We start from the raw sequence: 127,974 nt of genomic DNA, 5'->3' as shown, positions 1-127,974 counted from the left end.
ACCAAAATCTTATCTGTAGGTTGCCAACATCAAAGACCAAAGGTAGATAAAACCACGAAGATGGGGAGAAACCAGAGCAGAAAAGCTGAAAATTCTAAAGACCAGAGTACCTCTTCTCCTCCAAAGGATGGCAGCTCCTCACCAGCAACAGAACAAAGCTGGATGGAGAATGACTTTGATGAGTTGACCGAAGTAGGCTTCAGAAGGTAGGTAATAACAAACTTCTTCAAGCTGAAGGAGCATGATCTAACCCATCACAAGGAAGCTAAAAACCTTGAAAAAAGGTTAGATGAATGGCTAACTAGAATAAACAGTGTATAGAAGAGCTTAAATGACCTCATGGAGCTGAAAACCATGGCGCGAGAACTTCATAACGCATGCACAACCTTCAATAGCTGATTCAATCAAGTGGAAGAAAGGATATCAGTGATTGAAGATCAACTTAATGAAATAAAGTGAGAAGACAAGATTACAGAAAAAAAGAGTAAAAGGAAATAAACAAAGCCTCCAAGAAATATGGGACTATGTGAAAAGACCAAATCTACATTTGATTGGTGTACCAGAAAGTGACGGAGAGAATGGAACCAAGTTGGAAAACACTCTTCAGGGTGTTTAGGGTTGGGAAAACCCAATCTAGCAAGGCAGACCAACATTCAAATTCAGGAAATACAGAGAACACCACAAAGACATTCCTTGAGAAGAGCAACCCCAAGACACATAACTGTCAGATTCGCCAAGGTTGAAATGAAGGAAAAAATGTTAAGGGCACCCAGAAAGAAAGGTTGAGTTACCCACAAAGGGAAGCCCATCAGACTAACAGCAGATCTCTCAGCAGAAACCCTACAACCCAGAACAGAGTGGGGGCCAATATTCAACATTCTTAAAGAAAAGAATTTTTAAACCAGAATTTCATATACAGCCAAATTAAGCTTCATAAGTGAAGGAGAAATAAAATCATTTACAGACAAGCAAGTACCGAGAGATTTTGTCACCACCAGACCTGCCTTACAAGAGCTCCTGAAGGAAGCACTAAACATGGAAAGGAACAACTGGTACCAGCCACTGCAAAAACATGCCAAATTGTAAAGACCATTGATGCTAGGAAGAAACTTCATCAATTAACGGGCAAAATAACCAGCTAACATCATAATGACAGGCTCAAATTCACACATAACAATTATTAACCTTATATGTAAATGGGCTAAATGCCCCAATTAAAAGACACAGACTGGCAAATTGGATAAAGAGTCAGGACCCATCAGTGTGCTGTATTCAGGAGACCCATCTCACGTGCAGAGACACACATAGGCTCAAAGTAAAGAGATGGAGGAATATCTACCAAGCAAATGGAAAGCAAAAAAAAGCAGGGGTTGCAATCCTAGTCTCTGATAAAACAGACTCTAAACTAACAAAGATCAAAAGAGACAAAGAAGGACATTACATAACGGTAAAGGGATCAATTCAACAAGAAGAGCTAACTATCCTAAATATATATGCACCCAATACAGGAACCCAGATTCATAAAGCAAGTCCTTGGAGACCTACAAAGAGACTTAGACTCCCACACAATAATAATGAGAGAATTTAACACCCCACTATCAATATTAGACAGATCAATGAGACAGAAGGTTAACAAGGATATCCAGGACTTGAACTCAGCTCTGCACCAAGTGGACCTAATAGACTTCAACAGAACTCTCCACCCCAAATCGACAGAATATACATTCTTCTCAGCACCACATTGCACTTATTCTAAAATTTGCCACATAATTGGAAGTAAAACACTCCTCAGCAAATGTAAAAACAGAAATCACAACAAACTGTCTCTCAGACCACAGTGCAATCAAATTAGAACTCAGGACTCAGAAACTCACTCAAAACCACACAACTACATGGAAACTGAACAACTTGTTCCTGAATGACTACTGGGTAAATAACAAAATGAAGGCAGAAATAAAGATGTTCCTTGAAACCAATGAGAACAAAGACACAACATACCAGAATCTCTGGGACACATTTAAAGCAGTGTGTAGAGGGAAATTTATAGCACTAAATGCCCACAACAGAAAGCAGGAAAGATCTAAAATCGACACCCTAACATCACAATTAAAAGAACTAGAGAAGCAAGAGCAAACAAATTCAAAGGCTAGCAGAAGGCAAGAAATAACTAAGATCAGAGCAGAACTGAAAGAGATAGAGAGAGAAAAAACCCTTCAAAATAATCAATGAATCCATGAGCTGGTTTTTTGAAAAGATCAACAAAATTGATAGACCACTAGCAAGACTAATGAAGAAAAGAGAGAAGAATCAAATAGATGCAATAAAAGATGATAAAGGGGATATCACCACCAATCCCACAGAAATACAAACTACCATCAGAGCATACTATAAACACCTCTATGCAAATAAACTAGAAAATCTAGAATAAATGGATAAATTCCTGGACATATACACCCTCCCAAGACTAAACCAGGAAGAAGTTGAATCTCTGAATAGACCAATAACAGGCTCTGAAATTGAGGCAATAATTAATAGCCTACTACCCAAAAAAAGTCCAGGACCAGATGGATTCACAGCTGAATTCTACCACAGGTACAAATAGGAGTTGGTACCATTCCTTCTGAAACTATTCCAATCAATAGAAAAAGAGGGAATCCTCCCTAATTCATTTTATGAGGCCAGCATCATCCTGATACCAAAGCCTGGCAGAGACACAACAAAAAAAAGAGAATTTTAGATGAATATGCCTGATGAACATCGATGCAAAAATCCTCAACAAAATACTGGCAAACCGAATCCAGCAGCACATCAAAAAGCTTATCCACCACGATCAAGTTGGCTCCATCCCTGGGATGCAAGGCTGGTTCAACATATGCAAATCAATAAATGTAAACCATCACATAAACAGAACCAACAACAAAAACCACATGATTCATTGGGAGATATACCTAATGCTAGATGATGAGTTGGTGGGTGCAGTGCACCAGCATGGCACATGTATACATATGTAACTTACCTGCACATTGCTCACATGTACCATAAAACCTAAAGTATAATAATAATAATAATAATAATAATAATAAAAGAAAAAAACAAATACTACAAAAAAAGTATTAGCATTTTATACTTGAATTGCATTAAATCAATTAAATGGAAATAATTGTGAAAAAAAAAAAAAAAAAACCACATGATTATCTCAATAGATGCCGAAAAGGCCTTCGACAAAATTCAACAGCGCTTCATGCTAAAAACTCTCAATAAACTAGGTGTTGATGGAGCATATCTCAAAATAATAAGAGCTATTTATGACAAACCCACAGCCAATATCATACTGAATGGGCAAAAACTGGAAGCATTCCCTTTGAAAGCAGGCACAAGACAAGGATGCCCTCTCTCGCCACTCCTATTCGACATAGTGTTGGAAGTTCTGGCCAGGGCAATCAGGCAGCAGAAAGAAATAAAGCATATTCAATTACGAAAAGAGGAAGTCAAATTGCCCCTGCTTGCAAATGACATGATTATATATATAGAAAACCTCATCGTCTCAACCCAAAATCTCCTTAAGCTGATAAGCAACTTCAGCAAAGTCTCAGGATACAAAATCAATGTGCAAAAATCACAAGCATTCCTATACACCAAAAACAGACAAACAGAGAGCCAAATCATGAGTGAACTCCCATTCACAATTGCTACAAAGAGTATCAAATACCTAGGAATCCAACTTACAAGGGATGTGAAGGGCCTCTTCAAGGAGAATTACAAACCACTGCTCAACAAAATAAAAGAGGACACAAACAAATGGAAGAACATTCCATGTTCATGAATAGGAAAAATCAATATCATGAAAATGACCATACTGCCCAAGGTAATTTATAGATTCAATGCCATCCCCATCAAGCTACTAATGACTTTCTTCACAGAATTGGAAAAAACCACTTTAAAGTTCATATGGAACCCAAAAAAGAGCCTGCATAGCCAAGACAATCCTAAGCAAAAAGAACAAAGCTGGAGGCATCACACTACCAGACTTCAAACTATACTACAAGGCTGCAGTAACCAAAACAGCATGGTACTGGTACCAAAACAGATACATAGATCAATGGAACAGAACAGAGGCCTCAGAAATAACACCACACATCTACAACCATCTGATCTTTGACAAACCTGACAAAAACAAGCAATGGGGAAAGGATTCCCTATTTAATAAATGGTGCTGGGAAAACTGGTTAGCCATATGTAGAAAGCTGAAACTAGATCCCTTCCTTACACCTTATACAAAAATTAATTCAAGATGGATTAAAGACTTAAATGTAAGACTTAAAACCATAAAAACCCTAGAAGAAAACCTAGGTAATACCATTCAGGACATAGGCATGGGCAAGGACTACATGACTAAAACACCAAAAGCAATGGCAGCAAAAGCCAAAATAGACAAATGAGTCTAATTAAACTAAAGAGCTTCTGCACAGCAAAAGAAACTACCATCAGAGTGAACAGGCAAACTATAGCACGGGAGAAAACTTTTGCAATCTACCCATCTGACAAAGGACTAATATCCAGAATCTACAAAGAACTTAAACAAATTTACAAGAAAAAAACAACTCCATCAAAAAGTGGCCGAAGGACATGAACAGACACTTCTCAAAAGAAGACATTTATGCAGCCAACAGACACATGAAAAAGTGCTTATCATCACTGGTCATCAGAGAAATGCAAATCAAAACCACAATGAGATACCATCTCACGCCAGTTAGAATGGCAATCATTAAAAACTCAGGAAACAACAGATGCTGGAGAGGATGTGGAGAAATAGGAACACTTTTACACTGTTGGTGGGAGTGTAAATTAGTGCAACCACTGTAGAAAACAGTGTGGCAATCCCTCAAGGATCTAGAACTAGAAATACCATTTGATCCAGCGATCCATTACTGGGTATATACCCAAAGGATTATAAATCATGCTACTATAAAGACACATGCACACGTATGTTTATTGTGGCACTATTCACAATAGCAAAGACTTGGAACCAACCCAAATGTCCATCAGTGATATGATTAAGAAAATGTGGCACATATACACCATGGAATACTATGCAGCCATAAAAAAGGATGAGCTCATGTCCTTTGTAGGGACATGGATGAAACTGGAAACCATTATTCTCAGCAAACTATCACAAGGACAGAAAACCAAACACCGCATGTTCTCACTCATAGATGGGAACTGAACAATGAGAACACTTGGACACAGGGCGGGGAACATCACACACCGGGGCCTCTCAGTGGGTGGGAGGCTGGGGGAGGGATAACATTAGGAGAAATACCTAATGTAAATGACGAGTTGATGGGTGCAGCAAACCAACATGGCCCATGTATACATATGTATCAAACCTGCACGTTGTGCACATGTGCCCTAGAACTTAAAAGAATAATGTAAAAAAATAAAAATAAACATAGATGAATGCATTTTACTACGTGAAATAAGCCAGACCCAAAAGACAACATATTATGTGATTCCATTCATATGATATCTGAAAAAGGAAAAACCGTAAGGATGGAAACTGATAAGTGGTTGCCAAGAGCTGACAGCAAGAGAAGTGGTTGCTAAAAAGTAGATGTACTGGGGAACCTTAAGGGTGATGGAATGCCTTGTATGGTACTGTGTTGGTGTACATCACTCTATGCATTTGTCAAAACCCACAGAACTCTACATAACAAAGAGTAAATTTCAAAAGTAAGAAAAAGACATGAACAGACACTTCTCAAAAGGAGACGTACAACGGGCCAATAAACATATAAAAAATGCTCAACGTCACTAATCATCATAGAAGTGCATATTAAAACCACATCTCACACCAGTCAGAATGGTTATTATTAAAAAGTCAAAAATAATAGATATTGGTGAGGGTGCAGAGAAAAGGGAACTTTTACACACTGTTGGTAGGAATGTAAATTAGTTTAGCCCCTGTGGAAAGCAGTATGGAGATTTCTCAAATAACTAAAAGTAGAACTACCATTTGGCCCAGCAATCCCACTGCTAGGATTCTATTCAAAGGAAAGGGAAACACTCTACCAAAAAGACACCTGCACTTGTATGTTTATTGCAGCACTATTCACAATAGCAAAGTCATGGAATCAACCTAGGCTCCCAACAATGGTGGACTGAATAAAGAAAAAATGATATATATACACCAAGGAATACTGTGCAGCCATTAAAAAGAATGAAATCGTGTCCTTTGCAGCAACATGAAAGCAGCTGGAGGCCATTAACTTAACTAAGTGAATTAACACAGAAAGAAGAAACCAAATGTTCTCACTTATAAGTGGGAGCTAAACAATGCGTACCCACAGACATAAGATGAAAACAATAGATACTGAGGACTGCAAAAGTGGGGAGGGAGGGGGACAAGGGTTGGAAAACTACCTGTTGAATACTATGTTCACTATTTCGATAATAGGCTCAATAGAAGCCTAGGCTCTTCTCTCTCTCTCTCCCTTTTTTTAAATTTTTGTTAATAGAGAAACACGGTCTCACCGTGTTGCCCAGGCTGGAGTGCAGTGGGTATTCACAGGTGCAATCAGTGCACTACCCAGGCTAGAACTCCTGGGCTCAAGTGATCCTCCCGCCTCAGCCTCTGAGCAGCTGAGACTACACATGCATGCCACTGCACCTGGTGTAGGCTCTTCTTTGAAGGAGAATCTGGAAATTATATCTCCATGTCCACTACATAGGATAGTTGATCCTGACATTTGAAGGAAGAAAGTTCACCGACACAGAAATGGGGTATAGTAGGTAGTCTCAATGGTCCCTGCCTTCATTCCCTGTGAGCTTGGAATCATGACCTTCCTCCACCAATCAAGTCTTCAGATGGGACCACAGCCCCAGCCAATAGTTTGACTGTAATCTCATGAGAGACCTTGAGCTTGATGCACCCAGCTAAGCTGCACCTGGATACCTGCCCACAAAAACTGAGATGATAAATATCTGTTGTTTAAAACCACTAAGTTTTAGGGTAATTTGTTATGCAGCAATAAATTACTAACACAGGGGGCAGGGAGGGTTATGAATAGGACCCAAGTAATGTATACCTCGTATCTACCTAGTTCAGCCTGCAAAGCTTGGAATTCTGGAGCTCTTAACAAACAGGATGATCAACAGGCTAAGCTCCCTCAGATGTGAAGGTTTGGTTCACCCTATCAAGTAAAGAACCCAGATAGTTGATGTGCTAACTAAAGGGAAAAGGAAAAAAGAATAGATGAATAATCGTGGAGGGAAGTCATATGGCTCCATGAACACAGCAGAAACAAGAACTAAAAGGACTACCTGCATTTCCTCCTTTCTGTATTATATATATTTTTATATTTTTAATTTCATTTCACTTTTCTTTCTTCTCTCTCTCATTTACCATTGGATATAACTGTTTGAATATCCAAATGGAATCATAACAGAACTAGAGGAGGGGCTGGGCACAGTGGCTCGTGCCTGTAATCCCAGCACTTTGGGAGGCCAAGGCGGGCGGTCACCTGAGGTCAGGAGTTTGAGACCAGCCTGGCCAACATGGTGAAACTCCGTCTCTACTAAAATTACAAAAATTAGCTGGGTGTGGTGGTGGGAGCCTGGAATCCCAGCTACTCAGAGGTTGAGGCAGGAGAATCTCTTGAACCTGGGAGGCGGAGGTTGCCATGAGCCGAGATTGCACCACTGCACTCCAGCCTGGGTGACAGAGGGAGACTCCATCTCAAAGAAAAAGAGGAGGAAAATCAGTCGTTTAATAATCCTAGACTTAAAGCTGGATGCAATAACTTAAAAGACAGTGGGGGGTGCCTGCTCTTAGAAAGAGTGTGTGTTTTCTGTTGGGTAAGATACAACTGCTCCAGATCAGGTGACAACAGCTTGAGGAAACGTCAGCACAAGGAAAAGTATGTGTATGGGTATTGGGCTGTAAAGATAGTTGTCTTTTTGGCCTGTCCAGAATACCCTTATTGATAAAGATGAATCTCAAAAATCTATGGTAGGCAGGACCCCCAACTCCCAGTGAGAAGACAAAGAGAGTTGTTTCTTCTTTCTAACTGCTGGCAGCTGGATCTCAGGCATATTATCCAGGCTCAGGCAGTCAGACACCACCACCTGTGTGATTGAGACAATAATGCACTCTTCTTTGGTTCTGCCTCTTTTTCAAGTCTTCCCATTGAATCTGAGAGCAAATGGCCACCCTCTGAATAAATTCCCTTTATGCTTAAGTTATGCAGAAATAGGCTTGTTGTTTCCAATCAAGAACACTGTGACTGGGTGCAGTTACTCACGCCTGTAATCTCAGCACTTTGGGAGGTGGAGGCAGGCAGATCACTTGAGGTCAGGAGTTCAGGACTACCCTGGCCAACATTGAGAAACCCCGTCTCTACTAAAAATACAAAAATTAGCCAGGTGTGGTGGCAGTCATCTGTGATCCCAGCTACTCAGGAGGCTGAGGCAGGAGAATTGCTTGAACCTAGGAGACGGAGGCTGCAGTGAGCTGAGACCACACCACTGCACTCCAGCCTGGGCGACAGAGTGAGACTCTGTCTCAAAAAATAATAATAATAAATTGTTAAAATAAACCCTGTGTAATATACCCACCAAGTTATCCCCTCTCCTTCTAAGAGTGACCCAGCCTTCCCAGCGTGTGTTGCCTGGAACACTAGTCCAGGATGTTCTTCCCAGAAAAGGGTCCAAGACTAATTAAGTTGGTGAAATATTTCATACTGTCTACTTTTTTTTTGAGAATCATATTAAAGTTCCTGAGAAGTCCTGTATTAAATATGTTTAACATTTTTATACTGGGGTTTCAGTATCATTTTGCTTTTACACTCTCTTCACAGATGACACTTCTCACTCTAAGAAACACTGGCCTGAACTCGAGAAAGGACGATTCGGAGAAACCGAAGTTCTCTCTGATTTCCCAGTTCTAGTTTGCTCTATGAGATCTTGCCACTTCCCCAGATGAATCACACAAAGAATCACCACCCCCTTCACAGGAAGCCATGCTCCCTACAGAATATCATCACCCTTCTATTGAGTACTCTCCACCTTCCCCATTATGTTCACATTCTTCCTCAGACATTTATAAAGTGTTTTATTCTGGGGTCTGTTTAGGGCCTCTCTATTCTGTTTCACTAGTGTTCAAATTCTCTTGCTATCACTAAACTAATAGCTGCTTTATAAAACATCTTAAAATATGGTAGGTCTCCTTTTTAACCTTTTCTTATTTAAATTTTCTTTGCCATTTTTAACTTGCTCTTTCAAATTACCCTTTGGCAAGTCCTATTGGGATTTTAAGTGGAATTTTAGTAAAGCTGTAAAATAACTTAGGGAGAGTTGATGTCTTTAGGATAGTTTTTATATCCACATGCATGTGGTGTTTCTCTATTTCATTTATATCTGTCGGTCAAACTTGTTTTGGTTTTCTCCTTGTGAGCACCAACCTTTTGTTTGAGGGGAAGAAGACAACATTTTTATTTGTAGATGATATGATCTTTTTACCTAAACCTGGAAGGGTTACTTAAATTGATGAGGGTTAATCTTCATATAGACAAAAATAATCCACATTAATAACTTTCCTATATACAAAAATCAGCTCATTAGAAATGGTGGATATGCAGAGCAATTGGGGGGCTTCATATATATTTAGGAACAGAATTAACAGACTTGGTAATGGGCTTGGTGTAGAGGATGTTGGGGTGGAAGCGTCAGTGAAATAGTTCAGAATTTGCCCCACTGTCACCCTGCGAGGGAAGACCATGTTGGATTATACATTCTCCTTTCCATTCTAAAACCCAAATGTCTGCTTCTTGATGACACTTCTCAAGGTTTTTGACATTGCTGGTTTCAGGACTGCTGGTATGGTCTTAGCTACTTCGTTCTTTTCATTTTCGTTAGCTAGTCAGCTCCTACCCCACCATTGTTCCCAGAAATCTGCCTGTAGGATTCTCTGCAGTTATTTTGTGTCACTCTTCTCTGGTTGTTTTGATAAAGTGGGAAGAAAGATCATCTGTGGGAGTTACAAAGAGGAACTGAAAAGAGGAAGATTTAGAACAATGGTAAAGGATAACAGAAGAGGAAACTCACCAAAGTCAAAGAAATGGGTGGGCAGCTCAGAGACTGCTTATTCATGGTGGTCTGTAAATGTCAAAGGCTCTCAGACACACATGGAGGTAGGCAAGGGAAATGCCAAAGCTCCCTTTCTGGGCTCACTTAAAACCTTGCAAGTTATAACCGCGGAAAAGAATATATATATATGTAAATATTGCTATAAAGGAATCAAATTATTGAGAAACACATCAATCAGAATTACAGACTTTTAGGGTTAAAGGTTACTGTTTACAGTACATAACAACAATCTCTGAAGTCCAGACATCTTAAAAGACTCCTTTGTAACTGGCCAGGTGCAGTGGCTCTCACTTTGGGAGGCCGAGGCGGGCAGATCACCTGGTCAGGAGTTCGAGACCAGCCTGACCAATGTTGTGAAACCCCATTTCTACTAAAAATACAAAAATTAGCTGGGCATGGTGGTGGGCACCTGTAATCTCAGCTAATCAGGAGGCTGAGGCAGGAGAATCACTTGAACCTGGGAGGCAGAGGTTGCAGTGGGCTGAGATTGTCCCACTGTACTCCAGCCTGGGAGACAGAGTTAGACTCTGTCTCAAAAAAACAAAAAAAAAAAACAAAAAAAAAAAACACTCCTTTGTTATGAAACAGAACAGAACACCTTCAACAAGTCCCCCCACTGGGCAAAAGAGTAAAACTGATGCTCTTTGTAATTATTCTCAATATACCTCCTTCTCAGAACTTTCTTTAAATAGATCTGCTTTCCTATGGTTTTGTGGGAGGGACTATTTCTCCTCATGTCTCTAAGATCTGTTTTACGAGCACCACTCTTAACATTAAGCCTGTTCTCAAGGTTAAGAACATTAGTCCAGAAGAAAAGTCCTGAGAAACTTCAATATGAAAAGTAAAAGAGTAGAAGATAATTTTAAACAAATGGAATATGCAATTGTTCATTGGTGTTTAAAATTGGCCTCTTAGGTTTAGACAGAAAACTCTGATTTGAAGTTTTGCCAGTTATCATTGTGTAAATATCCCCACGATAGCTGATTTCAACTTGGCACGATGTCACCAAACACGGTTGTGAAGAGACGCCCACAATAGGCTCCCGTAAGCCTATAAAGGACAATGCCAGGGTGCCACTGTTTTCCTCCCACGGCCACGATCTATCCAATTGTGTGGTTTTTCCCCAGCCTTGATCTCCAGAAAGGAGAAGAGAGGGGTTTGCCTATAGGTTTGGGATGGAAGGACACAGGTACTAGGAGTATGACACTGTTAAATGCTACCCAGGAGACCCAGAGTAGGGAAAAGATGCAAAGGCCCCAGTATAAAATGGAAGGAATGAGCCCCAGCCCCTTTGAGGAGTCTCCGTTCTGAGAACTTATCTGTCGATTTCCACCAACTTCCGCCAACAAACTGCTGTGGCTTTTAAGTTCTGTCTGTAGACTCCAAAATGAACTGTTCCTCTTCCCTGGCCACAAGAGGCCTGGCTGCCCTCATGCCACAACTCCCTGATGTGGGCATGGCTCCTTTACGTGATTGTGGCCTGTGGTCAGTTTCTCAGGAGTGGGTGATTGATAGGGAAAGCTCTGGTGCTTTCCCTGGAGCAAGAACCACCAGGACCACAAAGTCCTCATGTTTGGCCACCAGCTACCTGTCTACAAGGAACAAAAACCCTTTCCATGAGTGTAACAACTCCACGGACCCAAGGACATTTCCTGGGTATGTGGGGAGAAATTAGATGAATAACGGGAGAGTAAAACATAAATCAGATCCCACTAGTCCCTTGCTTCAAAAGAGTCTCATTACCCTTAAAAGAAAAGAAAATATCCTGATCATCTAACAAAACCCTTTGGGATCTGGAGCCTATCTTCACATTCCCATCTCTCAGCACTCTCCTCACTGGCTTTCTTTATGTTTGGAAATATGCCAAGCCCATTTCTTCACAGGCCCTTTGCACTTGTGAATGTATATATGTAGGTATGTATGTATTTACATACATGTACATATATCTTTTCTTGGTGAACCATTTGAAAGTAAATTGTAGCATTTCAGCATTATTTGATATTTCAGCCCTTATTTCCTAAAAACAAACAAGGACTTTCTCCCCCCATAATCCTAATATAATTACCACACCCAAGGAATTTAATGTGGATAAAATATCAAAGCTCTTATAAAAATTTACAGACCAGGCATAATGGCTCACACCTGTAATCCCAGCACTTTGGGAGCCCAAGGCAGGAGCATCACCTGAGCCCAGGTGTTTAAGACCAGCCTGGGCAACACAGTGAAACCCCAACTCTACAAAAAACTGACAAAATTTGTGGTGGTGCATGCCTATAGTCCCAGCTACTGTGGAGGCTGAGGTGGGAGGATCACTCGAGCTTAGGAGGTCGAGGTTGCAGTGAGCCATGATCACACCATTGCACTTCAACCTGGGCAACAGAGAGAGGTCCTGTATCAGAAAAAAAAAATTTACAAAAACCCTTAAATGAAAATATTTACCCAAAAGAAGCTGGGTTTATTTCCTGATCCCAGGATCCAATTAAAAGTTCACACATGGTATTTGGTTGTCACGGCTCCTTAGTTTCCATTAATCTAGGCCAGCCTCATAACCACAACCATCACTTACACACACTCCCCTCTTTTTATCTTTCATCATATTAACATATTAAAGAGTTCATGTCCATTGCTTGTAGAATGCCCAATTCTGGATTTGTCTGATTGCTTCCCTATGATTAGACTCAGGTTGTGGTTTTCTTTTAAAATAAACTGTTAGTGCAACTTGACACCCCTCATGTGAGGGTGGTGCTGAGTAGTGGATTAGCTGAGAACCCAGCAAGTATGTTCCAACTGTTGCCCAACCTGGCCTCCTGGTGTCCCCTGGACTCCACAGCCCTGATGCTGCTCAGGTTTTGAACCCTCCCCCACTAGAAAAATACTGAAGAATTTTCTGTGCTCCAGAGCAAGTGCTCCAGAGCTCCTAGGATCAACTGTTTATTGCCTTTGGATAACAATGCCTGAAACACTGGAACAAACATGTTTTGACGAAGGACATGGAAACTAGGAAGTACCTCTATCCAGAAGCCTCTGTGCCAGAGACCTTAATCAAGACCAAGAAGATGCCCCACTAGGCAGAGAGACGATTTACTGACAGTGTTACACCCAAGGGGTGTATATCCTTGAGGATTCCATTGTGGGACCACAGAACCAGACATGTCACCCTCACCTATAATACCAACCACACCCAGCTGATGTGGAGAGGAGCAATGCATTTATTGAGTGAATCCTGAAAACAGAAGCTGGATGCAAATCTACTGAGATGCCCTAGGACTCCTCTAGCGGCATCTTCTAAATCATCTGGGAATTTGGCTTGACCTGGTTCAAAACTAACGTGGTCAAATGAAGATTTGTGTTTCTGGCCAAGATGGAGTAACAGAGATTATGTTTACTCTCACACCTGAGATAAAACAGACAATATACAGAAAACAGTGGTTTTTAGGACACTGGACATCAGGCAATGAAGAATAGTGATCCCTGAAACAAAGGAAACAAATGAGGTAAGCTCTGTGATTGCCCTAGCTTACCACCTGCAGAGTTTCCAGGCCACAGCACCAAAAGGAAGAACAGAAGGCACCAGGCAGACTCCCTGAGTTGAGAAGACAGAGATGAGAGTCCAGGGATACCACAGTAGCTAGAGTACATAGGACAGAGCATGTAGTCCAGATCTCTGGAGTTCTATATCTGAGCAGACAGGAGAGACCTACTCAGATACAGAACTCCAGAGATCTGGAGCATTCAGCACCAGTCAGCACATGTGTGTGAGGAAAGCACCTGAAGCTGGAGAAAGAACCATTCAAAGGGATTAGAAGGAAAAATGTTGTTGCCCATGCAAAGCCTAGAATGGTGCCTGTTTCCATCAGCCAGACTTGAAAATTTATAATTCACAGGTCATTGGGTAGAGAACGCAGGACTCAGGGCAGGGAGAGCATCAGGAAAAATAGTTAATGCATGCTGGGCTTAATGAATAAGTGATGGGTTGATCGGTGCAGCAAACCACCATGGCACTCATTTACCTATGTAACAAACCTGCACATCCTGTACATGTATCCTGGAGCTTCATAAAATAAAATAAACTGTGTATTTAAAATAATAATAAATATAAGGTCGTGTTTGTCTACAAACAAGGATAATTAGACTTTTTCCTTTCCAAGTTGGTTGCCCTTTATTCCTTTTTCTTGACTAATTGCTCTGACTAGGACTTCCAGTACTATGTTGAATAAAAGTGGTGAAAGTGGGCATCTTCATCTTCTTCCAGATGTTAGAGAAAAGGCTTTTGGTGTTTCCCTATTCAGTGTGATATTAGCTGTACGTTTGTCATATATGGCCTTTATTGTTTTGAAGTTTATTCCTTCTGTACCCAGTTTGTTGAGAATTTTTTAATCATGAAAGGATATTGAATTTTATAGAATGCTTCCTCAGCGTCTATTGAAATGATCATATGGTTTTTGTCCTTAACTCTGTTAATGTGATGTGTCATGTTTATTGATTTGCTTATGTTAAACCAGGCTTTATCCCTGAAATAAATTTCACTTGATTATGGTAGATGATCTCTCTAATGTGTTGTTGGGTTTGTTAGAATTTTGTTGAGAATTTTTGCTCCTATGTTCATCAGGATACTAACTGGTAGTTTTCTTTTTTATTGTGTCTGGTTTTGATATTGAGTAATGCTGGACTCATAGGATGAGTTTGGAAGTTTCCCCTCTTTAATCTTTTAGAATTGTTTGAGTAGAATTAACATAGCTCTTCTTTAAATGTTTGGTAGAATTCAGCAATGAAGCAATCAGGTCCTAGGATTTTTATTGATGGGAGACTTTTAAATTAGTGCTTTGATCTCATTACTTGTTACTGATCTGTTAAGATTTACTATTTCTTCAAGTTCAATTTTAGTAGGTTGTACATGTCCAGGAATTTATTCATTTCTTCTTGGTTTTCCAATAGGTGGGTGTATAGATATTTATAATAGCCTCTAATGATCCTTTATACATCAATAGTTGTAATGTCTCATTTTTTATTTCTCATTTTATTTATTTGGGTTTTCTCTGTTAGTCTAGCTAAAGTTTTGTTGATTTTGTCCATATTTTCCAAAAACCAACTTTTTGTTTCCTTGATGTATTATATTGGGTATTGTGTTTTTAGTCTTAATTTCACTTATTTCTGCTCTGATCTTTATTATTTGTTTTCCTCTACAAATTTTGAGTTTGGTTTGTTCTGGCTTTCTAGTTCTTTAAGGTGCACTGTTAGGTGTTTATTTGCAGTCTTTCTGCTTTTCTTTAAAAAAGTGGCTCCAATTTATGGCTCTAATTGATGCCTCACTTTCTACTTTTTTGATGTAGGCATTTATTGCTATAAATTTCCCACTTAGTGCTGCTTTTATTTCATAGGTTTTGGTGTGTTGTGTTACCATTTTAATTTGTTACAAGAAATTTTTTAAATTCCGTCTTGATTTCTTCATTGACTCACTGGTCATTTAGGAGCATATTGTTTAATTTACATGTATTAGTACAGTTTCCAAAATTCCTCGTTATTGATTTCTAGTTTTATTCATTGTGATCAGAAAATATATTTGATATGATTTTGAATTTTCTGAATTTCTTGTGATTTATTTTGTGGCATAACATGTGGCCTATCCTGAAGAACGTTCCGTGTGTGGAGGAGTAGAATGTGTATTCTGCAGCAGGTAGGTTGTTGTATAAATGTCAGTGCCATGTTTGGATATGGTTTGTCACCACCAAAACTCATGTTGAAATTTGATCCCTAGCATGGCAATGTTGGGAGGTGGGCTTAGTGGGTCATAGGGGTGGATCCCTCATAAATGTCTTGATAAGTGAGACTAGATTAGTTCTTGGGGAAATGAATTAGTTTCCCTGAGAGTGGGCTATTATAACACCAGGTTGCCCCTCGGACTTTGTCTCTTCACATATGTCCATTTCTCCTTTGACCTTCTCTACCATCTTTTGACCTAGCACATGGCCCTCACCAGAAGCTAGGCAGATGCTGATGCCATACTCCTCATACTTCCCAGCCTACACAACTGTGAGCTAAGTAAGCTTCTTTTCTGTGTAAATTACTCAGTCTCAGGTCCTCTGTTAAAGTAACACAAAATGGATTAAGTCAGATAGGTCCATTTGGTATAGAGTGCAGTTTAACTCTGATGTTTGTTTGTTATTTTCTGTCTGGATAATCTGTCTATTACTGAAAGTGGATGTTGAAGTTGCCTAATATTATATTGCAGTCTATATTTCCCTTTAAATCAATTAATATTTGCTTTATACATTTGGGTGCTCTGATATTGGAATGCATAGTTATAATTATTATACCCTCTTGCTAAATTGACTCCTTTATAACCTCTTGCTGAATTGACTCATCATTATATAATTACCTTCTTTGTTTTTCTTTATACTTTTTGACTTGAAGCCTATTTTATCTGATATGAGTATAGTCACTCTTGCCCCTTTTTTTGTTTCCATTTGTATAAAATATCTTTTTCTAACTCTTCATTTCCAGTCTGTATGTTCCTTTACAGGTGAAGTGAGTTTCTTGTAGGCAACACATAGTTGGGTCTTATTTTTTTAATTCATGCAGCCATTTATGTCTTTTAATTGGGGATTTAGTCCATTTATATTCAATGTTATTTTGATAGGTAAGGACTTACTACTGGCATTTTTGTTACTTGCTTTCTGGTTATTTTGTAAGTCTTCTTTTCCTTTCTTCCTTTCTTACTCTCTTCCTTTGTGGTTAAGTGATTATCTCTGGTAGTATGTTTTTAATTCCTTGCTTTTTATTTTTAGTGTATCTATTATAGGTTTTGCTTTGTGGTTACTGGGTAATTTATAAAGGAAAGAGGTTTAATTGACTCACAGTTCTACATGGCTGGGGAGGCCTCAGGAAACTTACAATCTTGGTGGAAGGCAAAGGAGAAGCAAGTGCCTTCTTCACAAGGTGGCAGGAAAGAGAGAGTGAAGAGTGACAGGTGCACTAAAATCTCAGGCTTCACCACTATACAATTCATCCTTGTAACCAAAAACCAGTTGTACTCCGAAAGCTATTGAAATTTAAAACTACTTTTCTAAGAAAAGAGACTGGCATCTCTCCCAGTCCCTCTCTTGCCACATGACATGCCTGCTCCCCCTCCCCCTTCCACCATGAGTAAAAGCTTCCTGAGGCCTCATCAGAAGCTGAGCAGATGCTCGTATCACCTGCAGAACTATATGCCTCTTTTCTTTATAAATTACCCAGTCTCAGGTATTCCTTTATAGCAATGAAAAATGGACCACTACAAGAAGGAAGCTGTCCACTCCAGAAAGGACCCATGGCTCATCTCAGCCAGTCCTGCCTGTGAGCAAGGCACAGCACATCCTCCCAGGAGCAGAACGGGCAGATGCCACAGGGGGAGTGTGGCATCTCCATTGGGCGGGATGTTACTGGGGTCTTCCAGCCCCACTGACTTCTTGCCCAGTGCTTCTTCCAGTGGAGCAGCATGGAGCAGGGATAAAGCTCAGTGTCCACGTGGCACCGCTTTGTGGAACACTATGGCAGGACACGGTCACCTCTGGAGACTGGGACAGAGACCAGGAAAGAAGATACCTGATCTCAGCTCACCTTGATCCTCCATGCCCCTCTCCTCCTTACTTGCAAATCCTCCCCCTAAACCAGTCCCAGAGGCCAAGCCAGGAGATAACATCTATAAGGGTTCTGGCTTCCTGGTCATTGCCAGGTCTTTATGTCCATTACCTTTGAAGAAAATCTAAATCAGTTTCTAAAATTGAAATCAAAGCACGTCTCTTCTCTGCTTAAGAGGTTTCCATAGCTTTCCTTCCTCCATGGGGAAAAGTAGACCCAAGAACCCCAAGAAAGCCTGGTAGCTGAGGCCATCAGCGGCTCCTGAACTCAGTCCTGTATTAGTGCAGTCACAGGCGATCAACATGTTAATCAAACCCATCTATAAATGTTTATGTTCCTCATGCTCCATTTTAAAAGGCAGATAACATAGAATATATTTTAGAAGATGTGGAGCAGATGTTAGTAGCAGATGCTAGAGAAGCAGGAAAGTGCAGGGGTGAAGACCTGGGCTCTGAAACCAGACTGACTGAGTTGGAGTCTTCGTTTCCCAGCACTGCATGGCCTTGGGCAAGTGGCCAAACCCTTTGCCTCGTTCCCTTATATATAAAATAGGGGATGAGAGATCATCTAACTTATGGGATTGTTGTGAGGGTCAACAAGTTAGTACCTGTTTTAGAATGCTTGTGAGAATGCCCGGCACTGGATAAGCGAATGTTGGGTATTATTAAATAACATAGCCGGGCATGGTGGCGCATGCCTGTAGTGCCAGCTACTCGGGAGGCTGAAGAGAGAGGATCGCTTAAACCCAGGAGTTCGAGTCCAGTCTGGGCAACATAGTGAGACCCTACCTCAAAAATATTTTTTAATAAATAATAAAAAAAAAATGTTTTCAACAACGGAGACACACAGACTTGACTTCCCACACTGCATTTTGCTTGCCTCTGGCCCTAAACATACCCCTAAGCTGCGAGCCACTGCCTTTTCCCTCACGAGCATATACCCCTCCCCCACCACTCCTTTGGTCATATTTTGGGAAAGAATCCTTATTAGCACTGCTTTTATAGGACATAGACATCCACAAGCTTGATCTTTCTCCCTGCCTAATTCACACCCAGGCTCAGATATGGATCTGTCCTTCCCTCGTGTTGCTTTTAAATATCTGGTCATTAAGAAAAGTTCATGTCGAGAACGCCAGAGTCCACAAGAGTGCGGGATTCCTGAGATCCCTGCCAAAGCGGCTCCCTGGCATTACAATTCCGCCGGCGCTCTCTCCCTCAGTGATCTGTAGATGGCGCCATTGCCTCTGCCTGGGCACAGAAGGACGCCTGCCGCTTGGAGTTCTGTTTTCACTATGCAGGTGAATCTGGTCCTCCTTAGGTATTTGTCGGACTGAATGATAGTTATAATGGAATCCCGGCCTTCGAGGAATCCCTGACCCCCTCAATGAATGTAGTATTAATATTAGTCATCTAATTCCTACATTTCACTCCCTAGGCCAGGACCCCTGAGATTTCAGTAAAGGTATAAATTTGCTAAATTCTTTGAACCAAGCGCCAGGTGCTGGCTTCATGGAAGGCAGAAAATTGCTTGCCTTGTCCCCAATAAGCACACGTGAGTAATCAGTCTTGGTCTTCCGGATGTAGCCAGGGTAGCGACGGCCTCGATCCCACCAGCTGGTGACTATTAAATACGCCAAGCCCTGACAGGTTGAGTCCTGAGAGTCCGGAACCTCTAGGAATGCCAGCGGTTCTTGTTACAAAGAGAGCTGAGAAACAGGAGTCAGGTGGCAGTGATACTCCATGCTTCCCCAACTCCACCTAAGCTGTTCTTGCCACAGCCACGCTGTACCGACCCTCCTGTTTACAAATTCAACTGGCATTTTCCTATCTGTTGATTTTTTTTTTTACCTCTTGGTGACATTCTTTCCCACTTACACTCCCTCAGAAGGCCCCATTTCTTGGATATTTCTGGCCTCACGCACTCCTGGTCTTCTCCTGCTCAGAACCTCCAGGAGTTCCTTCTCTCTCACCTCTCCCCTAGATGCTGGACTTCCTGATAGGTCCGTCCTTATTCCTCTTCCCCGCTCTCCACACAGATTCTCCCTGGAAAGTCTCCTTCCTCCCCACCTCACTCCCCAATTCTCTTTCAGTCTAAACCAGTCCCCCAGACTCATGAATCCAGCTACCACTGGCCCTCTTTACTTGCTTGCCACACGAACTCTTCAAAAACATTAAGTCCAAACCCGAACCCGGCCCCAGCATCTGACCATCATGTTCCTATCCCCACCCCAGCCAACAAGTCTGACCCTGGTTCTGTGCTCCAGTCTCCCGAGCCAGACAGTCAAGTATCACCCTTGACTCCTGTGTTAGTTTTCTAGGGTTGCTGTAACAAATTATCACAAACCAGGTGGCTTAAAACAACAGAGAGTGACCCTCTCATCGTTCAGAAGGCCAGAAGTCTGAAAAACTGTCAGCTGCTTTGTGCTCCCTCAAAAGCTCCAGAGGAGAATACTTCCTCAACTCTTCCAGCTTCAGGCATTCCCTGCCTCCTCCGTGTCTGACTCCAGCCTCTGCCCCCATCTTGACATGGCCATCTCTTCTGTCTCTACACATCCTCTTCTAAGAAAGCTCTCCTTGGATTTAGAGCCCACCCTAAGCCAGTATGATCTCATCTTTATCTTTACCTCAATCATATCAGCTAAGATCCTATTTCCAGATAAGGTCTCATTCTGTGTTCTAGGTGGACATGAGTTTGGAGGGGATGCCATTCAACCCACTGTAATTCCTCCGCTCCGCCCCCCCACAATCTAATTTAATGCATGCTACCTGGGTTTTTTGTTTGTTTGTTTGGGTTTTTTGTCTGTTTGTTTGCTTTTTGTTTTTTCGAGACAGAGTTTTTTGCTTTTGTCGCCCAAGCTGAAGTGCAATGGCACAATCTCGGCTCACTGCAACCTCCACCTCCTTGGTTCAAGCAATTATCTTGCCTCAGCTTCCTGAGTAACTGGGATTACAGGCACCTGCCACCACTCCTGGCTAATTTTTTGTATTTTTAGTAGAAATGGGTTTTCACCATGTTGGTCAGGCTGGTCTTGAACTCCTGACCTCAGGTGATCCACCCACCTCAGCCTCCCAAAGTGCTGGGATTACAGCCATGAGCCACCGCACCCAGCTGCTACCTGGGTTTTTGTTTTTCTTTTCTTTCTTTCTTTTTTTTTTTTTTTTTTTGAGACAGAGTCTCCCTCTATTGCCCAGGCTGGAGTGCAATGGCGGGATCTCAGCTCACTGCAACCTCCGCCTCCCGGGTTCAAGCGATTCTTGTGCATCAGCCTCCTGCGTAGCTGGGATTACAGGCACCCACCACCACGCCTGGCTAGTTTTTGTATTTTTAGTAGAGACGCAGTTTCACCATGTTGGCCATGCTGGTCTCGAACTCCTGACCTCAGGTGATCTGCCCATCTTGGCCTGCCAAAGTGCTGGGATTACAGGCATGAGCCACCGCGCCCAGCTGCATGCTACCTGTTTAACATCTTTCCATTCACCTACTTCTCTCCATCCACATGGTCAAGTCACCAATTCCTGCTCCCTGGCACCTGGTCAGGTGTCCAGGCCCCAGCCTTGCCTTCCATCCACTCCTCACACAGCAGCCAGAGGAATTGTTTCAAAACAGATCCAACCCTGCTGCTCACCTCACAACCTGCAACATACACACACACACACACACACACACACACACACACTCCCAGCGTCATCGGGAGAAAGCTCCAGCTCCCCAGCCAGCACTCCGCAACACACCAGTCTCTCTGTAAGTGGTCCCTGCCCTCCTTTCTGGCTTAACGCCTAACAACTGCCCACCCACTTTCGAGCCGCCTTCCTCATGTCCCAAGCCTGCCTGGGCCAAAAGCGCTCCTGTGGGCTGCAGGTGCCACAGCGCCCAGGTCTCTGCAGATGCTGCTCCCTCTGCTGGAAATGCCCTCTCCCTGCCGGGCCCACCTCACTGACTCCTTCAAATCTCAGGTTAGATGCTGATTCCTCTGGTCAGATAGCCCTGGCCCCCAAATCAACTGAGATTCCTGTTTGGGCTCTCCCAGCTCCCCAGGCCACCCCCAGCACAGCCCTGTCACACTGTACTATGTGTGTGTTCCTTGAGAGCAGGCACCGGGCATGCTCACCACACAATCTCTGCACCTAGCTCAGTACCTGTCACTTCACAGCAACAAACAACACATTGTGAGCACCCAGCATGAGTCAGGGGCAGTCCTCAGCATCTTCCCTGCACTAACTCATTTCCTCTTCACAACAGCCTTGTGAGGTGGTGACTTCACAAGAGGCCCATTTTTTTAGATATGGAAACTGGGGTACAGATACATTAGGTAACTTATTCAGAGTCACAAAGCTATTAAGTAGCAAATCTAGTGTTCCAACACAGGCAGCCTAGGTGCAGAGTCCAGTCCTAGCTATAATGCTATACTCAACTATTTATTGAAATAACTCTTTACTGGTTCAGTTAGCTAATGTAAAATGGAGCCAGCCTGACCCCAAGAAGTTAGCTAACTTTTCCTGAGGTTGTCTAGTGAGGTCAGAACTTTGACTCAAGCCCTCAGATAGACCGGTGTTGCTTATGAACCCCCCAAAAAGAGACCAGGGGGCCAGGAGTCACTGGGCTGCTGCAGGTGCAGGATTCTCAGAAAGGCGCCTGAGAAAAAGGGGCCCTCTTCCTTTGCTGCCTTGTCCAGAAGTGCTCATTATAGTCAGGACAGAAGCCCTCCAGCACAAAAGGACACCCTGGCAGCGAGTCTCCTGATCCCCAGCAGTATTCATGAGGTTCTATTAAAACAAACAAACAAACCCTTTGTATTTTTGTAGAGACAGTGTTTTACCATGTTGGCCAGGCTGGTCTTGAACTCCTGACCTCAGGTGATCTGCCCAGGGCATGATGGCAGTGCCTGTAATCCCAGCTACTCGGGAGGCTGAGGCAGGAGGATCACTTGAAACCTGGGAGGCAGAGGTTGCAGTGAGCCGAGATCGCGCCATTGCACTCCAGCCTAGGCGTTTGTCTCAAAAAAAAAAAAAACCCCACCTGAGTTCAGATCCCAACCTCAATTTGATCAGGCCTCTAAATCTAATTGCCAGATTAAAGGAAGTACAGAGGATAGTGCAACATGGTGAGTAAGTTCAAAGAATGAGAAATGCTAAGGAGAACTGCTCTAGTTACACACACGCACATGCACACACGCTCATACATAAAGAGTAAGATGAATGGTCACAGATTTTAAAAGCCTTAAAGATGTATCAAACAAACACAATGTATGGCATTTGTTTGGATGCTGATTGAAACAAGGTACCTGTTAGAAAAACACATATGAGACAAAAGAGCAAATGTGAACAATAACTGGCTATTAGTACTAATCTGTAGGTATAATTATTGTGTTTTTTGTTTGTTTGTTTGTTTTTGAGACAGGGTCTCACTCTGTCACCCAGGCTGGAGTGCAGTGGCTCGATCATGGCTCACTCACTGCAGCCTTGACTTCCCGGGCTAAGTGATCCTCCCACCTCAGCTTCCTGAGTAGCTGGGACTACAGGTGTGCACTATCACGCCCAGTTAATTTCTTTATTTTTTTTGTCGAAATGGGGTTTCGCTGTGTTGCCCAGGCTGGTCTTGAACTCCTGGGCTCAAGTAATCCTCCCACCTCTGCCTCTCAAAGTGCTGGGATTATAGGCATGAGCCACCATGCCCGACCAGTTATTAGGCTTTTTAAAAAAGAGTTCTTACTTCTTAGAAATACGTACTGAAGTATTTACAGATAATAAAATAACTTGAAGGAGAAGAATAGGGATATAGATAAAATAAGGTCAGTTGTGGAATCTGGGTAATAGGTATATGGTAGGGGGAGTTATATTATTCCCTCTACTTTTGTACTTGCTTCTAAAATGCATAATAAAAGACTAAAATAAAAGAGTCACCCTCACACAGTGAATCAGGCAGCTGCAGCCAACCAGTCAGGAATTATGGATTACAGATCCACTTTATCCAGTCAATTCTGTTCTGGAGTATGGTGATCCCAGAAGGAGGTTTTGAAACAGGAAAGAGCCCCTGGATCTTAAAGAGGAGTCAGCTCTGGTAGGCTCAGAAGCCTGGCTGACCCTGGCTGGGTGAAGTGGCTCACACCTGTCATACCAACCCTTTGGGAGGCAGAGGCAGGAGGATCGCTTGAGGTCCAGAGTTCAAAACCAGTCTGGGCAACATGACAAGACCCCGTCTTTATAACAACAACAATAAAATTTTAATTTGCCAAGCATGATGGCATGATCCAATAGTCCAAGCTACTCAGAGGGCTGAGGCAGGAGGATTGTTTGAGCCCAGGAGTTCAAGACTGCAGTGAGCTATGATCGTGCCATTACATTCTAGCCTGGCAATAGAGTGAGACCCTGTCCCAGAATAAAAATTTAAAAAGAAAGCCTGACCCTTATAGCTTGGCTACATTTATAGAATATAGAATATTTCTTCTTCTTTGCTCTTTTATTTTTTGTCTTTTGTTGCTATTAAATATTGTTCTCCTTCAGTCTTTGGTAAAAATCTTTTATGAAAATTCCAACTTTTTTCACATGTGGTTAAAGGAAGCAAGGAAAGTTGAGTTTGTTTACCAAATGTTGAGACCCTCAATCCCATCCCTAGCCCCTAAGACACCTGGTCTTCCCCTGCAAGCAGGAGACTGGAAGAGCCTTCTCTGGGAAATCTAACCGGTCCAGGAGAAAGATATTCAAGGCAATGAAAATTGATAGATTTTTATGAAGAAATTGAGAGGAGTTGTAGAGAGTTGGCAGAGTTTGAGGTTGAATTATTTCAAAGCATACAGAAAACTAACCAAATGAAAAGAAAAAATAATTATTAATTTTTTAAAGTAGTATAGGAAAGGAAAATATAATTGTGATTCCGCTGTGAATAATGTTTACATATTCATAGTAATATGATTACTGAATACTGATACACCAACTGTTATTTATTGGTTTGCCGAATCCATTTCCATTACTGTTATGTTCTTCCCTAAATCACAGCAGGTGGAAGGCTAGAAACTATTCTTCCAGACTTACAAAAAGTTTGGGATCTGATTGTGATTTTAGATCTGCCACAGGGATTTTTTTTTTTTTTTTTTTTTTTTTGTCTGTTTGGCCTATCATAATCTAGAAGTGTTTTGAAATCCCTCACTAGGATAGTAAATGTGTGTGCATTTCTCCCTATAATTCGTTAGTTTTTATGTTATCATTAGAAACCACGTTAATTGCTCCCAGCAGTTTGGGAGGCCAAGGTGGGCAGATCACGAGGTCAGGAGATTGAGACCATCCTGGCTAACATGGTGAAACCCCGTCTGTACTTAAAATACAAAAATTAGCCAGGCATGGTGGTGGGCGCCTGTAGCCCCAGCTACTAGGGAGGCTGAGGCAGGAGAATGGCTTGAACCCAGGAGGCAGAGCTTGCAGTAAGCCGAGATTGCACCACTGCACTCCAGCCTGGGTGACAGAGTAAGACTCTGTCTCAAAAAGAAAAAAAAAGAAACCATGTTAATTGCATACATGTTTAGAACTGTTGCCGGGTGTGGTGGCTCATGCCTGCAATCCTAGCACTTTGGGAGGCTGAGGTGGGAGAATCACTTCAGCCCAGGAGTTTGACACCAGCCTGGGCAACAGAGGAGAACCCACCCCTACAAAAAATAAAAAAAATTGGTGGGCGTGGTGGTGCATGCAATCCCAGCTACTCAGGAGGCTGTGGTGGGAGGATCACTTGAGCCCAAGAGTTCGAGGCTGCAGTGAGCCATTTTTGTGCCATTGCATTCCAGCATGAGGGACAGAGAGAGACCCTATCTCAAGAAAAACAAAAGCAAAAAAACCTGTTTTATCTGCTTAGTGAATATTTTGTCATGAGAATGATATTAATATGGCCATACTTGCTTTTTTGTTTGTCCAATATATCTTTTTCCCTTTCTTCACATTCAGTTTGTCTGTATCTTTATATCTTAAATGTGTCTGTTTAAAACGACATACAGCTAGGTTTTCTTTCTCATCTTTTTTTAGTTCTTTCTCCAAAAGCATTTTAAGCATAGGTCATCCTACAGTATATATTGAGAAAAATGTTTAGTATGTCCTCATATCTGAGTGACAATCTGCCTAGATATTAAATTATAATTTTCAAAAGAGTCACCCTCACATACCCCAGCAGGGTGTATGTTCTGCCCTGATCATACCTGCTATAATCTGAATGTGTCCCTCCAAAATTCATTTGTGTTAACCTATGTGGACACTGGGGTGGTATGAAGAGGCAGGGCCTTTGGGGACATGGTTAAGTCATAAGTGCTGCACCCTCATGGATGGGATTAGTCCAAGGGAGCTTCCCGGCCCCTCCACCATGTGATGACTCAGCAAAAGGGGCCATATTTGAAGCAGAGCAAACCCTCACCAGACAGAATCTGCCAGCACCTTGATCTCAGACTTCCCAACCTCCAAAACTGTGAGCAATGAATTTCTATTGTTTATAAATTACCCAGTTCATGGGCTTGTGTTTCTGTTTGTTTTGTTTTGTTTTTTGAGATGGAGTCTCTGTCTGTCTCCCAGGCTGGAGTGCAATGACATGATCTCGGCTCACTGCAACCTCTGCCTCCCAGGTTCAAGCAATCCCCCTGCCTCAGCCTCCCTAGTAGCTGGGATTACAGACACGTGCCACTACGCCCAGCTAATTTTTTGTTGTTTTTTTGTATTTTTAGTAGAGATGGGGTTTCACCATGTTGGCCAGGCTGGTCTCAAACTCCTGACCTCAAGTGATCTGCCCGCCTCAGCCTCCCAAAGTGCTGGGATTACAGGCGTGAGCCACCGCGCCTGGCCCTATTGTTCATGGTATTTTTGTTACAACAGTCTGAATGGACTTAAGGCAGTACCCCATGGATACCTGCCCAAACTTTCTGGGCCATTTTCACATGCTGAGGGAGCACCATGGGTATCCCAAAGCAAAAAGGTTAGGGCAGGGCAAGCCACAATTAAAATAATGCCTGCCCAAAGTTAAACTGCCACTTCCACTTCTTTGCAGCTTTTAAATGACAGGGTTGCTGCAGGGAGTAGTTCCAGCTACGTTTCAGAAATCACAGGATTTTGTTCTTGGCTTCAGCGGGAATGATGCTGGTATTTCTCCAGTAGGCTCCAGGAAGTTCTCCACTTACATGGAACCCTGTCTTAAGCAATTTAAGTGAACTGCTGTGTGCGTAAAGAGGGTGGCATGTGTGGCTGTCTGTGCATTTGCTTGTGCATACACAGGATGCCCCTGGAAGGTTACACAAGGAACTAACACTATTGAGTGCCTTTGAGGAGGGTACCTGGGTCACTGGGGACTGGAGTAGGGAATGAAGCTGTTCCATTGTTTTATAGCTCTTGATTTTTTATTTTATTTATTTATTTATTTATTTTTGAGACAGGGTCTCGCTTTGTCATACAGGTTGGAGTGCAGTGGTATGAACATGGCTCACTGCAGCCGCCTCAACCTCCCAGGCTCAAGCGATCCTCCCACTTCAACCTCCCAAGCAGCTGGGACTACAGGCATGCACCACCATACCCAGCTATCTTTGTATTTTTTGTAGAGACAAGGTTTTGCCATGTTGCCCAGGCTGGTCTCTAACTCCAGAGCTCAGCCAATCCACCAGCCTCAGCCTCCCAAAGTGCTGGGATTACAGGTGTGAGCCACCATTCCTGGCCCTTGGAGTCCTTTTGATAAGAACACTAATCCCATTCATGACAGCTGTATGCTTATGACCTAATCACCTCCCAAAGTCCCCAACTCCTAATACCATTACATTGGTGATTAGGATTCAACACATTACCGTGGGTGGACATAAACATTCAGATCATAGCAGGATGAGAGCAGCTCCCTCTCACCTCCCACTCTGGGACTGTGCTTCTGGAGAAGAGCTGGCTGGGGATGCCCTTCATATAGGACAGAGAGTGGATTGGGAAGGACCTGTCATCCTCCTGAGCATTAGAGACCCCCTTCCCCAACATATTTGATATTCCTGTTGTCATGTTTTTTCTGCTCAGGTAAAGGTAATGATTGTCCTCTTGCAATGGCAAACAGCAAAGAAGAAATATCACCCCATATCTCCAAGGGCCTAATCTCTGGCAGCCTGCCAAGATGTAGGATTGGAAGCTGGTGTAAAGGGGGCGTGCATCCTGGGACAGGGCAGATGCAGATACACAGAGTTGAGCTGTTCTCCAACTCTTCTGTTCCCAGGGCCTCCTGCCTAGAGAAAGCCCAACTCCTATGGGTTATACCAAGCCTTGCTCAAGTGCAAGCTCTCCCTGGCTCCTGATCCTCCTGGTGCCAGGCTCGCCCTTTACAGCCACAGTTATTTTCGAACGCATCACCTCTATAATCTTCCTATGACTATCTCCCCTACAGACACTCAAAATGGCCTCTAGTCACTAAGAGGAAGAGGACAGTGACTGACGTCCGGCCACAGGAGTACCCTGGGGTGGGAGCTGCCTTGTTCACTACAGCAAGGTGGATGTTTTCATTATCATTGTACCCCCAGTACTCAGGGAGTATTCCGGGAGCATAAAGGACTCCTCTTGGGCTACCCATCCTAAAGGGGCCGTCCGTCCTGCCCCTTGCCTTATGGACCAGGATTAGGGAGCGTGGACTGCTGCACTGGGCACGAACAGGTGTAACCAGAGAAATAAGACACGCGGCTAGCTTCCCGGGCCTGGCCTCGTTGGAGACATCCCCCACTCTCCCTCCTTTTCCCACCCCCTTCTACCCGTTTCTGGACCCTAGGGAGCCAGAGCTCACCACCCAGAGCGCCTGCGCAAGGAAGTCGGCGCCGAGAGAAACCCCTCGGTGCTGTAAGTTTGCCACCAGCAGAGGGCAGAACAAGGCCGCTTCCCTGGAGGTGGCCGGCAGGACCACTGCAGCACTACTGGAGCGCGGGCGGGCACCGACTGGGAGCGGCCAGGGTAGGAGAGCTCTGTCAGTGTGAAATTAGCCTGAAGACTGGGGCGTGGTATTAGTGCGTAGGCCAGGGGCACGTCCCGGTCCCTGACACCCAGGACACTGTCGTTACCGCCGCCTTCCTCCATCAGTGTGGTACCAAGGGCCGAGTGGTGCAGTGATGGGGGCACAGGCTCTGCCATGAGGCTGAAAGGATGTTTCCACTCCACCGTTTACTATGTGGCGTTGGGAAAGTTACCTGACCTGTCTGAGCCTCAGCTTACCCATCTATTAAATGGGGTAATACGGCCCACCTAATCGGGTCGTTAGGGAGCTCATAGGCACACCGGTAAGTGCTTAATAAATATTCACCTTCATCAGCACTTTTCTTATGCATCATAATTGCCCAACTGTGCATCTCTCCTTGTACAGGTTTCCTTAGCACTTGTGGGAGACTATGTTTGGGATCTATATCCAGGAGTGGAATTTCTGGGTCACATGGCATGAAAAAGTTCCCAGGTGCCTGAGCTGCCTGGTTCTCAGGAAAAGGAGGCGGGGGGTGTGGGGGGCGGGTGGGGGATGTCTCCAATCTCAAAATACCTGTCAGGCATTTTGGGATTACAGCACCCAGCCCTGTCCCTCATCAAAGTAACTGCTCCGTGAGCTGTTGTGAAGCCAAGCTGAGTGGGGATGAGGTTGCCACAGCTCTACACTGGGCCCTACACAGCCCCTGACTGACCTCAGACCCTGTCCAGATCTCCTCAAACTCCAGCCCCTTGGAGCCCCTGGGTGTTGGGAACAAGCCACCGAAAATCTGGCCATAAACTGGCCCCCAAACTGGCCATAAACAAAATCTCTGCAGCACTGTGACATGTTCATCATGGCCATAATGCCCACGCTGGAAGGTTGTGGGTTTACTGGAATGAGGGCAAGGAACACTTGGCCCACCCAAGGCGGAAAACCACTTAAAGGCATTCTTAAGCCACAAACAATAGCATGAGCAATAACTGCTGCAGTTAACTAGCCCAACCTATCCTTTAATTCGGCCCATCCCTTCGTTTCCCATAAGGGATACTTTTAGTTAATTTAATATCTATAGAAACAATGCTAATGACTGGCTTGCTGTTAATAAATATGTGGGTAAATCTCTGTTTGGGGCTCTCAGCTCTGAAGGCTGTGAGACCCCTGATTTCTCACTTCACACCTCTATATTTCTGTGTGTGTCTTTAATTCCTCTAGCGCCGCTAGGTTAGGGTCTCCCCGACCGAGCTGGTCTCGGCACCAGGGTAGCCCAAACTTCTCTTGCTGTGTGAAAGGAAGGGCTGTTCCTTCCCCAAGCCCACAGTGATCCTCACCCACCTTGGGGGTTCGGGCCCCTGAGAGTGCCTACCCAGGGCCTGGGTCTCCATGAATTTCTGTGTCTCTGTCTCTGTAGGTGCTTGTTTCTGTGACTGAGGTTGGGGATTCCTAAAAAAGAAATAAGACCCCCCCCCATCTCTTTCTGGCTTCTTTTTTATTTCTTAGAGACAAGGTCTCTCTCTCTGCCACCTAGGGTGGAGTGCAGTGGCACAATCATAGCTCACTGGAGCCTCAAACTCCTAGGCTCAAGTGATCCTCCCACCTCAGCCTCCCAAGTAGCTGGGACTACAGATGCACACCACCACACCTGCTAAATTTTTTAAATTTTTTGTACAGATGAGGTTTCACTGTGTCGCCCAGGCTGTTCTCAAACTCCTGGCCTCAAGCCATCCTCCTGCCTTGGTCTGTCAAAGCACTGGGATTATAGGCATGAGCCACCTCATATGGCCTTCTGTCTCCTTTAACAACCAGGAGTTGGTGCGTATAATTAGTCCTCAATTCTTCCTCAAAGAAAACAAGTTTGAAGCTCAGCCCAGTTGCCCCAGCCTGCACCCCATGGAAATGTTACTTTTCTGCTCACCGCACAGCCCCACGTAGGCTCGGCCCAAAGGGGAACAGGGTGGAGTCTCCCCAGGGAGTGTGGGCTGCCTCCCTGAGGGAGTGCTGGAAAGAGAGACATGTCCTCTTCAGTAGGAGATAGCTGGTGAGACAGCAATCCTAGGGACCGTCCCCTGGATAGTTTTGTGCAGCTGACCTAAGGCCAGGGAGCCCTAGCACTGTCTTCTCCCTCATGGCCCAGAGACAGGGAAAATAAATCTGTCAGAATTAGCTCAGAGTAATTTTTTCAGTCCCCATTTACCTTCTGGGCCAGGTAACCTTATGCAATGCACAACCTGTCCAACTGTATATGGCAGAAACCTACATCCTTGCACTTCCATAGGAAGTAAGATCTCAGACTGTGAAGAAGACTGTGACCAGGCAGGTGTCCACTTGTCCACCTTTGCTCTCTGGGACCATCAGAGTAAGGTGGTGGTCAATGTTCCTGTGAAAAAATACTGCTTACTCCTCTCAGTGGACCCACAATTCCCTTGTTGCTCCTTCCAGAGCAGCTGCCTCTGGGCCTGATGGTATCTGTGGAGCAGTTTCAGGAAACCTGTGTCCTCCCTTTCCACTGCCTGGCACATCCCAGCCAACATGGGACTACCCACCTGTGCTCAGCACTGTCTCCTGGCAACTGTGCTTATTACCTAACTCCGGCTTCAATGCCTCTTTCTATTTCTCAAATCAGGAACATTTCTCAGTGATACCTATTTTCCTCCCAAACTGTGGTCTCTGACTAAGTCCCTGGTCTCCACCACAGACTTGACACTCTTATATATGGCTAAATATGGCATCCTCAAACATGCATGCTAAACTAAAAACACCACTTCTAAAAATTTATCTGAAGAAATTCTGGCACAAGTGCAAAGATGTATGTTTAAGGAGGGTTATGGGAGCATTCGTTTGTGGTAGTGAAAAACCTCTGAAGACTCCAGATGCCCATTAATAGGGAAATGGCTTAATACTTTATGGGTCACTCAAGCTATGCACTTCCATGCAGCTGATAAAAAGCTGTCCAAGACATTTAAAGGGGTGGTGGTTGGGAGGGTTGGAAAACAATACGAACGGTCAGAGCTCATATAGGTTTTAAGAAAATAGAGGACTACATGCAGCTAAATGCATAGACCTGGAAAAGCCAAAGGCCAATAAACATTTGAGTGGATGCTCAAGATCATTGGTAATTTCCAGAGACGTGGAAATTAGAGTAACAAAATATCCCTTGATGCCTAGCTGACCGGCAAAAACTTGAGAGTGGGAAAACACCAAGTTGATAGTGGAGGGGATGTGTGGATACACAAAACTACGTGCACGTTGGTGAGTGTGGACTGGAGCAGCCATTCTGGACAGCAAGCTGACAATCTTTAGGCAAGTTAGATGTTTCTAGTGATGCAGAAACTCTACTCCTGGTATCGATCCTAAAGATATTTTCCACAGATACTTAGGGAAACCTGTACAAGGATGTTTGTTGTGGCTTTTTTTTTTTTTTTTTTTGAACAGGGTTTTGCTCTGTCACCCAGGCTGGAGTACAATGGCACCATCTTGGCTCACTGCAATCTCCACCTCCTGGGCTCAAGTGATTCTCCTGCCTCTGCCTCCTGAGTAGCCAGGACTACAGGCACATACCACCACACCTGGCTAATTATTGTATTTTTTGTAGAGACAGGGTTTCACCATGTTGCCCAGGCTGGTCTCAAACTCCTGAACTCAGGTGATTCACCTGCTTCGGCCTCCCAAAGTGCTGGGATTACAGGCATGGGCCACCACGCCCAGCCTGTTATGGCATTATTTGAGGAGGCAGGGGAGTTGTTGGAACCACCTAGATATCTAACCTTGGGAGAGCAGAGAAGTAAAATGAAGTGGTCGCACACCGTGGAGAGTTATACAGCCATCTGAAGCAACAGAGATGGATCTTTCAAAATATAACATGGGGCCAGGCGTGATGGCTTACGCCTGTAATCCCAGCACTTTGGGAGGCCAAAGCAGGCAGATCACTTGAGGTCAGTAGTTCAAGATCGGCCTGGCCAACATGGTGAAACCCCGTCGCTACTGAAATACATAAATTAGCTGGGTGTAGTGGTGCACGCCTGTAGTCCCAGCTACTCGGGAGGCTGAGGTGGGAGAACTGCTTGAACCCAAGTGGCAGAAGTTGCAGTGAGCTGAGATTGCGCCACTGCACTCCAGCCTGGGCGACAGAGCAAGACTCCGTCAAAAAAAAAAAAAAAAAAAAAAGATGGCCGAATAGGACCAGCTCCAGTCTGCAGCTCCCAGCGTGATTAACACAGAAGATGGGTGATTTCTGCATTTCCAAGTGAGGTACCTGGTACATCTCATGGGGACTGGTTGGACAGTGGGTACAGCACACGGAGGGCGAGCTGAAGCAGGGTGGCTCACCCAGGAAGTGCAAGGGGTCGGGGGATTTCCCTTCCCTAGCCAAGGGAAGCCATGACAAACTACCTGGAAAAACGGGACACTCCCACCCAAATACTGTGCTTTTCCCAAGGTCTTAGCAACTGGCAGACGAGGTGATTCTCTCCCATGCCTGGCTTGGCAGGTCCCATGCCCACGGAGCCTTGCTCACTGCTAGCACGCAGTCTGAGATCCATCTGCGAGGTGGCAGCCTGGCTGGGGTAGGTGCATACACCATTGCTGAGGCTTGAGTAAACAAAGCGGTTAGGAAGCTCAAACTGGGCAGAGCCCACCACAGCTCAGCAAGGCCTACTGCATCTATACCCCATCTCTGTGGGCAGGACATAGCTGAACAAAAGGCAGCAGACAACTTCTGCAGACTTAAACGTCCCTGTCTGACAGCTCTGAAGAGAGCAGTGGTTCTCCTAGCACAGGATTTGAGCTCTGAGAATGGACAGACTGCCTCCTCAAGTGGGTCCCTGACCCCCATGTAGCCTAACTGGGAGACACCTCCCAGTAGGGACCAACACGCACCTCATATAGGCAGCTGCCTCTCTAGGACAAAGCTTCCAGAGGAAGGATCAGGCAGCAATATTTGCTGTTCTGCAATATTCGCTGTTCTGGAGCCTCCACTGGTCATACCCAGGCAAACAGGGTCTGCAGAGGAACTCCAGCAAACTCCAACAAACCTGCAGCTGAGGGACCTGACTGCTAGAAGGAAAACTAACAAACAGAAAGGAATAGCATCAACATCAACAAAAAGATCATCTACACCAAAACCCCATCTGTAGGTCACCAACATCAAAGACCAAAGGTAGATAAAATCACAAAATTGGGGAGAAACCAGAGCAGAAAAGCTGAAAATTCTAAAAATCAGAGTGCCTCTTCTCCTCTAAAGAATTGCAGTTCCTTGCCAGCAGCAGAACAAAGCTGGATGGAGAATGACTTTGATGAGTTGACAGAAGTAGGCTTCGGAAGGTCTTTAATAACAAACTTCTCCGAGATAAGAGAGGATGTTTGAACCCATTGCAAGGAAGCTAAAAACCTTGAAAAAAGATTAGATGAATGGCTAACTAGAATAAACCGTGTAGCGAAGACCTTAATAGCCTGATGGAGCTGAAAACTATGGTACAAGAACTTTGTGATGCATGCACAAGCTTCAATAGCCGATTCGATCAAGTGGAAGAAAGGATATCAGTGATTGAAGATCAAATTAATGAAATGAAGCAAGATGACAAGTTTAGAGAAAAAAGCGTAAAAAGAAATAAACAAAGCCTCCAAGAAATATGAGACTATGTGAAAAGACCAAATCTATGTTTAATTGGTGTACCTGAAAGTGATGAGGAGAATGGAACCAAGTTGGAAAACACTTTTCAGGATATTATCCAGGAGAACTTCCCCAACTTAGCAAGGCAGACCAACATTCAAATTCAGGAAATACAGAGAACACCACAAAGATATTCCTCAAGAAGAGCAACCCCAAGACACATAATTGTCAGATTCACCAAGGTTGAAATGAAGGAAAAAGTGTTAAGGGCAGCCAGAGAGAAAGGTTGAGTTACCCACAAAGGGAAGCCCATCAGACTAACAGCGGATTTCTCAGCAAAAACCCTACAAGCCAGAAGAGAGTGGAGGCCAACATTCAACATTCTTAAAGAAAAGAATTTTCAACCCAGAATTTCATATCCAGCCAAACTAAACTTCATAAGTGAAGGAGAAATACAATCCTTTACAAACAAGCAAGTACTGAGAGATTTTGTCACCACCAGACCTGCCTTACAAGAGCTCCTGAAGGAAGCACTAAACATGGAAAGAGTAACCGGTACCAGCCACTGCAAAAACATGCCAAATTGTAAAGACCATCAATGCTAGGAAGAAACTGCATCAATTAACAGGAAAAATAACCAGCTAACTTCATAATGACAGGATCAAATTCACACATAACAATATTAACCTTAAATGTAAATGGGCTAAATGCCCCAATTAAAAGACACAGACTGGCAAATTGGATAAAGAGTCAAGACCCATCAGTGTGCTGTATTCAAGAGACCCATCTCATGTGCAGAGACATACATAGGTTCAAAATAAAGGGATGGAGGAAGATCTACCAAGCAAATGGAAAGCAAAATAAATAAATAAATAAAAAACAGCAGGGGTTGCAATCCTAGTCTCTGATAAAACAGATTTTAAACCAACAAAGATCAAAAGAGACAAAGAAGGTCATTACATAATGGTAAAGGGATCAATTCAACTGGAAGAGTTAACTATCCTAAATATATATGCAGCCAATACAGGAGCACCCAGATTCGTAAAGCAAGTCCTTAGAGACCTACAAAGAGACTTAGACTCCCATACAATAGTAATGGGAGACTTTAACACCCAATTGTCAATATTAGACAGATAAACGACACAGAAGGTTAACAAGGGTATCCAGGACCTGAACTCAGCTCTGCACCAAGCAGACCTAATAGACATCTGCAGAACTCTCCACCCCAAATCAACAGAATTTACATTCTTCTCAGCACCACATCACACTTATTCTAAAATTGACCACATAATTGGAAGTAAAACACTCCTCAGCAAACAGAAAAGAACAGAAATCACAACAAACTGTCTCTCAGACCACAGTGCAATCAAATTAGAACTCAGGATTCAGAAACTCACTCAAAACTGCACAACTACTTGGAAACTGAACAACTTGTTCCTGAATGACTACTGGGTACATAGCAAAATGAAAGCAGAAATAAAGATGTCCTTTGAAACCAATGAGAACAAAGACACAACATACCAGAATCTCTGGGACACATTTAAAGCAGTGTGTACAGGGAAATTTATAGCACTAAATGCCCACAACAGAAAGCAGGAAAGATCTAAAATCGACACCCTAACATCACAATTAAAAGAACTAGAGAAGCAAGAGCAAACAAATTCAAAGGCTAGCAGAAGGCAAGAAATAACTAAGATCAGAGCAGAACTGAAAGAGATAGAGACACAAAAAACCCTTCAGAAAATCTATAAATCCAGGAGCTGCTTTCTTGAAAAGATCAAAAAAATTGATAGACCACTAGCAAGACTAACAAGAAAAGAGAGAAGAATTAAATAGATGCAGTAAAAAATGATAAAGCGGATATCACCACCAATCCCACAGAAATACAAACTACCATCAGAGAATACTATAAACACCTCTATGCAAATAAACTAGAAAATCTAGAATAAATGGATAAATTCCTGGACACATACACCCTCCCAAGACTAAACCAGGAAGAAGTTGGATCTCTGAATAGATCAATAACAGGCTCTGAAATTGAGGCAATAATTAATAGCCTACCACCCAAAAGTAGTCCAGGACCAGATGGATTCACAGCTGAATTCTACCAGAGGTACAAAGAGGAGCTGGTACCATTCCTTCTGAAATTATTCCAATCAGTAGAAAAAGAGGGAATCCACCCTAACTCATTTTATGAGGCCAACATCATCCTGATACCAAAGCCTGGTGGAGACACAACAAAAAAAGAGAATTTTAGACCAATATCCCTGATGAACATCAATGCGAAAATCCGCAAGAAAATACTAGCAAACCGAATCCAGCAGCACATCAAAAAGCTTATCCACCACGATCAAGTCAGCTTCATCCCTGGGATGCAAGGCTGGTTCAAAGTATGCAAATCAATAAATGTAATCCATCACATAAACAGAACCAACAACAAAAACCACTTGATTAACTCAATAGATGCAGAAAAGTCGTTTGACAAAATTCAACAGCCCTTCATGCTAAAAACTCTCAATAAACTAGGTGTTGATGGAATGTATCTCAAAATAATAAGAGCTATTTATGACAAACCCACAGCCAATATCATACTGAATGGGCAAAAACTGGAAGCATTCCCTTTGAAGACAGGCACAAGACAAGGATGCCCTCTCTCACCACTCCTATTCAACATAGTGTTGGAAGTTCTGGCCAGGGCAATCAGGCAGCAGAAAGAAATAAAGGGTATTCAATTAGGAGAAGAGGAAGTGAAATTGTCCCTGTTTGCAGATGACATGATTGTATATTTAGAAAACCCCATCATCTCAGCCCAAAATATCCTTAAGCTGATAAACAACTTCAGCAAAGTCTCAGGATACAAAATCAATGTGCAAAAATCACAGGCATTCCTATACACCATTAACAGACAAACAGAGAGCCAAATCATGAGTGAACTCCCATTCACAATTGCTACAAAGAGAATAAAATACCTAGGAATCCACCTTACAAGGGATGTGAAGGACCTCTTCAAGGAGAACTACAAACCACTGCTCAATGAAATAAAAAAGGACACAAACAAATGGAAGAATATTCCATGCTCATGGATAGAAAGAATCAATATCATGAAAATGGCCATACTACCCAAAGTAATTCTTAGATTCAATGCCATCCCAATGAAGCTACCAATGACTTTCTTCACAGAATTGGAAAAAACTACTTTAAAGTTCACATGGAACCAAAAAAGAGCCTGCATTGACAAGACAATCCTAAGCAAAAAGAATATAGCTGAAGGCATCACACTACCTGACTTCAAACTGCGCTACAAGGCTACAGTAACCAAAACAGCATGGTACTGGTACCAAAACAGACATATAGACCAATGGAACAGAACAGAGGCCTTAGAAATAACACCACACATCTACAACTATTTGATCTTTGACAAAAACAAGCAATTGGGAAAGGATTCCCTATTTAATAAATGGTGCTGGGAAAACTGGTTAGCCATATGTAGAAAGCTGAAACTGGATCCCTTCCTTACACCTTATACAAAAATTAATTCAAGATGGAGTAAAGACTTAAATGTTAGACTTAAAATCATAAAAACCCTAGAAGAAAACCTAGGGAATACCATTCAGGACATAGGCATGGGCAAGGAATTCATGACTAAAACACAAAAAGCAATGGCAACAAAAGCCAAAATAGACAAATGGGATCTGATTAAACTAAAGAGCTTCTGCACAGCAAAAGAAACTACCATCAGAGTGAACAGGCAACCTACAGAATGGGAGAAAATTTTTGCAATCTACCCATCTGACAAAGGGCTAATATCCAGAATCTACAAAGAACTCAAACAAATTTACAAGAAAAAAACAAACAACCCCCCATCAAAAAGTGGGCAAAGGACATGAATAGACACTTCTCAAAAGAAGACATCTATGCAACCAACAGACACATGAAAAAATGCTCATCATCACTGGTCATCAGAGAAATGCAAATCAAAACCACAATGAGATACCATCTCACGCCAGTTAGAATGGCAATCATTTAAAAGTCAGGAAACAACAGATGCTGGAGAGGATGTGGAGCAATAGGAACGCTTTTATACTGTTGGTGGGAGTGTAAATTAGTTCAACCATCATGGAAGACAGTGTGGCAATTCCTCAAGGATCTAGGACTAGAGTTACCATTTGACCCAGCGATCCCATTACTGGGTATATACCCAAAGGATTATAAATCATGCTGCTACAAAGACACATGCACATATATGTTTATTGTGGCACTATTCAATAGCAAAGACTTGGAACCAACCCAAGTGTCCATCAATGATAGACTGGATTAAGAAAATGTGGCACATATACACCATGGAATACTATGCAGCCATAAAAAAGGATGAGTTCATGTCCTTTGAAGGGACATGGATGAAGCTGCAAACCATTATTCTCAGCAAACTATCACAGGGACAGAAAACCAAACACTGCATGTTCTCACTCATAGGTGGGAATTGAACAATGAGATCACTTGGACACAGGCCAGGGAACATCACACACTGGGGCTTCTCAGGGGGTGGGAGGCTGGCGGAGGGATAGCATTAGAAGAAATACCTAATGTAAATGATGAGTTAATGGGTGCAGCAAACCAACATGGCACATGTGTACCTATGTATCAAACCTGCATGTTGTGCACATGTACCTAGAACTTAAAGTATAATAAAAAAGGAAAAAGAAGTGAAGCCTGAAGATGTGACTGAATTGCTGCAATCTCATGATAAAACTTGAATGAATGAGGAGTTGCTTCTTATGGATGAGCAAAGAAAGTGGTTTCTTGAGATGGAATCTACTTCCAGTGAAGATGTTCTGAACATTATTTGTAATGGCAACAAAGGGTTTAGAAAATTACATACACTTAGTTGATAAAGCAGCAGCAGAGTTTGAGAAAACTGATTCCAATTTTGGAAGAAGTTCTACTGTGGGTAAAATGCTGTCAAACAGCATCTCATGCTACAGAGAAATCTCTCATAAAATAAAGAGTCAATTGATTTGGCAAAAAAAAAAAATACAATTATATATGTATATAGTTGCTCTTCCCTTCCTGAAAATTTCATCCAAAAGCCATTAGGTAGGGCCAAGCAAGGTAAGCATCCCCACAAGGCAGAGTGTCTGCTACGGTGAATCCGCATGGGTGTGTTGGGATCCGGGCAGGGAGACATCCACACAGTGTCAGCATCAGATACCTCAGCCACAGTGGGGTGAGCAGAGCTCCTCAGTGGGGGTGGGGCACAGAGAGGCAATGCAGCCACAGGAAACTGGTTACACACCAGGAAACTGATCAACTATACATACTGAGGAAAATAGGAGACAGATTTCTCACTGTTCGAGAAGGTAGCTGTGAATACAGAAAAGAAGAAAACTAGAAAGAACCCTTCCAGTCTGGGCAATATAGGAGGACTCTGCCTCTACAAAAAATGAAAAATTAACTGGGCATGGTGGTGCACACCAGTAGTCTTGGCTCCTCAGGAGGCTGAGGTGAGAGGATCACATGAGCCCAAGATTTCGAGGCTGCAGAGAGCTATGATTGCACCACTGCACTCCAACCTGTGCCACTAGAGGACTCTACCTTAAAAATAAAAATAATAAATAATAAAACTCAATAATATAAAAACAAATAACCCAATGTGAAAATGAGCAAAGGATATGAGTAGATATTTCTTTACAGAAGATATACAAATGGCCAAGAAACACATGAAAAGATAGTCAACATCATTAGTCATCAGGGAAATGCAAATAAGAACCACATTGAAATATAAAGTCACATCTACTAGGATGGCTATAATTGAAAAAACAGACAAGAACAAGTGTTGCCAAGGATGTGGAACAATTGGAATTCTTATTCGTTGCTAGGGGGAAATGCAAAATGGGACAGCCACTTTGGAAGACAGTGTGGTAGGTCCTCAAAAATTGAAACATAGAATTAGTTGTTGGACCTAGTAATTTCACTCCTAGGTATATATCCAAGAGATATGAAAATATATGGCCACCAAAAACTTCTCCAAGAACATTCACAGTAGCATATATTCATAATAGCCAAACAGTGGAAACAACCCAAATGTCCATCAACTGACGAATAGATAAACAAACTGTGGTATGTCCATACAATGGAATTATTCATCCATTAAAAATGAAGTACTGATTTATGCTACAATACGGATGAACCTTGAAAATATTATGGTAAGGGAAAGAAGTCAGTCACAAAAGACCATATATTGAACAATTCCATTTATATGAAATGTTCAGAATAGGCAAATCTATAGAGACACAATGTAGATAGTTACCTAGGGCTGGCAGGGATGGGAGAATTGGGAGGTGAAAGCTAACAGGAATGGGATTTCTTTTGGGGATGATGAAAATGTTCTAAAATTGACTATAGGAGTGGTGGTACAACTCTGTGAATACACATATTAAAAAGCATTACACAGTGTACTTTAAATAGGTGAAGTGTATGATACATGAATGATATCTCAATAAAGCTATTACCCCAAAAAAAGGACATTTTTTGGGACAATTTGCAAATTAAATAAATAATATAGGAACAAAGTATAGCCCATTGAATACAATAGGAATCCATTTGTTGATATTGATCTAAACAATGCACAAAGAGTTTGATGAGGGGCAGGATATATACATAGTCTAAAAGTTCCTCCCTGCAAAATACTTATTAAATGCAAAGGGAAAAATAGCCTTACAGGGAGAAACTTAATCCTTACTCAAATGATCAAAGTTAACATCGCCAGTACAGGATGTATCAAAATCATGTACCATCTCATAGGATACAATGAGAAGAATTCAATATCACTTCTGTGATATTCCTGCCAAAGATGCATAGTCTGAATTGAATTGTGAGGAAACATGAGATAAATCCACACTGAGGGGCATTCTACATAATAACTGGCCGTGAAAGTCAAACAAAGACTGGAACGAACTGTCACAGATTGAAGGAGACTAAAGAGACATGACAACTGACTGCAATACATCTGTACTGCATCCTTTTGATAATAAAGGACATTTCCAGAACCATTGACAAGGTTTCATGGGGTCTGAGGAGTCAATTGTGATAGCATTAATTTTCTAATTTTGATGATTTCATTGCGATTTCAAGGGAGAATGTCCTTGTTTGTTAGAAATACACAATAAAGCATTATGTCAGCAACTTGAGTTCAAACAGGTAAGTGGAAGAGGGGGTTTCTTTGTAATGCTCTTGACAATTTCTCTGTAAGTTTCAGACTGTTCAAAATAAAACAAGGAATTCTAATATATACAATCAAACTAACTGGTCCATATTCTTCAAAAATATCTGTTACAAACATACACAAAAGAAGTTGATAAACTGTTTCCAGGTAAAGGAGGCTAACCAGAACTTAAAAACTAAATGCAATGGGTAATATTGAATTAAATCTTGGACCAGAAAAAAATAATAATATTATAAAGGACATTATTGGGACAATTGACGAAATTTGAATAAGATCTGAGGATTATATAATATATCAATGTTAAGATTCCTAATTTTAATCATTGCAATGCGGCATGTAGGTGATGGCCCTCAGGAAATGCACGCTAAAGTATTTAATAGTAAAACGGCATGGTGTCTGCAACTTATCCTCAAATGCTTCCATAAAAATAATTTTATAAGAGAATGATAATGCAATTGCAGCTAAAAAACAGCTATACTAGAGTTTTGTAATATTCTTGCAACTTTCCCATAAATTTGAAATTGTTTTTAAAAATTTTAAATAATATTTGAAATGAAATATAAAACTCAATACCATGTACCTAAAATAAAAACACACACCAAAAAAAAAAAAAAAAAAAGCTTATTTGTGAGAATATATGACAATAAAGACTAAAGACTAACACAGTAAATACAACCCAGTGGTTTGGAGGAGGGGGTTGTGAAATTCAGGGAGAAGGAGAATGTGAGTGCGTGAGTGCTCAGTCTAAAGAGATTAAACACACAATTTTTTTTTTCTTTTTTTTTTTTTTGAGACGGAGCTTCGCTCTTTTCGCCCAAGCTGGAGCGCAAAGGTGCGATCTCGGCTCACTGCAACGTCCGCCTCCTGGGTTCAAGCGATTCTCCAGCCTCAGCCTCCGGAGTAGCTGGGATTACAGGCGCTCGCCACCACGCCCAGCTAATTTTTGTATTTTTAGTAGAAACGGGGTTTCGCCATGTTGGCCAGGCTGGTGATCTCCTGACCTCAGGTGATCGGCCCACCTTGGCCCACCTCGGCCTCCCAAAGTGCTGGGATTACAGGCATGAGCCACCATGCCCGGCCTAAATACACTATTTTTAAAACAGACTAGGGAGGGGAGCTGCTGAAACAATCCCCAAACTTCTCACCTCACACTTCTGAGGAATGAGATGGGGTAGAAGTAGGGACAAGCATGAAGGCAGGTGTCATGTTTTATCTTTATCTTTTGGCACTGTTTGAACTTTTATTATATAAAATACAACCACATAATTAAATATGTAATTTTTTAATACAGACAAAAAATGATGGAACATCTATATAATGTTACCAAGACAGCTGTTAGGAATGAGATAGAGCTACGTCCATTAACATGTAAGAAAACTATGACCTATTTTTTTAAGGCAATTTGCAGAGTGGCAGGGAATATAAATCATTGTTGCAAAAAACATCTAAATAGTTCACATATGCAACATAGTAACTATAAGCCATGCTACTTCTGGAGAAAGGATTAAGGAAGGACTTGTATACACTTGTCTGATTATTTTATGAGTTTGTGTTCACTTATAATTTTAAAATTAATCTTATGTGAATATATTCTTATGTAAAAAATCAAATAATATATGTATTGCTTTTATGATTTAAAATACATATTACGTGGTTTAGAGAAGAAATTGTTTCTTAAAGGACAATTTATATTTCTTTCTTCAGCCTCAAGAGTCAGAAGGCAAGACAATTAGTATTTTTAAATAAGGAAATGTAAACTACTTTTCAGTAAAACATAATTTACAACAATAATAATTATGTAATCATGCCTCTATTAATACAGCAACCGTTTAAAATAATGCAAATGCACAATAACCAGGCTGTCTGTTTCCAATTTCCTTGGACTGGATGGCGAGAATCCCACTTTCCTGGACTTTTCCACCCACATTTATGATCCCGCGCAGCGTATAACCACTACCTACCTCTCCAAACCCAACAAACTTTGCAGCCTGTGCAGACAAAGGTTTCTATGTTTCTCTCTCCATTTCTACTTGACAAACCCCTGCCTGGGGCTGTACTCGGGGGTCACCTTCACTTCCTTGCTAAGTCAGGTGAAGCCTTACCTAACTTTCTCCAGGCTGAGGAAAGAACCCCCACACCCCTCACCCACTCCCCGGCTCCCATTGCCTCTTCTTTCCTCTCCCTACGGTGCTCCTCACTTTGCGCGGTAATTTTTACTCCAAGGGCCTGCCTCCCAGAGGCTTGGGGTGCAGGGAAAGTGCTCTAAGGATGGGACTGATTTAGTCTGGACATTCCTGACCGGTAGCACCACGCCCATAATGACCCGAAAATAAATGCCTGCGTAAATTGCTTTGGGAAGCGGTTGGGCAATTTATTAAGAGTAGTGAAAATGTCCCCTTCCTGCTGTAACAGTAAGAATCTTGAAGAAATAATCCTCCCCAAAGGAGAAAACTATATACACGAAGATTTTAGGTTGTGTATTATTTTCATACAGAAAAACTGGACACGGAAGAATATCAAGTAATTGAACGGTTAAGTAAATTACACAGTAACATAATAGAGCATTACTCGGCCATTGACAAGTATACTTATGAGGATCATAGCACATAGCAAATACTGAAGCGTGGTCTCAAGTAGAAAAGACTGAATACAAAACTACATGTTCACCGGGACTAACATTATGCAAAATAAGGATGCACATTAAAAAAAAAAAAAAAAAAGACTGAGTCTTTTAGGGGTAGCACGGGGATATTTTTCCTGCTTTCAATTCTATGATTGCTGTTCTAGACATGCGAACAGTGCACAGAGGTTGGAAGTGGCGTCAAGAGGAGTCTTACCATTGTGTATATGACTGTAAAACTGAGAAAAAGAAGGTAATATCAGCCAGGGGAATGCATTTCTAATGGAGGGACTTCCTGCACCTTGACCTGTCAGTCGGGGTTGGGGCCCGGCAGTGGCATTCCTGGGGGGGGGGGGTCTCAGAAAAAAACGACGGCCACAGAGTCCACCTGGACAAAAGGGCAGGGAAGGGGCCCCTCGCCCTTGACCCTTGGGCTCTGCTCTGGACACCCGGAGCTGAAGGCCGTTTGGGTGAATGCGTGGGGTTTCTCCAGCGATCGATCCCTTTGGACTGGCTTCCCCACCAGCAACCTGAGCGTCCCCACCAGAACCAGCCGGCTGGCCGAGCGAACGCCCGGATTCGGGAGACCTTGCGGGGAGAGCAGCTGGCCCTCGCCTACCCGGCCGCGCTTTGTCTGGGGCGCGAGTCCGCCCGTTTCCGGCCCCGCCCCTCGCCCTGGTCCCAGTCCGCCCCTCCCCCTACCCGGCTCCCGCGCCTCTGCTCCCCCGCGGCCGGCCTCCGCCGCTTCCACCACTTCTCAGCCTGCTTCCCTCTCCCCTCTCCTTCCCTTCCTACCCTTTCACACTCGCGCCCCAGCCCCCGTCACCATCTCGCCCAAGGACTTGCAGACTTCGCCCCTGCGGAGCGGACTCTTCGGTTCTCCGTGGAAAATCAACCAGACCAAAAACAGAGGTCCCGGGTTTGGGGATACCACGCCGCGCGCCTGAGCATCCCGGCTCCATTTCTCCAGGCGACATCTGCGGGAAGGGAGACCTAAAGGCCAAGGCTGGGGAAGACAGGCAGGTGCCTGGAGTGGTGGACGGTGGAAATGGCGACGGCGGCCAGGCGGCCTGCACCCAGCGATCCCGAAAGTGCCCATGTATCCGTCCATCTGGGTTTTTTTTTTTTTTTTCTTAGATCATCCACCAAGGCCGGGGTTTCTGAGTGAGGCGCCCACTTCGCATCTCACAGTACCGTCAGGTGTGTTTCCCATGAGCTCTTTAAGAGAGAACCCAAGAGCTCTTTAAGAGAGAACCCAAATAATAAATGAATATCTTCTCCAATAACTTCAAGTCAGAGGCTCAGACACACACACACACACACACACACACACACACACACACACACACACCCCTAAAACCTATTTATTTCGTGGAAGAGCGTGTGTCCCTCGTCTGTCCTTCCAGCTCTCCCTTGGTGCATGTGTAGGACGCACAGAAGGGTAGAGTGTGGGTTGCGATTATTTTTACACAGAAGGTGTCACACTCTGGGATCTGTTCCGCAGGGAGGCCACAGGTGCCAGGAGACGGGAGAGAGACTGGCTCCTGGCAAGAACATTTCTTTGCATTGTTCAGTGCAGTTTTTTTTTATTTTTATTTTTGACTGTTTGCCTAAGAGATGATCTCCCTTGCCAGAAAAAAAAAAAGTATTATAAAAATAAAAGGAAACGGGATTACGATGTAAAAGACGAATAGATAAACGCGGTTCTGCAGATCTGCGGCGCGCCCGCCTGGCGACCTCGGATACATTCATTGAAGTTGCCGCGCACCCGTACCCAGGTTCACCTCGCCCCTCGCTCATTCCTCCCGACCAAGGCCCATGGTCAGAGGTGTCCTCGCCCAGTGGCCGTCAGAGGGCGCGGCCTACGCTCCAATGCTTGCCGAGCCCTCCACGCGCTCGGAACTCGGGCTTCCCGATGCAGCCTCCCCGCGATCGCAATGCCCGCTGCCTTTCCCGAGCCCGGTCCGGAACTCGCCTCTCTCGGGGACCTTGACCTCGCGCGGACCTCGTCGCCTTGCTTAGCTCTCCCTGACCTGCTTTTGAACCCGCTAATCCCGTCCCGAACTCTCGCCCCGCGGCAATCCCTCGCCCCGGCCCTGGCGCGCTAATACCCGCTGACCCCGCCGCCCCGCCACCTCTCTCAGCTCGCGCGGCTGTGACCAGGAAAAGGGCTTCCCACCTCTGAGTGCAGGTGTGATCTGGAGCTCAGGCCACGACTGCCCCCGCATTGTCCCCAGCCCGCGCTCGCACCCCCAGGACCCAAGCAAAGGGTCTCTTGCCTCAAACATTCTGCCCTTCTCTTGCTTCCTCTTGTTTCCCTAGCATAATTCATGTCTTTCTTTAAGAAACTCATCGGACCCACAAAGATCAAAATCTTCGGTAACACACTAAGCTGGCGACGTTGTGGGGAAGCAAGCACTCTCCCACGTGCCTGGCGCGCAGTGAGGGCGCAGGAAAGGTAAGCAGGAGACCTGCCACTAGGAGCCAGCGCCAGGCGGGCGAGGCGGGCGAGGCGGGCAGGCAGGAAGAACCGCGGACAGGGCGACTTGATCTCATTTTTAAAACCGGAGAGTGAGATGCCACGAGAGCTTGATCTTCTAGGGCTGGGGCTGAGATTCTGGAGAGACACCTAGCAGTCATTTCTTAATCTTTTGTGCTGCTTAGAATTTTTTCTCAGATGCATGTTTTCCTTTTAAAAGAAAAAGAAAAAAAAGAAAAGGCAGAGCGGGGTGGCTCACACCTGTGATCTCAACAGTTTAGGAGGCCAAGGGGGGAGAAGCCCTAGGGGCCAGGAGTTCCAGACCAGCCTGGGCAACATAAGGAGACCCTCGTCTCTGCAAAAAAATAAAAATAAAAAATTAGGCGAGTGTGGTGGCGCCTGCCTGTTGTCCTAGCTACCCAGGAGGTTGAGGCAGGAGGATAGCTTGTGCTTAGGAGTAAAAGGTTGTAGTGAGCCGTGATCGTGTCACTGCAACCAGCATGGGCGACAGAGTGAGACCTTGTCTCTTAAAAAAAAAAAAGGTAAAAGTCATTATTTTAAAAGTTGATGAAATTAGTTCACACTACACGCATTTACAAACACAGGTCACACACACACACAAACACCTCCAAGGCAAGGGTCTGCATGTTTGTTTGGGGTTGCTTTGTTTTGTTTTGTAAGCGAACTGAACCCAACACAAGGCACTGTACTCCCCTTCTTGGTGTTTCATTATTACAGGACCATGGAGGCTTCGTAAAAAGCATTTATTTAAGGGGAGTTATTTTCAGAGGCTGTTTTCTAGCCAGGAAAAAAAAAAAAAAATCGGATACTTAGACTTATCCCCTGGTGTGCACAACATGTAAACAACCAGGTAGAATGCTTCACCCACCCCCAGAGATCAAACTCCAGGGTTCCAGCCTTGGCCCTGTATCAGTCTGACTGTCCCGCGAAGGCTGGCCATCTCCAGTGATGTAGGCTACATGACCGACTGTTCAAGTCCGTTTAGCTCATAGCTGTCCCCTAGTGCCTGGCATATTTTAGGAACTCAATAAACATTTGTTAGATGACAAATATTTCAAAGAATGTGCAACAGCTCCTGGAGAACTGTTTCCAGTAGATATAAATTCCTAGCAGCATCTTGGGGTAAGAGGACAGGCCCCCTAGGCTGCCACCTCTAGAGGGCCTTGGATGGTGGCCAGTGCCTTCCCACAGAGGCCCAACAGTCACCCAACACAGGCTGTCATTCAGCTCCTCACCCTTGCATTTTGAAAGTCCTCTCCCAGGGTCAAGAGATAGAGAATTCCTCTAGCCTGGTCCCACACAGGCCGGTGGCTCCTAGAGACCTGGTCCCTAGGTAACCCCTCCTATTCACCGTGGACAATAGGCCACTCAGCAGACAGGCCTTGGGTGCTTGTGTTGGGACCCGCCTGAGCCCGAGAGCAGAGCTTCTGGCTCACATGGTGAAGGGGAAACCAGAGAGAGGGTGACCTAGGAAGAGGTGCCAGAGATGCCTGGCTCCTGATTGCCAAGCTCAGTCTGGAACCCACTTGCAGGTGACACAGATCACTGATTGCAAAGATTATTGCTTGAGGCAACAGGTCCCTAAACCTGAGGGTTTCCTAGCACTGGGGACATGGGAGACAGGTGGTTAGTGACCTTGAATGTACAGTGTTCTGGCTTGCACAGAAGGCATGGCAAAGACAAAAAGGACAAAAAGATGAAAAGGAGACCTGCCTACTTTGTAGTGACTAGTGGCAAAGACAAAAATGAGACCTGCCTAAGTGGTAAGTCACTGTAGGCAACCTCTCTGAGGCACAGTCAGGAAGGAAAGGTGAGCCACTGCCCTTGATGGAAACACAGAAACAAAATGCTTCGAATCCATTCTAACAATGGCATTAAATTTGTGTTTTACTGGATTTGTCTGACTTTTTAACACACCACAAATTCAAAAGGTATCAAAGGATATAAAGGCCATCCGTGCTGGCCTCCAGGCCCCTCCCCAAAGACAGTCCAGAGAGCAGTCCCAGTGATCCCAGCTGCACCCTGAGCTTTCCAGGAGCACCACATGGGAAATGCCTGGGAAATGATGCCTGCCCCCTCCCGTGTCTCCCCCGCCACACACACACACACACACACACACACACACACACACACACACAGCTTTTGCAATCTCCCTTTGCCTCTTTGCCAGAGGACTCAGATCTTTCTTGGGGTCGAGTTGCTGTTCTTTCCCTGAATTGTTCTTCCCTGGGCCTCAGGAAAGGCGATGGATAGGCTGGGGCTCTCAGGTTGGGAAAAATGCAAGATCTGGCTTTGGGTATGAGACTGGAATGATAAACTTAGAATGCTCCCCAGGGTCTGTGCCAGGGCTGAGTTGGATGAAGAAAGACAGGGCTCCAGCCTGGGCCTCACAGCACACTGTCCTCTGAGCCCAATGGCCACTTTTGGGAAAAAGAAGGTTGAGCCAAACTGGGAGGAGAATTGCTGTCCTCAGCCTTGGCAGCCAGTTGCATTTCTCCTGCACCCACCACCTGGGACAGGCACTAAGGTAGTCAGTGTGGAGGGCCCTGGAATCTGGGTTCACAACCCGCATGCTAGACAGTCTCCTGCTGCTCCCCTTGGGCATGGGTAACCTCCTCATTTCTTCATTCACCCTGGCAGGAAGAGGAGAGGGAGCAATTAGGGCTACAGTGTGTTCTTGGCTTTAAGCCTTAAATGATACAAGCTTAAATCTTTCCTTCAGCACCCACAGAGTGCCAGGTAAAGTGTACTGGGTAAAGTGCTCTGAATATATTAATTTACTCCTCTTAACATTTCCAGAGGTTGATACTAATATTACTCCCACTTAATGGATGAGAACACTGAAGCATAGAGAGGTTCAGCAGCCTGTTAGCAACTAGTTAAGTGGTAGAACCAGGATCTGAACCCAACCTAGCCAAGAGCCACGACTCTGAATCATTGCTCCAGAGACTGTATTCCTATAAGGCTGCAGTCCAGGTGGCTCCTCCCCATTGGACAAAACCAGAAAGAATGCTTCCAGAAGGTGACTGATTAGCTGGGGACCCATAGCCATCCAGTGGCATTTCCCAAGCCTTGCGGGGCTCATCTAGCTGTTCCCAGGAAACCTCCCCTGCTCTTTTGGTCAAGCTGCTGACCTGTAGGCTGAAAACCAGTTTGGGAGTCACAGACGTGCTCACACAAAAGGTAGAAATAATCCAAATTTCCATCAATAACGAATGGATAGACAAAAAGTGAGCTAATCATACAATGAAATATTCTTCAGTCAGAAAAAGAAATGAAGTAGTGATACATGCTACAACATGGATGAAATTAGAAACATTATGCTAATAAACGAAGCTAGGCATGAAAGCCACAGATGATATGATTCCATTTATATGAAGTATCCAGGATAGGGAAATCCATAGAGACAGAGAGTAGATTAGTGGTTGCTTAGAGCTGGGGTTTTGAGGAGATAGAAGGCTGGGAGATCGAGATTTCTTTTTGAGGTGATGAAAATGTTCTAAAATTGAAAGTAGTGATGGTTGCACATATCTGTAAATACACGAAAAACCATTGAATTATACACTTTAAATGGTTGAATTTTATGACATGTGAATTACATCTCAATAAAGCTATTACCAAAACACAAAATCAACACAACATACACACATAGAACTTAAGGCCACCACCCAGCCAAGGTAGATCCAGGCTCTACCCTACAAGTGTCCATGTCCTTGCAGTCCAAGTTTCCTTCAGTCTCTATAGAGGCCGCAGCTCCCCTGCAGTGAATGATACTGCCCCTCAATTCCAAAGGCCCCTCCTGGGCTGTGCCAGGAGCCTGAATCCAGCCTACTGAGAACCTCTTAGATTGGGAGAGAGCCCCATTCACAGAGTGAAATTGGAGGGAGGGGAAGAGATTTTTGCCTTGGCAGGGCCCTTAAGGTCCCACACAAACCAACTATGTGACCTTGGTCTCAGTATCCTCTTCTGCAAACTGAGACAACTGAGCCCCTGTTCTAAATAGTCTTGTGAGTATTTCATTAAATTATGAGTCTAGCACAGCTTCCAGCACTAGCCAGTGTATTCCATGTTAGAAAACAGATGAAGGATTGAGCGAATTTGGGGGATGACATAGATAAAATCAGAGTGGTAGGAGTAAAGGGATTTAATTTGTTAAGAAAGAAGAAAAAGTTTTAGAAGATTGTCTCAAGTCTCTTGCATCTCTTTCGTTCATTTCAACTCTGCACCTAGCGGGATTGTAATTGCCCGAAATGGACAAGTGAAAGAGGGCACTCTTGGAGAGGGCAGAAGAGAAGAGGGGAAATAAGGAAGCAAGAAAAGGGAGACGGAGGAAGGAGAGAGTGTTGGTGGGGAGGTTACCAGGGAAACTGCCTCGAAGACTCAAGGGACAGGAAGGACAGAACTGCCCAGGGAAGGGGTGGCTGAGGGGAGGGAGGAAGGCTAAAGAAAAGAAGGAGAAACGAGGGGGAGGTGGCCAAATCATCAGGTGAGAGGGGAGGAGGAGGAAGAGTCACAGAGAACTACTGGGGAGAAGAAGGAAGAAGCCAACTAGTCTGGGATCAATCTGGAGACGAGAAGATTACCAAGTCAGGAGTCCAAAAGCCCCCCTTCCAGAACCTGGGGACACTGGTCTCCATTGGCTGCCGACTGGGACCTCTCTCCCTATTCTGACACAGCCATCCTCTCCCTCCCCTTGGGCAGCCTTGGAGAATCCTGAGTTCTGTGGATGGAGAGGGCTTTTCAGATTAAACTGGACACCTGGAGGTTGGGTCCCATCGTGTCCTGCCCGGGTCTGTTCAACCATCCCCAAATGAACCTCCTCCCCCAAAACTTCCCCCACCTCCTAGACTCCACCACCCCTGGCTTGCCTCCTCCCTGACCCCACCTAAAGTCCTGACCATTTCTCATTTCCTGAACCACAGCATGCTGATCACCACTAGCCTTTGCTCCAGCAAACTGTCAGCTTCCCCAGCCCTCAGGTGGTTCCTAACCAGGCTTCACCTGGAAGGCTTTTAAATAAATGGATGGCCACTAGGAACCACTAAGGAGCCATTTGGTCTTCAGCTGAGCACCAGTCATTTTAAGTTGTCTGGGTGATTTAGTATGTGGCAAGTGTTGAGAACTCCAGTTTGCCTCCTTCCTTAAGGTTCCTCACCCTGGGCCAAGGCCACAGCCAAGGCAGTACTGCCTGATATATATTTGCCTGGTTAGGTACCTAGAGGACCTCATCAGGTCTGGCATGTTAGCAGTGGTCACTCCAGTATGGCCTTCTTTACAGCCCAGCCTAGACCCACAGCCTCCCTGGGGGAAGCCCTCCTGGGTAGGCCCTGGGGCTCAGCAGATCACGAAAGTTGCCAGCACCTTGCATCGGGCCTGGCACACAGGCAGCAAATCTTGACGGGCTCTGGATCTCCCACCACTTGGCTGGAATCCCTGCTGGGGCAGAGAAGATGGAGCAAAGGGGTGCAAAGCAGGTAAGTGCTGCCTTAGGGGGCTCCCTGCTGTGCCCTAGAGGTGTCTTAGGGGAAACTAGGCCCAGAAACCCACACTGAGGTGGCAGAGGGAAGGATCCAGCAGCAGTTGAAGCTACTGTCCTGCAGCCAGAACACACAAGGCCAACTGAAGACCCTGTGGGCCTAGGCCAGAGAAGGTAAACGCCAGGTTGGATAGGTGGCGGGTCCAGAGGTGGTGCAGTGGCTGGAGTCTTTGCCTTCTCACCCTGAACCAGGCAGGTTCAGCACAGCAAACTTGGGTTCCCTGTTCCCCACTAAGGGGTAACCTCTCACCCATGCTCATAGAGAGTGCCCCTACAGCCCAAGGGTCCTTCTCCTGCATAAACCCCAGAGTGCAACACTGGCATCCAGCACAGACATGCCACAGTCATTTTGTATTGTCTGAAATGAGCAGTGACTGAGCCTGCAGGGGCCAGTGATCCAGGAGGGGCCTACACTGTGGAATTCAAGGAGCTCTCCCACCTCTCTGGACACCCCAAGGAACTGCCTATGGTCTCACTGTTGGAACTACCTCCTTCACTTTCACTGCTGCTACTTTTCTCAGAAAAAAAATATATTTTTATTGTTTTATAAAAATAACAATAATCATTGTAAAAATACCAAAATCCAATACCATCACATCTTAAAACGTCAATCCTTCCCTAGCAGCGGATGGGATAGCGGGTCACTCCCAAACAGGCTGGTGCAGAGGTCAGGATCCCAGGCACTAGATGTGGGGCACAGGCAGGGGGCTGGAGAAGGAAGCGGGGTGCAGAGGCTTTCTGCCCACTCACTTATGCCCCCTGAGTGGTTTCTTTGAGGATTGTTCCTCTCTGTTCATCCCAAGCTCCCAGCTCTCTTTAGCTGCAGAAGAACTCCCATTCCTGCATGATGACTGAGCAGAATGGCAGGCGAAGACTGGATTTTTTGGGAGGAGGGCAAGTGCCGCTGAGGATTTCCCAGGGGCCTTAAGGTGGGCCCCAAAACCAGCGAGGACAGAGGAGGGCAGGAGACCCAAAAAGAAAGTTGGTGGAGCAGAGCTGAAGAACCCAGGCTGCCTGAGCCTCTGGGGCTCTGGGTCTGAAATGGCTGGGGGAATGCGCTGGCTGAGAGAGGCAACGGGGTCGTAGAGGCAGAGGGGTCAAAGGGGAGGACAGGAAGGAAGCAGGAGGAGCCCGGGAAGGCACCCGACGCCTGCGCACCGCGGGAGAGAGGCCAGGCCCCAGGCTCAGCTAGAGGGAAGCACACCGGAAGGAGCCAAGCTGAGCAGGACAGAGTCCAGGCCTGGAAAGCCGGCCTGGAGAGCCGGCCTGGTGCACCGGCCAGAGCATCTCGAGGGATACGAAAGAAGAAAGAATGCTGGAGACAGGTTCTGAGCACCTGAACCGGATACTGAAGGCTCTGCCAGCGCTCCAGAGCGCTGGCAGTGAAGGACAGAATGGCTCCGCAGAGAGGTACTGGGTAGTGTCTGGGGGAGCCTGGCCTACGAATTCCACCCGCTCACATACATCCCTTCGCTCCCCTATCACCCAGCACAGGCCTCACATTGCCGACCCTAGAGAGGGCTGCTGCGGGTCGTGGTGTTGGGGGTAGGGGGCGGGGGAGTGTATTTATCCACAGGCACCGGGGATCAAGTTCTTAGCACCACGAAGTCTCGGGAGGTCCGTCCCTCCCGCTGAGCGGCCAGAAGGCGAGAAGGCGGGTGGTGCGGAGCTGGAGGGTCCCCGGGGAATGACCGGAACGGGCCCACGCGCCGAAAAGGCGGCAGGAATTGGAGGATGGCGGAGGATGCTGAGCAAGGCTTAATCCAGAGAGGATGGCCTCTTTACCCGACTTCAGCCGGACTTTGGAGAAACCCCAGGGGATTCCAGTTCTAAGGGGAGCTGGGAGCAGGAGTGCCCCTCCCTGCCGAAGGTCTTCCCATTCCTCCCACTGAGAATGAAGGATCTGAACCACCATTGCCCTCCCCCCACCGTCTTGCATCCCTCTTCCAACTCCCCTAGGTTAAGTTTCTCAATCGTCTTACCAAAAAAGAGAGGAAGTAAAGGGTCGAAAGAAATTCTCTGAGCTCCTGGTGTCTTGGCGGGTTGAGATCACAGTGAGGCTGCAGGTGGAGACTGAAGGTGAAGAGGAGGGCAGCAGGCCCGGGGCAGGTCCCAGCTTCGAATGAGGAATCCCTCATCCCACTGAATTCGTGCCAGAAGGACTCACCACTCCTCCAGCTCTGCGTCCGTCTTGCACTGGGCAGGAAGTTCCCTCTAGAGACAGGCAGGGACCCAACTTACGCACGCTTTGTTCCCCAACCCACGCACATATTCTGAAGGGGCGGTACCGCACCCCTACATCCCCCAGTACACCCTCACCATGTGTCTGTACCCGGGCACATGTGGCCCAGCCTTCCTCACCAAGGAGCCTGGGGACTTAGCGAGGCAAGATGTCCTCTGTCTCTAGGAAGGGGAGGACGCGGGTGGGAGCCTAGTGGCTCCTGCACAAAGCGCCTCCTTAGTGGGGAACTAGACCGCCCAGGCAGCGAGCTTAGGGAGGCACGGGGGCCAAGGCGGCCTGGGGTTCAAGAACCTGTGTTCCAGCGGCTGGCCAGCCTCCCAGCTTGGCCTGAAAGGGGTCTGACTGGTCAGGGAAGGGCTCGGTGAGGAGACCCAATCCTCCTCTCCACTCCTCCTCCATACACACCCCGGCGCAGGCGCCTCCGTACACAGAAGCCCTGATTTCCTTACTCCACCCCCGCATGCACGTGCACTGGGGCTGGCGCCCCACTGCCCAGGCCTGCCCAGAAGAGAAAGCCAGGATTCCTGAGGGAGGCCGAATCTTATACCTCCAAGAGAGAACGTGAGAAAGGAAGAATAAAGGGTGCAGGAGAAAGGAGAAGACTGGAACACCCAAGAGTCGACACCTAGCTGGCTTGAAGCCGGGTAGTGCTCCCTGCAGGGCTCCCTGGGGCAGACGGGGAAGAGAAAGCTGCCAGAACCTCCGGATTCCTGGCTCCGAAGGACTCTATGGGAGGCCTCCGACCTCTCCCAGGAGTGTGCTGACACCTAGGACCTCATCCATGGGCCCTGGAAGAGGACTCCGGGACTGAGACCGAGTTACTGGTGTGGAAAGATGCCATTTGTGAAATGAAAAATTAAAACGATGACAACAAACAAAGCCTGGCACGGTCCAGCAAGTGCTGTTTTTCCGTTTTTGTCTGCGCAGAAACTGGGGGCTCATCTGCAGCAAGCAGAACCTCTAGAGCTGGGGGTAGGGGTGCGGTGTCCAGGCAAGCCGAGTGTTTGCTTATATTTCTGTTTATAATTTTTGTATACTAGATGCATCTTACTCAAGTAATAAAAATAAACTTGAGAGAGCCAGAGAGGCAAAAAACTGAAGTACAGAGTAGAGGTGGTGGTTGGGTGAGACAAGACTTTTGGGGAGCTTGGTGGATGGAGAGGGAGAGGGTCTGACCTTCATGGCGGTCATTAAGGAGTTCACTGCCACTCCCAGGGCCTGGCCGGGAGGAACAGAGTGCAGAGCTCACCGCACATAATGCAACATGGATTCCTTCAGCCGAGCTCGGTTCCACTGGGTCACACTTTCCCCAGGACCCTCCTGAAACCTCTTTCTCACTCCTCCCTCCTGCATACATATACATTCCTACAGCCCCTTGCCCCGGGCCCACAAACTCTCAGCACCTACGGGTAGTCCACGCTGCTCTCCCTCTGAACCCTGACTTAAGCCTTGGGCTCAATCCCACCTTTCCTGCCCCCCAACCCAAATCACTTTGTGGCTGCATTTCACTCCCTCCCTTCCTTCCTTTCTTTCCTTCCTTCCTTCTTTTCTTCTTTTCTTCCTTTCTCCCTCCCTTCTTTCCGTTAGTATTACCAGCAAGACCTCCCGACCTGCCCTTTTTACGCTCCCCTTTTCCTAGGTTCCATACCCTAAGTGGAGCAGTTGTTAATCATTCAATTAAATAATCGGTGTGTGTCCCCCCCAACCTCACCTTCTGCCAGGAACATCTGGCATCGGAAACACGCAACCATTCACATGCACATTGGACACACACTATGGCACTGACACGCGCACACACTCATACACCTGCTTTCCCGCTCACAGGTATAATGGAGGCTACACCAGGGACATACTCAGCCATGCTACAGCTACTTTCACCGGCATATCCACGCCCGCTCTCACAGACACCCTTAACCAGATTATTGGACAGACCGAAGCACCCTGCTCACGGCAGCAGGTCAGAAAAACGAAGGAAAGTCTGAGATTGTAGTGCTTTAGGGGAAGGGTCACAGGCCTTGTTGCGCGTGCACACATTTGCACACACACCTTCGTTCTCAATCTTTCGCCCAGGCCCCCTTCTGAGTCAAAGAAGGCCCCTTCTGGTGCGTTGAGAGAGACACTAGGCTCAGGAGAGCGCTGCCCTCTCCAGTAAATGCTGGGGACTCGCACGCCTCGGAGGGCTGCGCCCCCGGGACCCCAGCTGCTCAGCTCCTCACAGCCTGACCCTGCTTCACTTCCAGCCGTGCTCATCTCCGCCCTTTACCTCTCCGCAGCCTCGGAGAAGGCGGGACCCGGGACAGCAACAGAGCACGCGGAAAGCTCCGCGGAGGGAAACAAGGAAATCCCCACCTTCTATCCCTGTCTCGTGTTGCGGTCCCCTGTGACGGCCTCTGACCTGCGGGGAACCCAAGACTTTGCCGCCTACCACGGTCTCAGCCTTACTCTGGGGCCTCTGGGCGCCTGCAACCGGCCGTCTGTCTGTATGCCTATTCACTCTCCCCCAGGGATGAGGGTGAGTCGGTCTCCTTGCCTCACTTTACTAGCCTCATTCGCCCACTCTCGCCCTTGCTCTTCCAGGAGGGCCGGGGGAGGGGGTCCTCCGTTCTGCGTTCATGAGTGTGGGTGGGAGTATAAATCTAGGGGTTGGCGCACTGAGCCCAGGCCTGCGCCCCCGCCTCCAGCACCCCCACCGACCCCACCCCGCCAAGCGCCCGAGCAAGGCCAACCTCCTGTTCTCTGCTAGGTCTCTCTGAGGTCGCCTTCTTTGCGCACTTTGGTTATTGATCCTGCTGAACCCGCCGGAGCGCAGCGGCTGCGCTTCTCTGGGAAAGAAGGGAGTGGGGAGGTGAATAGGCTAGGGGAACGGTGGAGGGGAGGAGAGGTTGATCAACTTTAGGAGGGGGTGTAGGGCGTTCCTCAGGGCCGCCCCAGTCTCCCTCTGCCGGGCTTGGAGCAGGGCTAGACTAGGGGTGGAGTGGGACCACCGCTCCCCTCCCCTCCCCCTCTCCCCCTGGTGCGGAGCCCAAGCGCGGCTGGGAGTCTTGGAACCCTGACTCCCGCCCAATCAGCAGGGAGGGGAGGAGCAGCGGCTGGGGGCGGGGCCGGAGGAGGAGGAGTCGAGCGGGGGCCCGAGGGGCGGGGAGCGGCGCTCCCTGCCAGCCCAGGCTGGCTCCGCCGTAGAGGGGTTGGCAGTGGCGGTCGGCATGGGCGATGGGGGCGCCGAGCGCGACCGGGGCCCCGCGCGCCGGGCGGAGTCTGGTGGCTGCGGTGGGCGCGACGGAGACCGCGGCGGAGCGGAGGACTTGCGAGCTGATGGCGGTGGCCACAGCCCAACGGAGGTGGCCGGGACCTCAGCCTCCAGTCCAGCAGGCTCCAGGGAGAGTGGAGCCGACAGCGACGGGCAGCCCGGGCCCGGCGAGGCAGACCACTGCCGCCGCATCCTGGTGCGAGGTAAGGGGACAGCCCGCGGCCCTGCTCCACTGGACCCTCACCCTACCCGTACTGGGGCCCCCGACCTAGCTGCAGCTGACACCTCCCAATTCATATATTCATTAATTCGTCATCCAGTCATTCATTCAGCAAATATTATTTTGAGCGTCTATTGTGTGCTGGACATTGAGCTGAGTGCAAGGGACAAAGCAGTGAATGGGACCGAAGTGGTCTCCGTTTCTCCGCCTCTCGGGCCAGTCCCCTAGTTCTAGGCCCACTCGGAACGGCTACTGTGGCGGGGGCAGAAATGGAGTGCGGGATGCTGAGAGCCTGGTCTCCGTCCCGTGATCCTCAAGGCAAGTGCGGAGAAAAGCGTCACGCGCATTCCGCGGGGACAGGACGTGGAGGGAACAGCGTCGGCAACAGCGGGAAGAAAAGGCCCCGGCTCTGCAGGGCGGCCGGGGTGCTTCCTCGCCTCCTGCCCAGCCGCGTTTCCCATCCCCGGCAATCGGGACCCTCACGGATTGCCCAGGGGAGACGGCCGGGACGTGGAGGGTGGCGTGCGCGGCGCTAGCCAGCTGTGCTTCACTCTCTCTGTTCCCACTTCCTCGCGGCGCCTGGGCCCAGCCGGCTCTCGGCGCCGCCTTCCCGCGGCCTGGCCTTTCATGTCCTTCCCTTTCTCCCTCGGCCCTCGTCCTCCTCTTGTCTTTCCTGGCCATTCCTCTCAGCCGAACGCGCCTTCCCAGCACCTTCTTCCTGCGAGCTCCGCCATCTGGACTGCGACCTATTACCCAGCTCTTCCCGGCCTCCTCTCCGCGAGGCCGAGGCTCCCCAGGTCCCCAGGGCCAGCCTTTCGCAATGCCAAGGGCTCCGCTTTCCCTCCATCTGGGCCTCGCCCGGCGAGATGGGAGGAGAAAGGGGACTCCGGGGTCTTGCCCTCAGCCCGACCCCAGGCCGCAGCCAGAGCCTGAAGTCCGTTGCCTCCTCCATCCCGAAGCCCCGGGACCGGGAGACCCAGCGCCAGAAGAGGCCACTAGCGGTAATGGCTCCCCCAGGCTCCTTCCTGGGCTCCCTCCTCCCGGCTTCCTCCTGCTGCCTCTTTCCAGCTTCTTCACACGCGCCGCTCGGGAGAGCCACTGGGCCTCTGGAGGCTACCGGCCCGAGCGGATTTCTCTGGCCTCCGCCTGGGGAAAGGGAACAGGCTGGAAGCTGGCCCTGGGTCGTTCCAGCGAGGGGATTATGTTTGATCTGAGCTCGGCTACCCTCAAGCTGACTGGGGCACCCTGGGCCAGTTGGGCACGACCTCTCTGCGGCTGCTGGGTGTGGGTGGCTCTGGGGACTGGAGGGTAGAGCATGCATGCAGCCCAGTGTGAGGGTGACTGATAACTGCCTTGAATACAGAGGCAGGGGCCTTAGCTCTGGGAAACATTCCTGGTGCCAGATGTCACTTGGACAGTGGGTGCTCACTGCCACTCACAGTTGACTGCTTGAGTCAGGGCAGTTATACCATCAGGAATTCCAGCAGGTGTGTGGACCTGTTGGGCACCAGGGATTAAATCCGATTTTATTCTTTAGACTGTGGATGTCCTGAGTGAAGGCATAAATAAGCACCCTTTTGGTTCCATTAAAAATATCTGTAGGACTGCCGGAGAAATCAGTCCCCCAATCCCACACATTCCCAGGGGAGGATCTAAAGTCCCTGCCTGTGACACTTATCACCTTGAACCCCACCTATGGGTGGACATTTTCTTCCCCCCAGGACAATTGTGAGTTCTGTGCCCACCTAACATCCTCTCCACTCTACTAACCCTGTATGTAGAGCAAATAAGTTTTGTGTACAGATGTCAATTAAATAGCCTTCAGGGTAAACTCATAGGAAGTGGAATTCAAAAGTGACCCTCCATCCTGTGAGGTGGGGCCACCCAAGCTGGGAGCAATCCACAGCCAGGCAGAGATGGGCTTGCACTGGATGTGAGACAGCCTGTGTGCGTCTTCAGGGGGTGTACTTTTATAAATGTATGTGCACACACAGAGGTGCCAATGCATTTGTAAAATATAATCGAAATATTAGATATAAAGCATAGAGGATATATTTACACGCCTAACAGAAATTAAAGGCAAATGGGGCTTTTATAAATCCCTCTGCCCTTCCCCATTTAATGATAGGGAGGTTATTATGGGTCTGAAACGCTCAGGATGTGATTTACCACTAATCTCTCCTAGCCAGGGTCACCTGTGTTACTGGCAGTCCTGCCATGGCTCAGGGCTCTGATCAATGAAACAGGCCTGGCACTGGTGAAGGAAAGTCTGAACTGCCTTGGCCCCTGAATGAACATCCATTCCATAGGCCTTCAATACACTTTGCCCTTGACCTCTGAGAACACATCCTTCCTTTGGAAGGAAACCACTAAAAGGTAAAAGGGAGGTATTTGCCCTTGCTGTCCTGTGTCATTGTTGGGTTGGGGCCTCCCCAGGACCTCTCCTTTCTTGGGGAGGCCTCACCCCTTCTGGGTCCTTTCTGCCTCCCTTTCATTCTGCACTCCTCCACCTAAGGGCATACCACAGGGGGGCAGGTTTGTTGAGGGAGTCCTTTGACACAGGGAGTAGGAGGAGAGCTTGGGCACCAGAGTTAAGCAAAGTTGGTTTAGATTACTGACCTTACAGCCCTTTAAACCTAAACCAGTTTCTTTGTTTCTCTTTGCTTGTTTCCTTATCTTACAAAGGGACCCATAGCCCTTACCTTAAAGGACTTGCCAAGAATCAGAGGTGATGTCTGTAAAATTGCAAACACCCAGTAGGATCTCCATAAATATTTGTTGACAGAAGGAAGGGTGTCGCTCTGATGTGACCCACGAACCACTTTTGATGGGTGGGGCAGTGGACCTTCGTTGTCCGCAGCCTCTCCCAAGTCACCCCTTTCCCACTCCTTCTGGCTCTGGGCCCAGGGCCTGGGCTGTACTGGGAGGTGAACACCTAGGGGTTAAGAACCCACTAATAGTAAAGGAAAATTAGCACCATCTTGCTGACCACACAGTGCAGCCCTCCCCAATCTCCTTGGTGGGACCCTTTTTGGGCCAGTGACTCAAGCCTCTGCGAATACAGGGTAGAGAGCCAAGGAGGCCAAATGTGGTGCGTCTCCTGCCTCAAAATGAAGGCTCCTTCATGTCACACATGGGCACGGACCAGAGCTGCTGAGACGATAGGCCGGGCGCATAACAGGCACCGCACACATCGCACCGCGGAGGCAGGGACCCTCCCATTTGGACCCTAAGGCCTGAGAAGGCCGCTCCACACCTCTGAGTGCACAGTCCCTAGACCAGTGAGGGCGGGGACGGGGAAATCCTTTTGTTTTATATTGGAAACCGCACGCCAAAGGCAGGCAGGAAACAACCAAAGGAACAGGCGGCCTGAGCCGTGGCTCAAACACCACAGGGCAGTGGCCGAGCACCAGCCTTTTCGGTGGAGCTGGGATCCCAGCAGGCAGAAGAGGTGGACAACTCTGACCCCAGACTCCCTACAACCCTGCGATCAACGTTCCACCTGCACACTCAAACGCATCTGTTTCCCAAATTAATCCGGACGCGAATTTAACGACCGATTTTGATAGATCGGGGAAATTCTGTCCACCAGCGTCACCCAACACAGCAACTTTTACAGACAGTGCGTGGCGTCTGTTCCTGCTCACCCAAAGCGGCCTCTCCGGGTTGACAGCCACCCCTGCGGGTCCTCAAACCCCACTCGAAACCCTCCGAACCCCTGTGTCTGGGAGCAGTAGGGTGGGATGACTGCAGGATCCCTTGAAGAAGTGACTCGCTGCAACCCCACCACCAGCAGCAAAAACGCTTTCACCTGGGAGCTGGATGGATGCGCGGATGGCTGGGGGCCGTGAGGGGACGCGTGAAGCCCAGGCCTCTTGCTTGGGCTGGGCGATTCCCGCCGTGGGACGGGTGGGATTGACCTTAGTGGAGTCCAGCCCTTCGGAGAATCCGCGGGCAGCCGGGACCCACGCTCCGGAAACACGCAAGTCCGAACTCGTACACACAGCACAATGGCGTGCAGCCGCCGGGGCCCTAACTCCCAGAGACGCGTCTGAAGAAGCCATGCATGGGAGCGCAGCTTCGGGGCTCTGGCTGGGAGGTTACTGCAGGGACAGACGCCTCGCCTCCAGCAGCCGGGTCCAGGCTCAGGGCCGGCCGGCCTCTGCTCGCTTTCTGCTTGGATTACCAACAGCCACTGGGCTTGGGGAGATCGGCCCGGCCGCAGGCCTGGCCCTGCTGAGCAGGCGTTTAGTAAGGACCACGGGACTTTAGTCTCAATATCTGAGTCTGTTAATAGACCTGATAACCCAGGGCCAGTCCCCCAGGCAGACGAGGAAAGGTGTAAATGGTTCATGCAAGGAACTGCACTTTGAGATATTCGTATTTGTTTTTATTTTTTGGTTTTAGCATTTGTAGAGGGTTTCTTTTTGTTTTGTTTTGTTTTCTTGGAGTTGCTTTACGTTATTTTTTCCTTTACTTGTTTCCGGCAGGAGGCCCACATTCCCATAGTGGGTCTATGCCGGGCCCTCTCATTTGGGTCTTCTTTTGTTCCCCCCCTCCTTCCATAACCCTCACCCCCACAAACACACTGAAGCAGACTAGCAACCCGAAAAATCATCTTGTAGGTGTGTCTTGTGTGCCCAGTTTTCATTTTCAGGGAGCCGTTCAGGAAGATTAGACAGCTCCTTCCCTCCTCAGGCGATTTCTGTTCCCCGCCTGGTCTGGTAGACCCAGGAACCCATGGAACCGCCGCCGCATCCCCTGCCCCACACACCTGCATCTTCAGGGACAGTCCCCCAGGTAGCTTCTGGGGAGTCCGAGGGGCAAGGAGGCCAAATCCTTTGGAAGCCCAGACAAGGAGTGGGTACCTGGGGCTACAGGAAAGGGAGGAGACGACAGTGGCACGCACCCGCAGTCAGTCAAAGCCACCGGGCTCAAGTCTTCCTCTTTTGCGCACCACCTGTAAGGAGAGAGGGTGTCTATGCATCATGTTGGCCTGGGTGCCATTTCCCCAATTACCCCTTGGCTGCAGGCTCCCTTCTTGTTGGCTACATTTCTTTGATTTCTATTTTAATGGTGGGAGGTGGAGCATATGAATTTTGCCTATTTGCTCTTTGCTTAATATAAAATCACAAGTAATGCTAGACCTGACTACCCTTGGAGAGCCAGTAGCCGGTTACCTGGCTGTGCATCTGCAGATTCTGTACCCCAGTTCAAGATACTCTGATAGAGGACACCAAGGCTGCATGGGCCTGCCCACCAATCCCTGGGGCGAGACAGGTCTAGGAGCCTGGTTCATTCCTCATACGCCCAACTCAGCTCATCCGGGAAGGCGGTTGGGGGTTTCAGTGTCCTGGGTTCTCCCACTGTTGGTGGATGCTGACTGCGGACATCCAGCGCTACAGAAAGAGGTAGCAGCCCCAGGCTTGGATGTGGCCTACAGAGGCAGGGTGAATGCACCTGGAAAGTCAGGGTGAGTGCAAGACTGGAGGAGTGTGCTATAAGGTCCTGGTGGGGGCTTGGGCTTGTAAAGGCTCAGGGCCCTCCTTGAACCATCTCCCCTGTGGCCTTAACATCTTTTGTTCTTCTTTTTTTTCTTTTCTTTTTCTTTTCTTTTTTTTTTTTTTTAGATAGAGTGGTTGCTCTGTTGCCCAGAGCATTCCCAGACTAGAGTGCAAGGGTGCAATCATAGTTCACTGCAACCTTGAACCTCTGGGCTCAAGCGATCCTCCCTCCTCGACCTCCCAAAGTGCTGGATTACAGGACTGAGCTACCGCGCGTTTCTTGTTCTTTAACTTATTCCACAAACATTAATGCGTACCCACTTTGTGCCAGACTGATCCTGGCTGAAGCTGCCGGCATGCAGCTTCCCATAAATGTAAGCTGTTTCTGCCCAGCTCCCACAGCCAGGCCAGGAACAGGTGGGTAGAGACTTCCCCGCTGAAGTCGAGGGGGCGGTCTCCCCCAGCCGGGTTCCCTTGAAGCCAGGCAAAGACCACGTAGGAGGGTGGTCACTGTGCCCACCAAATCCAGGCGATCTTCCCGGATGCTTTTAGTGCACAGTAGGCACTCAGTAAATACTTCTCGAATAACTTAAACGAGACAAATTTCATCAACATGGCATAATTCTGTAGGTATTAGGCGGCCAACGCCTTCTCCCGGAAGAACGTGTGTTCTAATATTATCTTATTTTTTGACGTTGCAATGTCCTTCTTATTTGAAACAGTGATCATGGCAGAACATAGAATAATTGTTAAAACATGAAGTTGACAATCCCATGGTTTTGGAATTTTGTTTCTGCAATCCGCAGCTTTGGGAAGCACTGAATTACAAAACCTGGAAACCTTCACATATGTGGCGGCTTAGAGGCTGGCCCAGGCTGGAGCGGAGGTCTTGGGAAGCGCTGGGCGACTCATAAAGTCAATGGTGAGTCTCCTGGCTTTCGGCGGCTGCCGGGTGTGAGGTTCCACGGGCAAAGCCAGCCAGAAGGTTGACAGAAATAACTGGATAAATCTGTGCCTCTGCCCCTGCCAGCTCACACGGCTGCAGCCCACGGCTGGAGCCAAAAATAACCGCGCAGTTGACGCCACTGTTTCTTTAGCGTCTTGCTGGAGACATTGACTTTCAGAGCCCCTGTCCCTCCTTCCATTCCCCACTACTTGGCAGCCCACCGCGTCCACCCGCGGAGCTGCGGGAGTCAGGGCCGGGCAAAGGACACTCTACGAGGCACAGCCTCCGGCAGGGTCACGCTTACAATGTAGACAGGTAAATAGCGGATTTAAATTCAAAAAGTAATACGAGCTCGATTTTTTTAAAAACCGGAAGCAAAGAAGGATCTCAGGAACAGCCATTGTTTTCAATTCTGGGCGAGCCCTTCCAGGCGATTTTTCCACGCTCTTATATACGAACAAATAAATAAAAGCAGAACTATATTTCATAGGCTGTTTTGCAATTTACCATTTCAAAAAAATTTTAATCTGCAGTGATCATCTTTTCTGCTGAACTAGTTCTTGCTGTCCCTTGACTGTAGAATTAAATATTCCTTTAGTTGGGGAAAGCCTAATTCCCCTAAAGACTGGAGGGACCTTGGGATTGTTTTTCCTTAATATAAACACTGTGAAGTAAGCTCCGAAGGCAGGGGTCTTCTCGACCTTTGACTGTTTCTGTGGGATAAGTTTCTAGCAGTGTAATTACTGCTTCAAAAGATTTACACACACAATTTAAATATATTTCATTTACTGTAATAGGTAATTGTAAAATAGATAATTAATTCATCAAAACATCTTTTTTTTCAGACATCAGGAGACGGGGGTCTCACTATTTTGGGTTTAAGCTGGACTCAAACGCTCACATAGCTGGGATTACAGGTGGGAGCCACTGCACTTTTTAAAAAGTATCCGGTGAAAAACCTCTCCCATCCCTGTCCCCATCGCTCACTTCCCACCTGGTTCAAGGACTTTCTAATATGTCCTTCCAGATAATGTTTACGCCTATGGAAATCAGTGCAGTTATATAATGTTTTTCTTCCAATATATCTTGGGGTGTAAATAACTTTTTGTTTTTTTTTTATAGATGCATAATATTCCATTTAAGTAGACTAGGTGGATCATAATGTATATCATATAACCAGTACCCTATTTGTGGACATTTGGTTATTTTCTTATCTGTTGCTATTATATGTAATCCTGAAATAAATAAATTTGTGTCTTGGTCATTTCCACATGTGTTAATATATCTGTCAGAGAAGTTCCTAAAAGTGAATTACTGGGTCAAATGGTATCTGTGTTTGAAATTTGCAAGATAATGCCAAATTGTTTATCCTCTGTAAGATGGTAGCAATTTACACTGCCACCAGCGATGTCTGAAAGTGGTTGTTTCTCCAAAATTTGCCAGCACAGTTCACATTTTACATCTTGATAAATACAGTCAAGTTATTCTGCAGGAGAAGTTTAGTTACTTATGCCCACCCCTTTGCCCTGTCCCCACATTGGACATTTTGTATCATTTCATCTTTGTCAATCTTCATATTCATTAGCCAGTTGTATTTCTTCTATCTATTGATTCATTTCCTTTGACCAGTTTAATTTGCAAATATACTGTTTCCTTATTGATTTGTAGAAACTCTATGTATTGCTTTCAATATGTGTTGCAACATTTTAGTTTACAATTTATCCTTTGATTTTGTTTAGGATGGTCTTTTGTTTTCAGAAGTATAAAATATCTTTTTATTTTTATTATGTCATTATATTTTATTTTTTAGAGACAACGGCTCACTCTGTCACCCAGGCTGGAGTGCAGTGGCCCAACAATAGCGCACTGTAACCTTGAACTCCTGGCCTCAAGCAGTCCCCCCACCTCAGCCTCTGGAGTAGCTGAGACTACAGGCACTCCCCACAATGCTGGCCTAGCTTTAATTTTTTATTTATTTTCTTTAATTTTTTATTTTTAATTTTTTTTAGCAGAGACAGGGTTTCACCATATTGAGGAGGCCAGTCTCAAACTCTTGGCCTCAAGCAATCCTCCCACCTGGGCCTCTCATAAAATATCTTTTTAATTACAAAAGCAATCCATACTATATTGCTATGACAAGTAAAATTTAAGTTTCTAATTTCCCTTACATGATATATTTCCACTCTTAAGATTTACCTTCCAAACTTTACCTAGTAATTGAAAAATATAAATATGTAAGTTATATATTACAAAAATCGGATTTTTTTGCAATGGCTTTTTTTTAAATTAAACAAATTGCCTTAGCTTGCAAGTAGAGTAAAAGAATATTTGTGGAAATCTTTCTTTCTAGAACTCCCTCATTCTTTTTAACCACTACATAGGATTCCGTTATGAAGATATCATGTAACTTATTTAACTGGCCCTCTATTAATGGATATTTAGGTCGGTTGTATTTTTTCATTATTACAAACAATGCTGTAGTGAACATCTTTGTATCCTAATTTGAACAAATGGTTTGTTTTATTTTTAATTATTCTTATCTTTTTATCCCAGGCAACACCTCATTTATACCATAGAATGAGTGCTCCCTTGAACAAATGGTTTTTTTAAAATCTTATTTATGAGACAATTTGGAACATGTAAAACCAGGTGGGATATTTTATTATATTAAGGAATAATTGTTAATTTTTATTGTGATAATAGTATTGTAGGTGACTTTTTTAAGAGTCCCCCTTTTTTAGAGATACATGTTGAAATACTCATAAGTGAAATGTTATGACTTCTAGAATTTGCTAATAATTACAGCAGAATGGAAGAAATAAGATTATTTCTGAGTTTCTAATAGTTGAAATTGGGGGATAGGTATATCGGAGCTCATTGTACTGCTCTCCCTGATTTTGTAAATGTTTGAAATTTGTTGTAATAAACTGTTTAAAGTAACAAGAATCATTTTACATATACATGGTATGACTATAATTACACGATAAATTCCTAGAAGCAAACTTTTAAAATCCAAGGATATACATTTAAAGTTATTATAGTATTTCCAAATTTTATGCCAAAAATCTTATATTGATTTATACTGTTAGCCATCTTGTATAAAAGTACCATTTCTCTATGTCCTCCCAACTCAGGATATACTTAATTTTTTAGAGTGAAATCTTTTCAAGTGACAGAATAATCTCATTTTATTAGTAGTTTAAATTGCTAGTGAGGTTAAGCATGTTTTTATGTAGTTATTCTTCATTTTAATATTCTCTTCTGTGAATTATTCATATATTTAGTCATTTCTCTATTGGATCACTAATTGTTTTCTCATCTTTGTAAGTGCTACTTACCTAGTAAGGAAATGAGCCCTTTTTCTGTGACATGTATTGCAAACAACTCCCAGGTCACTTTCTAAAAAAAAAAAAAAAACAAAAAACAGCAACAAAAAACTTTCTTTGTGGGATTTTTTTTTTTTTTTTTCTAAACTGAAATTTAAACTCTAACCACATTTAATGGTTGTTTCTTTTTGGGCTTCTAGATTCTAGCTCCTAGTTAGAAAAATCTTCATCCAGCATTTAAAACATTATATATGCCTACACAAACATATTAAAATGTTTATTACCAAAAAAATTTTATTACCTAGTCTTTTCACCAAAAGAAATAATAAAGAAAGACAAAAAATGAGTCGAATCTTTCCTCCCTGATCAGTTTCCACTCCTCAGAGGCAAGAGAAGAGTGAGGTGCTTCTTTTGCCAGACTTGTTCCTATGTGGTTACAAAAACACAGACACACACACAGAAAGAGTTTACTTTTACTGTTTTTTTAATATAAAAATGGGTTTATGCACACTTGCCATTTCACTTAGTAGTGTACAATAAACACCCATCCAGGTTATGTGTCTCATTCTTGTTAATGTCTACATATAGCCAAAGTTATTACTAGACTGTGATTTTATTGACAATTTTCCTATTGATAAACCTTCAGCTTTTTCCCATTTTTTCCCTCTTGCAAACTATGCTACAAACAGTGGGTCTGTATTTATCAACTACGCCAAACTTTCTGTGTGATAGAAAGCTCTATAAAAATTCTGGGACAAAGGAACTGCGCATTTTAAGTTTAGCTAGGCATTATTTCTCTTCAAAAACCATACATTATATCAATTTATGTTCTTTCTGACAGAACTTGAGAGAACCTAATTCTGCTCAGCCTTGCCAGTACAGTTTTCCAAGTCTGATAGATAAAATATGGCATCTCAAAAAAAAAAGGGCTATCTCATTGCTGTTATAACTTTCATTTTTCTGATTCCTCTAGCCCGAGTATTGTTTCATATTTATTAACCACATGTATTTCTTCTTCTCTGAATAATTTGTTCGGTTTCCCACTGGACAGCTTGACTTTACTCACTGGTTTACAGAGGCTGTGTGTATACCAGACATTAGGACTCTGTTAAGAATTCATTATGAATATTTTCTCCCCATCTTCATTTGTGTTTTAACTGTCTCTTACCCTGCAGAAGCGTTTATTTTTAGGTACTCAAATATGTCATTTATTTTCCTTTTTAGAAAGTTATTTTATATTCGTTCTTCAATTTTTAGAGCTTTATTTACATTTAAATTTGTGTTTATTTTTGCACACGGTGTGAGATAAATAGCTTTATTCCAAGTAATGAACTAATTGTTCAAAAGCTATGTCTCTAATAACCCTGTTTTTCCTCCAACTAATTCAAAATACTGTCTTCCTAACATACCAGATCCACATAGACACATGAATTTGCTTCATAACTCTTGTGTAGCATTATACCATTTTAGTTGCTGTAGATTTGTAATATATTTGCTGTATGGTAATGCAAGCATTCACTACTATTGTTTAACTTTTTTTATTGACTATTCTTGCATTTTCAATGTTCCCAATAAACTTGAGAATGAATTTTCCATAAGGAATTTTTATAGCAATCACATTATATTTGTAGGTGGGGGCAGGAAGGGCCTTGCACACTTAAAAGTCAGCATATTATTGGCCAGGCATGGTGGCTCATGCCTGTAATCCCAGCACTTTGGGAGGCCGAGGCGGGCAGATCACTTGAGGTCAGGAGCTTGAAACCAGCCTGGCCAACATGGCGAAACCCCATCTCTACTAAAAATACAAAAATTAGCCAGGTGCGGTGGTGGGCGCCTGTAATCCCAGCTACTCAGGAGGCTGAGGGAGGAGAATCGCTTGAACCCGGGAGGCGGAGGTTGCAGTGAGCCGAGATCACACCGTTGCACTCCAGCCTGGGTGACAGAGCGAGACTCCGTTTCAGAAAAGAAGTCAGCACATGATCAGCTTATTGTGCAAAGAGACTACCTGGTTCTAGGTAGGAAAGGAAGTGAGATAGGGCTTTGGAGGTGGGGGAGCCAGTGTCTACTGGGAGAGGTGCCAGAGGGGCACCGGAGGTCAGAAGCATAAGCTAACTACTATCAGGCCAGGGGTCCCCACCTCTCCCAAGCAAAGACTCTTGGGCAGAATTCACCCTCTCACATACCCCCAGAGCTCACTGCTCTTTGAGGAGACTTGAGGGGTAGCAAAATGCAAGACTCATTCCATTTCACCCTAATAAGTGCCTACCTGCAAGGAAGCCCTGGAATGAAAGCTGTTCCTCTTTCCTGATGCTCCTCCCAAACTCCTCCCAGAAAAGGAGCAATTCAAAAAAAGAGGACTACTTTTGTAAGATAGGCTATATTTTGCTGCAGAGACAACCCCAAATTTTAGAGGCTTAACAAAACACAAATGCATTTATCACTCACATAAGTCCATCACAAGCGGACAGGAGCTCATCTTGATACTCAGAAACCCAGGCTGGTAAAGCTTCTTCACTCCTGCTTCCGAGACCATCACAGTAGAAAGGGTGTGGCAACACACACACACTCTCTGGTTATTGGGTTTTGTTATTTAGGGCAGGGATGGTAATATCCCCTTATCTTATTTTATTGCCTTCCCAGCACTCATCATTGCCTTACATATTTTTAAAATTTATTTTTTTTAGAAATAAATTGCTTGAAGGCCAGGTGCAGTGGCTTATGCCTGTAATCCCAGCACTTTGGGAGGCTGAGGCAGGGGGGATCACTTGAGCCTTTTGAGACCAGTCTGGCCAACATGGTGAAACCCTGCCTCTACTAAAAATACAAAAATTAGTGGGCATGGTGGTGGGTGCCTGTAATCTCAACTACTCAGGAGGTGGAGGCGGGAGAATCGTTCGAACCCAGGAGGCAGAGGTTGCCGTGAGCTGAGATCACGTCACTGCACTCCAGCCTGGGTGACAGAGCGAGACTCCGACTCAAAATAAATAAATAAATAAATAAATAAATAACTTTACATTTATTATCTGTCTCCCTCCCCAGTACAAGGTTTATGGGAACAAGTGCTTTTCTCTTTCGCTCATTTCTGTATCCCCAGGCCCTAGAATAATATTTGACACATAAGGGCTTATTAAATACATGTTGAATGGTTGAATATATTCAGTTGTTTTAATCTACGTAAATGAGATTAAACTACACATGTTATTCTGTAACTTACTTTCATACACTAATGTCTGTTCACATAGCTTATTGCCTCATTCTTTTCAATTATTACATGGTATTTTATAATACGCATGTACCACTATCTGTTCAGCCATTTATCTTGTGGAAAATATTGAGGATGCTTTCAAGTTTTTGGTGTTTTGAGCAGTGCAGCAACACACATCATTGTTGTATATACTTTGGAGCACCTGAGCCTGTGTTTCTCTAGGACAAATACCAACGAAAATAAAATCAGGCCAGGAGCAGTGGCTCATGCCTGTAATCCCAGCATTTTGGGAGGCCGAGGTGGGTGGATCACTTGAGGTCAAGAGTTTGAGACCAGCCTGGACAACATGGTGAAACCCTGTTCCCACTAAAAAATTACAAAAATTAGGGGGCGTGGTGATGGGCACTGTAATCCCAGCTACTTGGGAGGCTGAGGCAGGAGAATCACTTGAACTCGGGAGGCGGAGGTTGCAGTGAGCTGATATCGCACCACTGCCCTCCAGCCTGGGCAACAGAGTGAGAATCTATCTCAAAAAAATAAATAAAATAAACTAATTGGAGCAAAAGTTATGTGCATCTTTAATTTTGATAAATGCAGCCTTAAAAGATGGACTCAATTATGGTTCTATTAATATCGTATAGGAGTGTAGATTTCCCTACAGTGCACGATTGTTATTAATTGTCATCATTGTTTTTAATCACCTGTTAACGTCCTTTCAACCTTATGGGATATAAAGAGCTTTCCATTGTTGCTGGAACTTGTATTATATTGATTACTATAAAGCTATGCTTATCCTTTCATATGTTTATTGGCCATTTAGCTGTCTTTTTCTGTGAACGACCCAGATAAATTACTTGACCATTTATTTTATCAGGCTATTTACTTTAATTTTTTTTTTTTTTTTTTGAGACAGAGTCTCACAGTATCGCCAGGCTGGAGTGCAGTGGTGCGATCTCTGCTCACCGCAACCTCTACTTCCCAGGTTCAAGCGATTCTCATGCCTCAGCCTCCTGAGTAGCTGGGATTAGAGGCGCACGCCACCACGCCCAGCTAAGTTTTGTATTTTTAGTAGAGAAGAGGTTTCACCATGTTGCCCAGGCTGGTCTCCAATGCCTGGCCTCAAGTGATCTGCCCACCTCGGCCTCCCAAAGTGCTGGGGTTACAGGCATGAGTTACCACAAGCAGCCTCTTTGACTCTTAAATGTATTTTTTTTTTCAAATCTGTTTCTTGTACTTTACCTTGATTTTTGTGCTTTTGTCATCCAAGTTTTTAGCTTTAATATAGTCAAATACATCCTTTGTGTTTCCCTTACAGCCTCCAGTTTTTTTGCTGTTTGTTTTTTGTTTTTTTGAGACCGAGTCTTGCTCTGTCTCACAGGCTGGAGTGCAATGGCACAATCTCAGCTCACTGCAACCTCCCCTTCCCTGCCTCAGCCTCCCAAGTAGCTGGGATTACAGATACCTGCCACCACATCCAGTTAATTTTTGTACTTTTTAGTAGAGATGGAGTTTCGCCACGTTGGCCAGGCTGGTCTTGAACTCCTGACCTCAGGTGATCCACCTGCCTCAGCCTCCCAAAGTGCTGGGATTACAGGCATGAGCCACCACGCCTAGCCTACAGCCTCCAGTTTTGTAGCTTGCTTAGAAATTTCATCCCAAGCCTAGCATTCTAAAAACATCCTCCTATATTTTTTTGTAATGCCCTTATAATTTTATCATCTATGATTTGCTCTTTAATCCACTTGAAATGTGTTGTTATTTATGGAGCGAGATAGGAATTTAACTTAATTTTATTCCGAACGTACAATTTATGCTCACCAATCTGCTTAACGTGACTTATTGACGAAATCACTCTTTTCCCATGTCGAATGCCCTTTTATGGTAAACTCTATGACTATAGATACATGTGTCTAATATCCCCTTATCTTGTACTTTCCATGCTATTGTTTCCCCATATGCAGTCATTTCAGTCCCATCTTCATTTGTTATATTCATATTCCATTTATTTTCTTAATATTTTAGCATAATGCATTTTAAGATTAATTTCTACTTTAGCCTCACCCTAAGCTTATAAAATTATAGGTTTAAATTTTTTTCTAGTAAACATTAAAATAAATGCCTAACTTTTGAAATGACATATGCCTATTTATGTACAATTTTAAATCATCTTACAAACCATAAGTGGAATACAGAGACACTATTGTGTTTTTTCTACTAATGGATTTGTCAATTTCTGTGACAACACATCGCTCTAGCTTTGTGGCATGCTTTTGTTGTCAACTTTTTACTTTGAAATAATTATAGACTCACAAGGAGTTATAAAAATAGTACAGAGAGGTCCTGTGTATCCATCACCTAGCTTCTCTGTAGATGGCATTTTACAAACCTATAGTACATTATCAAAACCAGAAAATTGACATTGATACAATATAATTAACTAGACTACAGACCTTCCTCAGACTTCACCTGTTTTCCCTTGCACTGTTTTTTTGGTTTTTCTATATAGTTCTATGACATTTTATTACATTTATAGATCCATGTCACCACCACCACAGCCATGATACAGTACTGTGGTGTCACCACAAAGGAACTTCCTCTTACTACTCATTGATGGCCAGGTCCTTCCTCCATCCCCAAATCCTGGCAACCACTGATCTGGTCTCCACCTCTATAATTTTGTTACTTTTATATTAAATAAATGGAATCATGTAGTGTATAATTTTGGGAACTGTTTTTTCCCCTCAGTATAATTTCCTGTGTACATTGTTGTGTGTATCAATCGTTATTCGTTTTTTTCCTAAGTAGTATCCCAGAGTACAGTTACACCACAGTTTGTTTAACCATTCACCCATTGAAGGACATCTGATTTGTTTCCATTAGGGGGCTATTACAAATAAAGCTGCTATGATCATTTGTTTACAGGTTTTTGTGTGAACATAAGATTTCAGCTGGGCTGAAATGGGATTACAGCTTATGCCTGTAATCCCAACAGTTTGGGAGGCCCAGGCAGGTGGATCACCTGAGGTCAGGAGTTCGAGACCAGCCTGGCCAACATGGTGAAACCCCATCTCTACTAAAAATACAACAATTAGCTGGGTGTGGTGGCAGGCGCCTGTAATCCCAGCTACTCAGGAGGCTGAGGCAGGAAAATCACTTGAAACCAGAAGGCGGAGGTTGCAGTGAGCCGAGATCGTGCCATTGCACTCCAGCCTGGGCAACAAGAGTGAAACTCTGTCTCAAAAAAAAAAAAATCAGCCGCACATGGTGGCAGGTGCCTGTAACCCCAGCTACTCAGGAGGCTGAGACATGAGAATCGTTTGAACCTGGGAGGTGGAGGTTGCAGTGAGCTGAGATTGCACCACTGCACTCCAGCCTGGGGGATAGAGCAAGACTCTATCTCCAAATAAATAAATAAATAAATAAATAAATAAATAAAACAAAAACAAATATTTCATTTCTCTAGAATAAATGGCCATTTATTCTGGGCATTTATTCTGGGTTGTAGGGTAAGTATATTTTTAACTCTTTAAGAAACTGCCTGGCTAGTAGTACCATTTTCCATTCCCACCAGCAATGTAAGAGAGATCCAGCTTCCGCGCATCCTCACCAGCTTTTCCACTCTCAGTATTTTTTCTTTTCGCTGTTCTGATAGTTGTTTCTTATTGCGGCTTTAATTTGCCTTTCCCTGATGGCCAGCAATGTTGAACATTTTTCATGTGCTTATTTGTATGGCATGTTTTAATATTTGGTGGCAAGTCTGAGGTTGCCTTTCTCATCTGGTTCATGCCTCCCTGACCCTGAGGGAGACAGTTGCACTTGGCTGCTCCCTGAGGTGGCAATCCCCCTTTTAGGTCTTGTATAAAGAGGGAGGGATGGTTTGATCTCATGTTTAGGGACTCAGGATCAGATGCTACAGGGTGGGCTTGAGGAGGCTTATTAAGGGGAGGGTAAGACAGCAGCTGTAACAGCACCCTTCCTCCTATTCATACCCCACAAAACATGTTTGATAAAATCAGTGCCTTTGAGATGGATTCACTTGGGAGTGTTGCGACAAAGTTCTGAGTCTCCTCTCACAATTGGAAATTATGGAACCTGAGCAAAGGAGACTGATCCAGTCACAGTGGGGTCACACATATTACTCTATCTTTTTGGAATGTGAACAGAATTGGAGCTGGGGAGCTTGAGTTGTCCTAAGAGGCCTGTAGTTTCTAGAACACATCCTTTTGATAGGCTCTGCCCAGCAGCTTGGCAGGACCTGGCCTGGGATGGGGAGGGAGGCCACCTCTGAGCAGTGACACATCCTCCACCCTGGCTCACCTTTTCCCTGAGGCTGACTATGAACAGGACGGTGCTTGAGAACCTGTGAGATCTGAGCCAGGGCTCTTGAGCCAGGAGCCAGAGCGTACCCTGGAAGGGGAGTGTCAATTTGCACTGGCAGGACCCAGAAAGAGTCAGTCTCCTGGGGTGGGACACTTGGAGGGAGGGGCTCAGGGTAACCCTCTAGAGCAGGGATTCTCAAGGTAGGTCCCACAGTCCCTGTGGATCACAAGGAGCCCCCTGCCAGACAGCACATCCCAAATACAGCTCTTTCCATTATGTTCTCCAGGGGAGCGATGAACCCATCCAGAAGATTCCATTTTTACTCATGACCAGGTCCTCTTCATTTCAACCTATTAATTGAATTATTAAGAATTATCAACTGAGGGCCGGGCGCGGTGGCTCACGCCTGTAATCCCAGCACTTTGGATGGCCAAGGTGGGCAGATCACGAGGTCAGGTGATGGAGACTATCCTGGCTAACATGGTGAAACTCCATCTTTACTAAAAATACAAAAAATTAGCCAGGCGTGGTGGTGGGCGCCTGTAGTCCCAGCTACTTGGGAGGCTGAGGCAGGAGAATGGTGTTAACCCAGGAGGCAGAGCTTGCAGTGAGCCGAAATTGCGCCACTGCACTCCAGCCTGGGCAACAAAGCAAGACTCGTCTCAAAAAAAAAAGAATTACCAACTGAGGGTAGACATAAAGTAAAATGATGGAGCTGGGCGCAGTGGTTCATGCCTGTAATCCCAGCACTTTGGGAGGTCAAGGTGGGCAGATCATGAAGTCAGGAGTTCAAGGCCAGCCTGGCCAACATAGCGAAACCCTGTCTCTACTAAAAATACAAAAATTAGCCAGGCATGGTGGCGCACGCCTGTAGTCCCAGTTACTTGGGAGGCTGAGGCAGGAGAATCACTTGAACCTGGGAGGCGGAGGTTGTGGTGAGCTGAGATGGTGCCACTGTACTTCAGCCTAAGCAACAGAGTGTGTCTCCACAAAAAAAAAAAAAAAAAAGATGGTGTTTCAAGAGTTTCTTGGACACTGCCAGTAGGACCTTGAGTAAATTACTTAAATTTTGTTACTCCATTTCCTCGTCTGTAAAATGGGGATCATAATAGTTCCAAATTCATGGAGACATTGAGAAGGTTAAAGTGCTTAAAACAGCGGGGTGTGGTGGATCACACCTATAATCCCAGCACTTTGGGAGGCTGAGACAAGAGAATCACTTGAGCCCAGGAGTTCAAAACCAGCCTGAGTGAGACACCATCTCATTTTTTAAAAACAAAGAAAAAAATAATTAAAAAATAAAATAAGGCCAGGCACAATGGCTCACACCTGTAATCCCAGCACTTTGGGAGGCTGAGGCGGGCAGATCACTTGAACCCAGAAGTTACAGACTAGCCTGGGCAACACGGTGAAATCCCCTATGCTCCCTGTCTCTACAAAAAATACAAAAATTAGCTGGGCGTGGTGGTGCGCTCCTGTAGTCCCAGCGACTCGGGAGGCTGAAGTCGGAGGATTGATTGAACCCGAGAGGTCGAGACTGCAGTAAGCTGAGACGCGCCACTGCATTACAGCCTGGGCGTGAGAGTGAGACCCTGTCTCAAAAAATAAATAAACAAAACAAAATTAAATTTAATTAAGTGCTTAGAACAGTGACTGGCCCAGAGTAAGTACTGCAGACGTTTGTCAGCCTTTGTTACGGCTGGAATGTCAACAGCCGCTGCCCATTCTGGCCGCGTTGCAAACTGCGACTGCGTGCGCCCCCTGGAGGGTATTGGAATTCCTGCACCTGTGGAGGGTTGCTTTCTTCCTTGGGCTTCCTCAGGGCGGCCTTGAGTTGGTAAGCTTCCCACTGCCAATGTTAAGTAATGGAAATTCCTGTTAGTTTAGCTTCGTTATCATGGACATCATTTGTAGGGAGTGATTTTGTAAATCCTACAGGATGTGATGCTGCATATTTCCACAATCTAATTTGTAATATAAAATGTTCTAATAACTAGATTTCAAGCCATCAGTATGTGTGGGTCAAACATGGATCATCTCTACCCCTGTAGTTAAATGTTACTAAGTTCTTTATCAGGACTGTGTGGGGAACATGGGCTCCAAATCACTCTTCGGTGGGCTCCAAAATCTTGGAGGCCCTATGTGTGGAGGGCATTGGTCAGAGCCCAGGAGTGGCCCTGCTGTTCAGGGCTAGGCACATGGGGAGTGGCAGCAGCCCCCCTCTGGAAGGCATCCAGCAGCCTGATATGGTAGCAGTTGTCCTTGGGCTCCTCGTAGGGACCTCAGCTCCCCAGACTGTCCTCTACCGCTCATCAGCTAGCCTCCTCCTCATTGACCCCAGGTCCCAGGTCTGTGGTTGCATGACACTCCTTCATGCATGCATGCACGCGTGCGCGCGCACACACACACACACACACATACACACACACACAGCTTAGGACCTGGCTCTGACCTCTCCAGTAAGCCTCACCTGATTGATCACATTCAATTCTAACCCATCATCCCCTATGTACTTGAGGACCCAGCATATTTTTCCCATCTGTTCCTTACTCTGCAAAGGCCCAGAATCCTGGCTGGGACAGAGTGAGTCCTTTCTTGCCAGACCACAGTGGTAGACCTGGCAGTTGTAATGAGGCCTATTCACATACATTTAGCCACCCATTAGATACAATATCCTGCATTGGGTGGTTAAAGAATCTGGGCCCAGAGAGGGTGAGCAACTTGTCACAGGTCATGCAACCAGATCCAGGCCGGAGGAGCTCTGCGATAGATCACATCACCTTTTATTAAGATGCTTTCTGGTGATCTAACTCCCTAGCTAATGAACTAACCTGGCTCCTTTCATGGCCTCTGCAGATGCCAAAGGGACAATTCGGGAAATTGTCCTGCCTAAGGGCCTGGACCTGGACCGGCCCAAGCGGACACGTACATCCTTCACTGCTGAGCAGCTATACCGCCTGGAGATGGAGTTCCAGCGCTGCCAGTATGTGGTGGGCCGCGAGCGCACTGAGCTGGCCCGCCAGCTGAACCTCTCCGAGACCCAGGTAAGAGACCACGGCCAGGCCACTCCACTCTTGTCCTGGCAGCCTGGGAACTCCTGGGGATATGAGGCCTTGTGAGCTGCCACAGGGAGACCCAACTTTGGAGGAGTTCAGACAAGCATGAGGGAAAGACTTTAAGCTATAGGTAAACCAGAGTGAAAGAGCAAATAAATATAGCGCCGACCACAGACAGTCAGGAAATGCCAGTGGGGGCCTTCTGGATACATCAGGCACTTTTGGATGGAATACGGAAAAAGTTCAGAGAAACTGGGGGAGAGCAGCCCTCGGGGCACAGGGAGTGGCTTGGGGGGGTGTTGGCATGTAAGAGGAGCGACAAGAAGGGATGGTGAGGGCTTGGCTGGTTGGAAACAAAGATTCTGGGAAAGATGAAACATTATAAAATTGGGCTGGGGACCTCTCGCTTCTCCATTTCTGGCCCTTTCCCACCCTCCATCACCTTCCCTTCATCTCAGGGTGGCTCAGTCTCTTGTTGGAAGGGAGGGGTCTGCACACCCCCTTCACCTGGGTAGGACTGGCATTTTAACAGTAGTATGCTTAACTCAAAAGAAAAAAACTTTTGTAAATTAAGCACCTACCCTGTATGAATGGAGACCCTTCAAGCTGGTACTAGAGCTACAAAATACTACCGCTACTACTAATAATAATACTTAGTACTTACACGTGTCAGGCACTAAGTGCTTTGCCTGTGTTAAGTAACTAATCCCTCCCAAGAAGCAGATGATGTCATTCCCATGTTACAGGTGAGAGGAAGTTATGCCCAAGGTCAGACAACTAATTAGTTCCAGAGCTGGGCTTTGGACAAGCAGTCTGTCATCTTTATGCTGCCTATAAACTGGGCAACCTTCCTTGAGATTGTCAAAGAATAACTCAGAGACCCTTCTTTCAGCCAGAGCTCTAGTAGTTTGCTCTCATATATGAGGGAGATCAATCAATACATGCATTGTAAACAACGGCCAAAACAGGATTGATAAAGTGGAGAGGAAGGGAGGAGGGGAGTGAGGAAGCGCTGGTCTGGAGCAGTGTGCTGGTTTCCTTCCTGGGAGCGAGGCGGGAGGCTGTGCTGGAGTGAGGGCTTCCCGTCTGTGCTGTGTGGCTGCTATCCTCCCCTGTGTCCCTGCCTCAGTGAGGTCAGCTCTCCCTGTTTCCCTCAGCATAATTCCTCCAGCCCCTCAAATCCCACCAACAGAGTGCTGTGCAGCCCACCCCTGGGGAGGGGGTAGTCAGATGCGCCTGGAAGTCCTGGTCCCCTGAGAGGTGAGCAGGTTCCTCCTGGGGTACACTGAGAGTAGGGCAGAGGAAGAGGCAAGAAGGGGTGAGAGGCAGGGGAGGGGCAGGCGGGGAGGAGGGGAAGGCCGGGGAAGGACAGCAGCTGCTGTCCTGCAGGGCCGGGTCATCTCCACCTGCACTTGTTTTTCCCCAGCTGCCACTGCAGAGCTCCCAAACAACCCTGCGGGGCCTCCCTCCAGCTGGACTCAACAGGGGGCTGGGAAGCCAGGCCTGTGCTCAGACAGGAGGCTGCAGTGGCAGGGCCAGGCCAGAACTCCTGGGGCAGTCACCGAGGCCCGTATTCCCTACACTGAGCTGCCCTTGGAGGTCAAGCCCAAGCCCCCCCTCTTCCAGGAAGCCTTCTGCAGGCATCTTACCCTCTTCCCAAGAGACCTTTTCACATGGCTTGACCTGGAGAGAGAGAGAGTGTGTGTGTGTGTGTGTGTATGCACGTGTGTGCATGTGTACATGTGCATGGTGTTGGATGTCCACCAGTATTTGCTTCCCTAGGACAAGAATGTATTTATAGGCCATGGCTCCTCATTGTGCTCCACAAGGAGCCCAGAACACAGCTGGACACATAGTAGGCCCTCAGGAAGTCCTCCACACTGTTCTCACTCATGACCCTCCTTTCTCTGTCCCCAGTCCTAGGGTTGACAGATAGTAAAAGTAATGGACAGCTAATGCTTATTGAGCGCTTCCCATGCACCAGGTCCTGTTCCAAGGGCGTGACATAGTCTAACTAGTTTAGTCCTCACCACAACCTTATGGGATATGTGTGAGATTTTTCTTCCAACACCAAGTGTATGGTATGTTCCAATCACCAGCAGGCAGTGCTCCAATTCTCCAGCATCACTGAGTATATTCAACAGTTCAATACTGACACTAATTCCCAGAGCTAGCACGGACCGTACAAGTTAAGGGCTCAGTCCCACAAGACAGTGCCACAGCAGACGCAAGTTCCAGGAGCCACCTGTGCTTCTAAATGGACTGGCCTAAAACTGGGGGCTCCCACATCACCCTCTGCAGGTTTGACAATTCACTAGAATGATGCACAGAACTCAGGAAACACCTCCCCTACACTTGCTGGTTTATTATAAATGACATAAGTGAGGAACAGCCAGATGGAAGAGACACAAAGGGCAAGGTAAGAGGGAGGTGCGTGGAGCTCCCATGCCCTTTCCAGTGTCCCCATTCCCAGCGCTTCCACGTGTTCGCCAACCAGAAGTTCTCCTGGTCTCCTTGTTCAAGACTAAATCCAGGCCGGCCTGGCACAGTGGCTCACGCCTGTAATCCCAGCACTTTGGGAGGCCAAGGAGGGAGGATCACTCAGGAGCCCAGGAGTTCAAGACCAGCCTGGGCAGCACAGGGAGGCCTTATCTCTAAAAAAAAGTTTTTTAAAACATTTTTTACAGTTTACACTGTAAACTGCAGGGTGTGGTGGCACACACCTGTAGTCCCAGCTACTTGGGAGGCTGAGGTGGGAGGATTGTTTGAGCCCAGGAGGTCAAGGCTACAGTGAGCCATGTTAGCTTCACTGCACTCCAGCCTGGATGACAGAGCAAGACCCTATCTCAAAAACAAACAAAAAAAGACTATAATCCAATCTCCATTCCCCTCCCTTCCCTAGAAGGAAAGAATGGGGGTGGCTGAAAGTTTCCACCCTCTAATCACAGGTATGGTCTTTCTAGAACCAGCCCCAGTCCTGAAACTACCTAGAGATCCACCCTGAATCACCTCATTAGCATACAACAGTAAGTCTTATTTATTTATTTATTTATGTTTACTGTAGAGATGGGGTCTTGCTTTGTTTCCTAGGCTGGCCTGGAACTCCTGGTCTCAAATAATCCTCCCTCCTCAGCCTTCCAAAGTGCTGGGATTATAGGTGTGAGCCACCATGCCCAGCCAATAAAAGTATATTGTTTCTGCTTTAAAAGAAGGAAACTGAGGCATAGAAAAGTTAAATAGATAACTTGCTCAAGACTTGCAGCAGGTGCATTCATGGGTAATAGTACCCATGAAGATGGCTTTATGGGTACTATTATCCCCATTTAAGCAAACTGAGCCTCAGAGGGGTTAACTAACTTGTAGCTAGAATTCTGTGGCATTCTCAGTATGTTCACCCATACTTTTGTTCAAAAATATTGTTGAATACCTACTATATAGCAGGTACTCTTCTAGGCACTGGGGCTTTGGCTTAGAACAAAATAGACCAGGCACCTGCCCTCGTGCAGCTAAGATCCACAGAGACAAAGACAAACCGCATTTCCAAGAGTGATGAGTGTTGTGAGGGAGCTCAAATGGGGTCATAGGAGAGAGACTAGAAGGAAGTGTTTTACTGGGGTGTTCAGGGAAGGCCTCTTTGAGAAGATGACATTGAGCTTAGGCCTGAGTGATAAGGGAGAAACAGCCAGATGAGGAGCCAGAAGGAGACGTCAAGGCAGAGGGTAACTATGAAGACCTGAGGGGCAGGAACTAGCATAGAATGTTCTAGAAGTATCAGAAGGCCAGAGTGGCTGGAGCTACAGGGTAATTGGGTAAGTAGGTAGGGGAAGATCATGCGATGCTTAGAGACTATGGTAATAAATTGAAGAGAAAGTGACAGGAGATGATTGGCATTTTACAGAGGTTCTCTGGCTGCCACTTGGGGAAGGGACCACAGGGGAAAGGAGTGGACAGGTGTGGACAGGTAGGAACTATTGACATGGGTCCTGAACAGAGCAGTGGTGGAGGAGAGAAGCGTACTGATGTGAGAGGCACTCTAATTTAGTGATGGAACCTGTTAGGACTTGCTCATGGATTACACGCACAGGGCGAGGGAAAAGGAAGTGGTTTGGGTAGAACAACTGGGAGAATGGTGACACTATATAATGAGTTGAGAAAGTAGGGGAGAAGCAAGATGGTGGGAGCATAATCAAGAATTTTGTTTTGGATCAGTTAAGTTTGAGATCCCAGCGGAGATGTCAGGAAAGCATGTCAGATTTTGGGTGGAGGGCTGGTTTTTCTCTGGTTTAAGTTATCTGAGAGTCTCTGTCAGAGCTCTTTTGGGGGAAAAGATAAGAAATTCCTTCAGGTGCCCTCAGATAATGGATGGACTCCCCAGGGATAAAAAACAGAAGCCATAGCCTTGTTGAAATTCAATAACAGGAACCATGGTGTAGCCAGGAATTGGAAGAGACTGGAAGCCAAATGTTCTTTTGGGCCCCAGGGATTCAGCACCAGCTACTCACAGACCTTCCTCCCAGTGCTCTGCTGAGTATGTGCTCCAACTGCCCTCCAAAATATCTGCTTCTCTCTCTGTTTCTTCCTCTCCTCTCCTCTCTTTTTATCTCTTCTCTTCTCTTCTCTCTTTTTTCTCTTCTCTTCCTTCTGCCAAATAGCATCTCTACCTTCTTCCCTGGATACTCAGAGGACCCAGGCATGTTCCCAATTCAGGCAGAGAAAGCACAGAGCTTGCTCAGGGCCCATTTCCATGGCTAGTCTCTTCTTTAATCTAGCATGACCAATTCAGTTGAGTTGTCTGCAGATTTTAATCTGAAACCCACTTACAGGATTGGGCAAGCAGAATGGTGAAGCCCTTTCCTTGGCTCTCCACCACCCACAGGGCTCTACAGGACAAAGGGTCCACCAGAGTAGGAACAGTGAACAAGACACAGTGCAGCTGACCTCTGTCCCAGCCTTGCCCAGACTCCATGGCTGTGCAACGGAGGCTAAGCATGGCTGCCCTGGAGAGCAGGGGCAGCCTCAGAGGAATCTCTCTCTCAAGACCATCAACAGAACCCTCTGCCCACCTTTATCAGCCCAAGGGTAGCATGCACTCAAAGTTCTTCTCATGTCAGAGAACATGGACAGCCCCACTTAGTCCAGTTCTCCTTGGTTTTAGAAACCTTCTGATACACCTTGTCACCATTCATACACTTTGTTTGAAAAAGAAAGTTTGGTGTTTGATTAAAACAGCATTTCTCAAGGTATGCTCTGGAGACCAGCTGTACGTACAGCTCCCCTGGGGTAAAATACAGATGCCTGTGCCACCCTCAGCCTAGAGGTTCCCAGTCAGATTTCTAGGGAAGACCCCACAACCTATATATTTTTCGTTCCAGGTGATTTAATGCACAGTGATGTCTGAGAATCACTGGCTTATGGAAAAGTGAGCAAATCTGACCAGATGATGTGATCACCATGTTGCTTAAAAGACTTCATCAACTGCCAGGCACTTTACTAAGTCCGTGATTATTAGCCCACCAAGTCATCACAACAACACTATGAGGAAGAGTTATGAACCCCATTTTACTGATGGGGAAACTGAGGCTCCAAGAAGTTAAGTAACTTGACCTAAGTCATCTAGCTAGTTAAGGGAACCAGAATTGAATCAGTGGCTGTCTGACCGCTGATTCTCCATGATAGTTTGCTACTATATATTGTCTCCACTATATTGTTTGCTACTTCAACCAAAACATTTACCGTGTTGTAACACTTACTGCTTGCCCATGACCCACCCTGCTGGTGTCTGACAGCCAAGAGGGTCAAAATGGAGTTTTATTTATTTTTGTTTTTTCAGCACCTGGCAATGCCTGGCTTGCATCAAATGCTTGATATTTCTGTGTTGCCTGAATGAATGACCAGAGTACCAGGGTCCAAGTAGGACATAAGAGGATGTGGCTGCAGAGGAAAGGAAGGTGAGAAGCTGGCTCAGGACTCCCCTCCTGCAGCTGGACTGGAGGACGTTCTCAGGGCCAGGAGCCCAGGAGCTAGGTGGAGAACAAACTGCCAAGTCCCAGTACCCCCCCAGGATTCCCACCTAGCTTGGATAAGAGCTGTTCCAGCCCTTCAGCATTGTCCTCAGCCTCATGCTTGATGCCTCTGCCTCAGATGGCTTCTTCCAGAACAGCACAATAGATGGTACCTTCCTAGTGCAGATTACAAAAACCAGGCCATCCTAGATACACAGATACCACTCACCTCAGATTAAGTATGGGCCCATGGTCACAGAAAACAGTATTTAAAAGATGAGTGCCATTTCCAGATCAACAATGAATCTTGGAATTTGATATTGACCCTGAGCTGGTGGATAATCTCCTGAAAAATTCCTCTGTAGTCCTGGCAGCCAAGTGGAAACCGTGCCCATCCCCTGGTGCACAGCCATGGGTCACAGTGTGGCCCAGCAAGAGATTGCGGAGGGGGGCGGGGCAGCCACCAAGCACTCACTGAGTCCCAGAGAGTCAAGATGGCAGCCTCCAGGAGGCCACACGGGACCCTGAGAAGACAGAGGAGGGAAACAGCCCAGAAGGTGCACTGGGCAGGTGAGGGGAGAGGCACAGCTCAGGAGGTGTGCTGGCCCCGCCACCCTGTGAAGTCAGCTAGGAATGGTTTCCCAGAAGCAGATAAGGACCAGTCACTTTGGATTTAACCTTGAGAAGAGGATGAACCTGAGGTGGAAATGAAGGTTTCCTGGGGAAGGAGGACACATTCAGAGGGCTCTGAGCCTGTCTGTTCTTCAGAGAGACAGAGAGACAACATTTGCAGGGCCCTGTGAACCTACCCACTAGGGCCTGAAGGGCCTGATGGGCTTGATGGGCCTGATGGGCTTGATGGTGGGAAGTAGAGAGTTGACCCTTCTTACTCTCACCCTTGAAGTTTGCAATGCTGGGAAGCACATTAGAATCACCCACAGAGCTTTAGAAGAATACCCAGGCCTCAGCCGCATTCCCTAGAGATTCTGGTTTAATATGGGTGAGGCATGAGGCCTGGGCATCATCCCAGAAAATTCCAATGTGTGGCCAAGGTTGAGAATTCCTGACCTAGTCCGTATGTGGCCAAGAAACAAGCACCCCTGGTCCCAGCCCCTGCTCCATCTGCCTCTGACTTCTCCTCTCCTAGGGTCCAGGCTCACCTTCTCAGGAGACGCCCAAACCCAGCACCAGCCCACACCCGCCTCTCCTTGCTACACCCAGAGTTGCAGGAAGATGGGATATGTGGGAGAGCACCTTGTAAACGCCTGGTCATTCCTCATCTGTCACACCCCATTGCTGCCACTCCCTGAGTGCGAATTGCCATCTGTTTTTTGGGAATGAGTTAGTGCCACTCCCCTACTAGACCTTCAGCTTCCCAAGGACTGGAATCATGACATCTGTGTCTCCTCTCCCTCTAGTTCAGAAACAGAGCTAGAAACAGAGAAAGCGAGCGATAAATAACTACTCACATTTCCTGTGGGACGGCGCGATGCTAAGCTCTCTAAATGGGTTTTCTTCTTTCATCTCTGCAATAGCCAAGTATTATTGTCCCCATTTTAAAGATAAGACACTGAGGCTCAGGGGTTCCTGGAGGTGGTACGTGGCCTCAGGTCCTAGGATGGAGAGGTGCTGGCTTGGCTAAGAGGTCAGGAAGCTTCCCAGCAGGGAGAGGGAATGCAGCAGTGTGCAGCGCTATGGTCCTTGAGGATCTGGTGGGACTGCTTCCCTCAGCAGTCAGATTCCAGAGGTGACAAATGGGAAAGGGTTTTCTTCTTTCCAGTCATTGCCTTTAGCTAGACTTGGCTGAATCTTCCTTGACCATCCCTTACTGATATCTTCTTCAAATGTCCCCTCTTCAGGGAGGCTGTATGTGCCATTCCATTAACAAAACAGTCACCCCCCTCCTTCCTTTCCGCTATCCTGCCACCTTTCTCTAAAGCAGTGCCCCCCAGAGTATGGCCCTTGGGCCACTGCCAGCCCATAAACTGTTACCTGTCTATGACATGGTAAGTACAGAAATAAAGAATAGATATTTAGAAAAGGCCTGGAGCAGTGGCTCATGCCTGTAATCCCAGCACTTTAGGAGGCCGAGGTGGGCAGATCACAAGGTCAGGAGTTCGAGACCAGCCTGGCCGACATGGTGAAACCCTGTCTCTAGCAAAAATACAAAAATTAGTTGGGTGTGATGGCACATGCCTATAATCCCAGCTACTCAGGAAGCTGAGGCAGGAGAATCACTTGAACCCCGGAGGTGGAAATTGCAGTGAGCCGAGATCATGCCACCGCACTCCAGCCTGGGCTACAGAGTGAGACTCCATCTCAAAAAAAAAAACAAATGTATATAGCAATCTTTCCAGTAATTAATTTTAATTGTATTTTTTAAAGTATTGGTCCTCAACAAAATTGGACACTTTATAAAGTGGTCCTCACCTCAAATCATTTGAGAAACACGGCTCAAAGCCCTCGCTGCCAATTGACAGACAGGCTTGTTTGTGTTTGTTGTTCATCCTCTGCCTCCCCAACTCCACTGCCCACTCCACATGGCAAGGATTCACTGGGCTTTGTTCACTGCTAATTCCCTGGGCCTCAATGTATATCTGATGAGTGAATGAATGGATAAATGAAGCAATCAACCTCAAGTAGATCTCATAACTTTCTGGTCACTTTTGGTTATTGAATCTGCATCTGCCAGGTGCGGTGATGTGCACCTGTAGTCCCAGAACTTGGGAGGCTGAGGCAAGAGGATCGCTTGAGGCCAGGATTTTGAGGCTGCCGTGCGCTCTCATCACACCAGTGTACTCCAGCCCGGGCAGAAAACCAACACTTTGTCTCTAAAAACAAAAATAAAGAAATAAACTCAATCCAATGTCCTTCAAAACACCAAACTCACATCTAGTTTAAATCTCGTCTCCTGAAGCCCCACGCCTGCTTCCCCACTCAGAACAGCCTTGACTCACTGCTTGCCAGCAAGGTTTGAGGTTTGAGGAAAGCATATCTCACACAGGAGCATGAACACCCAGTCATCCTGCTGAAGAACTACAAAAGGACCCCTGCCCACTCTTTACCTCCTCCCAGTGCAGCCTCTGGAGGGGATTGTGATCTGTCTCAGTCACTTGCTCCCTCTTCCCCCAACAGCCACCTCCTCCAGGATCAGAGGGCAGGGGGTGGCTTCAAGGAGGCAGAGATCTTTTTAAAAGACTGGACATCTTCTGGTGTGAGGAGGGGAGGCACCAAGGCCTCACTTTCTGAAGGCCTTTGCTGAAGGGCCAGTCACTCCTAGCAGGTGGTGATGTCTGGCATGGCCCAGGTGGCCCAGTCTGTCTTGGCTCTGCCTGTCTTCTTAACCTGGGCAGCCCTCTGGCTCCAGCCTTCTCCTCCACCCATCTCTTGGCAACTTCTCAAAACCACAGCAGTTGCTGGACTATTAGATCTTCCAAAGGCTGGAAGGAACCAGCAAGGTCTTCCTGACCTTTTCTTATTGGGCCCTCCCCTCCAAGGTTCTCACCCTCCCTGCCGGTACACCTGCCCCAGCTCCAGGCGAGGAGCAGGGTTGGCCTCTATGTTCCCAGGGAAACAAGTCTGGGTGCTCCCATGGTGGCCCCCATGACATGGGCCTGTAGATGCTGTGGCCTGATGAGTTTCTGGACTGGGGCATGAATGCCAGTCTCTCCTTCTAGTGCCTACAAGTGATTGTTTTGGGCCCTCCCCCAACTTGCATCTGCAGGGCAGCACACCCTTCCTCCCATGAGGTTTTGTGGCCCCCAGGGGACTGAGCCTCAGCTTCCTGCCCAGTTCCCTTTCCTCATGTAGACTAGGAAGGGGTTTGGAGCACCGGGTGTTGGGTAGTAGAGGCAGGGCCAGTTCTGCCTCCTCTCAGAGGCCCTGAAAAAGGCCTCTTCCATGATTCTGGTGACTTTCTTCAGACTGTGGCACCTCTTTGTCCTCAGCTTTGAATGTGTGGCCATCAGAAGTCCCCCTCAACAACCTGCCACATCCAGTCACACTTGGTGTCACGCTGAGAAACTTGGCCTTTATAGGTGATGGGGTGGGAGGGTGCCGCTAAAAACTTCAAACCAGGCAATGGCCAGATTGGGTTAGAAAGAGCTCCCGCCAAAGGCAGCGTGGCGGCCAGCATGGAGGCAGAGACCTCACCATCCTCAGACGGGCATCTGGCCCCTCCTCTGGCCATGCCCCTCCCTACGGGATGAGGACTCTGCAAAGCCAAGGGGTCTCGCCTGCCAGAAGCCTGTGCCCACCTTCGAGACCACCCATCCCTGCCATCAAAGTGTCCAGTTTCAGAATTCCCTGCCAAATGGCCCTGAGCAACATCCGGCACCTGCCCGGGCCTCTCCAGGGTCAGTCTTCCCAAAGGCAGACCACAGACATTATTCAGCACTCCAGGCCCAAGAAGCGGCCAATGGGGGGCTATTTGCAGAGTGTGAACAGGCTGGGGCAGCCACACACATGTGGGTCAGAGCCAGGGTGGGCCATGAGCCAGAGGCTTCCATTTTTTCTCTTGCCCCCAGCCCTCTAGATGTTACAGTTTAGACCTGGGGCAGAGACACCTTTAAAACACTGGTTTCTTCACCTTGGAATAACCTGGTGAGCTTTAAAAATTACTAGAGTCTGGGTCCCAGGTTCCCCCGTTCTGAGTTTATTGGTCCAAGGTGAGAAGTGAGTTAGGGGCTTAAAGCCCCCCATGTTCTCATGGGCAGCCAGGGTCGAGAGGTGCTGCTGTAGAGACAATGCCATGGTCCAGGTCAGAGAGAACAAAGGGAGAGAGGAGGGTCTGCTCTAGGGAGCTGGGAGACGGGCTCCTGCATGAGTGAGTGGGGGCAGCCATGATGGAACAGGGAGCGTGGGAAGCCTCTGTTTGGAGGACAGAGCTGCACATGTGGGGTTTGGGGTGTTTTTTGAGATATCCATGGGGAGATGTCTAGCAGGAAGGTGGATACATGGCTTGGATCTCAGTTCAGAGCTCTGGGCCTGAGGTAGAGTTGGAATTACCAGCACATAAATGGTGGCTGAGGCTGTGAACTTGACTGTGAGCCAAGGGCATGTGGGCCAAGAGGAGAACATCAGCTGTACTCCCAAACTCCATTCTCTGTCTGTCGATCCATTCCTCCATCCTAGGCCAGAGTCAGTTTAGCAGTAGAGGGGCCTTCATAATTTGGGGGACCAGAGTCCCTAATCAGTTTGCCTAGAGCAGGATGGTTGTGGGGAGACCTTAACAACAATCTGCTCTTCTTTCCCTCTTGCTCCACCCTCACACCCCACCCCCATCCCATCCACCACCTGCCCCAACCCCATGCCCTTCCTCTCCTTTCCTCCTGCCACCTGCCCCCACTTTGCTTTGCCTGTCCCATCTCCCTCCTTGACACCCCCTCCCCCACCCCAAGGTGAAGGTCTGGTTCCAGAACCGCCGCACCAAGCAGAAGAAAGACCAGAGCAGAGACCTGGAGAAGCGGGCGTCCTCCTCAGCCTCCGAGGCCTTTGCCACCTCCAACATTCTGCGGCTGCTGGAGCAGGGCCGGCTGCTCTCTGTGCCCAGGGCCCCCAGCCTCCTGGCGCTGACCCCTAGCCTGCCAGGCCTACCTGCTAGCCACAGGGGCACCTCCTTAGGTGACCCCAGGAACTCCTCCCCACGCCTCAACCCGCTGTCCTCGGCCTCAGCGTCCCCCCCACTGCCGCCCCCTCTGCCAGCTGTCTGCTTTTCCTCGGCCCCGCTCCTGGACCTGCCTGCCGGCTACGAACTCGGTTCCTCAGCCTTCGAGCCATACAACTGGCTAGAACGGAAAGTGGGCAGCGCCAGCAGCTGCAAGAAAGCTAACACTTAAGACTCCCACCCTGTGACACTGAGTCCTGAGCACAGCACCTTCCCAGTCTCCTGTGCCCCAGCGGACAGCACTGAGCAGGCCCCGGAGAGGAGGGGCAACAGCCACATGCTCCTTCCCACCTGCCCCCCAGCTCAGAGACTCACGGCCAAATGGCCTTGGTCCCGCAGCTTGTGTGCGTGAGTGCAGTGTGCGTGTGTGTGTCTCTCACTGAAATAAAAGGAAAACAATGACAAGAAGGGAAATGGTGCCCACAGCACAACTACTTACCCCTCAATCCCTTCTATCCCTCTTGTCACTGGAAGGGAAAATGGGCTTAGAGTCAGAGGGACCTCAGATGGGAGAGGGCAGAAACTGGGATTCTGGGGGCCAGGGGACTCACATGTGTGCGTCAGTAGGCACCTGACTCCCAGTCAATAGAGGCCCATGGCACCAACACGAATTCTTTGGTTAAATGTTGCCCTTTACAAGCTCTCTTTCAAACATAAAAATACTTGAGAGAGGGAAACATTGTCACCTTGAAGAGGGTGAATGGTGAAAGGGGAGACCAGGTCGAGAGAGAGGGAGAGAGAGCATCAAAGGTAAACCCAAGCAAGAGTCCAGATGTTTAGAGAGGGCCTACCCATCACAAACTGCAACATGAAACCCTTTACAATATCTATACACAGCCTGGCCAATGTGGGGAAACCCCATCTCTACTCAAAATACAAAAATTAGCTGGGTGTGATGGTGGGTGCTTGTAATCTCAGCCACTCAGGAGGCTGAAGCAGGAGAATCGCTTGAACCCAGGAGGTGGAGACTGCAGTGAGCCAAGATCATGCCTCTGCACTCCAGCCTGACAACAGAGGGAGACTCTGCCTCAAAAAAAAAAAATATATATATATATATATATACACATATATATAATATATATTTCATATTGCTCAAACAATATAAAATTTTTTAAAGTTAAATAAGAGTCTTGCTCAAGACTCTTTTATTTAACTTTTTATTTTGCAGTAATTATAGATTTACAGGAAGCTGCAGAGATAGGACAGAGAAGTTCCTTCTATTGGCAGAAACTCAATAGTATGAGACAGATAGGCTTCATCTTCCCTAACTATAGTACAATATGAAAACTAGGAAATTAGCATTGGTACCGTGTGTGTGCATAGTGCCATGTCATTTTATAGATTCGTGGACTCACCGCTGCAATCCAGATGCAGACTTGTTCCATCACCACAGAGATCTTCCTCATGCTGCTCCTTGATGGTCACACCCACCCCCGCCCTCCACAGGAGAGTTCTTTGAAAGGATGGGCATTAGGAACCAGAGATCTGAAATGGGTCCTCAGGCGGGAGGATGCGGGGTAAGATTTTGACTCTGTGAACAGAAATAACAAGCACAGTCTCCTCCAGTCTGCTCTGAGAAACATAGTAGCTGCTGCTTTGGTTTCAAATTGGCTGTCCTGAGTCACCTGGAGTGGGTGCTTGGGGACAGTGATCCCTAGGCAAACGTACTTCTGCCCTGCCCTCTGCTCAGTGGTATGGTTTGGGGAGGAGCTTAGAAATGCAGAAATCCCGAGCCTAGAATGAGGCATGGGGGTGACTAGAAGACCTTGGGCTGGGCAGGTCCAGCTACCACCCAGGCTCCACCCTGCCTTGCCCAGCGGACCTGTACCACACTCCACTCACCAGGAGAAACCACAACTCTTAGTTTCATGACATGAAGAGAGAGTTCTTGGGAAGCAGTGGTGAGGTCTTGGGTGGAACCCAGGCCAGGCTGTGCACATAGCTTGATTTATAACTCCAGGTATTTAGTTATACAATACAGGGACCTCCATTTTCCTTTCTGACCTGGGCTGGAAAGGTCAGGGCAGGTCTGCTGTATAGAAATCTGGAGGTGAATGTGAGAAGATGAGACATGGTTCTATGATCAGATGGAGAGAGACCAGCCCTCGTTCTCAAGAACTCTCAATAGTATGTATGAGACAGACGGGCTTCAGGAGGCCCAGGTCTGTGGGTCGAGACACAGGCTCAGCTTTTGGGGGCTCACAGCCCAGTGGCAGGGACAAGAGAGGCCTATCCTAAAGGGCATGACTTAGGAAAGAGGCTAGATGTGTAGTAAATCTTGGCTGCTAGAGAATCCAGAGAAGACTTCATGTAGGAGGTGGCACTGAGGCTGACCAGGAAATAATTCTCTACAGATTTTCAAAAAGATGTCAATGGAATTGTCGGGGGGCAGAAGTATCCAGGTATAGTCAGGACAAGGAGTGCAGGGTAAGGTCAGGTTGCGAGAACAGTGAAGAGAGGGCAGCCTGCCAGAAGTTGGGTGTGGAGAGACCAGAAAGAGCTGTGGTGAGGGACGAGTGTGGGAATGTTGACAGCACCTGATGGTCCAGGGGGAGGAATTGAATTCATACAGTTTGGGGTTGGTGGGGAGGAACCGCCTAGCACAGAAGAAGGAAAAAGCCAACCCTCCCCTCTGCCCTTCTCCCTCCACATCCTCCAGCTCTCAGGTGACCGGGGCCCCTCCCAGACCTGCACAGCACAACTTGGTGGGGGGAAAGCTTGGGAGCCAGAGCCCCGGGCTTCCTTGTTTACTGTCAATCTAGAGGAGGAGGAGAGGGAGTGGAGGGGGAGAGGGGAGGGGTGGCTGCAGGGGAAGGCTGAGCGGTTCTCTCCAGCTCCAGCTGGACCTGAAGTCTCAGAGCTGCCACCAGCCACAGGCTCAGGCACTGGGCTCCCAGCTGGGCACTGCTCCATGGCCATGGAGATAGACAGCAGGCCTGGGGGGCTCCCCAGCAGTGGCTGCAACCGAGAACACATGCAGGCGGTCACCCGAAACTACATCACTCACCCCCGTGTCAGTGAGTAGCCCCTCCACCATGGTGGGTGAGGTCAGGTTGGGGAGCTGGGGTGGGCTGCCAGGTTCCCGGGCCCCGCTTCTTGACTCAGAAAAGGAGGAGGACCCAAGACCTGGGGAGACCTGGAGGGCTCTCTGTCCAGCAGAGTGACGCAGTGGGGCCACCTGGACCAGGGGCCACCTCTGCAGGTGAAGGGTTGCAGGTCCCCAGCCCAGCCTACCCCAGAAGAGAGGGCTGGGGAGTAGTTGTCATCAGCCCAATCCTGCTGTAACACCCCAAGTCCAGAGACAGCTTCCAGTTGCCCCTGAGAGTGGGGTGTGCTGTGCACCTGCTTTTGTGTAACCGTGCCTGTGTGAGGAGTGTGCACCCAAGCACTCAGAGTCAGGTGGGGTGTGATTAAGTGTACTTGGAGTGGCGTGTGTGGCAGTGTAGAGTGTCAGCGCTCTCAGCCTGAGGAAATAGGTGCCCCGTGTGCGTCACATCAATGGATGCATGTCGTGTGTGTGTTCTGGGGAGGGTGGCTGTGTGCATAAGCAGGTAGGAGCATGTGTCTAGGGGGTGCTCCCACCTTCACTTGGGGTAAGGAAATGTGTGACTGCATGCTTATGCACTCAGGGCAAAGGTGTGTGTGTGTGCACTTAGATGTGATGTACACGTGTGCATGTGCGCTCATGGAGAGAACACTTGTGTGTGTGTTCCGGCAGTGTCACATATCTGAGTATGGTGAGTGTGTGTACAGCTGGGATAAGAACGAGTATCCAGGTGTGGAGCATGGAAGTGTCTACAGGCACTGGGATGTACCCTTGTCAATTTCAGAGGGGAGGCCCTACTTGTGGCTCCTGTGCCTGTCCTGCAAGGGTGGCCCAGATGTCTGGGGCAAGGTCCAGAGGACCAAAGGGAACCCCTGCATCTCCTTGTCCAAGGTCACTCTCCCTGGCCTGGTGAATTCTCAGGCCGCCCTGCTCACTGGAGTAAACCAGCGTGGCCCGCCACAGCTATGCAAAGCCAGAGGCTCACTGGAGTAAACCAGCATGGCCCGCCACAGCTACGCAGAGCCAGAGGCTCCTAACAGGGCGTGTGGTGTGAGGGGAAGTGAGCCTGACACAGCCACCCCACCTCCCTCTGTTCCTCTGTTGCTATCCAGGCCAGGAGAGGAGGTGGAGTGAACTCCGAGGGTAGCTGAGGGGTGAGATCAGAGTAAAGGGGCCCAGGGGCACATGGGAGGAGAGCCCTGGGGTGTGGGGCACCTCCTGAGGCCTGAGGCAGGTGCTGAGGGTGGAGCACATTCCAGCTAAGAAGAAATGGTGAGAATGGGGTGGGTCAGATTTCTCAAAGAAGGCCTGTAGGCCGCGCCCCATGGAGCTGGGGGGAGGATAGGAGGTCCAGATTCTCCCTAGGCCAAAGCTAGGGTCACCAAGGGCCAGAAATATGCAGTGACTGGGTCCCCTTGGGTCCAGAGCCTAGGCCTGGAGCCCTGAGCTGGCATGTGTGACTCTTGCCAGTCTGTTGTGATGAGCCCCACTCCCTGCAGGCCGTCCCTCCTCCCTGCAGGCACTGGGGAGCTGCTGGGTGCTGAGAGTGGTGTGTGATCTGCACCTTCATGCTCTGCTTTCCTTCTTCCTGGAAAGTGCCCCCACCTCCTGATGCTCAGGGACCCTATAGGTACCATCTAACCCCACACTCCTCTGGGCAGGTTGGCCCAAGCCTGGAGCCACCTCTTTCCCACTCAGCCAGCTCTTTCCCACCCAGCCCCTTATGTATAGTCAACATGCCCTGGAGGTTCTGACCCAGGCTGGAACCCAGGGATGGCAGTGCCCCCATCCCCCGCCATGTTTGCATGTTTCCCTCGATGCTGGCTCTATATGGCCTCCACCCAGGAGAATGTGTTCACACCCAACAACCCAACAGCGGACCCAGAGCAAAGGTCAGTGCAGGGGAGCCCCTCTAGGCTCTGCTCCCTGCCAGCACCTTTACTTTTGCTGCCTATCAAGTGTCCTCACAGGATGCACCGGACCAGCCTCAGCCCAGCCCAGATATCCTCCCACCCCCAGGGGAAGGCTGGGATTCCTTGGTGTGTCCCTTCATCCACAGTGTCTCCCAATCCCCTCCCCGCCTCACTGGCTTCCTCCTCAGGCTCTGGGAGTGGGAGGGATGGGGGGTGGGTGGTTCTCCCTGGGGCCTGTGGACAGGCACAGGGCTGTCAAGGGTTTGGAAATTTAGGGCTGCACCCTCAGTACACTGGAGGCAGGGCTGCTCTGTCCCTCTCCACCTGTCTCCTCCCCAGCCTGGCCTCCTACCCTGGGTCTGTAAGCACTCCCAGACAGGAGAACTCTGGGAGAAAGCTGGGGGTGCCTAAGGGCAGGGAGGCCACGGGTGGAGGTGAGTCCAGGTGACTTAAGAGGCACTCCCTTCCCCCGGGGAGGTCGGATAAGAGGCCTGAGACTTTAAGGGTGGTTTCACTGCAGTGGCTGAGAGAGGACTGGCCAGAAAGGAGGAGACACCAGAAAGAGTGGAGGCAGCCTGGGGAGCTGACCCTGCCAACATCCACCTTGGGAAAGAAGGGTCCCCTATGCCTCCCGTGGAGCTAGAATTGTTCCCCAAGGGCCTTGGCTCCCGGCTGGGGAGGAGGTATCCTGGAGCTTCATCTGTTTGGGCAGAAGATGTTGGGCTTGGAGGGTGGAGGTGCCCAGAAGGAGCAAAGGTCAGGAAGGACAAGCTGGCAGCCTGGTTGGAGGGATGAAGCCAGGTCAGATCCCCGCAGATCCCCCAGGAGCTTGAGTGCCAAACCACTGGCTTTGCCTCGCCACCTCGGTTTCCTCAACTGGAAGCGGAAGGAGTCACACGGAGAGAGTCCCAACAAGCAGGGTCTTGGGCTAAAGAGCCCTCAGCTTCCAGCCCCTGCCCTCCCTCCCCTAATCCCTCCAGCGGGATCAGGGAGGAGGTGCGGGACCTGCTGCCCCGGGCTTGCCCCCACCCCGGCCTCACGCATGGGCGCCTGTCTCAGCCCTCTCCCAGGACGCTGCAGGTGTGGCTGGGCCAGCGCTAATTAGTGGGCCGCGCGGGAGCCCCGCTGAGCCTTTGACAGAAAAGGCGGTAGGGAGGTGGGGGCAGGGAGGCCCTCCACCAGCCAGAAGTCCGGAGCGCAACCCAAAGTGTCAGCTAAGACAATGGAGAGGGGGTGGGCCGGGCAGCTGGACGGAGTGTCTGCAAAGTCTCTGGAAGGCCCATGGAAGGAGCGCCCCTCGGGTCTTCTGATCCAGCCCTCTGCCTGTGGCAATGCACCCGCTTCCCTCTCCAAGGTCAAGGCGAACATCCCAGGGTTGCAGAGTGGCCCATAATCGCTGAGGGCTGCAGGATACCGTCTTGAACTGTGGTGCGTCCTACCAGAAACTAGCCCACTTTCTGGGCCTCGTTTTGCCACTCCATGCGAGGGACACACGGAGGTAGGGGCGGCAGTGTACAAACAAAAGGACCGGCTTGCAGTCAAGGACACCTCTGTTGCTCAGCCCCCATTTTGGCTGTGTCCAAACCAAACAGCCTAGAAGAAAAGATCAGGCTGGCTTAACAGGGGAGAGGCAGAGCACTAAGACGTCTGAGGGGAGAGACATCATCCCTCTAGGGTCCCTGTCTATAGTACTGTGGGACAGACAGCAGTGGAGAGAAGACCCAGTGGGCTGCAGTAGTCAGTCAAGGGCAAGGCCTTGAAGCATGTGCATAGTCCAATGCTGAACAGAAACAGCCGAGTAAGTGGATTATCTGCAATGAAGGGTCCAGGCCATGAAGCGATGTGTTCACCCAGAGCCAGGCCTGGAGGCTGCGAGAAGCCCAGGAAGGCAACTCACAGCTGAGGCTGATGTGCTAAGATGTTGAGCTTCAATATCTCACCCCGGTCACCTGAGCGGCCTGGCTGGGGAAGGCATCTGACTCCCAGAGGACCTGCAGCAAGCACTTTGCAGCTGCTTCTAGGCCCCTTCCAGCCCAGCCCCTCCTCCTGAGGGAAGGGCTGTGTGGATCCCCTAATCCTCTGTCCCCCACTCTGCTGCTGCCCCCACTCCCAGGTGGAGTTGCTGGATGTCAGGGTTAATGGGGATTCTACATGACAGGGGCTGTGAAGTGGGGGAGCAGCTGTGAAGGAAGAGAGGAAGTTGAAAGACTTGTCTCCGGAGGCGGTGGAATTAGAAATGATTCCCTGGACTTTTCTGGTCCTTGGGCCCCATCCCCTCCCACACCCCCACCTCCCTATCCAGCCCACCCACCCTGCATCTTTTCATCACTGCTTTCTTCCCCCAGCGCAGCCCTTTGGCAGGTGTGGCATGCAAGATGCCAGCTCTCCTGGGGGCTTATAAAAATGAGGGTCTCTCCTGCCTGCCCCACATCTGTCTGCTTGCACAATCCACTAGCAATCCAGACAATCCGATCCAAACACCATGTGGGTGTGGGAGTGCTGTGGCTGTTTGGAGTTTTTTTCAATTGGTGGGAAGGGTAATGCCCAAGTCTCTGTCTCCTACCCTTTCTTGTTGAGGAGTCTTCCTATGCCCAACAGCCCCTTACCCCAGTACATCCTCTTTCTCTTCTACTCTCTGCCTTCTCAGGAAGTACGGCTGGTGCTAGGGGTGCAACCCTTTAGGCTGGTCAATGGGACTCTCATTTGGTTTGGAGGCTTGGGAAGGTCGGGAGGGGGCACGCAACGGTTCTGATGTGGGAAGTATGGGAAGGAGCAGATGGGGTCAGTTAACACCTTTCATAATCCATCCACAAAGATTTCTTTTTCTTTTTCTTTTTCTTTTCTTTTTTTTTTTTTTTTTTTTTTGAGACAGGATCTTACTCTGTCACCCAGGCTGGAGTGCAACAATAGCGTGATCAGAGCTCACTGCAGCCTCAACCTCCCTGGGCTCAGGTGATCCTCCCACCACAGCCCCCTGAGAGCTGGAACTGCAGGCACGTTCCACCATGCCCAGCTAATTTTTTAATTTTTCTGTAGAGACGAGGCTTCACCACATTGCCCAGGCTGGTCTCGAACTCCTGGGCTCAAGTGATCCACCCACCTCAGCCTCCCAAAGTGCTGGGATTACAGGCGTGAGCCACTGTACCTGTCCAAATATTTCTTGAGTGTGTACCATATTCCCGTGGCACTATTCCACAAAGTGGGACACAACGATGAGAAACACAGATGATGTCTTGCCCTCCTGGAGGTGACAGGTCTTATTGCACCTGAAGCGAGTCTGTGCATGCCAGCCCACTGCCCCTCTTTCTGTTCCCCGAAGGCCCTGGATGAGTTCTTTCTCTCCTCTGCCAGAAGTGCCCTTTCCCCAGCTCCCTGGGGGCTGGCACCCCTTGACCCTGAAGGCTCAGCTCAAATGGCCCTTCCCATAAGATGCTTCCTCCAAGCGCACCCAGTCTGGTCTTCCCTCCCACTCTCGTTCACCCATCCTGATCTTTCCCTTAGGAGCACCTACTGCAGTTTGTAATTATGTTATTTGCTCTGTATCCTTCTTTTAGCCTGTAGGCGCTTCACATTTTCATTTGTCACTTTCATTTGCCTAGCTTAGTACATAGAAGGCATCCATGCAGTAGATATGCTTGAAGAAAGGAAGCAGGGAGGGAAGGAAGAAAGCAGATCTCAGAGGAAAGGAGAGGCAGAAGTGGAGAGCCAGGCCAAACCTTGAAGTCCTCCAGCACCCAGAGGTCTGAGAGCGAGGAGTGTGAGTCTTCAGAGGAGGCTGACGGGCAGCCCCAGAGGGGAGCTTCCAAAGAGCAGTGCGCCCAGGCTCTGAGTGTAGCCATCGGAGGCCACTGAAGCCAGAGTGGAGAAGGCCAAGGAGAGGGTGGAAGGTGGGGAAGGAAAGCCAGCAGTGAGGGGCCATGCTTGTGAGGGGAGTTGCTGGAGAAGGACTGGGACTGAGCGAGGTTTCTTTTGTACTGGAAACATCAGAGCTTCATGGGAAGACAAGAGAGGGAGAGAGAGACAGAGAGAGAGGCAAGGAGGCTCTGGTCCTTCACTCCATGGAGTCATCTCTGGGGCCTGTTTCCCGGTGCAGGGGAAGGACCCGCTATGAAGAAGCAGGGACACCTCCTTAGTGGGAATAGGAAGGAAGAAGAGGGTGGCTCAGGTGCAGGGCAGGCAGGTCTGTAAGGTAGGTTTGAAGACAGGGAGCTGAGGGAGTTCCCCTGCTCTGGCAAAGTGCAAGTTGAACTTATCTTCTCTGGCTGTACTCGAGGCCCGGAGTTTTCCAAATGGTTATTACACTTGGAGGATCCTTATAAAAATCTGTGCAAGAATCACCGTGCCCAGTTGATCTTCCTAGTCCAAGTCCTGGTGAAAAGAGCTTAGATCAAACAAAAATAAGAAGCTTGACCGCACATATGCAGACTGGGAAGGGGAGGGACTTTTGGTTTTTCTTTGGCATGGGGTGGCTCGGGGCCAGGCTTGCCCAAAGCAGAAGGGTAAGTAAGCCGAGAACCAGTGTGGTCCAGTGAGAAGCACAGGGTGGGTTCCCAGCCCCAGTTCTGCTACAGATGTGCTGTGTGGCCCTGGGCAAGGCTTCTCACACTTCTGGATCCTATTTTCCTTGCCTGTGAAAGAGGGGTTGGGCCACTCCCCTCTGCATCCTGCCAGCCTGTGGCTGACCCAGGGGCCTCACAGACCCCCTGCCCACCTTGCCAAATGCCTTCATCTCAGGTGTCTCATCTCATTGGTGCATCGCAAGAACCTCAGAGAAGGGCACTGGTATCCCAGGACTATGGGCAAGGGACTGTCCCAGGTCTCTCAGCTAGCCTCTAGCAGAACCAAAACTAGGCTTGCCTCCTGCAAGTCCACAGCTTCTTCTATGGGAGTTAGCAAGTATTTCTTGACATCTAACCCAATTCCCTCTGCAAGCTGAGCTCATTTTCCATGTGTGGGTCTCTGCAGCTGCCACATCTGCAGGCATTTCCCTCGTTGCCTTGCCTTTTCACTCCCTCCCCTCCCATGCTGAGCACCCAGTGAGCCTGGGGAGTCCAGGAACCTTGTGATGACAGCAGAGGCCCCGTTTGGTTTTTCTCACTGACGCCTGCACCCCCTACACACCACACACACACACACACTGCTCAATCAGTGTGGGATGAATGGAGGGAAATGCGGTCCTGGTGAGGGCAGAGGAGGGCACTTTTCGGCCACAGCTGGGGGGCCAGGAGCTTTTGGAAAATGCTTGGAGTGAGAGAGGAGGGAGTGGGTGAGGTGGGGGTTGAAGCCAGAGGGGAAGCAGCCTCAGGGATGAGAGGCCTCTATGTGGTGGGGGCGGACTCTGAGGAGGCCTCTGCCCCCTGCCTGGCCCTCCCCCAGCCTCCTGCAGGTGTCCGAGCAGCAGGGGCCCTGCGGGCAGGGGCATGACCCTTACAGCAATGGTGGCTGGCCCTGTCACAGCTAATGACCCTGACGGCCCAGGCTGGGAAGGAGGTGGGGTGTGGAGAGGAAGGGAAGGCAGAGGATGCCTCTGTGTGTGTGAGCAGGGTGTTTGGGGTGAGACCCCTACTCACCCCCGCCCCTCCCCCAGCCTACAGGACTGTGTGCAGTGTGAACGGGCCCCTGGTGGTGCTGGACCGGGTCAAGGTAAGACTCTTCCGCCACCTCCCTGGCACTAAGGCCAAATCCCAGGGCGCCTCTCCCTTGCCCTGCAGGATTTCTTCTAAATTACCCTTTCCCTCCATGGCCCCCAGGGCCTGCTCTGTTCTCTCCATCCAGGCACCCACTCCCATTCTCCTTCCCTAGCTGTATCCCCAGCCGTCCAAGATTTCTCCTCCCTGCCTTTTCAGTAAAAACCATAAAAACCCCATGGAGGCCCAGCCCTGGGCCTTGGGAAACCTCCTACTATCCCTAACAAGCTGTCCTGCCTCCGTTTCCCCATCAGTGGCATGGACGTACCTAACCTCCTCAGAGGAAGGCTGGATCACAGCACAGCTGTACCTAACCTCCTCGAGGGCTAGATTCTCCCCACCCTCAACTCTCACGGGGTCTTCTTTTAAGGGGAAAGAGGAGGAGGTGGCAAGTCAATGCCAACTAAATTTTCTAGGGATCTTGATGGCCTCCAAAGGCCTTTGGAATATCTCAGTCTCAGCAACATGGGTGGGAAGTGAAGTGGGCCCCACCAAAGGTAAGTGGGCTGTGGGCTATTTTGTAGCCCCTGAGAAACTGGCAGACACTGACAGTATCTTGAGTCCTGGGGTTGGGAATTCTTGAGCCATAAAGAGCCCTGCAAAGGTACAAGATCACTCTCTTATCCTCCCTCCACCAACCAGCCCCACTCCCTCAGCCACCCACCCCACCTCCTAGCTGAGCAAACTGGAAGTCTCAATGCCCCTTTGACCCCTCTTGTCCCAGACCCCACATCTGCCAGCGCCCACGTCTGTAGCTTCCTCCCACCCCACTGCTACCTTGTTACGGTGATGGCCTTGGGCTCCCAGCCTGGCACCCTCCTACCCTGTCTCTATCCTCCAGCCCTTCAGACCCGACCCTTGCATCAAATTTGCCCAGGGCTCTCCAGTGCCCTCAGCTTACAGGTCTTTTCTTTTCTTTTTTTTTCTGAGACGGAGTCTCACTCTGTCCCCCAGGCTGGAGTGCAGTGGCGCAATCTCGACTCACTGCAAGCTCCGCCCTCCGGGTTCATGCCATTCTCCTGCCTCAGCCTCCTGAGTAGCTGGGACTACAGGCGCCCGCCACCACGCCTGGCTGATCGTTTGTATTTTTAGTAGAGACGGGGTTTCCCCGTGTTAGCCAGGATGGTCTCGATCTCTTGACCTGGTGATCCGCCCGCCTCAGCCTCCCAAAGTGCTGGGATTACAGGCGTGAGCCACCGCGCCCAGCTGCTTACAGGGCTTTTCTATGAGGGTGGCTGCAAGCCTTTCCACTCACTCTCATCACTCTCCCTTCCCTGTGTAGAAACCAACACCTGAAATAGTGTCTGCATGGGGCTGCCATTTGAGATCTCTGGGCACTTGCATATCATTTTTTTAAAATGTGATCAGTAATGTATGTTTATTAACAAATTAAATAACAAGATCTCACCGCCAGTTTCACTGCTATAATTTTAAAGTAGTGATGAGCACAAATACTATTTTGAGATACCTGCAACGACTGTAATGTGGTATGAAAATATCTGTGATTTCTGATGGTAACAAAGTCACAGGTACCGTGGAACTGCTAATTCTACTGTGGTTTGTTCCTTACATTCAGAACTAGAGGAAACACTAAATTTGTGTAAACGTTAATGAATGTAAAAATGTAACTTTCCCACTCAAGATCACAGAAGCCCTGAGTTCTCTCTGTAGACTCTGAGATAGGTTCCAGGCAAAGAACCCTTCTTACAATTAGTTGGACAAGAGGATAGAGTATGTAGAAAGGAATGACAAAGATTGGGGGCTTGTGTCTGTGCATTTTATAAAAGACACAAAATAATTGTACATATTCCTGGGGTACACAGTGATGTTTTGATACATATAATGCATAGTGATCAGGTCAGGGCAATTAGCATATCCATCATCTCCAGCATCCTTTCTTTGTGTTGGGAATATTAGTATCCTCTTTCTGGCTATTTGAAGATATACATACATATATATATATATATATTATATATATAGTTGTTAACTACAGTCATCCTATTGTGGTATAGAACACTAGAACTTATTGCTCCTGGCTAGCTGTAATTTTGTGCACAGATTTTTCCCTCTGCCTCCTAGACTACACTTCTCCCTATTCCCTCCCTCTGACTCATCCCCGGGGTTGAGAGGTCACCTTCTCCTGGATGCCTCTCCCTCTTCTCTACTTTTTGCGGTTCTATTAGTGGCATCCGCTGAGGTATTTGGTCAAGATCTGGCCATGTATCTCCTCCCTGCCCTTCCCCACACACACCATGCCCTGCTATTGGCCATGAACTGTGTTTTGTTCATCTTCAGAAGCCCAACACAGCATTTTTACTGAACACATAGGCTATAGTGGATGCTCAGCATGTTTGCTCAAAGGAAAGGTGAGTACATTAATGAGATAAATGAATGAATAAATGTTAGCATGACTAGCTATGGACCTGTCAAAACCTGAGCCAACAATATTAAATAAATCAGACCCATTCTTTGCTAACAAACAGATTCTGAGTTCATACGGACATTACCGCTTGACCCCCCAGTGTAAGGGACGCCCCAGGAGGAAGTATGGCTGAGTAGTTAAGTGTAGCACACTGGGTCTGGATTTTAATCCCAGATCCATCCCACTCTTTTCTACTAGCTACCTGCCAACCCTAGATCAACAGCATTAGCACCGCCCAGGAACGTGTTAGAAATACAAATTCTTGGGCTCCACCTCAGACTGACAGAATCAGAAGCTCTGGGGGTACGGCCCAGAAGTCTGTCCTCACAAGCCTTCCAGGTGAACTGATGCTCAAGTTAGAGAACCATCAATCTAGGATTTTAAATCCCAGTTTCCTCATCTATTAAATAATAATAGAATTATTGTGAGGGTCACATCAGACAAATGTAGTATTATTCTTCCTTGAGAACAGCCAGCAATATTTCTGCCTGGAATGCAGAAATGCTAATAAGCCTGATTAAACAGTTGGTGCCACCTCCTGCCTCCTCTCCACCTCCACCACACTCTCCACCAGACCTGCCATTCTCCATGGGACCCAGTGTGGCATGGAGTCGGAACCTATACAGGTGTCCACTTTCTCCACTGTAAAATGAGGCCGATCTAGGAAACCAGAACTAGGTCCCCAGACCTGTGGTTTTGCGACTATCGGATGCATCTGTAGCTGTGGCAGAGAAAAATAATTGGGTGGTGGAGGCACCTCTCCGCATCCCTCTCCGTTGGCCCTACCCACTTTCCCTCTTCCAGGATTTGGCAAATGCTACAATTCTGTTTCTACAGCGCCACCTTCTGCCCACATTGAATCACACAGGCAATTACTCTTCTTGCTTCCGTCCTCAGATGTAAGAACATTTGAGGGAAGAATTTTGTGTAGATCAGAGGTTCTTAGCCCAGGGAATTAGGCCCTTGAAATTGTGTGCAGACCTTTGAAGGTATGCATGAACGCGCCTATGCATTTTTCTGGTAGGAGTTTCTACAGTTTCGTCTGATTTTCCAGGGCTTGTGACCCAGAAAAGGCTAACTCTCTGATTTGTATAAGTTAAATAAGCATCAGAATATCAGGGGTTCAGGCGGCTTGTTAACAGGCAGATTGCTGGGCCCCACCCCAGAGCTCTGATTCAGCATGTGTGGGGTAGGAGGCCCAAGAATGTACATTTCTATCAAGTTCTTAGGTGATGCTGCTGTTATGGAGACCACACGGAGAACCTCTGTTCTAGAGAACCTTCTGACTCCTGTATTCTGTGATTCAAATTGGTCCCTGTTTGAGAATTGGAGTAAGCACTCACCTTAACCACCAAACTCGATCCCCAGTGTCTGTGGTTGCTTTCAAAAGAGTCTGCATCAGCTCTGAAGACAATTTCCAAAGAGGAGCTCCCGCACTGCCCTGGCCATTGTCAGCAGGAGGGACCTTAGAGGCAGCATTCCTGTGCACAAATCCCGACAGGCTTGCTAAGAACTTCCAGTCCTCCGTGTGTACGCAGCAGCTCCCCTGTGCCTGGCCACTTGCTGGTTGAGAGCTCAGTTGAATCTCCAACACGGGGTTATATTGCACTGAGTCATGCCCTCTTCCTGCAGCCCTCTTAGTAACCGACAGTGAGAGTTGTTGGGATCAGGCCTGCTCAGTATGCGGTTGGGAAATATGGCCCCTTAAGATACAAGCTCCTGGACTCGCTATCCCCCCACGGGAATTCTCCCAGGCACCCACTGGCATAACTGGTCATGAGATCCCACCACCAACAACAATAACGACGAACATCCAGCACACACTTAGAGCCTGGGGCTCTTCCTAAAGGTTCCAGACACTACACCCTCCATGCCTGAGTGTGAAAACCTGATGGCCCTTCCCCAGATCTGACCATAATTTCTGCCATTTTAAGTTCATTTTCTCTGATTTTGTCCTTCAGGGACACAGAACGCACGACTCTCCTCTCCACTCTCCTCTCCTGCCACCCTCCCTCCCTCACCCGCATAAACCCATATGAAAATGATCTTTTTTTTTTTTTTTGGAGATGGTGTCTTGCTCTGTCGCCAGGCTGGCGTGCAGCGGCATGATCTCGGCTTACTGCATCCTTCGCCTCCCGGGTTCAAGCGATTTTCCTGCCTCAGCCTCCCGAGTAGCTAGGACTACAGAAAATGATCACTTTTAAATCACTCCATCGCCTGATTTCTTTGGGGCACACTCTGGCCTGTGTTCTGTACAGCAACTTTTCCCCTGAGGTTAAAACAGCCCTCCGTCACCTCCAGGGAGGTGACAAACAATGAGGCAGGGCCCGTTTCGTATCGAAACACAGGTTATCAGAGTGGGAGAGGAAAATGAGCCGGGACATGTGTTCCACGCGTTTCCCAGGCGCTCGCTGTCCGTGCTCCTGCGCTCCCTCTTGTGGTTGAGAACCCAAGACGCCTGGGTGTTCGCAGCTCCTCCCACCTCGGAGCCCTCCTCCCGGGCCGGCCTAGTGCTGAGGCTCCCACTCCGCAAGGCTGAGGGGTGGTTTGGGGAACCACAGGTCACCTTCCTGGCATCCTCTTCACAGGATAAGGAAGGACTCAAGGTAGAGCTTCCTTCCGTGTGATTGTCAGGGCTGCAAACCTTCTAGTCTCAAGTTCGACCAGCAGGGGTTCCCTGGCGGAGTGGCCCCAACCCCCAAGCTCTTAAGGTCACTAGTTTGTGGCCAGTAGGTGATATAACGATAGTAATGATGATGATAATCACCAGCACTGTGCTGTAACATGTCCTAAAAAGTATTATATTTTAATTGCAAAAATAATACATGCTCCTTGTAACTTAGTGAAAAAGAGAAAAGACACGTAAAGTTAACTATCTGCCCCTAACCGCTTTATTCTCAGCCCCGAAAGACCCTGCTGTATACGCTCAAACACAGGCAAATATGTTAGAGGTTGACCTTGGGGTCAGTCCCTTGAGAGCCAAGGGACTGACAGTGGATCCACTGACAGTGTCAGCGGATACACATTTTACGCATTCTTTTGGATACTGGCATAGCAGGCGATAGTATGGATGCACTGTAACTTACTCAATAGTCTCATTATTGATAGACATTCGTATGTTCTCAGGTTTTGCCATTACAAATAGTACAATATTGTATCCCTTTTAAATGGACGCTTTTGTGGTTATAAGATAGATTCCCAGAAGTGGAATTGATGGTTCAAGTACTTTTTTATTTCAAATTAGATATTGACAATGTGGGGCAAGGTGGCTTGCCCAGAAGAGTTGTGGTAATTCACATTTCCACCAACCAGGTATGAGAGGAGCCACTTCCCCACATCCTTGCTGGCCCTGAATATGTTCTGTCTGTAGTTTTACCTATCTAGTAAGTGAAAACTAGTATTGTCTCGCTTTTATCTACATTTCTCTGATAACTAGGAAGTTGAGTGTCTGTCTATATGTTTACCATTTTGATTTTGCTTCCTTCTCCGTGAAATCTTCCTACGAAGCAAGTTGTGCATACGGGAGCCCCTTGTTTATTGCTCACAGGCTATCTTTTGCAACAATAAATGAAACAAAGATTTCATCTATTGTGTCTCTGCCATACAGAAGTTTGAAATACTCATATGATCAAATATTTTTTGTTTATAGCTTCTGAATTTCTTGTCTTGCTTAAAGACATTGCTCATCTGTCTTTTAATTGGATTATTCAGAAAGATAGGAAAGAAGAAAAGCTCTTCCAGTATTTTTTAAAAATTGTTTTTACTTTATATTTAAATTTTTTTTACATGCCTGGAATGTATTTGGGTTTATGATGTGGTTATCTTCTAACTAGATATCCTCTTATGTTCTATATATTATTTCCCCTCTGAGAATTAATTAATATACAACATTTGTTCTATAATAGTCCTATAAAACCTGGGATCTTTTTCTGGACTTTTTTTCTTTCCTACTGATCCATTTGTCTACCTCATATCAATTTACTGCTTGATTTCAGTAGCTTTATAGCAAGTTTTAATATATGAAAAGGCAAGTCCTCTATCTCTGATCTTTTTCATAACTACTTTGGCTATTCTCAGACATTTATGTGAACTTTAAAATAAGTTTATCAAATTTTAAAATAAACAATAATCCATTAGGGTTGGATTAAATTTATATACTTTTTAAAAGGATTCATGTTTTTATGCTAGTAACTAAGAACATTAAGACAATAATGTTCTTCATTGTTTAGGACTTGTTTTATGTTATTCCATAATATTTTTTTCTTGTACCTTTCTTGTTATATTTATTTCTAGCTATTTTATGAGTTTTGGCCCTATTGCAGATGGGATGGTTTTCTCCATTGCCTCTTCTAACTGGTTACTACTAAAATAGAAAAAAAAGGGGGAGGAATGATTTTTATATATTTATCTTATAAACAGCCAAATTATCTTATTCATTCTAAAACCTTTTTTCTAAACCAGAGCCTCTTGAGTTTTTCTAGATGTATAATATAATCTGCAAATAAAGGGAATTATGTCTCTTTTTCCATCAGCAGACTTTTACTTTACTTTTTATTTTGAAACAATTTCAATTTTATAAAAATTTGCAAAGATAAAAATAGTAGTAGGAACATCCATGTCACCAACGGTTAATATATTATCTCATTTCCGCTATCATTTGCTCTCCATGTGTGACTGTGTGTGCATAATTTTTTCCTGATTTTTTTTTTTTTTTTTTTTTTTTGAGACGGAGTTTCACTCTTGTTGCCCAGGCTGGAGTGCAGTGTCACAATCTTGGCTCACTGCAATCTCCACCTCCCTGGTTCAAGAGATTCTTCTGCCTCAGCCTCCTGACAAGCTGAGATTACAGGCACCCTCTACCATGCCTGGCTAATTTTTGTATTTTTAGTAGAGACAGGTTTCACCATTTTGACCAGGCTGGTCTCAAACTTCTGACCTCAGTGATCTGCCCGCTTCAGCCTCCCAAAGTGCAGGGATTACAGGCATGAGCCACTGTGCCCGGGCTTCCTGAATCTTTTGAGAGTACGCTAAGCTCAAGTACTTCAGTGTATATTTCCGAAGAATTAAGATATTCTTTTATATAACTACAGTAGAGCTATCAACTTCTTAAATTTATACTGATACAATACTTGAATCTACCATCCACATTCCAATTTATCAGCTTACCCGATATCTGGAAGATTTTCCCACAGGCTTTCTTTGACATTTTTGAAGAATACAGTCACCTTCCACCACCACCTTTAAAAAAATAGAACATTCGGCCAGGCACGGTGGCTCATGCCTGTAATCCCAGCACTTTAGGACTTCGAGGCAGGCAGGTTACCTGAGGTCAGGAGTTTGAGACCAGCCTGACCAACATGGAGAAACCCCATCTCTACTAAAAATACAAAACATTAGCTGGGTGTGGTGGCGCATGCCTGTAATCCCAGCTACTCAGGAGGCTGAGGTAGGAGAATCGCTTGAACCCAGGAGGCAGAGGTTGCAGTGAGCCGAGATCGCACTATTGCACTCCAGCCTGGGCAACGAGTGAAACTCTGTCTGAAAAAAAAAGATAAATAAAAATAAATAGAACATTCTCTGTTTATGTTTAATTTTCTTTTTTCTTTTTATGGTCTTACTGTATAAACAAAAACTTCCAAAACAATCTTAGGTAACAATTGAAATCTAGGCATCTCTGTTGCTGATTTTCATTGGAAATGAAAGTAACGTTAGCATTTTACCATGTACAAGGATGTTGATGTTGGTTTTGGTTAATAGTTTAGTGTTCAAGTAGTTGCCTTTCATTCCTGTTTTCTATAGAATTGTATTAGAGACAGATGCTTGGCCAGGCACCGTAGCTCACGCCTGTAATCCCAGCACTTTGGGAGACCAAGGTGGGCAGATCACCTAAGGTCAGGAGTTCGAGACCAGCCTGGCCAACATGGTGAAACCCTGTCTCTACTAAAAATACAAAAAATCAGCTGGGCGTGATGGCGCACACCTGTAATCCCAGCTAATTAAGAAGCTGAGGAAAGAGAATAGCTTGAACCTGGGAGGCGGAGGTTGCAGTGAGCCGAGATCTCACCATTGCACTCCAGCCTGGGGGACAGAGCAAGACTCTGTCTCAAAAAAAAAAAAAAAAAAAACCAAAAACACAAAAAACAGATGCTGAATTTTATCAGAAGGCTTTTGGCTTCTATTTATGTAATCTTATAGGATTCTTTTAAAATCTATGTTGACGAACTCTCTATTATTATGAATTTTGTTATCAAATGTTGACAAATTCCCTAATGTTGATTGCTCTAGTCTTGCATTCTTGGATTAAATCCTACTTGGTCATATATGTTTATTTAATGCATTGCTTGATTAGACTAATAATTTATTTCTGCATCTATATTAATAAGAGAAATTGATCTATAGTTTTCCTTTTGGCTCTATCTTTAATGTATTTGGGAATTGGGGGCTTTCTATTTGGTAGTTGTTTCCTTCTAATTGTTATTCATTTTATTTTATTAGTTTAGCTAGTTCCTCCAGTACAAGGCCAAATAGAATGAGAATAGTAGGGATTCTTGCTTTGCTCCTAATTTTAAAGGGAATGCTTTAGGCATCATATCATTGAATATCATATTTTCTGTAGGGTTTGTTTGTTTGTTTGTTTGTTTTTTGTTGAGACAGGGTCTCGCTCTGTCACCCAGTGCAGTGGCGCGATCTCAGCTCACTGCAACCTCTGCCTCTCGGGTTCAAGTGATTCTCTTGCCTCAGCTTCCCCAGTAGCTAGGATTACAGGCACCTGCTACCATACCTGGCTAATTTTGTATTTTTAGTAGAGATGGGGTTTCGCCACGTTGGCCAGGCTGGTCTCAAACTCCTGACCTCAAGCGATCCGCCCACCTCAGCCTCCTAAAATGCTGGGGTTAAAGGCATGAGCCACTGCACCCGGCCTATGTAGGGTTTTTTGAGGATATTCTTTTTGGAGTTAAGAAATTTCCCTTTCATTTCCTGTTTTCAAAGAGTATTTTTGTTCTCTTTTGTTTTGGTTTTAATCATGGATGGGTTTTTTTTTTTTAACTTTTTTCAAAATGTTTTTAGATGTTCATAGTTTTTAATCTTTTAATTTGTTAATAAGGTGAATTACATGAATAGATTTTCTCATATTAGACTAGCCTTATATCCCGAAAATAATCCCAACTTGGTTTTTTAAAATTTCTGTTTATGTGTATATGTTTACCTTCATTTCTTTTCTTTACTATTTTGGCTTATAACTTGGTCTTTTTTATACATTGCTAGATTGGGTTAATATTTTGTTAGGATTTGTGTATCCATGTTCATGAGTGAAATTGCCTACAAGTTTCCCATAATTATTTTATTTTTGTATCAAGGCTATAATTGCCTCATAAAATGAGTTAAATACAGTACCTTCTCTTCTGGCTTTGAAGAGCTTAAGTTTCAAATTATTTATTCCTTGACTGTTAGAACTCACTGGTAAAACTATCTGGGACTGCTTATTTAATATCTTAAAGATTTCAGGATTATTCTGGCTTTCAATATCATTTTCAGTTGGTTCTGGTTTGGGTTATATTTATTCATTTCACCTAATTTCTCAAATGTGTTGCTTAAAATTGTTCATAGTTCCTTTAATTATCTTTTTAATATTATCAGTTTATCTAGTTGTGACTTTATTCCAACAATTATTTATTCATGCCTTTCTTATTTCTTAATCTGTGTTGCCAGAAATTTGTCTATTCAGCTTTTCAAAAAACCAATTGGCTTTGTTGGTCTTCTCTATTATATATTTGTTTTCTGTTTTAATAATTTCTCCTCTTATTTCCTCTACTTTCTTTGGGGTTTTAATGCTGTTCTTTTTTCTGACTTCTCACATTGCATACTTTTAGCTTCTTCAACTATTTTTCTTATCTAATATAATCATTTAAAGCTTTAAATGCATCACACATATATTGACATACAGCTTTTCACTATTACGGGAGCTAAATGTTTTCTAGTTCTAATTATAAATGCTTCTATACCTAGAATGCTTTTCTTTCCAAATGTAAGAGGTATTTCTAACTATTTTTTTGCTGTTGTTATTGATTTCTAACTTACTTTTATGGTCAGAGAGTATGGCACAGCTTTATATCTTTCATAGGTAATGGCACAAAATGATGACTTCCTCATTCTTTTCCAGATAAACTGTTATTTCAGTTTTGATTGCCTCTAATGACAAGGAGTAATTCAGAATAGTGCTTTAATTTCCCAGAATATGAGGAATTTGGGAGGAAAGTGTTGTCTTTTTACCATCAATATTTTGTTTGTTTGTTTGTTGCTTTGGGTTTTTGTTTGGTTTGGTTTGGTTTTTTGTAGAGATGGGTCTTGCTGTGTTGCCCAGGCTGATCTCAACCTCCTAGGTTCAAGTGATCCTCTCACCTCAGCCTCCCAAAGTGCTGGGATTACAGGCGTGAGCCACTGTGCCTGGCCCCATTAATTTTAGTTGGATTATGATTATGGCTTACTCCCTGGTAAATCACCCACCTGGGAAGTGAGGTGAGGGAGCCTAGGGGATGCAATGCGTTTACTCCAGGACTTTTTCCGGGAAGAAGGTGCAGGTATGGGGCTTAGATCTCTTGGTGCTGATGACAGCTGACGATGAGTGTCAATGGGGATGGTGTGCTCTGCTAGCCCAGTTTCCCAGGCCAAGTCTGTGACCTCCTCTAGCTGTGGGTAAAGACTGGGACTTGGTGGCTTCCAGAGCATGCACAGACAGCAGAGCTCAGGGATTCCCTGGGGCAAAGCTCTACCTGCCCATGTGCTGCCTGTGGTCCTGGAGGAACAGCCTGATGGTTTGTTGGTTTGGTTTTTGGTTTAGTTTGGTTTGGTTTTCTGAGACAGGGTTTCACTCTGTCGCCCAGGCTGAAGTGGGACATGATCACGCAGTGGCATGCAGTGGCATGATCATGGGTCATTGCAAGTTCGACCTCCTGGGCTCAAGTGATCTTCCTTTCTCAGCCACCTGAGTATCTGGGACACTGATGTGTTATAAAAATTGAAATATAACTCACATACTGTTAATTCAGTGGCTTTTAGTATATTCACAGAGTTATGCAAACATCATCATGATTAAATTCCAAAACATTGTCATCACCTCAAAAAGAAACCCCACGCCCATTAGTCCTCACTCCAGTCCTCCCTCTCCCAGCCCCTGAGCACCAACTAATCTACTTTCTGTCTTTATGGAATTGCCTATTCTGGACATTTTCTATTAATAGAACTGTGTAATATGTGGCCTGCTGTGCCTGACTTTTTTCACTTAGCATAGTATTTTCAAGGTTCATTCATGTTGCGGCATCTATCAGTGCTTCTTTTTTTATGAATTGACATATTTGTTTATTTCTCAATTTGCGAAAATGTCCTTAATTTGTCGATGTAGCGAACAAATTTCAACTCTGATTGCTAGGCAAAAAAACAAATCTGCTTTGCAACGAACTTCATATAATTCAACTGCATACAGGCAACACACTATATATGAAAAAAGTTACTAACTGAATTATGGATATTAACCACTGAAAAGAGTTAACAGTTTATTATAATTTTTATTTTTTTAACAATCTAGGAAGCTGGCAGCCAGCAGCAGTTCTAACACAATTTCGGGTGCTATTGGGAATTCGGGAATCTTGGTGGAGCTGTTAGTGTAGCGAAACTTGTTCACAAAATACGAGCATACTTTTAATAGCACATGTGAAGGAATCTCTCTAAAATTGACCTCATTGGTTTTGTTCTCAGCAAACTGATCCGGGCCATTCAACATAGCTTCTATTGTGCCTGGTGTTGATGCATGTTCTCTTTTTACAATACATTAATGACCATTAGATGATATCAATTTGACATACATGGCATCAGGGACTTCACAGCCACCATAGGTTTTCTCCTCTCCATCCATTTTGTTCTTATGAAATCCTCCTTTGCTTCCCAAGGAACTTGAGAAGTTTTTCATTAGCCCCACAGCCACCACAGCCAGGTCCCCATGTACCGCCATAGCCCCATTCCAGGGCCGCCCCCTGACCCGGCTGCCTGCCCCCATGGGTTCCAGGGCAGTCCCTTCCTTTTTAATGCTAAATGATATTCTATTGTATGAATACATCATATTTTGTTTATCCATTCATCAGTTGATGGACATTGAGTTATTTTCACTTTTGGCTATTACGAATATTGCCAGACTGCTTTCCAAAGTGGCTGCACTATTTTCTATTCCTCCCAGCACTGTATGAGCATTCAAATTTCTTCACATCCTCAACACTTGTTATTATTATTTTATTTTATTTTTTTGAGACGGAGTCTTTCTCTGTTGGCCAGGCTGGAGTACAAGTTGCATGATCTTGGCTCACTGCAACCTCTGCCTTCCCGGCTCAAGGGATTCTCCTGCTCAAGGGATTCTCCCAAGCAGGTGCCCGCCACCATGCCTGGCTAATTTTTGTATTTTTGTAGAGACAGGGTTTCACCATGTTCCCCAGGCTGATCTCAAACTCCTCATGTGATCCACGTGCCTCAGCCTCCCAAAGTGCTGGGATTACAGGCATGAACCACCTTGTCTGGCCTATCTTTTTTATTATAGCCATCCTAGAGTGTGTGAAGTGGCATCTATCTCATTGTGGTTTTGATTTTCGTTTCCCTAATAACTATTGATGTTGAGTATCTTATCTTGTGGCTATTGGCCATTTGTATGTCGTCTTTGTAGAAAGTTTTTTCAAATCCTTTGATCAAATCCTTTTGATTATTATGTTTTAAAAGTTCTTCTTCTTTTTTTTTTTTTTTTTTTTTGGATGGAGTCTCACTCTATCACCCAGGCTGGAGTGCAGTGGCGCGATGTCGGCTCACTGCAACCTCTGCCTCCTGGGTTCAGTGATTCTCCTGCCTCATCCTTCCGAGTAGCTGGGACTACAGGTGTGCACCACCACACCTGGATATATATATATCGCATTTTCAGTAGAAACAGGGTTTCACCATGTTGCCCAGGCTGGTCTCAAACTCCTGACCTCAAGTGATCTGCCCGCCTCGGCCTCCCAAATTGCTGGAATTACAGGCATGAGCCACCACACCCAGCCTAAGAGTTCTGTATATATTCTGGATATTAGCCTCATTTTTAAAATCCCTGATCCCTGGAAGGACTGCATGAGTCAATTCTAGTCCCATGCCACTGGTACTGAAGGACGCCTGAGCAGAGGGAAGCACTTTGCCATTGTGTTTACCCCTAGTCCACAGGGGCAGAAACAGATATGCTGTCCAGGATCCCGAGGCAGCCCAGTCATTACTACATCTTTATTGAGGTTTTACAAAGTGCCAGGCACCATGCTAATAGATCTGCATATGTTATCTCATTTCCTCGCTGCAGCAGCCGTGGGAAGTAGGTATTATTATCCCCATTTTAAAGATGAGGAAGCTAAAGCTCATTACTTATGACTTACGTATTTAATGAGTTACTGAAATCGTAAAGTAACTTCCACAAGGTCAGGCAGCTACTAAGCTTCAGAGTTTCAATTCTAACCTGGTTTTGCAACTCTGAAGTGGGTGCAACTGCCTCCCAAACAGAATTCAAACTTTCACTTCTCAGCCCCTTGAGTTCATTTCCACAAGTGTCTGGACACTAGAGGGGAGAGAACAGTTTGGGACTGGGTCAGGGAGGGCCGGAGGAGGAGAAGGGACTTTGCCTCCGGTCTCACTGTCACGTGGCTGCTCTCCCCTCCTGCCAGTTTGCCCAGTATGCGGAGATCGTCCACTTCACCCTCCCAGATGGGACTCAGAGGAGCGGGCAGGTGCTTGAGGTGGCTGGCACCAAGGCGATTGTTCAGGTGAGTGGGGTCAATGGGACATTGGCTAGTTAAATCAATGAATTAACCCATAAAGTTCCCACACTATCTACAAACTCTGAAGGCAGGAAATGGTCTATTTCCCTGAGAGCAGAAAACATGCCCAGAATGGGTAGCCCCATTGCCTCCAGCAGGCCCCTTAGTGGAGAAACGCCCTCTTGTTCCCACAGGTGTTTGAAGGGACATCAGGGATCGATGCCAGGAAGACCACTTGCGAATTTACAGGGGACATCCTACGAACTCCGGTGTCAGAGGACATGCTGGGTGAGGGACAGGGAGGGGCAGGAGTGGGGGTGCTCCTCTGCCCTCCCAGCCCAGCTTCTCTGACCAAGCCTTCAGCACACTACACTGTCACTTCCTGTTTACTTCCTGCCTGTCTCCCTGGTGGGCTCTTTGAGGTCTGGGGTATGTCTTCTTCTCTCTGATTCCTGACCCCAGCTCAGGGTCTGACATACAGGTGTTCAATAAATGAGGAAGGTGGGTTCAATAAACTAGAGACACAGTAGGTAGCCACCTATTTGGAACCAGGCTGAAAGGGACTGCTAAGCCTTGAATATCCCCTAATTCTCTCCCAAGACCTGGCCTGGCCCTCTCCTCTCTCTAGTCCTGGAATCCCCCATTAGAGTCATTGTCCTGGGCCAAGGCCTTGCCTGTAAAGGTTTCCAGGAGAGGAAGAAAGACTCTCACAGGACAGTCCTTGTAGCTGGCTCTCTGGGTTACCTGTGGGCTGCCGGGGAGGGGGACACAGGGCACTCCTGTGGGCAGTGGGTAGGAGCTGGTGGTGGTGTGGAGGGTAGACAGTAGTGAGGGACACAGGGCTAGCCTGAGCACCCTGCAACACTCCTCGTCCACCCTCAGGTCGCGTTTTCAATGGCTCCGGCAAGCCCATTGACAAGGGGCCACTGGTCATGGCGGAGGACTTTCTGGATATCAATGGTGAGTGACTGGAGGTTCTGGATGCCTTCAGGACCCAGCCCTAAAACCTTCCCCACTCTTGGAAGTTCTGCCCAGACTCAAGCAGATCAGATGTGATGGGAGACCAGCAAAGGCCTCTCTATACCCAAATCTTCCACTAAACCCCAACACTGCTGTCAGCACTCCATGTCCATCCCCTGTAAAATGCCATCATCGTTGGGCAGTGTTCCACGCCTGCCCCAAGGCCATCATGCCCCTGCCTTTGGCTTCCTGTCCACAATCCTGAGAATGGGCTGCGGTGCTCTGCTGGCTCTCGTCCATTCAAGTGGGCACCTTCCCCAGGCCTCAAACCCTATCCTACCTGTTTACTGAGGACATACTGGGAGGCCTGTGGGAGCCCGTGGCTTGCCCCAGGCCACACAGAAAGTCAGTGGCAGAGCACAGAAGACTCATCTTCTCAGACAGGAGTCTGAGTCACCCACAGGCCCTCTGAACCCTGCACTAGTATCTGGAGGTGGTGATGAGGGCTCTGCCCTCTTGGGCCCCAAAGCCTCAGCCTGAGTTTCCACCTGCCTGCCGCTTCCAAAGCACAAGAGCAGCTCTGTCCAAGGTAGCACTGGGCCTGTGGCTATTTAAATTTAAACTAATTCAAACAGAAAGAAAGTCCCATTTCAGAGTCACATGTCATGTGCTCAATAGCCATTTGTATCTAGGGCTACATCAGGCAGCACGGCCAGAGCACATTTCTATCATCGCAGAAAGTTCCGTCAAACAGTGCTGCTCTGGAGTCTGGGGTCAGTGTTGAGGAGGGCAGGGAAGGGTTTGAACCCCTGAGCATGGCTCTGTGATCGCCCTCTCCCAGGCCAGCCCATCAACCCGCACTCCCGCATCTACCCCGAGGAGATGATTCAGACGGGCATTTCTCCTATTGACGTCATGAACAGCATTGCCCGCGGCCAGAAGATCCCCATCTTCTCAGCAGCCGGGCTCCCCCACAATGAGGTGAGGCCTGCAGGGCCAGCAGGCACGGCTGGCGGAGGGACAGAGCAGAGGCTGGGGCTGCTGGGCCAGTGAGGACAGCTCCTGTGCCAAGCAGGCAGGGGCTGGCAGGGCTGGGGTCGCCAGCATTGAGACTGGCAGCTGTCCCCGGGCAGCTCAGGGACTCAGGACTGCACAAGATTTCCTCCAGGTCCAATCTTCAGGCTGCCCCAAACGAGGGAGCCCATGGGGTGCTCCCAGAGTAGAAAGTCCTGCTTGGGGGAGCTCACAGCCCCTACCACTGTCCCTGCACTCATCTTTACTCACCCACTCCTGCTTCTCTCAACCACCAACAGTGAACAGCCGCTTCCTCTCAGAGCAGCTGGTGTGACAAGATCTCTAGATGCTCTTCCAGCCACCCAGCACCCTGATCACTCAAAATGGCCTGAGTGATCGGAGCGCATAAGTGTCCCCAACCTGCTGTGACCGTTCCTTCCCGGCTCTGGACATGGTGTCTTGGAGGCCCACAGACTGCAGGCCCAGGGCAACTCTGTGTCCAGATAGCACCCCCAGCAGGCTGTGGAGGGGTATGGAGCTGCCCTATGCCAAGGTGCCCAGACCCATAAGGAGGCAGTTGCTCTTTGGGACCGTTACTCCGTCCTGCCTCTCGTGTCAGGCACCCCCAGCCCACTAGCAGCCCACAATAACTCCCACCCCCCACCCCAAGAAAGACTGTAGCACCTGGGGCAGGCCCCTCACCTCTCTGGGCTTGGATCCCTCCCACCAAAGGCCATGAGCCAGTGGTGCTCAGTGGGGCAGGGGTCAGCTCCTACTCTGACATCCTCCTGCCCAATCCACTCTGCCCTAGATTGCCGCTCAGATCTGCCGCCAGGCGGGTCTGGTGAAGAAGTCCAAGGCTGTGCTGGATTACCATGACGACAACTTCGCCATCGTCTTTGCAGCCATGGGGGTGAGGAGACTTAGCAGACTGGCAAGTTCTGGAGGCTGTGAGCAGGCAGCCTGTCTCCCTCAGCCCCTGGCATGACCTGATCTGATGGGGAAGCCATCAGTGTTCCGGCCAGCCAGGAGGGGTGAGGATGGGAGCAGTGACCAGGGCCATGTGTCCCTCAGGGTGTCCCAAAGGCAATCACAGTGGTAGGATGGGCCCTGGGTGGCCTGAAGGAGGGGAAGCCAGGGGATTGGGGGAAAAAAAGATAGCTTCAGGAAGGGAGGGCCTGGGAGGCCAGGGAGGTGGGCAGAGCAGCAGCTGGCGACAGGAGGGGCAGGGATGGCACTGAGCAGAGCTGGACTTAAAGAAGTCTCAGCCTCTCCAGGGGGATCTGACAAGGCCCTATGAGGACTGGGGCAGCAAACTCAGTGCCTGCCCTTTCCAGCCTCGGGGTCACCCCATGGCCATGGTGCCTTCACCCCCAGCAACTGGTAGCTGGTCAGTCCACAGGCTTTCCTGAGGACAGCTGGGAGGGGCCAGGCCTTGCCCTCAGGCCACAGGGCCCTACCTCCAGCCCACCCTGCTGTGTATCCAGGTGAACATGGAGACAGCCAGATTCTTCAAGTCTGACTTTGAGCAGAATGGAACCATGGGGAACGTCTGCCTCTTTCTGAACTTGGCCAACGACCCCACGTGAGCTTTCCCTGATGCCCAAACTGCCCTCAGGTGGGCAGACCCCGTCCCCTTCCAAGACCTACAGTATCAGGGCTCCAGGGCATCCCAGAACTACAGCCATAGGCCAGAGCTGGGAGAACAACCCTCATTGTGTAGATAGAGAAACTGAGGCCTGGGAAGGGCTAGGGAAAACTCACAGACAGAGGGAGCCAGACCATGACTCTGTCTGCTGCCTGTGCCCTCTGCTCTTCCCACAACCCATGTCCAGCCACCATTCCAACTCAGGGCTCCTCATCTCTGTGTCACGTCCACAAAGTCACCCCAAGAAGATCATTTCCCTAAACATTTATTTAGAAAAACTGCTATTTTTTCTAAATAATAGAAAAAATGTAGAAAATGGGAGTTTAAATCTGGGGGTCAGGTGGATGAAAACAATTCTAATAAACTATCCTGGGTATTTCTGGAGGGTACTCCAGAAAGCAGATAATAGAATTCTGGAGGTTTTGGTGACATCCCCAAGGGGAGGAGCCACAGCTCCAGAGCTGGGAACTGAGAATGTCTGAAGCTGAGGTACGGTATTCAGGAACACTCCATGTGGGAAGGGTTCATAGGGCTGGCAAGCATAGGGACGAGCACATTAGGTGTGCTTGGAGCAGTGAAAGGGACAGTGAGAGGAGCAGTGAGAGGGACGAAACCATCCAGAGGACACCGAGTGAGGGTGCTCCAGCTGACCCAAGTGTGGGTGCCCTAGGATAAAACAGAGCTAAAGCAGGTGCCCCCAACTCATCTACAGGGTGATATGTCAGAGTCCTTCCCCTTCATTCCACAGGGGACAAAAGCCACTCTCATCTTCATCAGGCACTCCTGGCCCTGCCTGGCTTTTCCCACCCAACTTGCCTCCTGGCCTCAGCCTCTGTCCCCTTTCCTACCTTGGACAGTAGGCGAGGTGTGTGTTGGAGTCTGCCTACTCCCAGGAACCATGGCCCTGGCCTAGGGGATGGGGGCAAGGGCTCATCTTATCCATTCCTCTGCCACTGTGCACAACACCAGCTTCCCAGTTCACCTTGTGCTCAGCCCCCAGGCTATGTGGTGCATTAGCCCAGGCCTCCGGGCTCTCTAAACACCTGGCCACACCTCCAGGATCGAGCGGATCATCACCCCGCGCCTGGCGCTGACCACTGCTGAATTCCTTGCCTACCAGTGTGAGAAGCACGTGCTGGTCATACTGACGGACATGAGTTCCTATGCAGAGGCCTTGCGGGAGGTGAGCTGGCTAGCAAGGGGTGTCAGATTCCTCCCTACCCCTCCCTAAGCCTGACACCCCAGAGGGTCACCCTGCAAATAGAGGGGAGCTGGTCCACCCAAGCCTGCCCCACTCCCATGAGTTCCAGGGCTTGGTCTCAGCCTGGCCACTCCTCCCCTGCCTGCCACTCCATTTCTCACAGGGTCACTGAACCTCCCACCCACCCTTCCTAGCTTCAGCCTGTCACCCCCTTTCTTACCCCAGTGCCCATGGATATTGCAGGTCTCTGCTGCTAGAGAGGAGGTGCCTGGGCGCCGAGGGTTTCCTGGATATATGTACACAGACCTGGCCACCATCTACGAGCGGGCAGGCCGCGTGGAGGGTCGGGGAGGATCCATCACGCAGATCCCCATCCTCACCATGCCCAATGACGGTAGCCTCCTCACAGCCCACTACCCTCCAGAGCTCCCCTGCCCTCCCTTTTCCAACCAGACACTTAAAGGGCCCACGTTGTTTTGCACAGACGTGCAGCAGCGCTTTTCCTCCATCGAAGTAGACACTGCCCTTTCCTCCACCATCCATGCCCCCCACACATCCCTATCACTCCCATGAGGGAAACAGAACCCAGGTGGCCCTGAGTGGTTGGAGACCTGGGCGCCACCCACACTGAGGCCAGTATGTTTTCTTGTAGATATCACCCACCCTATCCCAGACTTGACGGGCTTCATCACAGAGGGACAGATCTACGTGGACAGACAGCTTCACAACAGACAGGTACTGCCCTGTCCCTGCCCACTTCCTGCTCTCAGCCCAGAGAAACACTGAGGAACAGATGTTTCACTGCCCCCAGGCATGAATTAGGAGGGGCCAGCCAAAGCGAACCCCAAACAGGAGACAGCCACAGGGAAGACTGCGTGGTTCACAGACGGAAGACAGGCCTGAGCAGAATCTGGTTTACCTGGCTCTGGGATCTTGAGAAGATAATTTCATCTCTTGGATCCTAGGTTTCCTCATCCATAAAATGGGAATAATCAAATATATCACCCAGACACATTGTGGAGGATAAAAATAAGTTGGCATATAGAAAGCATCTGGCAGATAGTAAATGCTATTTGCCTTCCCTTTCCAGTTATTTGCTTTGGTGGGCAGAAAACAACGGCTAACTGACACACATCCGTCCTGTGCGTAGGTTAAAGGCGACCCCTATGACGTTTTTCTCTTTGCTTGGCAGGCTTTTTTTTTTTTTTTTTTTGCAGCTATTAACCATTAAGCTTCAAAGTGGTTTTTGTCCACATTATCCAAAGTTTTGAAATACTGAGCCTTTTATTAACTAATGCCATGTCATCTTCCCCCTCCACTGTTCTGTCTAGGGCCACATATAAGACAGCTGCATGCCCAAGCCCTAGAATTTGTGGGAGATAAGAGAGGGTGGGTGTGGCTGTTGACCCCTCAGAATGTAGGATAAGTGAGGAGCTTCTGAGAACAATTTGGGGACAGGAGGAGCAAAGCTTGAGTCCTGCTGTCTACCACTCCCTTTTTCTTCTCCCTCAGATCTACCCCCCCATCAACGTGCTCCCTTCCCTGTCGCGGCTGATGAAGTCAGCCATTGGGGAGGGCATGACAAGAAAGGACCATGGAGATGTCTCCAACCAGCTGGTAAGGAGGAGAGGGTCCGGGGGCTGGTAGGTCCTCTAGTTTCCGAAGCTGAAGGCCTGAGCCCCATCTGAAGGACAAGCTTTTCTCCTGGCAAAATTCCTTTCCGAACGGGGTCCGAGTGTGGCCAGGTTGGGGGCTACTGGACTCCGTGGTAACCCCGCAGCGGCCACCGACGCCTTGCCCCTCCCCCAGTACGCCTGCTATGCCATCGGGAAGGACGTGCAGTCCATGAAGGCAGTAGTTGGGGAGGAGGCGCTCACCTCTGAGGACCTGCTCTACCTGGAATTCCTGCAGAAGTTTGAGAAGAACTTCATCAACCAGGGTAAGGCGCGTCGCTGGTGTGGAGCCAGTAACCTCTTCACCCTCCTTCCGACCCACACACATTCCTAACACTCCCTCCCGCTCTGTCCCTAGGACCCTACGAGAACCGCTCGGTGTTCGAGTCGCTGGACCTGGGCTGGAAGCTGCTGCGCATCTTCCCCAAGGAGATGCTGAAGCGCATTCCGCAGGCCGTGATCAACGAGTTCTACTCCCGCGAGGGGGCGATGCAGGACCTCGCGCCTGACACTGCGCTCTAGCCCCGCGCGCCGTGGCACCCCAACACCGGCAGGGAACCTGCCCTCGGCTCCCGGGCCTCCCCTCCCGCGCCACCCCAACCAGCGGCTTCTGCGCCGCCCTCCGCCCTCCGCTGGCTCCGAGGTGGTGGGGGGGCCGCACGTTCCATCCCTTTTCCTCGTGGGTTCCTTTTCCCGCGCTCCATGCCTCCCCCTCCACTCCCGGTGCTACGGAAGAACCGAAGGTTGCGATGCCTTGCTCTGACGGGAGCATCTGTATTTTTATGTTAAAAGCCCACAAAATAAAAATAAAAAGTAACTGAGATGAATTTATCTTCGTTGAAAACAAGATTGACAAAAGAAAGATAAAAATGAAAGGAACACATAATTACTGAAGCTGGGGGCTGGGGTTATGAGTACATGGAGTTCATTAAACTATTCTCCCTATTTAAAACAAACAAACAAACAAACAAAAACAAACCCAGCGCAGAGGCTGAGCCTGTTGTCCCAGCTACTCTGGAGGCTGAGACGGGAGGATCGCTTGAGCTCAGGAGTTCTGGTCTGTCGTGCGCTATGCTGATGTGGTATCCACAGTAAGTTGGGCATCAATATGGTGACCTCCTGGAGACGGGGGCCAGCAGGTTCCCTAAGGAGGGGTGAACAAGTCCAGGTCTGAAACCAAACAGGTCATAACTCCAGTGCTGATCAATAGCGGAATCATGCCTGGGATTAGCCACTGCACTCCAGCCTGGGCAACATAGCGAGACTCTGTCTCTTAAAAAAAATAAATAAAAATTAAATTTAAGCCCGGCGTGGTGGCTCACGCCTGTAATCCAAGCACTTTGGGAGGCCGAGGCGGGGGTCACTTGAGGTCAGGAGTGCGAGACCAGCCTGGTCAACATGGCAAAACCCCCGTCTCTACTAATACAAAAAAAATTAGCTAGGTGTGATATCACACGCCTGTAATCCCAGCTACTAGGGAGGCTGAGGCAGGAGAATCACTTGAACTCGGGGGGGCAGAGGTTGCAGTGAGCTGACATTGCACCACTGCACTCCAGCCTGGGCGACAGAGTGAGACTCCATCTCATATATATAAATAAATAAATAAATAAATAAATAAATAAATAAATTTTTAAAAAGCTGCATTAATGTCTTAACAGTTGCCAATAGAATTTTTCTTAGGGAGATAATCATCTTCCTTAAGAAATAGCTTGGGCTGGGAGCGGTGGCTCACACCTGTAATCCCAGCACTTTGGGAGGCCGAGGCGGGCGGATCACTTGAGATCGAGAGTTCGAGACCAGCCTGACCAACATGGAGAAAACACGTCTCTACTAAAAATACAAAAAAAAAAAAAAATAGCCGGGTGTGGTGGCACATGCCTGTAATCCCAGCTACATGGGAGGCTGAGGCAGGAGAATCGCTTGAACCTGGGAGGCAGTGGTTGCGGTGTGCCAAGATCGCACCATTGCCCTCCAGCCTGGGCAATAAGAGTGAGACTCCATCTCAAAAAAAAAAAAAAAAAAAGAAAGAAAGAAAGAAATAGCTTGACAGGCTGGGTGTGAGAGTTCAAGCCTATAATCCCAGCACTTTGGGAGGCTGAGATAGGATTGCTTGAGCCCAGGAGTTCAAGACCAGCCTGGGCAACATAGTGAGACCCCTGTATCTACTACTAAAATAATTTTAAAAGATCACCTAGGTGGCACACACCTGTAGTCCCAGCTACCCAGAAGGCTGAAGCGGGAGGATTACTTGAGCCTGGGAGGTCAACGCCGCAGTGAGCCATGATGGCACCACTGCACTCCAGCCTGGGTGGCAGAGTGAGACAGGGTCACCCCCTGTCTCAATAACAAACAAATAAACACACAAATATCTTGATAAATTTCAGGTGGAACATGAGCTCAGGAGCCTTGGAAGGGACAACTAAGGCCACAAAAGATGTGTGTGACTCTAAACAGCTCTGCCTGAGAGAAGCTAGGTAGAATCTGGTTTGCTCCAGACAGGAAGGGAGGAGAGTTGCTAGGGAGAGGGCCTGAAGGACATCGGGGGTATGAGTGCAGAAGACTGAAGATCCCCAGTTAAGAAACGGATGAAGAGTATTCTGTAAATTAGGCTGCCTGATGTTCTTTGAAAGCTGCCAACTTTTTTGTAATATGAATCCCTCCTCTGTCTCCTCTGCCCCATCTCCAGTGAAATCATGAATGCTTCCTAGGAAGGGAAAGAAGGGTGGTTTGGGAGGATAGAACTTCAGTAAAGAGCTGAGTTTCATTTCTAGGTAAATGTGTTGTAGATGACGTCAGAATTATTGGATCAAGAGCTAGGACCAAAGGAGGCCCTCCCCATTCCCATCCCAAGATAATTTACAGCCATCTTGGGGAAAGGTTTGGGTGTCCGCCAGGCAAAGAGTTGTTTTTATTTAATAACAGCTTTATTGAAATATAATTCCCATACTATACAATTTATTTATAATTGTAAGAGTTAAGTTTTTGGTATAGTCACAGAGTTGCGCATCCATGGCCACAATCAATTTTAGAACATCATCATTACCACAAAAAGAAACCCTACACCTTTAGCTTTCACCTCTCAACACCTCCCCACAATCCATTCACTCCTCAGCCCTAGGCAACTACTAACCTACTTTCTGTCTATGGATTTGTCTGTTTTATTTCATATAAATGGAAACATACAATATGTGGTCTTTTGTGACTGGCTTCTTAGCAAAATATTTTCAAGGTTCATCCATGCATGCATCAGTACTTCATTTCTTTTTATTGCCAAATAATATTTCACAGAATAGATATACCACCTTTTGTTTATCCAGCAGTTTATGGACATATGAGTTCTTTCCACTTTTTTGCTATTATGCATAATGCTACTATGAACATTCCTGTGAAAGTTGTTATGAGGACATGTTTTCATTTCTGTTAGGTAGATAACTAGCAGTGGAATTGCTTGGTTGGATGGTAACTCAGTTTAATGTTTTGAAGAACTGCCAGCTGCTTTCCAAAGTGGGTGCACCATTTTCCATTTCCCCCAGCAGTGGATGAGGGTTCCAATTTCTCCACATCTTCAGCAACCCTTATTATCTGTCCTTTTTATTATAGCCATATTAGTGGGCACAAAGCGGTATCTCATTGTGGTTTTGATTTTCATTTTCCTAACAATTAATGATGTTGGCCATCTTTTCCCATGTTTATTGATCATTTGTATATCTTCTTTGGAGAAATACCTATTCACATCCTTTGCCCATTTTAAGTTGGGTTGTCATTCTATTATTGAGTTGTAAGACTTGTTCACATATTTAACATACCAATTCTAGTCCTTTACCAATGATTTGCAAATATTTTCTCTCATTCTGTGTGTGTGTTGTCTGTTCACCTTCTTGATGATGTCCTTTAAAGCAAAAAAATTTTAATTTTGATGATGTCTTGTTTATTTTTTCTTTTGGTGTCATATCTAAGAACCTATTGCCTAATCCAAGGTCACAATGATTTATGCTTATGTTTTCTTCTAAGAGTTTTATAGTTTTTTGTTTTTGTTTTTGTTTTGAGACCGAGTCTCACTCTGTCACCCAGGCTGGAGTGCAGTGGCATGATCTCAGCTCACTGCAACCTCTGCCTCCCGGGTTCAAGTGATTCTCCTGTCTCAGCTACCTGAGTAGCTGGGACTACAGGCACGCACCACCACACCGGGCTAATTTTTGCACTTTTAGTAGACACGGGGTTTTGCCATGTTGGCCAGGCTGGTCTCAAACTCCTGCCCTCAAGTGATCCGCCCTCCTCGGCCTCCCAAAGTGCTGGATTACAGGTGTGAGCCACCACGCCCAGCCGAGTTTTACAGTTTTGTTTTGTTCTGAGACGGAGTCTTGCTCTGTCGCCCAGGCTGGAGTGCAGTGGTGCCATCTCGGCTCACTGCAAGCTCTGCCTCCGAGGTTCATGCCATTCTCCTGCCTCAGCCTCCCGAGTAGCTGGGACTACAGGCGCCCGCCACCACGCCCGACTAATTTTTTGTATTTTTAGTAGAGACGGGGTTTCACCGTGTTAGCCAGGATGGTCTGGATCACCTGACCTCGTGATCCGTCCGCCTTGGTCTCCCAAGTGCTGGGATTACAGGGGTAAGCCACCGCGCCTGGCCAAGTTTTACAGTTTTAACTGTTATATTTAAGTCTTTCATCCATTGCAATCTTTTATATTATGTGAGCCAGGGTTCCAGTTTCATTCTTTTGCATATGGATGTTCCAGTGTCCCATGTTTGGAGAGACTATTCTTTCTCCCATTGAATTGTCTTAGCAAAAATCAGTTGACCATTAATGTGACAAGTTATTTCTGGACTCCAAATTTATTCCATCGATCTATATGTCTATTATTATGCTATTACTACACTTTCTTAGTTACTGTAGATTTGTAATAAGTTTTGATTGGGAAGTGGATGTGCTCCCACTTTTCCAAGATGGTTTTGGCTATTCTGGATCCCTTGAATTTCCACATGAATTTTAGGATCAACCTGTCAGTTCCTAAAAGGAAGCCAGCCTGAATTACGAGGAGGACTGCATTAAATCTGTAGATTGATTTGGGGAGTATTGCCATCTTAGCAATATTAAATCTTCTGATCCATGGACAGGGAGTATTTTTCTATTTATTCTGGTATTCTTTAATTTCTTTCAACTAAGTTTTATAATTTTCAGGGAATAAGTTTTGTTCTTCTCTTAAATTTATTTCTAAGTATTTTATGCTTTTTGATGCCATTGTAAATGGGATTGTTTTCATAATTCCATTTTCAGATTGCTCATTGCTAGTGTATAGAAATACAAATGATTTTTGATATTGATCTTGTATTCTGTAATCTTGCTAAACTAATTTATTACTTTGAATCGTTTTTAAATGAATTCCTTAGGGTTTTCAGTATACAAGATCATGTAATCTATAGAGATAGTATTACTTATTCCTTTTGAATCTGGATGCCTTTCGTTTCATTTTCTTACCTAATTTCCCCGGCTAGAACCTCTAGCAGTGTTGAATAGAGGTGGCAAGAGTGGACACCATTGTCTTGTTCCTGATCTTAAAGGGAAGTCATTCAGCTGTTCACCATTAAGCATGATGTTAGCTGTGGGTTTTTCATAGATTTCCTTTATCAAGTTGAGGAAGTTCAATCTATTCCAAGTTTGTTGAGTGTTTTATAATAAGAGGTGTAGAATTTTGTCAAATGATCTTTTTTTGGCTACTGAAATGATCATGGTTTTTTATCCTTTATTCCATTGATATAGTGCATTATATTGATTTTCAGATATCAAACAAAACCTATATTCTTGGGATAAATTCCCTTTGTCATGGTGCATAATCTCTTTTAATATGTTATTGGATGTGATTTGCTAGTGTTTTATGGAGGATTTTTGCATCTATATTCACAAGAGATATTGGTCTGTAATTTTTTTTTCTTGTGATGTCTTTGTCTGATTTTAGTAGCAGGGTAATACTAGCCTAATAGAATGAGTTGAAATTGTTCATATTTCATTTATATTTTGGGAAGACTTTGTGAATAATTCGTATTAATTCTTCTTTAAATGTTTGGTAAAATTCACCAAACATCTGGACTTGGACTCTTCTTTGTCGGCAGTTTTTACTATTAACTACTACTACTACTAATTGATTATCTTTAATTATTATATGTCTATTCAGATTTTCCATTTCTTCCTGAGTCCATTTTGGTAGGCTGTGTTATTATGGAATTTTTTCCCTTGTTACCTAAGTTATCTAAATTGTTGGCAAGTAATTGTTCATAATATTCCCTTGTACTCCTTTTTATTTCTGTAAAGTATATAGTAATGTCCCCCTTCATCTCTTATTTTAATAATATTCCCTTGTACTACTTTTTATTTCTGTAAAGTATATAGTAATGTCCCCCTTCATCTCTTATTTTAATAAATTTAGTCTTCTCTCTTTTTTTTTGGTCAGTCTAGCTAAAGGTTTGCCAATTTTTTAAAAATAATTATTTTACTGATGCATAATAGATGTACATAATTTCAGAGTACATGTGATAATTTAATAGATTCATATAATTTTTAAAGATCAAATCAGTGTACTTGGGACATTCATCACCTTAAATATTTGTCTTGTCTTTATGCTAGAAACACTCAAATTATCCTCTCCTGGATATTTTGAAATGTACAATAGATTGCTGTAAACCATAGTCACCCTACTGATCT

The 127,974-nt window shown here is 46.8% G+C and overlaps 2 protein-coding genes and 2 pseudogenes across 3 annotated transcripts; 2 read left to right on the top strand and 2 right to left on the bottom strand.

Moving 5' to 3' along the window:
- The first annotated feature begins 57,539 nt into the window (after nt 1–57,539).
- VAX2 (ventral anterior homeobox 2) lies at nt 57,540–90,316 on the top strand. The gene is made up of 3 exons (XM_002811908.5): nt 57,540–57,861; nt 78,036–78,223; nt 89,637–90,316. The coding sequence occupies exons 1-3, from the start codon at nt 57,615–57,617 to the stop codon at nt 90,072–90,074; spliced, it is 873 nt and encodes a 290-aa protein (XP_002811954.2). The 5' UTR covers nt 57,540–57,614; the 3' UTR covers nt 90,075–90,316.
- LOC112132218 (small nucleolar RNA U13) lies at nt 87,173–87,285 on the bottom strand (annotated as a pseudogene).
- A 1,081-nt stretch (nt 90,317–91,397) lies between the features above and the next one.
- On the top strand, nt 91,398–122,093 carry ATP6V1B1 (ATPase H+ transporting V1 subunit B1). 2 transcript variants are annotated; one of them, XM_009237202.4, is made up of 14 exons: nt 91,398–91,419; nt 100,449–100,504; nt 114,688–114,786; nt 114,975–115,068; nt 115,663–115,740; nt 116,582–116,721; nt 117,566–117,667; nt 118,242–118,339; nt 119,462–119,585; nt 119,847–119,997; nt 120,256–120,338; nt 121,116–121,220; nt 121,413–121,542; nt 121,635–122,093. In XM_009237202.4, exons 1-14 carry the CDS (start codon nt 91,413–91,415, stop codon nt 121,796–121,798), a joined length of 1,431 nt encoding a protein of 476 aa, XP_009235477.1. In that variant the 5' UTR covers nt 91,398–91,412; the 3' UTR covers nt 121,799–122,093. The 2 variants fall into 2 exon arrangements, with proteins under 2 accessions (XP_009235477.1, XP_054404052.1); XM_054548077.2 differs by lacking the exon at nt 91,398–91,419 and adding an exon at nt 92,733–92,919.
- LOC100450300 (elongin-C-like) lies at nt 112,542–112,905 on the bottom strand (annotated as a pseudogene).
- Nucleotides 122,094–127,974: the final 5,881 nt, after the last annotated feature.

This window comes from Pongo abelii, chromosome 12 (assembly GCF_028885655.2).
Source record: "Pongo abelii isolate AG06213 chromosome 12, NHGRI_mPonAbe1-v2.0_pri, whole genome shotgun sequence".
NCBI lineage: Eukaryota > Metazoa > Chordata > Mammalia > Primates > Hominidae > Pongo > Pongo abelii.
Note: the sequence above shows the minus strand (reverse complement) of the source record. Positions and strands in the feature narration are given on the sequence as shown.

Excerpts from the sequence above, each read along its gene's own strand:
- VAX2 (XM_002811908.5), top strand. The coding sequence starts at position 57,615 with ATGGGCGATGGGGGCGCCGAGCGCGACCGGGGCCCCGCGCGCCGGGCG. Across the intron at positions 57,862-78,035 it reads CCGCCGCATCCTGGTGCGAG|ATGCCAAAGGGACAATTCGG; the intron begins GTAAGGGGACAG and ends TGGCCTCTGCAG. Across the intron at positions 78,224-89,636 it reads TGAACCTCTCCGAGACCCAG|GTGAAGGTCTGGTTCCAGAA; the intron begins GTAAGAGACCAC and ends CCCCACCCCAAG.
- ATP6V1B1 (XM_054548077.2), top strand. The coding sequence starts at position 92,814 with ATGGCCATGGAGATAGACAGCAGGCCTGGGGGGCTCCCCAGCAGTGGC. Across the intron at positions 114,787-114,974 it reads GCACCAAGGCGATTGTTCAG|GTGTTTGAAGGGACATCAGG; the intron begins GTGAGTGGGGTC and ends TTGTTCCCACAG. Across the intron at positions 121,543-121,634 it reads GAAGAACTTCATCAACCAGG|GACCCTACGAGAACCGCTCG; the intron begins GTAAGGCGCGTC and ends CTCTGTCCCTAG.